This window comes from Scomber japonicus, chromosome 14, assembly GCF_027409825.1.
Source record: "Scomber japonicus isolate fScoJap1 chromosome 14, fScoJap1.pri, whole genome shotgun sequence".
Lineage (NCBI taxonomy): Eukaryota > Metazoa > Chordata > Actinopteri > Scombriformes > Scombridae > Scomber > Scomber japonicus.
In genome coordinates, this window is record NC_070591.1 from 29,597,244 (window position 1) to 29,741,422 (window position 144,179).

A 144,179-nucleotide genomic window follows, 5' to 3' on the forward strand; every position below is an offset into this window, starting at 1 on the left:
ACAAGAAATGAAAGTGCAGCGTGGTCACATGATGTGCCCCACGATGATGATGGAAGACCAATAGTGACAGTTCAATTCCATGTGACAATCCCAAGTGTATGACTATTGACTTTCTCTTTTCCTCTTTTCACTTTTTTCCCCTCTGCTTCAGAAATAAAAGCGTCCATCTGATGTTTCACCATAGAGAGGTCAGAAGGTACGACCTTTGACCCCAATCAGTTAGAGTGCCTTTGAGTGGATGTGCGCATTTCCTGGGTGAAAGATCAATCTCATTGTTTTTAATGGTAATGCTCATAATGGCAGTCCCCTTCAAAAGGCCTTTTGCGTGAGCCGTCATTATAACAGACTTTTCTACTCATAGCTGCACTTTGTTATTTCCCAAGAGTCTCATTCATTTACCTTCCAGTTTGATTATAACATAACTGAAGACAGACAATCCCCATAACTGACACATTAGAAGAAGAAGAAAAAAACACAGTGATCTTTCTCATGGATTTTCTGATAAAGTGGTTAATTTATTTCACTGAATGGCCTCCCAACAGGGGCAGACTGGCAACCTGGACGTTCTGCATCTGGGGTGGACTGGCAATCAACCGAAAAGTAAAATAAGGGATTCCTGCAATACCGCAGGCTGCAGTTTCAGGACTGCTGCAGTTTCTGGATCGCATATGGACTCTAAGCTTTCCTAATGAATTGGATGATGCACGGCAACAGTTAATTATGCAAATTACACAAACGTGCACATTTTAGCAACCAAGTAATAATAACAACAGAAAGAAATATTTGGGTGGAATTAACCTTTAAAACTAGGGTCCTAGAAATGCGATCGTGAAACTGTAGCCTCTGGTATTGCAGGAAGGTGGTATTGGAGTCAGATAAAGCGACACTAGCAGCAAACAGCAGGGGGGCGCTAATACGATCATTTATTTGCCAAGTGTAAAAATTTAATAAGAAGGACTTTGACCAGACAAGGACCCATGGACACATCGGTGTGGTTTTCTAACGCCGGAAGGACCGACGGAGACCCGGCGGAGGACCGGAGAGTGAAGGCGGACGCTGCTGTACCAGACAGGTGAGTAACATTAGCTCTGCGCTGCTTCACATAAACTGTAACGTTACCTGCTGACATTCAACTCACTGTCTAGTTAGTCATGATATGCAGTTGTTGTGACGTTAGCTGTAAAGTAGCAGAAATGTTACTACAGCTGTTTGATGCTCTGCACGTTAGCTTCGCAGCTATGTAGCTGCTGTGTAGCTGCTCGCTGTGTATCTGGTGTTTGTTCACTGCTTTCAAAGTGTTTACAGTCATGAATACATATAAACACAGGTTTGCTATCACAATAAGATTATTTGGAGAGATATGCAGGCCAACATGCTATGTTATCATTAGCTTCAACTCTTGTCACTGTAGTTGTGTGAAATCAACCTGAACAGCTAACTCCTGCTAGTTTTCATCAAGTTGTGTTTTGTTACATAAACAGATTGATACACAGATAAACAGATTTACTTTATTGATCCAATATTTGGAAAATCTTGATTTAGAGCAGCAGGTTATCTAGGCATTGCAGAGGAAAAGAAAACACACAGTAAATCAACACTAGACAATAGAAATGTCTGTAAAAAAAAACAATAGCTCAATACAAAAATATAATTTTGAAAAACTGCATGTTGTTAGACGATTGTTTAGTTCAGCTGAAAAAATCCAGGCCTGGTGATTTCCAAAAACAAAAATAAAATCAGCACATATTTTCTCCACACAGTTGTAACAATCTAACTTTATATGAATGTTTTACATTGCACATTACTGTAGCCATCACATCACAGTCTTCTCAGTTATCCTGTAACAATGGCATAAGACTCATAATGGGTCTGTATTTATTCTTGTTAAAGGCATCCCAGACACAGATCTGATGTCAGCCCCAGAAACCTCCCAGCCTCTCATCCTGTAGCCCTGCTCCTCAGACCTGGACCCTACTCTGCCTAGCACTCCTGGATTCTTCTCTAGACCTGCTCGGCTCCAGCACAGTTCCTCACAGCATTTCCCCAGCCCCAGCCAGCCATCAGCCTTTTCCCCAGTTCAATATCCCATTTCTATTCCCCTCACTAAATATCCTTTCCTTCAGTCGTGCCTCCTCTCCTCTCTGTGTCACACACTTACAGTAACGAGCTTCAACTGTTTGTGTACATTTTTCTTATTTCTACTGATATTGTGATTGTTCTGTTTTATACTGATAATAATACATACGTAGATTAAGTAATTTTACTCTGCAATGATAAATTGAAAAATGTTATCACAAACACTCATGTGTTATTTTCCATATTTATTTTAAATGTTCAGCAAACAATGAGAGAAAAAAAGTTGAAACCCACAAAATGAATAAAAAAAACTTAGTAACCTATGACACAGAAAACACACACACACACACACACACGTTTGGTATGATTACAAGGAAACCATAACACGTGAGGACAATACTCCTGGATGGCAGCTCATCAGGTCCAGGACTGACGTGGACCACTGACTATTAATAAAATGAAAAGGAAGAAATAAAACCAAGGTTAAAAACTTGTACTTCAATGTTGAATCATGTAGAAGTTATGATTTAAAACAAAGAACATGAGAAAGAACACAGCTTCTGTGTTCCTGAGTCCTGAAAATAAAAATGTTAGACAAGAAAGACATTAGTTATACTAGTTATATAGTTAGCTTGATGAGAGAAACATCACAGTTTAAAACATTGAAACATTCAAAAACAGTGTCTCGTAGTTAGTGACATTTATTGAAAGGAAGGGAAAAGGGTAGAGGTAGGAAGAAAAGGGTTAGGGTAAAGGTAGGGTTGGGGGTAGGAGGAAGGGGTAAGGGTGGAGTTGAGGGGGAGGGGGTTGAGGGAAGAGGAGGCTGTCACTGCTGCCATCTTCAGGACCTCCAGATGTTCCACTTCTGCTCATATTCCTTTATGAGCTCCTGAAAAGAGAAGGACAGCATGTTCAGATTTCACTTCCAAACTTCTCAAAGTATCTGAAATGAAAGAAATGATGTAAGCTCAGAGAAACCACACAGGAAGTGGAAAGTAAACAGACCTTTTTGCTGCAGTTTGCAGGCACAGCCACATACTGAACTTTCCCACATTGTTGTTTGTTACTAATATCATCACTATTGCATCCAAATTCTTAAAACACGTTTCTTATCACAACAATGATTTTAATATGAAATATTTTGAGGTCACACACACCTTGCAATCTGCATCAGTGTATCAAATGATGCTTCATGGTCTGATAGTTGCTTCAGTATTCAGTATGAACAGTCAGTTAAGACTGTTGATCAAACTGTGTTTACATGTCACAAACATACTCATTAGAGTAACTGTAGCTGGTTTTTAGGCCTCATTTTTAGTTACTGTTGTTTTTCTTGCTATTTTCTACTGTTTAACAGTGATCTTTCCATGGATTTTCTGATAAAGTGGTCAATTATTCCACTGAATGGCCTCACAGAACAGAACATTATGCTTTAAAGGATTGTGGCTGGGGATGAAGTGCACTTACTGAACCTTAATAGGAATACCTTTCAACAATGTGAAGTATACAGGCTGAAATTCCAAGTTAAAGATTTCCTATCACCAATTGTTGGGTGAGAAGACAGCAGTAGCCTACTGATACTAGTTTTTAATGTTAATGTTCAGTAGTTTGTGTCTAAATAACCCGATTTTAACTGAGAGTTGGACTAAGCAGTTACTCAAGAGCAAGACATCCCAAAATAGGTTGTAGACAAAGAATGTACGTTTTGCTTTTTTTCTTTCTTTTTTTGAATCCTTTAAAAGTTACCTATTTTTGCTTTGAAAGCATCTTAGCCACAGACCCCCAAAATCAGCCGTAGTACTCAACTAGACGGTCCTAAGGTAATTGTCCCCAAAAGTAGCACGCGCACACACACCTCCCTGGAACATGCACCGGAACAGCACTGTCGTCGTCATGCCATGGAGCTCCCGACGGCTCTGCACTAACATCCACGCCGAGAAACCACACTCCTGTCCCGGCTCAATTAATTAGGAAGCCCGCCCTCTCACTCCAACCACCGAAGAAGGAAGAGACAATTGAGGCGGACTTATCACCCAACCTCCTCAAACTGCGTCAAGTAACCCAGAGTTACCCCAAATACTGGAAACGTGATCGTCAAAAATAAAAGCATCGATTTGCTAGCACACAACATGTTAAAACATGGTCTGCACACACAGCATCTTTTCATTTCAGGACTTCACCCGGATATGGCAACATATGATTGCAAACCTTAGCCTTCATCTTCCAAAAGATGTTTTTGTTTTTTTTGATCTTTTTGTTCTTCGTCCAATGTCAACCATAGAAGAATAGCGTTTGCAAAAACTCATGTCTAACACATTTTAAATACTTTTTTCCCCCCAGCTGGTCTCTATGACCCGTCTTACGGGTCTATATTTGAGAAATGATATAGATCCATGCTGAAATTAAAATTCTTGAAAGTTTTGTGCAAATACAAAAAAAATATTTTGACAAAAAAAAATTCAGTTTTCCTGTTTGAATTTAAATCACCAATCGGCTATAAATAAATGTGTGTGTGTATATATATATATATATATTTCTACATATATTAAGTGTATAGGGACAAAAGGTCTAAGATTTTTGATCACCTTTAAAAAATTCTTGCTTCACAAAATTTTAGCTAGTTTCCTTAAATGTTAATCATACGTTTTATTCTGAAAATGTCTACCGGATATTCTATTTTTCTACACTCAGGTGAGCTTCACAAACCCCATCGACAAGCCAGTCATATCTTCTCTCGTCGAGGAAGTTCAGTGCCCATACGGCACATCTCTCTGTCTCTTCCTCCTCGCTTCAGTTTACCGTACCTCTGCGCCACCACCGGGGGGTTCCGCCGGAACGCTCGCCGAGAGAAGAGCGCCATGGCCCGCGTGGTGGTTGAAGGGATGCCGGAGACGGCCGTCGGAGGAGTGATGATGCTGAACCGGCGGCGGAGCAAAGCCAGGCGGAGAAAGCGAAAGGAGTTGTTCGCCTTCCAGATGTGCTTTGCGGGGGTCCTGCTGGGGCTCGTCGTGGGGTTCCAGAGCTTGGCACAGAAAGCAGGTGAGAGGCAGTTTTGACACGTCTCTAAACCTTTTTTTTCATTAAGCATTTTACAGGTAGATTTAGTGATGAATAGAGTCAATGCAGAGTTTATGACAAACAAGAACAACAGGCTGTTTGTATGTAAACACGGCTTTGAGAGAAACAGTCTGTCAAGGGATTTTTTTTCTTGTTTTCTTTCATTTCCAATTTCTTTTATTTCAAACAACAAATTGAGTGTGATGGATTTTAGAAAAGGGATAAATGAAAGCAAATCGACAGTTAATATATATTAACACGAGGAACATTATAGGAAAAACACTATTAAAATCATTGCTTTATGTACAGTAAAGTTACTATTAACTCTTCAATAGCACAGACACATTACAAGTCTAACTACGTATAGTTTATTCTACTAGAATACCAGCCTGTAAACTCACCACTGAGTCAGCTGTCAAAGATAAAACACTACACATCCCATTATAATGACTACATCATTACTGTATTACTGCACACACATTTACATTGACTGTACAGAACAAAATAACAACACGCCTTCGTGTAGCTCAACATCTGTAACTAATAATCCCCTGGAAATGGTAGCCGTGACTCTGCTGCTGCTCTGCGTTGCTTGAATTACTTCACAGAAATCCTCCATTCTGCTGTTTACTGGCAGCTACAGCAGGAAACAGGACAAGCTGGATGAGTAGTGTTGAAAGCATAGTAGATACCTCGATGTCTGTTAAAGCTGTTCATAGAAAACTGATGGCATTCTTTAACTTGACTGAATGTGGAAATAGAAATTAAACAGTAGAAAGCTCACCACTGATAAGAGGGATTTTCATTTGACTGGATTATCAGGAATCATGTTGTCACAATCAATTGCGGTCCTTTTTGAGTAGTGTAAATAGTGTGGATAGAAGCATAGTTTTAAGACTTTCGAGCATCTTTGTATCAGCTGATGTTTTGTTGTCTTATGTCGAGTAATAAAGGTTTTGTCAAAGGTTTCATTTGACTGGATTATCAGGAATCATGTTGTCACAATCAATTGCGGTCCTTTTTGAGTAGTGTAAATAGTGTGGATAGAAGCATAGTTTTAAGACTTTCGAGCATCTTTGTATCAGCTGATGTTTTGTTGTCTTATGTCGAGTAATAAAGGTTTTGTCAAAGGTCTGGGTCATGTTGATGTACTTGATCAACCCTCTTCCAAAATCAGTCCAGTGATGTCATTGGGATGTAAACAAATCAGCTGTAGAAACACACATTGAGGACCAGAATCCCTCAAGGTTTTCTATCTTTCCAAACACACACACACACACACACACACACCTGGAGATTTTACATCTTTCGTGACTCAGTGTTTCATTATCCTACAGCAAGATGTCTCTGACTTCAGGGACAGCACATGATGTTCTACATTTAGTGGTAATGAATTGTGATTTTTCTGACATGTTGAAGCATCTGTTTTTTGGGGGGTGGTGGTGGTGTAGTGTGGGGAGAGGGGAAGATGAGAATGTGAAATGATTATATATAGAGGCATCATCAGAATGTCAGATATCTCAAATATGTAACCGGGACGGCGAGCAATCATCATCAGTGGTACATTTCACCGCATGACTTTTATGACAGTTTCAAAGTTTGTTGATGGGTTTCTGAGCTTTTCAGCACTCTGACATTTTCAGCTCAACTCGTATACCTGTACTCAAATTTTAGAAGCAAGAAAATAACAATACCAGTTTTGATCATTTTTGAGTTTGATTTGATTGGTTAAAATGTAAACTAAATCACAAATAAGAATGGAAATGAATGTGCAGGAAGAGGAAATAATCTAAAAATGACTATTATCTCTACCAACGTAATTCACAGTTTAAAAGAACATATATGTTATATAAAATCTAAGATTTTTAAAACACAGACTGAAGTTGATGGTTTTTTTTGAAGCTCTGGAGAACTAAAAGGACAAATCAATTTTAACAAAATAAGAAAAGCAGTTCCATAAGTTATGATCTTATTAAAAATGTGCCCTCTATTGTGTCTTGTGAGATGAGATTTCTGGGAAGATAAAACATAACATGACTGCCTGGTTGTGTTAGAGTAAAAATTAGTTTAAAAAAAAAAAAAGATTAAAGTATTTGGTTCGTTCCCTAATCTTTGAATCATATCTCATGTATCTGGAAATATATAGTCAGAAATAAAGGCGCTAATAGGGTGCAAGAATTTAAATGGGTTGCACTTCTTTGAAAAACCAAAGGACAAATGTATTGTTGAAGTCCTTTTTCAAGTTAAAATTGAGGGAAAAAGGGGTTGAGCATAGCTCAGCGGGTAGCGCACCCGCCCCATGTGTTGAGGCTATAGTCCTCGTTGCAGGCGATCCCGGTTCGAATCCCGTGCCGAGCGATCTTATCCTGCGTGTCATTCCCCCTCTCTCTGCCTCCTGTTTCCTGTCTATCTTCACTGTCCTGAACATTAAAAAGGCAAAAAAGCCCGAAAAAATATACTTTAAAAAAAAAAAAAAAAAAAAATTGAGGGAAAAAAGGAATTATAATTTTGAATAGTTCAGGAGGGTTTGGAGAGTTAGTGAAACATCATGAGCTCTGGTTAATTGTGATGTTTTTCCTATTTTATGATTGAATCGATACATTTTATTGACTATTTTTTCTAAAAAATGACAGAAAATTGTCAAAATTGCACAATGTAATTTCACAGAGCCTGAGGTGATGTCTTGAAATTACTCATTTCATTTGAACTCTTTCTCTACTATATATTTGAGTTTAATATCACATATGACAGAATAAAGTGTCACCAGGGAATGTTTATCAAAACTAGGGCTGAATGATTTTAGGAAAAGATCTAATTGTGATTTTTCTGGCAGATAATGCGATTTCGATTTGATTCACGATTTCCTTCAAATCAAGCTTCAGTGCAATATTCACAATGTACAGTAAAATTAAAACATTAAATGTTATTACTCTAATGCAAGGATAAAAACTAAAGACCAATGGCAGTTATTACAAATGAAGAACTAAAAGAGTACTTAAAAAAAGTATTGCAAAAAATCCTTAATTGTGTTAATTTAAAAAAAAAAGTTAACTAGAATACAAAACAATTCTAGAAAAACTAAACAATGCTAAATAAGTAATAAGAAAAACTAAATTCAACAATTCCAATAAAGGAAAAAAGGATTTTGCCCAACAGTCAAGTAGGAAGGTCAAGGTCAGTCTTTTATGGCTCAAGAGAGCTAGCTTATCAACATCTATAGCAGCAATTAAGGTACTTTATTCAACCCTACTGTATATTAAGAAACCTGGACTATCTTTTTAAGTGAATTTGACAAGTAATGGTAATAAAATAAAACTCAAATATCTTTTTTTAAACAAAGGCTGACGCCACAAGTCAGGGTGAAGTGAGAACAAATAAAATCCCAAAAGTACTTAATCAACAATAATACTCGCTTCCCTGATCTTCACATCACTCTTTACAATTGTTTTGTCAAGAAAACCAGCATTTACACTCTGCGTACAGCTGTGGGATGGCAACCTGGTTGAAGTAGGTGCGGGAGGGAATCATATATCTTCTGTCCAGCGTGCGGAGGAGGTTTTTAGATCTCACGGTGACATCTCTGTGTCTCCGCTGCTCTTATCATACGGAGTTACACTGGTAAAACATGCTGTAATTGTAGTCTGTAGTTTGCTACAGTGGGGCTGAGTATCATTTTCACCAGACTTTTTCGTCATGCACTCGTCATGCAAATGCTTGTGTTGATTTTTCAAGTGCCGGTACAAATTGGTTGTGTTTCCCCTGGATGTTGCAACTTTAGCGCGACACAGTACCTGTTTCTGGTGCACGTCTGCAGCCTCAAACCCGAAACACTCCCAAATGACCGACGTGCTGGTTTTCTTGGGGATTAAATCCCCTAACTCCGTTTCTGGTCCAGCTGAAGCTATTTCTGAATAATTATAATTAAGGAGCCGGTTAATACTGATTGGTTAGCGTGACCTGTCCACGAGTAGCATGCCGCTTCTGATTGGTGAGCTTGGCAGGATGGTAGGGAGACGGCATGTAGCCTATGTGTAAAATAGTTGACACAACAGATCCTGGGTCAGTCAGGAGCGCTGCAAAAAAAGCTTTGGCGATCACATGATCGCGTTGTCTGAAATCGCAATTTCGATCAGAAAACGATAAATCGTTCAGCCCTAATCAAAACTGTTACCAATTAATTTTCTGTCAATTGAAACTAACTGATTCATCAAAAGTGAAAAATTCCCATTAGAGTTCAAGTCCAAGGAGACATCTTCAAATTGCTTGTTTTCATCCAATTAACATTCCAAAACCCAAAGACATTTATTGCATAGTAATGTTTAACAGAGGCACATCACATCTTTACACTGGAGATTGTAGAAGCTGTAAATGTTGGACAGTTTTAATCAATAAATCACTTAAATGATTATAAGAAACTAGCAATTAATCTCGTCCCAGTGGCTCGTCAATCACATTTCACCCTCGTAACACATGTGGTGGAAGCACTGTTGATTTAGTGTCTTGCTAAAGAACAGTTAAACACTGAACCGGAGGAGTTGGGGATTATACTCCATCAACCCCGCAACTAATGCACCACCGCCTTTGCTACCTGAGCCTCTTAATCGATGAACGGTTTCATCGTTTAACTGTGCTGTCATTAGAAACACTCTCTTCAGGTTGACCTCCACTGATGCAGAAATGCACTCTGGGTGTTGGGTGTTAATTGACTGCATTTTCACATGGACTCCCACATGGGGGGGATCTGTTCTCCTGACGGTTACAGTAGCCCTCGGCCTACATCGAAGCTGTCAACACTTGGACACACACACACATGTTGTTGTTGATGTTTCCTCATGTCTTTGCGGACCGACACGTGGATGAACACGTACCTCTCTGCCTCCTCATCTCCCCTTGGCTTCCATCTGTCCTTAACCACCATCTCACAACCTCATCCGTCTGTCCATACGTCCATCCATCCATCCATCCACACATCACCTCACCACACAATGTAAAAGCCACAGGACAAAAGCACTATAGGAGGGAGGATTACTCATTAGAGCAAACACGTTTTGCCATTGCTATTATCTCCATGGTTTAATGTCATAGAACCTCACCACTCAAGCCAAAGTCCTTCCATCGTCCATCTGTGACAAACCTGAAAGACAGACAAATGGTTATGGTATAAAGAATCTGACTAATGGGTGCTTGGTATATATGGTATACAGCATTAGTCTCCAGATGATCTCATTACATAACTTAAAGCTTTGGTCGGTGGGTCCCCTTCTCTTCTGCACGCTAGCAGAAGACGGGGAGGGGAGAGCAGAGCACAGACGGAGCACTTTGCGCTGACGAAGCCTCGGGGACTCGGAGCGGACTTAGACAAAAAGGAAAAGAGACAAGAGTGGAGGGAAAAAGGGGGGATGGAGGAGGATGCGGAGGGAGGAGGGGGTTGACGTTAAAAAGGAAAAGTGGGAGCAAACGAGGACAGCAGTGGCAGTGATGGAGCTAGGAAGAAGGAGAGGAGGTGGAGGAGGAGGGAGATGCAAATGTAGTAGACAGGAATGAGGGAGAAAGGGAGATGATGAGGGTGAGATGGGGTCGGGGGAAGGCAGACGGAAGGAGTGAAAAGATGAAGGAGGTGTAGAGGCAGACAAAGAGATGATAGAAGTTAAAGGTGGCTCTGAGTAAGAGGGCAGGTGGAGAGGGAGGATGGAGAGAGGTTAAGTTTAAAAAGGGGAGATATTCTGCACATTTCCAGGTCTAGATTAATATTCTAGGGTTTTACTGGAATACCTTTGCAAGATTTAAGGTCCAAAAAAACTACTTTTTATCTTATAGTGGCTTACTTTTTCTCACTCTATTTAAAATGTCAACTTCTCAGTACACCCAAAATCTAATCTGAAACATAAGAGTGGACAACACAAACAAAACGTGAAAAAACCTTAGCAACAACCTTAGCTACCAAGGCTAGTCGTTCAGACAAATTAGCTCCAGTGGAACGCCGCATATATCTGTATAATGCGAGTACATGGGGCACCGAAGCGCAGCCTCTATATAACACATTATCTGCCGCAAAACTAGTTAATTTCACCAATATTTTGTTATTCCCATCCGAGCCCATGGTGGCATGTGAGGCGCTCATGCCACCATGAGCTAATTACATCTGAACGACTCCAAATGACACCAAAGTTGTCTGGGTTAGTAAATGATCGTATTTTATGCTAGAAATAAGGTCCAGGTTGTAAAAAATGGTAATTATCCTTTAAGTGGAATTGGATAATTTGGATAATCATTTTTCGGCAAACCTGATGATCTCTCACAGCATACTAGTGTCTGGTTGAAAACGCAGATTTAGATAATCCGACTGAACTGTCGGATCATCTGACTGCTTGCAATGTTATCATAACTGACGGAGTCGATGGCCACAGCTACAAAAATAAGTCATGATGAACCAGAATTATCCTTTTGTGGAGAGCAAAGGTGAGAGCCTGAAGTAGTTTCATAATGACCATAGAATGATGTAAGAGTTCATGTAAGAGTATTTGGTTGCAAAAGCAGCATTAGCTGAAACCAAACAAAGATACATTACCAGACAGCAATCAGCCATCACTCCTAAAGCTGCTATACACTGTACATCACAGGAAACCCAGTATCTTGAATGAACAGTCATCTAGATGTAAGTTGTGTTAGTAGACTCTTAAGAACTTTTTTGCTCTTCTAACTTTATTTTAATTTCATGTGTTTGGCACCAATGGTCAGATTGTGACATTTCCCACAAATGGCCTGCTGCTCCTCCCTGGGCGGTGCCGTTAAAGTGATTGACAGGTTCATTAATTAGCCTGTTAGACTTGAGAGACTGCCGCAGAGCTGTGGAGGTAAGCGGTGCAAAGAGAGAAACATTTTGTCCCACTGGATGCTTGAGGAGACTGGTTTTCATTTAAACAAATTCTAACAAATATTTAGAGGGATTGTTTCTGAGGGATTTTATTATTTTCTACTCATGGTATCTCTTAGCTTAGCTCATTAACTGGGTGTCTATGCCCCCTCTTAAAAGTAGGAACATGCATTTCCTCCTGTGCTAAGGGTTTAACAGACGTTTTTACAAATGCCTTAAATATGCTAACATAATTTTTTCTTCACCATGCACGCTGTGGTTTGGCCACTACCCTCAGTGTTGAACCCCTCAGGCAGCACTTCCTCCTAGACCCACCAACAAGCTCAAACAATCAAGTAGCTATATTTAGGTTTATATTAAAGGTGGTTAAGTACGGAGAGAAACCAAATGTGTGGTTTGGATTTTCTGATCCTAGAAAAAGAGAAAGGAATTTTATACAAATAAAAGGCTTTAGAGGCAGGGCAGCAGAGTCCTGTGGGTGTGGGCCATTAGCGTGAGGACCGAAAGTGACATCAGCAAATCTTTAGATAAGATATAGATGCAGTTGTATTTCCCTTTTCTTGAGAAGAGCTGTTATATGTTCTCCTAGACAATCATGAATGTAGTTATGATGGCTAGACACATTAAAGCTACTTGAATTTTTTGTGGGTTGACCCCATTGACATACACAGTGTATCTATTTACATGAAAATATCAGTGCATAGTCCATTGTAAGAAACTGTAATATTACTCAGTAACATTTCTATTGAACTACATTTCTAGTGTAAAACATGTATTTGCTCTATTTGTTGTATCAGTGATTCTGTCCATGCATTGTGCTACAGAGCAATCCCTGATTTGCTGCCAAATATAACCTGTTGGTACATAAACAGTCCAAAGTGCTTTACATGCCACTGCAGATGGCTATACAGTCAGCACCTTGTTTGTTAATGTCAGGATAATGTTTGAACTTTTAGAGATTTTAAATATTCAATATCTTATTTTAAGGAATATAGACATATTTTTCTACAAACCCCTTCATCTAACAAAAGAAAAAGCTTGATTTCTCAAATTATTAAAGCTGCACTAATTATTATTTTGATATGATTATGTGGAACTTTAATGTCTTTTAGCTCATTGTTTTGGTTTAACTGTCTTAGTTCACTCACAAAACTTAATCAACCTTATTTCTACAGCAGCATTTTTGTTTTAAGCAAAAACACCCCACTGATAAGTCCAGTGTACGCTACCTGCCCAGCACCAAATGGCAAATAGATAATTAGAAGCTATCTGGTAAACATAATGCAACATTTAGCAACTTAATAGCAAGACCATTGTTCTTAAATTTGTGATGTCCCCACAAACACAACTCCAAATCTTAGTGTTGCACTCTATTTGTTGGGTGTTTGTAAACAGTCACCCTGCAATTAGCCATATTCTGACCCCAAATGACTAAAGATGCACATTTAGCTATTGTCTATACACAAGCAGACATACAAGAATACAGTCTAAAATTGGCAAAATTATGATTTACATTAAAGCTGTCTGATTGAAGAATAAGCACAGAAGATGAATCTGACAAAATAATTGAAAGCTTGCTTTTGGTACTTGAGTTTTACATAGTCTGAGCTATAGACACATTTAAGTAAGTACAATACAATTCAGTAAAAAATATTGATGTTCCATACCAAGCTAACTTTTTAACTTTCGAAATTAGCATGCTAATGTTGCAATGCTATATGCTGCACCTTTAATTTTTGGATTGTCTTTGGGCTAGTTATCCTCAAAAACAAAGAGCATCTGCTTGCAACACTGTCACTTTATGTATTTCTCCACCTCAAGCTCCTCAGCTCTCATACCTACACTGACTTCAGCACACGCAAACACACACACACACACACACAGGACCGTGTCTAATTCAGCTGCATCTGGGTCAGCCTGTGTGAACAGAGAGCAACACTCCCCTCAGTCTGAGACAGACACAAACAGCCTCTCACTCCTTTTTCCATCCATCCATTTCTCCCTCCTCTTGACGCACTCTCCTTCTCAATCATCCCCTCCATCTAGTCTCTCCCTCCATTTCGGTGGCACTCAGCTATCATTTCGGTACATGCCCCTGTAGCTGTAACCCTTTTGCCCTTCCTAGCACCCCAGCCGTGCAGCAACTAAAGTTTTCTTTTCTCCTACTCTCTCTCACCCTCACTCACTCTCGCCTGTATCATCAGCACAGTCTTCAAAAGCCTGTCTGCAGTTTTCTCAAGCATAGCTCACCCGTTTAACTTATTCACGGTTTTGCTTAATATAATATCTGCGTCATTGTGTCTGTTACCAAATCTGTTACTCTTAACAAAGAAATATATCTTTCTTTTTACTGTTGGTTTGGAAGTATTTGATGGCTGAGTTTTGTTACCGATATGATAAAAATGCTGTTTTTGATACTTTACATTGAGTTGTTTTTCTATATTACACTTGTAATGCATGGTGTTGTTGGTTGGTTGCTCCACCAATTTATCTAATCCAATCTGAAATGTCAAATGTTGGACTTTCATGAACTTTGTGAAGAAAAGTTTTGTCTGCTTTTTCCCCAACTGCTGGAAAAGTTGGTTAGCCCTGAAGTTGAGCGACAATGGGTCAGCCTAACCTGACCAGGCTCACTTAAGGACTGACCTTTAAGCTGGATCAAATATTCTCATTTTAGAGTCAATCTCAGCCTCTCTTAAACTGAGAACAGAGACATATCTGGCTGCTGGAGGCCCAAAGCAGTCACCTCAGGGGAACCACTGCTTTCACCTAATGCTTGCAAATGAATTTGCATTGATTTATACCCATTTGTGTCTTTCCATTGACTTATTATGAAATTATGTATAAACCCTCAAACGTAGTGCTATTTAAAGACAAGCAGCCCTACAAGAATTTTGTGAGAATGCCTGACACTGTAGCAATTTTGGTTTAATCCAGTCAAGATGAGGCGTATGGAGGTTTCAAACCAAGCCCTAATAATGACACAAATGATTCATTGTATTTCACAGCTGAGGATAACATAAACATTTTTCTAACCACTAGTGTAAAAACATGAATTAAATCAGTACAAGTCAAACATACTTAATAAGAAAATACTGCATATGTATGAACTGTATATGTGCGAGTATGGAGAGAGGTAAACATGTCACACACACTCAGGGATTAACCTCTCCACTTTGCTGTGAGTGACTGTGCTAAGCGTGAATGAACTGACCTTCATCTGCACTTGTGCACAATTTAATGCGTGCACATCGGAGTTATCAACACAAACAAACACAGCCCTTTTTAGAGTGTTAACACTTCTCACTTTACAGGAAAATGCCAACCACACGGAGCAATATAGCGCTGTAGAAAGAGTACAGTAGCGACATGACAGGAAAGAAGTGTGTTTATGAGTGTGTGTGACGTATGAAACAGTCAGAATATGAGGTGCAAATGACCTGCTGGTGTTCATCAGGGACTACAATATATGGATGTCTCTCTCTTCCTCATTTGCTTTTTATTACTGTCACGTCTCTCTCTCTTTTTCTCTTTCCTCTTTTCTCTCACTGTCTGATCTCAGTTCTACACCCCTCTTGATCCGACGATCGTGTGGCACTTCATTAACAGAGCTGCTTTTTACAGGCTTTGTGACATCGAGTTCAGGTTTTGACAGATGGCTTTGTGTTATTGTAACAAGGCGAGCGGCTAATGGGGGCCTGTCGTCATTCTAGGGTTGGCCGATATGTCAAAGTTCTCCTACCTGCCACTGTCATTCCCAAAAACCGGTATTTGCCAATCACACAGGGGGGGGTGGACTCAGCAGCCAAACATTTCTTTGGTCTCTGTTTAGGAGTGGCTGAAATGAGAATAGCTGGTCCAGTTTAAAGGTCGGTCCAGTTTAAAGGTCAGTCCACTTTAGTTTAGTTTAGTTTATTTCGGTCATTAAACTGAAATACACATTTATAAATAAAGTGAGCGTGGTCAGGTTAGGCTAACTTTGTGGCTAACCCTCGTCATTATAGACACAGCTAATTGCAGATATATTCGTCATTCACCCACGCCTGCTTGACTCTGTTATATTGCTGAGAACCGTACGGTCCTCTTATCTGACTGAGTGATATATAAGAGTAGACTGTTATTATTCAGTGTAGTCCTGACAGTACTGTAATGCTATTCAAAGCTGTGACCCAATGCAAATGTATGCAGTCACGGTCGAGTAAAGCTGGTACACCACACTATCTGAATAGACCGAAAGAAGATTAGATGTCACATTTAAAGCTGCATTAAGGAAATTGTTTATTTAACACTGGGCATGATGGCTTAATGTAATGGGAAAAGGGTTGTTAGTACTGTTAGTATCTCTTTGAGTCACGTACAGTCATATACCGATTCTTATTTGTCGCTAAAATGCCTATCACAAGTTTCCAGAGCCTAGTAAGCATATTTTTTGCAGTTTTGCTTTAAAAGTCATCTAAGTGATTAAATAACTTGAAGTAAAAAAAAAAACAACAGCAAAGATTTACATTCAGTGACTCCACAAAACTCTGCGTTTGCATCCACATTTACTAGCTCGTAGACTTCTTCCTCTTTATCTTTGCTAAAGTTTTATAGCTTCTGTTTTTTTCTTTGTCTAATAGCTTGTAGACATCTTCCACTTTGTCTTTGCGTACATTTGTTAGCTTGTAGCTTTCTTTGTCTTTGCTAATGTTTCACAGATTTTTGTCTTCTTCCTCTTTGTTTATGCTAATGTTTAATAGCTTGTAGCCTGCTTACTCTTTGTTTTAGCTTATGCTTAATAGCTTGTAGCCTTCTTCCTCTTTGTCTTTGTTAACGTTTAATAGTTCGTAGTCTTTTTCCTCTTTGTCTTTGCTAATGTTTAATAGCTTGTAGCCTTCTTCCTCTTTGTCTTTGAACATTTAATAGCTCGTAGTCTTCTTCCTCTTTGTCTTTGCTAACATATTGCTTCGTATCTTGGCAAGTTATCTCCAGGACTGTGTATCACGTCACCAACACAAGACAAACAGGGAGCCATTCATTAAAAAAAAAGTACTTTTTTCATTTCCTGTTTCAACTCCAATACAACCGGCTTACACAGCAGCTTACAGGACGCTTTCACTCATTGTGGACTTTATACGTTTTACGTATGTCATCAATTTTCCGGAAAACTCTTATGGCAAATACTATACTATACTATACTATAACAAATACTATAATCCTTCATCAGATTGATGCACAAATCATGAAACAATCTTACATTACCATATGAAGTCATGCTCATTTATTTGCATGCACTGACCCAATACAACTGGAGTTATTAAAAGAACAGCTATTGATGACAGTGCACTGAATCTTTTATCTTTTGTTGTAAAATATGATTTATGACATCTTAAAATATAAAGGAAGCAACACTTTATCTTTTTAATTTCTTGATAAATGCTTGTAAGGAGTGTATTTTATTATATAAGATAGTGTAGTATAGAACATATGGGTTTCAGAGACTTGACCAACACCTACCCTGGATTTCTTGCAGTGCAGATCCTCATCTGGAGAAATAGGCACTCGTTCTGGACCCTCAATCTATCAAACAGACAAACACAAAAGTATGTTTCTCCTCCTCTCACATTGAACTTCAATTTAAAATAGTTATGTAGATGGTGGGGAGGCTTGGTGTAGGCACTCAGTCTGGATAAAAGGGTCTGCTAAATGATGTGTGTTCTGTTAAATTAATGGTGAGAACGCATTATTATTATGGGAAAAGCATCTGTAGAGAAAGGTGTTGCTAAAAATGAGTCAGACTTATTTACTGTTAAATAGTTGCTAAAGGTTGTACAACTGATCCAAGCGTCTATTTTTCACATCATAGACTTACTGAGGAAATGTTAAGTCACCCCAAAAAATCCCAGCTCCCTAATATGTGGTAGTGCTTTGATGTGGGCTTGTTTAACAGTTTCCAGAGAATGCATGAAATCCAGCTGGCAACACACTAAAGAAACAGTGGGGATCCAATCTTCTAAATTACCTCCAGAGACACATTTAGCCATGTGAACAGCAAATGCACCTCCAAGTCCACTGTTCACAATGGAGATCAGAATCATCTTTTATGTACGGTGTGTATGTGGAAACACATGCAAATTGGACATGTAAATTGATCATCAGGGTACCCGTGGATGGAAAAATAAGCAAGACAAGGTGTTCATTGTCAGTGCATGTGTTTTAAAAAGAGGAAGTGACACAATGATAATAGATTGTATGTGTATGACAGTAAGAACAAATACAAGACATTTTCCATTATCTCTACTTAAGTTTCTTTAAATATTAACAATGTCATAGACATATTCTGCTTCAATATTAAACCTGCCGAGTGGAACTTTTACGTATAAAGGAGTGTATGTTACATTCACGGCTTTACCAATTGATGCTGATTAAGTCGGTCATTGCCAGTTTTTTAATCTGATGTCTGGTTTGATATTCTCCTGCTTGCTGGTTGAATACATACTGTGAGATTTCCGCTGGCTGAGCTGGATAACTTCTGGTTAACCCTCTGCTAGCTTGAATTTAATTGAGTGGTTGTTATAGTTATTGGATGATTATCAGATGGTTTGGATCAGATGGTTATATATGGAATGGATCAAATTCTGATAGTGAAAGGAGTCATTTCTCTGGGGTTGTCTGATGGTTTGAACAATTTATCCACCATTTAACAGCCGCAACAGTAGCAACGAAGTAGGCTGAAGCGGAACCTCTGACATAACCGCGTGTCAACATTGTTTTTGTAATTAATGTCACTGCCAGAAGGAGGGAGACCACTCCATCTTTAAAACTGCTATATATAAAAAGTATTTGGGTTGCCACCTTTTCAAAAGGCTTAAGTTAGAACAAATGAAAACTAACATCTAATTCATTTAAATTAGTTTGAACACAACCTCCGTAGCCTCGTCCTAAACTCAGTTGTCATGGTGTCTCCACTGCCTCACATAATCAATGTCTAACGTACTTAATACAAATTCCCCAGGTTTGCCTGACATTCTTCTAATGGAAATTTGGGAACTTTTAAAATTTAAAACAAGTTTCTGTGATTGTAAACAGTTATTAAAAAAAAAAAGATAATTACATTTGTTGTTTTCCAAAATGAATTTGCAAAAAGACTTGTCTTGCATGTCTTTGTACATAGTCTTGATTTCGGAGATAATTATCCTCTCAGTTTTGGAAATACAGCTCCCATAATACTTTGGTAGATGTACAAGAAGTATAACATTGCCTTTGTTATTATGAGTCTAATCTGAACACGGACATTTTCCTTTGGTGTCTCACAGTTTGAAAACCTCTAGTATATAACAGTGATTCCAGTTGTCCATTGTTCCATGTGGACTCATTATGTCATGAACATTGGACGGCAGTGCCATTTTGCCCATATACAGCCCCCCTCCACATCAGACCTTATCAAACAAGAGTGCGTGGGGTCTAGACTGGCAGTAAAGTGTCATTGTAGGTTTGATGAGATGTCAGCACTTTCCTTTTTTCCCCCTCTGTTCTGTTTTGGCAATGTACCTTCAGTGGACCAATGAGCTGCAGGTGTGAGTCACTCAAAGCTCCTATTCTCCCATTGTATGAATGTATGGATGACAGGTCCACGCTTTTGTCATTGAATACCAGGCATTAACACCGCAGGAGGCCCTCTGAGCACACACATTCACTCACAGCCCTTTTGACGGACACCAATTGTCCTTAACCACTTTCATTTAAAGTAGAAATCGCTCTTGTGGATTAAAACCCATCTTTACATCGATCCAACTTTTGTACCACAGTGACTGACATAGTTTTGAATAGTTTGCTGCATTAAGGCTACCGATTCAAAAGCCCAGTGTGTGTCTTGCATCTGTAGTAGGACTTCTGTTGTGTCTCTTATCTTTCTGGCAAATAGACATGTTATTTTACCTGTCAAACTAGGTTAAACAATACACTTTTGTTTGTCGGTTTGTCTTTTTGGTAGAGTGAGATACACACACATACACATACAGGTACTCACAGGCTTCAGGCAAATAATGAGGTTATTGTAAGAGTCCTGTTGATTCCATGGAAGTCCCTGCCTATGTTTAATTTAAGCCCGGAGATGAATAATGAATCCACAGCCGAGCGGATCCTGTGTGTAACATCATGAGTAGACTGACTGCATGACACTTTGAACTGTTGGGGGGAAGACTCTGGATTACATGCTGGAGTGCGGCGCAGGGATCATGCAGCGATGCTGCTTTTACCAGTCTGCTGGGAATAAGGGCGATGTGACGCGCGGCTTTGTGCATTCCGAATCATAATGAGGAGACGGTAATTATTTAATAAGCACAGTGAGAAAAAGTGTCACACTAAGTTCAGAATTATGTAAGAGCGTGTGTCAGAGAGAGAGAGAGAGAGAGAGAGAGAGCGCGAGCGAGCGAGAGAGAATTGATGTATGTGTGCATGTGTGCCGTTCCACCTCATAGACAACATTCTGCTGTCGAGCTGCTAATTAAGTGGCCACTTGGCTCATCCGGCAGCAGCTAAACTTCACTGTGCTTTGAGGCTGCAAGTGAAGCCAGACTAATGTACTCTACATATAGTGGGAAGTCTGACATAACAACATATATAATGTGAGATGATGGAAATGTATCTACCCTTGAGATTTTGCTATGAAGTGTACACTGATGTAGTTCTGTGTTATCTGCTGCTAAGTGGCTACACAGAAGCAAGATAGAGTAGTAGATTCATCTGCTTTAAGTCTGCCAAAATCTGATATTGCAATCTTTAATAGCTTAACATTTTTTTTAATTGAATTTCATGAAAATGTATTATTTGCTGAAAATATATGCCGTTTTATAAAAGCTGAGTAGAGGTTTCTGGCACAACTTCACCTACTTAGACCAATTTGTTTCGGCCTGCTGGTTTTTATCAGGATCATCATAAAACACATTATAAACATTATGATGCATCTTTTAGCCCTTTCTACTCTTCCCACATTCAGCACTTTTATACATATAGATCAGGGGTAGACAATAAGGAAAATTTTCTTTTGAAGATCACTGGCCCGACTATTGTAACCAGTGGCCCAGGTCAACGTCAGGTATAGATCCCAATAATCACGAAAAAGAACAATTCAGTAAATGGCTTTTCTTTCTTCAGCACATAATAGGCTGTGTGGAACATGTTTTCCATTTGTTTTTTGAATCCTGCTGCCATTTCACTATTGACATGCACACAAGCTAACACAGGAGATGTTACATTCTCTGCCTTCTTCTTTTTAAAGCAGTTTTGGTGTGCGATGCTCTTTTCATGAGGGTCAAAGCCAGTAGCCCGCTCTGCTACATGGCCCTTGTAGAGTGGAGAACTCCTCAAATAAACAAGCAAGAAATAAAAAAATAATTTTTACTGCTCATCCTTTGTAAATATATGAAACTAGCCACTCTACATTTCTATAAAGCAAGTGTCTATCGTTAATTGCCTGTTAAAATAATTGCATCCAGGGCTTGAAATTAACTTTTTGATCTACTAGCCAAGTGGCTAGTAGATCAAAAAAGTTACTAGCCAACCAGATTTTTTACTAGCCAAAACCAAAACGTTGCTTTACTATTGTATTTGTATTTCATAGGGGTGTGACGATACACTCAGCTCACGAGACGAGGCACGATATTGGGTTCACAAGATCAAGACGAGACTTTAACTGTATTTTTAAGAAAACTTCAATGAGGAAATAAATGACTGTTCTTTTATTTGAAATTCACAAAATGGAATTGAAATGTTTTAACTAATCATCTTATAATGAATCACTTCAGTTCTACTTTCTAAATATATAATTATCATATGCAGTTTGCAGCACTGTAAAAGGTTTCCCCATATAGATATTTTATATATTGATAATTTTGATATTAATGGAAATAACAACCATAAATACCTAAGTTAGATAAATCACAAATACTAAAAAGTAAATTATAAAGAGTAGAAACAATTCTAATATATAAATATAAATTAAATAAAGAATCTAATTCTCACAAATTATAACATAAAATAAAATAAATATAAAATAAATAAAACAACACAGAAATAAAAGTAAATTGCACAAATCCTGTATCACATAAATACACAAGTAGAACAAAATATAAATTGTGTTATAATTTGTTAGTGTGACTCATTTTACTTTTGGCATCATTAGGCTTCCATAGCTGCGCTAGATTCCTCTGCTGCTCCTACCTCAGGCTCTCAGTGTAGAGACCTGAGGTTAACCTGCTGCTGCTCCTCTCCTCATCTCCTCATCTCATACTTCTGACTGAGATCTTCTCAACAGGTAGAAGCTGTAACAAGCTTAATGATCCACGAAATACACGGTATCAGCAGCTGCACTGAGCGGCCGCGCGCGTTCTGCGGGAGCGAGCAAGGTGTGTTTACGTCCCACGGAGAGCACAGTCTGGTTGCATTGACGGCTGTCTTTGATCGGGATCACGTAAAGTATTAGCGGTATAGTTACCGAGACGATTTAACAGAAATCATCGCAAAACATTGGAACCACGGGGAATTAATGTGAAGTTATTTTTTTTACTTGTTTTTCTTTTGTTTGTTTTTTTTAATCAAGGGCATTATTTTTACTGGCCCCATCGGGCCAGTGGTTGGAGCGTTCTGGTGGCCCTGACGGTTTTAAAAGTACGTCGGGCCACCGGGCCATTTATATTGTCGACCCCTGTAGATGTACATGTACATGTATGTAGGTATGTATAAATATAAGTTAAGTATGCCATATTAAATAGACATAGTTTAAACCACAATAGAAACAGTAAATACCTGAAACCTGCAATAAGTGATTATCTGGCTAGTTGGTGGCAGTAGAGGCCAGTCCAGGCCAGTGATCATCTGGCTAGTTGGTGGCAGTAGAGGCCAGTCCAGGCCAGTGATCATCTGGCTACTTGGTGGCAGTAGAGGCCAGTCCAGGCCAGTGATCATCTCGCTACTTGGTGGCAGTAGAGACCAGTCCAGGTCAAATGTAACATTTGGAACATATTGCTTTTGTCATGGCGAAAGACAAGTCCTTACTGCCATGATAGATTTCCAGACTTGTAAAGTGCTATTGGTCAAAACATGGCACTACACTATCAGTCAATCAGTTCTTAAAGATTTTGGCTCTTGTCACTCACAAGACCTGTTGGTATCCAGCTACAGTCAACTATTTGATATTGATAAACAAACAGTAGTTTTAGCTCCAGCAGTAAAAAGACAGAACGAAGAATCTTGAGATGTTGTAGGTGTGTGTTTATGTGTGTGTCTGTCTCCTGATTGAACCCAATCTGTTGACAGCAGCTTTATCTCACCCTCAGGAGCCCTTTCTCACGTGTTCATAATCGAATCATATGGAAACACACACACACACATTGAGAGCTCGCTTATGATGGATGAGCAAATCTGAGTTAGGGTCACTGAGTTTGTCTGTGGGCCATGTACTGTATTAGATCTAGCTGTGATTAAACATTAGGAGCTATTTTCTATCTCTCTCTCTTCCCCTCTCCAATCTTTCTTTCTCTCTGTCTCTATCGCCCCCCCCCCCCCCTCCCCTCTCTCTCTCTTTGTCACTCCCTTGCTCCCCAAATACGCCCTGGCTAATTCATCACCCAGCCCAAAGCCTATTTTAGCACCCGCCATGTGTATTCTGGGATCCTCGCTCAGCTCAGAGAGACAGATGAAAGGAGGAAGAGTTGAAGAGAGGGGTCCATCCCTCAGGAGGAGCGAGGACATTGTAGATTCTGTGGACCCGCTGTTGTCTTTTACTTCTCTCTCTCATCCACTTTCCCTCCAGTGCCCTTTTTGCTTTACTGCTTCTCTTTTCTAATCTCCTCTTTCCACCTTATTGTCTATTGTCTGTGTGTTAGTAATCACCACTGGTAGACTCAGTTAAAGGCTTAGCAATAGAATTCATTGTTATTTGATTTAATTCTCCTAAGTCCACAAAGTAAAATGCAAAATCTTAAACTGGAAGCTAACAGTCTCTAACCTGCAAAAACATGGTTCCACAGTTGTTTGAATCTGGACAGAAGGGCTAAAATGGAAAGAAAAAGGTATGTCTACAAATGTAACTGTCTTCATGTCAACATAATCTGATTGTCCTCATTGTGACCAGTCTATAGATCATGCAAATTTTGCACTTGGCACCTCCGTTTAAGTAAATGGGGAGTCAACGCAATTACTTTAAAATGTTTATCATCTATCAGTATCTTGTCATTTTATATGTAGCAATATTAAACTTCGCAGAGGTAAATTGCTGGATTCTAAAACCGTCTCCTGAAAGGTTTTGTTTGCTTTGTATTGGTGGTTATCATTGTTGCTCATTAAAAAGGCAGCTGTCATTTTCTTCCATTTGTTTTGTAAGGTAAGTGATCAAAGCTGTGAGTAAAAAACAACCTCTTACTTACCCCTTACTGTGCCTCTTACAATCATAGTTTCTCTTACTCAGTCACCCACAGTCTCGGGATTGTCATATTTTCATATAGGTTTTTAAAATCATGTCCCGCTGCCGTCTCAAGCTGACCTGTAGACCCCTGCGGCTATATTTAGACAACCACTGTAAAAGTCCTCATTAAGCATTTGATTGATGAGCTTGGCAAAGAACTGCTATACCTTTCGCCGGCCCTCTACATTCTCCCCTTCTATACACAGTCCCTGTACATTAGATATGAAACAGTTTCCCCAAAGGGCACGAGTCTGACAGTACCGGTCTGAGAATTATAATGCAGTGAAATGTAGGTTAGTGGCTTTAGATTAAAATCAAGGTTATACGACTTCATGCTCTAACAGGCACAAGCAAACATTTGGACAGAATACCAAAGGTATTGTAAAGCAAAGAAGATGATTGTCATTGCTGTAAATAGGGTTTCAGCAAGGAAAGACAATATAATAATAATATAATTTCCTGTATGCCATTGACTGCTTGGAGAGACAGGATATGCTTCCATAACACTTCCAGAATCTGGAGCCATGCTAGCGGCTCTATGAGGCTGTACTTGGAACGTTGCTTGAACCTTGAAATGTCAGCATGCTAATGAGCTCAGTGACAATGTTAAAATGCTGATGTTCAGAGCAGCTATAACATATTGGCTTAGCATGCCATCCTGTGGGTAACATGACCAAATTAATGTCTGTCCATTCAGTAGATATTACAACCAACAAGGTGTCAACATCATGATGGATTCAGGTTTAATCATAAGTGTTGGTACAAAATGTTGCACCAATCCATTTAGTTGATGGATATTTGGGGATAATTAACATCTAGAACCACCACCAGGTCAAAGTCAGAAGGTTTCATCTTCTGGGGAGCAGGCATGGTCACCAGATTATGTGGCAGTCCATTCAGTAGTTGCTAATATATTTCAGTATTGACCAAAGGGAATCTGCCTCAATTTGCCTTTTTCATTAGATCTAGTTTGTAGTGATGTTGCCTCTAAAATGCTTTTGTTGTTGATGTAAAATGCAACTGAATTGCAGCATTCATCACATTTTCTTTGGAAATTGGTCTTTGGATCTTACTATGGTGTTTGGAGAATGTTAGTCCAGTCAATTTCAGACATTTGCTTAGGGCTGCAACAAATATTTATCTTCATTATCGATTAGTTATTTTGCCCTGAACATGTCAGAAAATTGACGAAAATGTTGATTACTGTTTCCCAAAGCCCAAGGTGACATTAAAATGTCTTATCTTGCCCACAACCTAAATATATTCAATTTACTGTCAAAGTAGAAAAATAAACTGCAGAATAGTCACATTTAAGAAGCTGGAATCAAAGAATTTGAACATTAAAAGTAATTGATCAGCTAATCAACTAATTGTTGCTGGTCTACATTTGTTGTGTATTCTCTTGAGGAAAAGAACATTTTTGACCCAATAAACAACATTCTTGATTCTTCCTCCATGTCTTTTATGGAGATAAACATATTTGTTTCTCTTGTGGAGGACAATGCCACAGCCTACTAACATGTATCCATGGAACCATGTCTTACTGCCACCTTCAGACTAAAATCAGGGAAAATACCAATTTCAAACCAATGTTCTTTATCTCTGAATTCTCTGAGTGGCTCTCTTTGGCCAACAATGACACAGCGTGTTACTACGAGCTCTCCTGCAGCGATTAGCCCACCCTTTTATTCCCCTGAACAATGCAAACACAATCACAGTACTATTCACCTGCACTTAGCAGGGCCAGAGGAACCCATTACGCTTTTAATTACTCCAATCAGATTAATCACTCTCTCAGATGACTCCGAATGAAGTTCAACCATCTGCGTGTGTCTGTGTTTGTATGGTTGGACGAGACAGTTGGCAAGAAGCTTATTATAGTAGAGATTAGAAAAGCCTTCCTGAAAAAGACAAATGCGCTGTGAGGATAGTCATCTCCTCACTGGAAAAATAATGAGTGAAACTGTCCCCTCATCTGCAGCCTGCTTTTCATTCAGAAAACTCACTGTTTGTGAGGCAGTCTGGCTGACAGAAGCCCTTCTGTTCAAGTTTGTTAGAAGTTTGTTTCTAAGTGGCGTAGATATTGTATATTTTATTCTGACGACAAGAAAAAAACTAGGGGATATTAGCTGAGTGAGGCATTCACGTAATTCAATCAAAATACCTTGGCTGCCCAGGTAGCTTTTAGAATCAAGCAAGATGGAGTGACTGTCAATAAAACAGGTGAAGCCACTTTCCTCTATGTTTCTCAACATAGGTGGGCATATGAAACAGAAACTTATGAAATGTCTTTGCTTCTAACTTTTCCTCAATGGGAACACCAGACAAGTGATTCACAGAGCAGATATGCAGAAAAGCATAAGAGGCATATCAGATGTTTTTCAAATCAGATATTTAAGACAGACTGTCTGCCCTGATATTTGCAAGTGAGCAGATCAGATATGTGTATCCAGACCATCACCAACCTATCTACATGAGTTGCTGTGGTAACGATGCAGGCATCAGTAATGTACACTGGTGACGTGGCATTCTAACATAGAAGCATGAGAAATTGAGATCCAGCCTACGACCAAACCAGACCATTTATTTCAGTATCTTTACACAGACTGTTCTCGCCGCTACTAGTAGCAGCATGGATTCTGCTAAGCTGCTCTGATGCACTTTCGTCACTCTGGATTTGATTTGAAATCCGATTTGAAGTGTCCGGACTGAGACAAAATAGTGTTTCAAAACACCTCCAAATGTTACAAAAATTGTAAACTGCATTTTAGTCATGTGGAGCTTCGTCCAACTCATCAGCTCATGTTTTGTTCATTATGAATCTTTTGTATTATACACACAGAGAATGCACAGTCTACTTCCCCCCTCAGTCCATTTTTGGACGATTTAGGCAAATACACCCTGATTACATAACTATCTTGTCTAAAGTCGTTTCAGCACTGGAGAGACAATTTGTACTGAAGTGTGCGTGTGTGTGTATGTATGTGTGTGTTTTGTCAAAATCTCTACAAATAAAACATTTCCACAAAGATAATTTCCTGTCACTCTCTCACACACACTTTATTTTTGCTGCTGTGAATCTCATACATTATTTGGTCTGCTTCATGAGAAGTCATGCAGTCAGTCTTCGTAAAGATGAAGTGAAAATCTGTACCTGCGTGTTTCTTGCATCATGTGTGTTGTGATTGGTGAAGGCAACATGACACTTATGTAATACATTCACAAACCCTGACATGAGTGACATCATATTGCCATCATGGGTTATCGTATGTGACATGTATACAGGATGAGCTGCTCATCCGAAGAGACATGGATCTGCTGTGGGCCAGAGAGAAAGAGCAGATTCAGTTAATTTGTCTGCGGGAAAGGTCAGAAAAGTCAAATAAAAATTGGAACAGGATCAGAGTAAAGATGATTCTGTCTGCCTCGTCTCACTGTAACTTCTTCAAATATCTTGTCATTGTCATCTTAACCTTTTTTGCATCTTTGGTTAAGATATTCTCTTTGGCTCTACTAAGATGAGTTTTTCTTTGGCATGATTCATCAGCTAGTTTGTGCTTGACATACATCTATTGTCCTTGTTCCATTATGTACTGAAAAGCAATGCTGCTATCATATGCTGATTTATAGTTAGGTCTTAAAAGGACTACTACAGGCTATAATAAGATAATATTATCTTTTTCAATATTTATTGAAATAGTGATTTTAAAAGACAGCTATTTAAAATGGTGAGAGTTGTAGTTTAATTAGGTTATATCTATATATATATGTCACTTTTGAATGCTATATAGTATATTTGAAAATTGGTTAAATTTAAGTATACAGCAAATGTTGTATTACTGTTGTCACTGGTGCCTAGATGAAGTTTGGACATGTTGTATTCCAGTTGGTTTGAACACACACATATGCACATACACACACATACAAACACACACACACACACACAGGCAGACAGGATCATGGAGTGCATTACTTTGTTTTTAGCACGACTCGTCTTCTGTGTCATGACCTCCTCAAAATGATGCTTCAGACGTATCAAGATTCTGATCGCGCTCCCTTCCGTCACACTTGCATGATCACACCTGCCTTGAATTTGCTGCAGGTAGATATCAGTTTTATGGTTGAGGCGGGGTAGAAAGCTGTGAAGAGATAAAAAAGTCAAAGATGACTTTGTGGTGTAAAAATAGCTTGAATACTTTTGTTAGGGAAAAAGTTGCTGACAAACTCTTGGCATATTTAACAAAAATTCAAAATAAGATGCAAACTAATAAATGACAACCATGATAGCTGATATATGAAACTGACACATGCCAAGCCAGTTAAATATGTAAAATGTAAACCTGTTATTATTTGCTTTTTAGTTCATTCAGATGAGGATACATAGGGGAAGAGGGGAGTATTCCACACCTAATCCCCCCAAGTATGACCCTCTTCTGTGGGCAGAGAGGCTCCTCTGAGCCCCCCTGCCTGGCTTGACTTCAGACAGAAAGCGAGATGAGTGTAAGAGGCGATAGATGACAGCACCTTTACACACTCACAGCAGGAGTGGTGTCTGACAGTTTCAGCTAATGATACCATTAACAAGCTGTCACGTTCATTTGGCAACAATTAAGGAAAACCCTGTCACGGGCTGAAAGGATATACTATATAAAGTATATATATATATATCCCCTCAGGAAAATCTTCCTTGACATCACTTGCAGAGACAGATACAGTATTTCTTTAAAGCACAAGGGACTGATGTCATTCTAACCACTCAGAGCCATATTGATTTATTGATAGACGATCACACAGCAAGGTTTAACCGGCACGTGCGTGTCTTGAGAGAGTGAGGTGTGTGACACGCAGTAAACAGCAGTGAGATATTGAGAGGGTCTCGATGAAGTTCAGTAGGCAGTGTGACAGTCAGGATTTTCAGCAGAGTATTGACTGCTCGACTGTCTGGAAAAGCAAAGTCTTTGTGGATTGGTTCTGCTTCTGACCGCTTACACTGTAGATGCTGAGGCTTTGTAGTGATGTATTGGAGCTCACTGACAATAACTGCCCAGTGTAAATACTAACAGCATGGCAAGGTGTTGCATAAGCTTACATCACCAGCTTAGCAGGAAAGCAGCATTGTGTATTATCCACCTATTAACAAACCTGACTGCTGCTTTTAAACCATTCTATAATCCTCTTACTAAAATGTAATTTTTTTGTTTTGTAATTGTAAACGTTTCAGCCATCATTAAGGTACTTTATATCTTGCTTCCTTCCCAGGTTAATGGTGTTAACATATTAACACATTTGTGACCCGGTGCTTTACTTTGGCTTAGTTTTAAGTTCAAAGTGTGTGTGTGTGTGTGTGTGTGTGTGTGTGTGAGTACAGCCTATAAGAAGTAATTGTTCCAATAGCAGCAGACTTGACTTGAGGTTACAGACAGCTTTTATCTGGCTCATGAGTGGGCAACTTTGATAATAGATAGGACCACGAAAATAATCATAATCACGATTATTTTGATCGATATTGAAATCGCGATTATAAAACACGATTATTCATAGATGTGTAAACATACGCATTTATTGAACCACCAGAACTCAACTTGAAATATATTTGAACACCACAACCAGAAATACATTAAAATCAAGAAAAATATATATAATGATAATTGGAAATAATAATAGCAATATGTAAAAACAATAAATAAAAATAAATCCAAAATAAAGCCAAAACCTACCAAAACAAAAATCCATTCACACGCTCTCACGCCACACCTGTCATTTCTCATGCTGAGAAGTGATCCCACCGCACAGAAATTAATATATTATGTAATCCATACATCCCAACTCTCTGCATATTGATAGCTGCTCCCTGACGCCTGCACATGAGACACAATCTCCCGGAATCTGGAGCGAACGAGCAAGAGCGCGCGCTAGAGAGTGACTGCGGGCGCGTGTGTGTGTTTCTCAATGCAGCGCGCGCGCGTGTGTGACTCTCAGTGCAGCGCGTGTGAGATGTCACTGAAGATGTCCCAGTCCTACCTTTCTTCTTGTCAACCAAAGGCCTTTCTGTCATTTTAAATCTCCCAGATCTGCGCAGAAACACACTGTAGTGGCAAACTTATATTTCAACACCAAAGCCACTATATTAATTAGCAGTGTGATGTTACAGCTGGCTCGACTCGTATGTTACTGTCTTCCTTAACTACTCACAAACCACCAGAGAGTTAGGTTGTAGTTTTGTTGTTTATTTTTCTTTGCAGAATCCATGTATTTCCATTAATACTTCTCTTGGATTTTACAACGGTCCACAACATTTTAACGTAACAGTAACATCTGAAGTGACGGTCAAAAAACCTTCTTTTTCTGTACCTATTAGCACTCTGCTAATCCGCGTCTTCTACCTTTTACAAGTCCTTCAAAAAACAAACACCATGCGCATGCGCAGCGCCTAACGCAGAAGGCATCAGCAGCGCCTACTTCAGGTGCTGTAGTAAATTTGACATCTATGCGATAAAAGGCAATATGTCATAACACAATCAAACCACTATAAAAACACTGTAATCTACATTAAAACTTTCAACTTTCTATAACATAATAAAACATAATATTGGCTCCTACACACACCGTTCCTCCAGCGCCTCTAACATAAGGGGCGGGACACAGAACTTGCTGGGAAAGAGGGGGGCGCTGGATTTATGTCACAGGTGCGCCGCGCCGGGCGGAACAATAATCTTTTTATGTCGATTATTACGTTTTTATAATTGCGGGAGGCCAAAATCGATATCGCGATTAAAATTCATTTAATCGTCCAGCACTAGTGACTGTGTACTTCCTACCAGGGGGATACTGTAACCCCATCACTCAATTAGCCAATTATAGTTACTAATGTAATGAAAACAACAGAATATATACCGATAGTTGAAATTTATTTTACTAAAATTTCTATTTTTCATATTTAAATGCATTTGAAATGTCTTGTCTAACAACTGGTGATTAAGATGTGAGGTAATATCTGCAACCAAAGCAATGTCACAGAGAAAAACTTCCCAGTGTTCCCATGAACACTGGGACTTTTTTAATTTTTATAACCTCGACATCATTACGCTACTGTTAATATTACTGTTAATTTACTGTAGTGAAGACTGATGTCATGGCTAGGCCAGCTTCTAGTCTCCATTGGCTTGTTTAATTCTTCCATTTCTTCCATTTGTCTTTCTGAAAATATAAATCATGTTCCTGTTGTTTGTTTTCTATATTCTACGATAACTTGCCATCCTCTAGAACAGCTACTTCCAACATGTTATTTTGGTTTCATCCATATCCATAAAACTCCAACACATTGTTCCAAAGTCAGTTACTGCTGCATACACACACTTAACTAGACATGCCTGAACAAGCCACGTTCATGAGTGTGTCTGTCTGTGGGACGATAACGTTTAGCCTGCTAACAAATAGGCATCATGGGAAATTGTGTTTTTCTGCTAAAAAAACATTAATGTTAAATAAGCAGTGATACACTTTTTAAAAAGCTGCTATCCTTATCTAAACACATGATTCAAGCCACACAACATACTGTTTTGAAAGGTTTTGTTCCGAGACTGGATATTTAATTATTAGTGTAATTACACGCCAGCTGGATTTTTTTTTTTTTTTTTCAAAATATTTTTATTGTCAATTTTCAAAGTAACGAACAATATACATACACACGTAATAATAATGATAATAAATAAATAAATAAAAATAAATAAATAAAAAATAAAAAAATAAAAAAACTTGACACAAACCATGATATGTCGAAATAAAGTACACACAGAAAGACTTAATGTAGTGTCCGAGTTAAATGTCCACTCGAGTGTGTCAGAGTAGAATATCCACTTGAGTGCATCAAATATATCAGTACTCTTCAGATACACATGATAATAATAAAAATGAATTTAAAAAATAGATAAATAAATAAACAAGATAAAAATAAAGAAAGACTTGACACAAACCATAACATATAAAACAGATTACACACAAAGAGGCTTAATAGACCATCAGAGTTGAATGTCCACTTGAGTGCATCAAATATGTCAGAATAGGTGCACTTTAGGGGGGTTAACTACAGTTCCAAATACTCCAGGATAGGTCTCCATATACCATAGAATTTCTGTAAGTTGCCAGATATCTCGTATGTCAGTTTTTCAATGTGGAGAATTCCTACCAACTCCCTCAGCCAGGCTTCGAATTTAGGTGGTGAGTCAGATTTCCACATTTTCAAAATGCATCTCTTTGCTATGACCATACCATAAGCCACCACCGTAGTAACATTTCGACCCATGTTCTCCAAAGTGTTAGAGATGCCAAATAAAGCGGTTTCAGGATCAGGGTCCAGGTTTACTTTAAGTGCGTGGGAGTACCACCTGAAAATCGAACACCAGAAATTCTGAATCTCAGTGCATAGCCAAAATTGGTGTGCAAGTGTGCTGTCTGATATCTTGCACCTTTCACACAGGGGAGAAGTTTGGGGGAAGATTTTATGCAGTTTAACCTTTGAATAGTGTAACCTGTGTATGACCTTGAATTGAATCAACTGTAACCTAGCGTTAACTGAGCAATGGTGAATGTCATTTAAGGCTTGTTTCCATATTTCGTCTTGAATCGTGATATTAAGATCAGCCTCCCACATTTGTTTAAATTTAACAGCAGGTTGTGCAAGTTTGTGAGAGAAAGTACAAACCAATTTTGAAATCAAACCTTGCGCTTCTGGTGGGCCAAGTAAGAGCTTAAAAATAGCACTTTCTTCTGGCAAGGAGTCAGATGATGAAATATTTTGTCTTATGTAATGACGCAACTGTAAATACCTAAAGAAGTTTGATTTTGGCAGGTCATATTTTTTTTGTAAAAATTCAAATGAGCATAAATGTTTATTAACATAGAGATCTTTTATGGACCCTATTCCTTTCCTACTCCACTCCTTAAAAACTGCATCTGTGTTTGAAGGAAGAAAGGCATGGTTATGCCATATAGGGGCGTGCACTGATGTCTTAGGAAGATCGCAAAATTTTCTGATCTGCATCCAGATTTTTTGAGCATTAGATATTGTGTAATGCTCTCCCTTGCAAGTGGCTCTCGGCCTTGGTAATGAAAAGAGAATTGCCCTGAGGGAGGTTTTTTGGGGTAAACTCTGTTCTATTGCTAACCAGGATGGTATCTCAGTCTGTGGATCAGGGTTATCAGCCAGTTGCCAATATACCATCACTCTACTGTTAGCGGCCCAGTAATAATGTAGGAAGCATGGTAGGCAAAGGCCTCCAGATTCCTTTGGCTTTTGAAGATGTTGTTTAGAGATTCTGTGTGCCTTATATCCCCAAATAAATGGTAAAATCACTGAGTCAATCATTTTAAAAAAGGACATCGGGATGAAAATTGGGATATTCTGAAACAAATAAAGGAACCTGGGCAGAGAGACCATTTTAATTGTATTTATACGGCCTATTAATGAGAGAGGCAATGTTCTCCATTTTTCAATATTCTTTTTTAGGGCGTCTAATCTCTCCATGAAGTTATATTTAAAAAGTAACTCTGGTTTTTTTTCTGGCAGATATGGGATAGATTGTTCGGGGTCTGTCAAAAAAATAGCGATGTCATCCGCGTAGAGTGATATTTTGTGGCTAATACCATCAATAATGACAGGCTTAATAAAATGATTTTCCCTTATACTAACTGCCAATGGCTCAATGGCTAGCGCGAAAAGTAATGGCGAGAGGGGACATCCTTGACGGGTGCCTCTCTCGAGCGGGAAGGGATGTGATCTGTCCTGATTAGTGACCACGGAGGCAGTTGGATTAAGGTAGGCCATCCGTATCCAGGAGACAAAAGTGTCTCCCAAACCAAATGATTCCATCACTCTAAACAGATATCCCCACTCCACCTGGTCAAATGCCTTTTCGGCGTCTAAACATAAAATGGCCTGCTTTGAACCTGTAGCAAATTTGTAATACATGATATTTATTAGCCGTCTTGTATTGAAAAAAGAACATCTGTTTGGAATAAACCCTGTCTGGTCTCTATGAATAAGAGATTCAATATACTGGTTTAGTCTGTTGGCTAATATTTTAGTAAAAATTTTGAAATCCACATTCAGCATAGAAATTGGACGGTAAGAGGCAGGGTTTGTTTCATCTCTATCTGGTTTAAGTATGAGAGCAATGTCCGCATTATATAATGTTGGTGGGAGTTTTTCTATTTCAACAGAGTGGGACAGCATCCTGAGCAGGAGTGGGGATATCTGCTGAGAATTTTTTTTATAGAACTCTGGTCCAAAACCGTCCGGCCCAGGGGCCTTTCCATTAGTAAAAGATTTGATAGAATCTGTCACTTCGTTCAAAGTTATTGTCGTATTCAAAGCCTCTCATGAAGCATCATCTAGCTTAGGAAGGGGACCATTTTTAAGCCAAGAATCCACATCACCTTTTGCTTTTGCCTTGTATAGTTCTTGATAAAACTGCACGAAACGCTTATTTATTGATTTTGGATTGGTAAGTATATCTCCAGTACCAGATCTAATTCTAAGTATAGCCCTGCTATTTTGCTGCCCCCTAAGTTGACGGGCTAGCAGCGTGTGTGGCTTGTCTCCTAGTTCAAAATAACGTGTCCGCAAACGGGACAGTTGATCACTGACTTGTTTTGTTAAAATTGTATTGTACTCATATTTAAGATGAATAATTTCTTGTAGTGTTTGATTATTGTTGCTTTGTTTATATTGTGTCTCCAGCTGAGATAACTTACTATCAATTTCAACCAATCTTGAGCTTCTTGATTTTTTTAATGATGCCTCATAAGAAATGGTATGACCCCTCATGACTACTTTAAACGTTTCCCATAAGTTTGAGTCTGAAGTATCAGAGGTGTCATTCGTGTCTAAGAATTCGTCAAATTTACCTGACAAATATTTACAGAAATCTGCATCATTAATTAAGTAAGGGCGGAGCCTCCAAGTCGTATGCTGTTTTTGTTGGTTAAAGTCTAAATTAACACTAACTGGAGCGTGATCTGAGATGACAGTGTTATGATATAGGAGCTTAGAGTCTAATAGAAAAAAATCAATTCGTGAGTATGAGTTATGCAACTTGGAAAAAAAGGAATACTCTCTATCTGTTGGATGCTGCAAACGCCAAATGTCTACAATGTTAGTTGAAGAGATTAGACTGTTTAAAGTGACTGATGCATTTGAAGGGCTAGATTGTTTTTTTGAAGATCTGTCCAGGTGCCAGTCTAAGATCGCATTAAAGTCTCCAGCGATAATCAAGTTTGTATTTGAGAGGTCTGGCAGTTTACCAAATATTTTACGGAAAAAGCCTACATCGTCCACATTTGGACCATAGATATTAACCAGAGTGACATGTATAGAGTAAAGCTGTCCAGTTACAATTAGAAATCTGCCACTGTCATCACTAATAGTATTTATGTGATGAAAAGGTATATTCTTTTTAATTATAATGGCTACCCCATGTGCCTTGCTAGAAAATGTAGACTGAAAAATGTGTCCTGCCCAGTTGCACCTTAAACGAGACTGCTCAGACGGTCTAATATAAGTTTCCTGTAAAAACACCAAGTCAGAAGATAAAGATTTTAAATGGGTGAAAACCTTCGCTCGTTTAATAGGATGTCCCAATCCCTTTACATTCCAGCTAACCATAGTAACCCCCTTACCTCTACTACTATTCACTGGTAGCATGACATATTGTGACAGTTATTACTTGAATAGTGGACACACTGAAAGCCTCAGACATAAACACGAAAAAACAAAAACATACAGGTGTACCGAACGTGTACAAAACCACACCCTCCCCCCAATCCCACTTTCCCAAACAAAGTAGGAAAAAAAACCCTAAACATACTGTTAGGGGGGAATCCAGCTGAGCTTATCCTAATACTAAGCTGTGAAAACGCTAATAGCAACCTCTCATCTCGCTTCCCCTCCAATAAAGTCTTTTGTAAATGAAACACTCACAATGAAACAATTTAAGTAAATGTGTAAGGCAATTAAACAGCCAAATAAGGGATACCATAGATCCTGTAAACGTTTGCTTAAGAAGACATAATTCACATAATATTATTATTTTAGGATTTGACCTGATCTGTTGTTAAATGAATTACAGTTTCAAGGCGGCCATGAGACCAGCCTTGCTACGTTTACAGAGTTTGTCCATGGTGACCAACACTCACAACACTCCTAGGACATCTTTACGTGTCGAGATTGTCTGCGAACCTCTCCGCCTCCTCTGGGGTATTGAACGTGGAGGTGACGTTGCCGTGGGTAACTCTCAGGCGGGCTGGGTAGATGAATCCCGTGCGAAGACCAGCAGACTTGAATCTTTTCCTGGTGTCATCAAAGAGTTGACGCTGTTTCATAACCTCAGCCGGAAAATCCGGAAAGATATGGATGCGCTGACCTTGGTACATCAGAGGGGATTGTTGTGCTGCAAACCTCATGATGAGCTCCTTGACACGATAGTTGTGTATCCTGGCAATTAGCACACGGGGCCGGTTAGCGCCGTTAGCAGGCTGTCCACCCAGCCTGTGTGCACGGTCAACTTCTATGTGTCTCGGAAAGTGTTCCTTCCCCAGCAGATTTTCAATAAAGTTGGCCACAAACTCAACCGGGCGAGTAGACTCAGCATTTTCAGGCAGGCCTATTATCTTTATGTTTTGGCGTCTTGAACGTGCCTCAAGGTCCACAACTTTATCTTGTAATGCCTTGTTAGCATCCCCCAGGCGTTTAGCCTGTAGCTCAAGTGCGGCTAATCTGTGGTCGTGGTCGCTGGCCATTACTTCCACTGCGGAAAGACGAGACGCATGTTCCGTCAGTGTAGCTTGGCTGGCTTGCAGAGACTCTTCCAGCGTGTTGAACCTCTCGACCATTTGCTTGCTCATCCCGTTTATAGCATGGAGAATAGCTGCACTTTCTAGTGAGGGACTAGCTGTTAGCTCAGTTAGCAGGCCACATTCAAAAGTTTCCGAAGTTTCTTCTTCGGGCTTCTTGGCCGTTTGCTTCTTTGGTGGCATCTTTAAAACGTCCCTTGCGAGTTTTACAACCTTCCTCTTACTGTCTTTGGTCAAAAAAGTGGTGTTTTTATGAAAAACTCGATTTATCGGAGCGGAGCCTCACCTAGGCACGTCTAGTCTGTCATGTGCGCTCTAGCGCTCCACGCCAAATGGATTTTTAAGTATGTTTTCTTATCTCTGAAATAGAACCTACAAGTTCTGGTTTCACTTTAGTTCTATTTTAGCTTGAGTCCTGTTGTTTTAATCATTTCTCAGTTATGATAACATTATCTTCAACAGCCTGAAATAGTCTCTTTGTTTTACTGCAGACCAAAAAACATTGATGGCAGCTTGTTCAGCAGGGATTTGAGATTCTTCTGCCACCTGTTCAGGGTGGGCGTTTTCTAGTCAGTTTCTTCAACTAACTACTTTGACTTAAACACAACTTACATTTTTATGTGATATTCTTTATTGAATATAAAGATTTATTTTTTTTTACATGTCAAAAAAATCCAAATTAAAGATAAACTATCTATACTTTCAAAGCATCCAACCTCATCTTCCCTTATTATACTTTCTTTACCCTTGTCAGTCCTGTACAGATGCATTTTCAGACAGCAGAAGGAGCAATCAGCCAAGACAAAGCAATTTTTATTTGATAGATATTAACACTGGTTTTAATTGAATGTATCATAGCATTAAATTGGCTGAATTGTGTATATAGAATTTCACAAGTAACACAATTTGCACCAGACAGTAACTTCATCTTATTCCAAAAAAAATCCAACTGTATAGTATAACAGCTCTAACTTACAGGAAAAAAGTAATGTAATTACCAAACACATTACCCCAACAGTGACCCAGAGTATTATCTCTCCTCGTCCAACTCTCATCATAACTCCACATTCAACACAAGCCTAAAACTCTGTTCTGTAGCAGGAACGTTTAGGCACATCGTCTTCTCACATGGACTCTAATAGACACGAGACACAGCTTGTTCCACTCTGTACGCTTTAAGCAGCAGTTAAACTTGAGTTATTTCAGATAATCAGTGACGGAAGCCAGGGCAGTTACAGATATGGAGTTAGTTATCATGAAGACTTGATGGCTGGTTGACTACAATCTGATTCAGCAAACATCAGGTTATAAAGAGAAAGACATCGAGATGAGTGATGGTGTTCCCGCTTTCACTGAGCAGCATGGGTTCCTGAAATACAATGCTAATGTACATACTAATGTAATAATATATGTATGTGTTCTATAACCATACAAAACAGTAACCTAGATATCATATGTCCTCTATAGAGAAAGCAAAGATGGTTGGTATCACGTGTAGCATGTAATAGGACTGTACAGTAGGAGCCACATGCTCATGGCCTGATTCTTTTCTCTCCAGGGACGAGGTTGTAGCACACACACACACACACATGCACACACACTGTACACACACAGGACTTTAACTGACTAGTGATACCCCCGATAACTAACGCACAATACGCAGAAAACCAAATACATACATGCCACACATAAGAACATTCTCTACGCTCTTCATGGACAGAGAAACACATTAACACATGTACCCACATGTGTACGCCTGCCAAGGGACGCTAATGAAGATAAAGTAGCTAATTAAGGATGACATTGAGGAGCGATGGGCGTCCATGTTATGTGACGTTATGGGGTCGGTTTGGACCTATAGACATAGGACTCTGGCCAATATAGGACAGCATGTTGGCGAGAGAGGGAGGGAAATATTTTTAAGGTTCCCTGGTGTTTAAGATTACCTCGAAGCATTTCTTCTACACACACTCATACGCTGCTGGCCTAGATCTATGAAGTGGGTGATCCCTTCCGGTACTGGCTCTATACGATCTGACATCTGGAGGGAATTCCACCACACATTCACATACATCCATTCACCTATTCTTCGTATGAATCAGTTCCTACCTCCTCTAGGCTCTTGTTTTCCTGCACTTGTAACACCAGCTAGTGGTCCAAACACCATCTTTATGCAATTTCCTTCAAGTGCAGGTCTACTTTCTGCGTGTGTTCGGTCATTTTCTGGCACCAGATGGACGTGTTTGTGCTGAAGTGGGAGGAAAAAAAGCTGTGGCTGACGCTGTGTTTTTGTGCTGATTGGGCAACAGAGGGCAATTTCGTTGCTTATTTTGGCATGAAATTGTGTTTGCGCTTAAAACCTGCTCAGACCACCAGTGTTTGGTGACCTCAGCTGGTGCAAGCACACAAGCGTCGAGCCCGAAATCACAAAGCACCTTCACCATTCACTGCTAAAACTGTATGCATGTTTGCTAATTAAACATTATAAGCATGTCTACTGCAAAAAAACCCACTAACAGGAAACTAACTGGGTGGTTGGACACTATCCCAGCACACATTGGCTCAGTGGCAGAGCTTTTAAATAGTGAATGTCTCTCTGAGGTTGCCTTGGATTCCCTGATCTGTCTGTAAAACTGATTAAGTAGCTTGAGTGAGCGGTGAAAGTATTTAAGACTAAACAGCAGCTTTTTTTTCAGATATCCTGGATGATTGAGAATCTTCACAGACAACCCACAGAGTTCTGCTCCTGGCTGAGCCTCTCATATCTTAACTTAGAGGACGCTGTGACTTTTAAGCAGTTCATCATCAGACATAATGTCAATGTGCCTCCTTCCTAGATCTGTGTATTCCTTTTACAATTTATGAAGAGACTTTCTACTCTGATCTAGGATGGTCGTCTGCTGGCTGAGCTTGAGCTCATTGTCACTGAGTTGTCTTAAGTAAAACGTTGCCTCTGCCAGCTGTTGTTCCTGATGTTTGGAGTTGCTGCTCTGAGCTTTCTAGAGAAGCACAGGTCTTGTCATACGGGTTCTTCCACTTCTACCTGTCTAGTCTTGCTCTCTGGCAAGACCAAACATTTTCAAAGAGGTGAAACATGGAGACAGAGAGATTATACCGAAAGATATAAACTATGCAAACCAGGGCAGTAGATAGAATTTCATCTCAGAGCTTATGTAACCTTCTATCACTTTTTAAACCAAGCAAGTCAACTGTATATCTAAGAAAGCATGCAGCGAAGCAACAGATGAGCTTGTTCTGAAGAACAAAATAAAAAAAACAGGTTGTCGTTTGATGAAAGTCGTGTTTGAATGTTTCAGCACCAAGAACAGCACACATCACTATATGCACATTGATGGATTCATGATCCACCAATGAGAGACTGCAACACTTACAACAGGAATAACATCAAACGTAAGATAGACACAGCGGTCGAGGCAGATGGTCGCCAACTTAGAGTCCGGTTCTGTGTGAGGTTTCTTCCCATTAAAGAGGAGATTTTCCTTGCTGCTCATGTGGGAATGTTGGGTCTCTTTAAATTAAATGAAAGAGTGCAGTCTAGACCTGCTCTATGTGTAAAGTACCTTAAGATAGCTTTTGCTGTGATTTGGTGCTATATAAATAAATATTGACTGTTGATTGATTGATGGTCTACAACACTTTGTAAGGCCTATTCAAAGACAAAGTAGACAGTCTACAACTCCACAGGCAGTGGCACAGACATAAGCTGAGATCTGGCAAGCACAAAAGATTTCTTCATAACCAAAATATTTGAGTTAATAAATACTAAGTATGGATGTCAGTAACTTTGTTGAGCCCAATATTACTTAAGAAAAGAGCTGCGACATTAGGGAAAATATAAAAAAATCATAGAAATTATTTAGTTTGGGCTGTTTTTATACTTTTTATCATCTTGTGACTCCACACATTTATTAAAGTTAGATAAATTAAGTCTGAAATGAAGCATTTATAATAGCAGTAATGTGGTCAAACAGCTCATTGTAAAGAAATAAGACATATAGTAAGATAACATGTCATTTCATCTAAACAGTTAACACAGTAGCCTAAAACAATAAATCACATTATATTTAATTATAAAACTCAAGGATTACATTTAGACAGCATTTGTATGTCCTCATTAAAAATAGATGATGAAACTTCCACCTTTCTTTGTGTATATTCTTTATGAGTTTTGGTTCATGTCATGAAGAGTATCACTACAAGTATCAAATACACCTCATACTCTAGTTTTGTCTATGCATGAATGAATCCTCACAAGCAACAAGCAGACAGCTCCTGCACACACAACAATAGGTGACTGAAGCACTTAGAAATGCAAAACTGTGAAAAATCCTCCTTATTCAAAGCATTGGAGGGCTCAGTACAAGCTATATTAAACTCACCAGTTATCCCTGCTCAGCCTGCTGTAGTTTAGTATTGTGCATGTGTATATTCCATCATTCTTCATAGAACAAAATCATCCAAACAGGTCAACGAACATTGTACATATCACAGTCCCTCGCTTCAACTTCATCCTCCTCTTCCTCTTTGTCTTTGTCATTGTTTACGTCCTGCTCAGCACAAAGCAAAGTGAGGTTAGACAGTCTGACCTCATCCATGCATGAACACAAACAGCTCTTAATGAACCTCAGACAGCTGAACCTTCATCTTCAACACAAACATATCTCATATTTTATATTTTATTTTTGGAGTTGGTCATAAACTTTGAATCGTGATAGTTACCTTAAAGATATAAAGATTTAAAAAAATTCTAAATCATCCTCTGGGAATCTTGGATGTCAATGAAATTCCAAACCAGTCGCTCATTTTTAAGATATCTTCTTAAGAGTGTTGTTCCTACTTGACAGGAAGTAAAGTTATACCATAAACCCAACACATAGATATCACCACACTCAAATAATAACAAACACTATGATCAGATGAAGATAAACCTTTAACCCAATAGCCCAAGAAAAATATGAAATACTGAATCCTGAGCAATAGTCTGCCTCGCAGCGCTTCAATCCAATTTATTGATATAGCACCAAATCATAAGAGAAGGTATCTCAAGGCACTTTTCAAATCTGGACTGTTCTTGTTAATTTCCAGAGAAACAACATTCCCCCCATGAGCAGCATTTGGTGACAGCAGCGAGGAAAAACTCCTCTTTAACAGGAATAAAGGTGGCGCAGAAGCGGGACTCTTCACAGGCAGATTGACTGAATTTGACATTGAAATTGATCAATATTAACATGCAAATGTTCACATGATCCTCACACACATTCCTCTGTGCCATGTGGAGCTGCTTCAGCGACAAGCCGCTCATACCACTGTGTTTACCTGTGTGACTGATGGAGATAGCACACACGGCTGATAGCATGTGCCCCTGGTTTGATTTTTTTATTTCTTGTGTGTGTGTGTGTGTGTGTGCGAGAGTTACTCACTGTTATGTCACACCCCCCGTCCCCCCACCACCACCCCCAACCCATCCCCCCTGTGTCTTACCTTTTACGTCACGTCGCTATAGCAACCCCAGCAGTGGCGATGCATTCTGCTTCACTGGACCACCAACCACCTAAAACACTCACAGAGAGGTGTGTGTGTGTTTGTGTGTGTGTGTGTGTCTTTGTGTGTGTGTGTGTGTGTGTGTTAGTGCCGCAGATTGGAGCACAGACTAGAGTTATTAAGTAATGACAAGACAAAGAGAGGACGCCTGTGGAGTATGTCAAGTGTGTTCCAAGCTTTGAACTTGTTCAATGTCTTCTAGTAATGTCACACACACACACACACACACACACACACACACACACACACACACACACACACACACAGGCACAGTGGCTCAGGGGAAGAGCATACAGTAAGTCACAGCTGTATATAATCTTTGGTGCTGATGCAGCTTGGCAGATTTCAGCCTTCGGTTCTGTTTGTGGAGCTCCACACACTGTAAGCAAGTGCTCACATCTGTGCATTGAGTGTGTGTGTGTGTGTTTCAAGATTAAATGCACATTTCTTTTCACAAGTAAGATTAAAGGATCAGCTCATCAACGTACATATTGAACAGTATTTTTCCATTCAGATGGTTTTGGTTTTATTTGTGTGGGTTTTGACATTTCTGCCTGCAGCTCAATAGTCTAAACATTACATTAACACATCAAAACTGTCTCAATTTACACATCAAAAAAGTCAAAGCTCCAACAACACTTGTAGTGTAGCCTTCATCAGTGGCATTATAAAACACATCAGGATTCAGAGGATTTAAAAAGCAAAAAAAAATCAAAAAGGTGGAAAAAATATGCAAAAAAATAACCATCCAGACATGTATCAGCCAATGGGGTATCTAACAAGATGGGTTGGGTATATGGTCATGTGACTTCAGGCCAATCATTATCCCAGGCAGGCAGGCTAATAGACACAGGAGACACCATATTTGGTCCATAGACCAGAAAGACGCAATCAAAGGGTCAATACTGGAGTTAGTACAATTTAAACATCAAACAGATACAGAGGAACATTAGCATTCATGTTGAAGTCTTGTTTCTGGCCAGTTAAGAAATGTAAGTCCAATATGCAATCTACTTTTAGCTCTGTTATGATTTAAATATCTGGCTACTTTTACTGCTAAATGCTTTACTATGTTCACCAGCTAGTCGCTAACTTTGCATGTCTGCAGTTTGTTGGTGATCAGATTTTTCACTATGAACAGCTGCAGCTAGAGAGAAGTGACACAAAACCAAAACAGTAAAGTCGTGTCTACAATAGACCTGTCACGTTAACTACTGTTATTAGACGATATATTGTAAATAATCGCGATAAACGATATTATTGTCATTTAAAGATCATTTCATACCACTGATATAATGATAATATAATAGCATAATAATGAAAGGGGGAGTAGGGGGTGGGATTGGAGAGTAAAAACAGAGTGTGATTATAGTTGGGGACAGAGTTATTTACCTTTAATTCTTCTACAGTCTCCACTCAGGATGTACACAGTGAGGAATGGAGGACACTACTAGCTTAGCCAATGTGACATGAATAGCCTCTTAGCTGCTAATGTGAAGTGTGACAATACTGAGGTCAAAGGTCATGTCCATGTATCATATGATAAGTCCATGTATAGACATGATGATGCTGATATGTACGTTATTTTATGATAAGTCGATAATTATTGTGAATGGACTGTGGCTGCAAAACCGAAACAATGAGCTGAATGTTACTGAAACAGAGAGGTGATTTCTTTGATTTGTCACCTTTCACAGATCATAATTTGACTCACTGTTGATATAGAAATACTGATTACATTAGGTTTAACTATAGCTGTCTTTCAGATATAAAGTTAAATGCACAAGCTCACAAAAATAAAATGATGTGTGTATTTTCAAGCACACCTTTATGATTGATGTATTATTCTATACACTTGTACTTCAAGATGTAGAATTCAGCCTCTTACAGCAGCTCCACTCATCATTGCAAAGCATCCTGTTCCAGCTCACTGCCTCTTCTATTCTACTCTCCCATCAGCCTGCGACGTGACTGTTTGCAAAACGTCGCCGGCGCTTCATGTTTCTGCATTTTGATAAATATAGCAGAGCGCTGCACTATTTATAGAAGCCCCGGCGTGCTCTGCACCTAAGTTGGGGGGCCTGTTGGATGGTGGGAGAGGAGATGGGTTGGAGGTGGGGTGCTTGAGGATACCGTGACCCAGATGACTGAGCTGGAATGATCGGCCCAGCGGCGCTCAGCGTGCCGCCGTACTAATGCTCCCGCAGGAACGTGGTGACACAAGATGCATGTCTCATTGTCTCTTTGTTCTGTGGAGGACAGAGGAATGTTTGGAGTGTTTAGGAATGTCAATTAACTGCCGAGCTAAGAGCTTGTACATCATCATCATTTCTGTATTAGAGAGTAAAACGTCTGCAAGCCCGTTCATCAGTAGAAATATTAAAACTCCCTCTACTTTGTAGAAACCACGTTTCTTGATTCTTGAATGTTTAGCGATGCATTCAGTGTCTTTTCTAAATCCAAGTCCTCAGGCAAAGAGCTGCCACTAATGGTTTGTGTGGTGTTTTTTGTTTGAAGTGAGTCCTCATGCAACCATTAACCATTCCACCATCTCTTTCTCTTTTGTTGCTTTCTCTCTCTCTTTTCCCGTTTTAAGGATATCACGTTTCCAGCTCTGTGGTGGTGGAAGAGGCCAGGTGGGAGAGTCGTCACCTTCTGCAGGAAGTCTACGACAACGAGTCCAGGCTCTACTCCGAACCTGAAAAAAACTGCACCGAACCAGGTAAGACCTGCTGAGATGAAGCAGTTTAAATGAGCCCATTTGTGTGTTTGCAAGCAACACGGAGAAAGAATTAATGTCAGTATCTCCAGGCCAAGTGTTGGTATTAATGTCATATTTTTCAAAAGCTTTGATTAGTGCATCTAATTGATTCATTTCTGTATGAAACATGCACTCTGTGTCTTACTGTGGAGTTTTTGGATGTGGTTGGACTGATGAAGTGGAATTCCTGCCAGCTGCTGCCAAAGATACTGTAGTATGTTCCCATTTATTCTATTCAGTTTGTGCATCTTTTTATTGTCAAAACAGCAGCTGGTATAAAACCTTATTCTTTCATGGATTCATAACTAAGTCGAATCTTAACACACAGACATGAAACACACATAGATATCATTAAGTGTTACATACATATTATCTCCTATGTCCATCTCCAGTAAACTCAAATGATAGAAAAAAGCATTCAGAACTTGCCTGAGAATTATCACATTTTTAAGTTTTCTCCAGTATTAAATGTAATCCAGTGATAGTTGTCTGTATATCTATGTGGACATGCATTGAGGCAAAGAGGAACTGCATATACCTTATTGGGTGTACTTATTAATGGTGCCAATTTTACAAAATATGAACAAATATAGGTGACTCAAACAATAGCAGTACCTACATTACATCTTTCCTCATACTTTATTTTTTAGTTGTTGTTATATTTCCATCTAGACTCACAGGTCAGTCTCTAAAAGCTTCACTCAGAGACACTGAGGACAGTCTCTCAGGTTTTGTTGTCAAAACTGGGTGGAAACAATTACAGAGTTTTAAAAAAATCTGCATTGAAGAACCAGTCAAAAGTGTAATTTCAGATAAGACATGTCCTTGACAAAATGTAAGGGCCATAGGTTTGTTACAGGCAACTCCCATGCATTCAGAAATCTCGAGACTTCAGTAGATGAAGAATCTCTGACTGTTTGATATCCCAATGCTAATTTCCATCCATGTATCTAAGTAAAATGGTAAAACGCAGTTGAGCAGTTTTAATGGACATCCACGGTGTTAAATACAGCTGATCATACCATCTTGTAAAGGACTTTGGGGTTAGAAGGATATATGTGAGTCAAGTTGATTTGGACCAATGGCCCGTCACTTGTGGTGTACCTCAAGGAAGTGTAATTGGACCATTAGTGTTGTAATCAAGTCTGGATCCCAGCTCCTGTATGCTGTTGGAAAATACTTTATAGCATGTCTCCACAGGCAGTCGTCATGGATACAAAGTGAAACCAATATTCAACATTATGAATTCTCTTTGTAGTCTTTTATTTTAGAGTTCTGTCACTTCAATGCATAGAATTGTTTTCCTGGAAAGCACCATGTAACTTTGTACCATTTATAGTAGTTTTTCTTTCCCTTGAGATTTCATTGAAGGAAAAGCTCAGTATAACCCAATTAATTATCAATGTATCATTCTCTCTATATGCTTAATTATACACTTAATTAGCATGTTCAGCTGATATGCTATTCACTGACTAAAAGGCTTTCTTGATTAAACCTCAGCAATTAATGGAGTCTATTCATTGGAAATATATCGATTAAACACAGTCTTTATTATCCCTGTAATTAGCATCAGATGACACAGTTTTGTCTTCCATAGTTCTGTATTACAAAATGTATGAAAATAAAAATAAAATAAAAATGTGTATATTTATATGAGGGTTTTGGTGGTATTAGGTAAACTGCACATCTACATATTGGAATAGCTTTTTCCAATGGTTTCTTAAAGACTCTCCTGGCTGCGTGTGTTGAGGTTAGTGATTGGATCCTGTACAAAAACAGAAAAATGAGCTGTCCAATGAAAGAAAGAAAAAAAAATACATAGCGTGACTCTTCCCTTCACCCTTCCACACAAACACACACTAGTCAGTCTCCAGAGAGATGACTACAGAGGAGCTGAACTGAAGATGAACAGCACTCCCTCTGGTGAAGAGCTGGAGACAAACACAGTGAAAGTGAAGGAAAGTGAGGGAGGATGTTGATGTTAAGATGAAAGCTGAACATCTCCCAGGTAGAGATGCCACCATGAGCAAATTTTCCCCCCGCGGTTAATAAAGTCAGATTTTAGATAGAAGATAAGAAATGCATTGGTAACACTCAATACCACTCATCTTTGATCTTTGACATTCTTTTTTTTTTTGTCTAGATCTTCCACCTTACATATGAGTTAGTAATGCTGTGCCTGAGGCTGGCTTTACACGACAACGCTCCCGGGTGAAACCGACAAAATATTTTATCAGATGTGCCTTTCGTTTAGACGGCGACAGCGTTTTTGGGGCTTAAAAACGCAAAAAAATGAACCCACCCTCCAGAGTGGAAATCTTAAAGACGCTCCACCGTCGTGTTCCCGTCTAAAGGGTTGAAAACGCAAAAGTGTGCTCTGAGCTGCTCTTGGTGTTGTTGTATGGCAGTGCTTCACAGTACCACCTAGCCACCTGGCATGCATACTACATCAAATTTCACACACTTTTGCGTCACCGTGTGCATGCAGATTTCCACCCAAAGACGCTCGTCTAAACGCGAAATAAAAAGTGGGAACGCAACGCCACTTTTGCGGATTGTGTTCATATCGTTGTCGTGTAAAGCTAGCCTAAGACTACTGCTGCTCAGTGAGTCCTCCTATGCGTGCAACTAAAGTAGACACACACGCAGACATATGAGCTGAAGCAGGACTGCTGCTTAGAACCAGAACCGGAGCAACCAGCCTGCCATCTGGAGAGGGACAGGCCGACAGCGGGACAATTTCTGCCCAAAATGAGCACAGAAACCCAGGGGGGAAGACGCGAGAGCAGCTGCTCACTAACAGCTCCGTGTGTTTACAGCAGAGAGCAGGAGAGAGGACAGACGTCTCACTCTGCTGCTCTGTGCTACGACGGTCACGGAGCAGAAAGTATTGGAACGTGAAAGAACGCGTGCCCCAATGAATGAATGAACTAAATGGGTTTTTATTTCTATTTTTTACAAAAAGCAAAACGACGATTAGGGTGGTATACCCGAAATCCCAGGTAGAAATCCTCTGCTCAACCCGTGACTTAAATGCTGCTGTCATCTCAGCACGCCCACCCCCCCCCACCCCCCCACCCCCATCCTCCCGCCCGTCTGCTTGTCTCGTCCTCTCGGGCTGCGTGTTTGTGTTCTCTGCGGGCTCGTGTGTGTGTGTGTGTGTGTGTGTGTGTGTGTGTGTGTGTGTGTGTGTCTCCGCGTGTTTTCCCCACGGTGCGGAGTGTGTGAGTGTTTTCCATGTGGAATCCTGGGGCTTTACAAGGCTGACGTCCTGCCAAGCATTCTCTTGATCTCATTGTAAACACACCGCCTCCATCTAATGCACGCATGCACACACACACATACATACGCATGCACGCACACTCCTCCTTCTTTGCAGTTTGGGGATGCAGAGACGAAGTCTGACTGGATTGGTACAGACGAGTTATATTTAGACAGCACATAGTTTGTAGCCTGTTTCTGTTTAATTACACTTTGTCTCCTGAAACACTAATTACCTTAATAGGGATTATTCTTGCTTTCCTGCTCTAAAAGGGACCTTCACAACATGCTCCTTACGCCTCACTCGCTCTCTTTCTCTCTCAGTCGCTCCAATATTATCTGTTTAGCTCTCTCGCCCCCCCGGAGCACTCACCGTCTCCACATTCTTTCCCTTCTCTCTCTCTCTCTCTTTGTTTGTTTCCTTTACAGACACAATCATGAGTTCAATTTCAAATCACAGCACATTCTTGTCACGCACACACACACACACACACAAACGCATACTCACTGAGGAGATACAGTACGTGCACGTGCGTCTTTGTGCATGTGGGAACACGTGCATGCCTTACCTAAACAAACACTTAACATCATGTGGAGCGTTGGCTGCTTCATTGTCTTCAGAACAAGTGGAGAAAATTCAAGCAGGGTGGTTAATTGGATTTGTTTCATTTGTTTAAACTTCCTGCAAGACTCAAAAAGCAAATGACGGCATCTCTATAATAAATAAATATAATTTGTCTCGACAAACAAGTAAAAATCGAAAGTGGAGGAGTAGAGGTGAGACTGACAGGCTTTGTCAGACAGACAAAGGAATGCACTGCAGCGGGAATAAGGGAGTAGGATATTTGCTGGAGTAGGTTCCGGATACCTCTGTTTAGGGGGGTATAAAAAAAAAAAGAGGAAAAATTTCTGTTGCTCAGTTTTTTACGGGGGTGAAATCGACTTGGTGCTATTTTTAGTAGCAGTTCACTTAACAAGCCCCCGCTGCAAATATGCAACAATAGAGCTCAGACACATGACGGCAAATTTCCCCAAAATAACGTTGCTCCTTCTGCCGTTGACTCAGGCCAGCTGGGGTCTGCGCCGCTCCCTCAAGTCAACCGATCAGCTGAACTGTTGCGAGCTGCAATTCAGCTTAACAGAGACGATGGAGTCACATACAGTATATATGCATCATGTGTTGATGTTTCATGTTTCATCATCATCGTAGGAGTACTCAGTCCCACCAGCTCACAGAGATGATATGTTACATGAAGTCAATGTGAAGGAGCTGTATTAATCTAGTTAGTATTATTTATTCAAACACTATACTGTAGTTGCAAAATAATGAATTATTTGGGGGATACAGAAACATGTTCATTCAATTTCATGTTTCCACAAAGGCAACCTCGGTGTTTTTAGTTTTTTACAGTGAACTAAATCTACTATATTGAGTTGCAGAGGTGACTTATTTTAGGGAGCCCATACTTCTGGAAGTAAAATGGCGAGGTGAAAAGTTCACTTGTATTCCCATGGTGCATTGGAGTAAGAAACATCACAGAGCTTAACACAAATCTGCAGCAAAAATCAATTAACCTTCCAATTCTTAGACAAAATTTGGCAGCTGTGGTTCTATGTTTTGTTGCCAGCTGCAAAATTAAGTGTTTTTTTGTTGTTTTTAAAAAATCAGCTACAGTTCTGATTGGTGGCTCTGACCAGCTTCATCTCCATAGCAGCAGCAGCAGCTGAGGTTCACGGGTAACACAGCTAACGGAAAAAACATGATTTCTCAGGAAACAGGGTCAAAATAATTCAAACTGATGGCCATAACATACATACAACTATCACATGGTAAATTATTCAGGAGACGGCAGTGTTTTTATGTTTAAAACATTGAGGATATTGTTGAAATAAAAACATGAGCATTCAGAGTGGAGGAAATAGCAGCAGCACATGAAGGCAGACTTTTCTTAATCTACATTATTATATAAATGCACAGTTTGTACCAAATGATACAAAGAACAAAGTGTCTCTATCATCACTATATTCCATTCATTTGTTGGAAAAAAAATCAGGCAAAATAAAAGTGATGTGTAAATATTTAGCATAGTTTGTGTGATAAACAGAAGAGGAACCGGATTAGCATTCACAACGTTAGCTACTGCAGCTACATTTTAGCATCCTTCTTATCAGTTAATTGATTTCACTGTTTAACTAAGATTTCAGAAATTGTGAAGAATTGCAAGTGTGGAGTGACATCTTCAAATAGATTGTTTTAGAGCCTGACAGATGTTTCCAATATTACCAGATAACCAATATTATGTGCCAAAGATATATCAGTATCGGTCTTCATGCTATCCAACATGTGCCGATATGTTTTCAAAAGATATAGCCTATAGGCTGTATTTTATGTATATTTAACTTTTTTTCCTAATTCATGTTTAATACACATACATTACATTCACAGTGAAGTTTACTGTTTCAGTGCACTGATGTCATTTTATAAAAATTAAGTTTATTGTTAAACAGTCAAATATCATGGCCTCTATTTCCTATTTTTGTCAAGAATATTTGATAACCATATTTGAAAAAGAAGTGTGTTTATGTAGATATTCCCTCATATAAAGATATTCAGGTTGAGGAGTATATTTTACTCCCTAATATCGGTATCAGCCCCAAAAATCCAGTATCAGTTGGCTCTAGTTTGTTTTGTCAGACCAGCAGCAAAACCCAAAAGATACTAAATGATCAGAGAAAAGCAATACATCCTCACATTTAGAAGCTAGAACCAGTGAATGTGAGGTAACTCTGACTGATAAATGATGATTATCAGTTATTAAAGATGTCGTCATCAGATTCATTCTGTTAAGAGACTAAAGATCTCAGCATTGTTACCTCCCGTGGTTAAATCAGATGAAAAGGAGTGTTGCCTACATATACCCTAATGAAAAAAAGTTTGATTGACAGCTGAAATACAGCAGCAAAATGGAAATTGGAAATGGAAAATGGAAATTTTAGAAAACATCAGTATTCAAATGAAATATTTAGCAGATATCATTTTGGGAGTTAAATGCAACCTGATAGTTTATCCAGGTGAACGGTGTAAATTCCAGCTTTATCAGCCACATCTGACAAACATCAAGAACTTCGAGATGTTACGCATTCCTATTGGCAGAAAGCATCACTCCAGCACTCTGCTGTGCTGTGATTGGTCAGATCAATGGGATTTACTCCCTCCTCTCATACACACAGGAGAACAAAATGTACACAGACAGACTGCCACAAGCACAGACAATGGAGGAAATCCACACGCATATATATCAAACTGTGGAACTATCATTTTTTTCATACATGTTGCGGCCCCTTTATTTTAACCTTTTTTAATATGTATTTTTTTGTTATTAAATTAAAAAAAAGATAAAAAGGTCCCTCTGAGGTCAAACCCTGACACACACGCACACTCATCTATGATTGTGTATTATAACAGTGGAGTGTGTTGGATTAGAGATAATCATGTTTACAATTGCTGACTTTCTCCTCTCTGCTCATGCACCGCAAACAACAACCTCTGCCTCATTAGAATGTGTGTACATTTGTGTGCGTGTGTGTGTGTATGTGTGAGCACCATGATAGCAATAACCCTTGATTGTCGTTTTCGATCTGTGACTCCAATCTATTCTCGTCTAATTCAATCTCCCTCAGTCATAAACAGTAAGCACAGATATATATTTGGATGTCCGTAGCGGCTCAGCGGACAGCCGAGTCTCCTCAGCTCCTAACCTGCAGTATCACTTACACTTTTGCTTACATTTCTGTCTATCAAGTCTTAATTAAGCATAAAAATTGAGTTGTTACAGTCTAATTATACCCCAGTTGGACAAGTGGAACATCATTTAAAGGGTTACGCTCTTTTTGCCCTTTGTTTCTCTCCACTCTGCTTTCTCAATTAATTAGAGTAAAAACAAAAATAAATAAAACCTAGGCCAAACACTGATATCTGAGTGTGGACAGCTCTGTTGAATTGGCAAAAATGAGTTGTGGAACCTGATTTTGATTCAGTTTTAGTCTGTGTTTTCACAAAAATATGTGTCATATTTTAGTCATATTATTAGTAGTAATTTCTTGTTGTTAGTTTCATGTTAGTCTAGCTTGATTTAACAAAAAAGAAGAGATTTTCGTCGCAGTCTTGGGCAGTCAGTCCATCACATTGGTATAAAAGATCTCAACAAAGGTTAAAGTTCCCAAGAGGATGAACCTTCCTAATATTGGAAATCCTCTGACTATTCCTGTAGCGCCACCACTAGTTAAGCATTTTCACTCAATCAGTGAACTATCTCAACATCTAACTTGATGGTTTGGCACCAGATTTAGCACAGATACTCATAGTTCCCAGATGCTGCATCATAAAGACTCGCTTTACTTTTACTTTACTTTCTTTTTTTCCCCAAGAAGATGTGACCTGCGATGCATCCAACACCGTGGTTGGCACTGTCCTGTCCCAACTACAGCGGGGAGTGCCCAGTTGCGTTTGCTTCAAGGTCCCTTACTTATACTCTGTGGGGGAGAGGGAAGCACTAGCCTGTGTCTGGGCATGTGTTCACACTCCGGACCGAATACCAAGCCCTCACAGCCCTGCTGGCCAAACCGGATTGGGACACAAGCCGCTGCGCCTTTACTCATGGTCGGAGAGTTTGCAGGCATATCACTTCACTACACAATTTATGCCTGGCAGGGAGAACATCGTGGCAGACCTGCTCTCCAGAGCCACGCCCAGCTTTGCGCCAGACACCTACTCTATTGTAAAATACTTTAGTTTATTACTAAATACCTGAACACTCATGTCATTCCCGCCTCAGCTCTATTTTGTATATATTTTTTATAGTTGCTACACATCAATATGGTAACATTATCATTGTTTTATTACCAATGTTAGCATGTCAGTATGAGAATGAAGTCAACACACTACCTTACCCTAAAGTACAAATAGGGTTAGAGGTCAGAGGTTAGGTCAGAGTTGCCAGCATGGCTGTAGACTTACATTTTGTGGTGTCACGCACCACAGGATGCCTCCTGGACACCTCCTTTTAGAGGTGTTCCAGGCATGTTCAACTGGGAGGAGACCCAGGGGCAGACCAGAACATGCTGGAGGGATTATATATCTCTCCTGACCTGGGAACGCCCTGGGATCCCCCAGGAGGAGCTGATGAGCATTGCTGGGGAGGAGGATGTTTGGGTTTCATTGCATAAGCTGCAGAAAATGGATGGATGCATGGATGGATTGTCCATTCATCCATTTTACACATTATTGTTACGTTGTTATACATGGATAAAAAACAGTAACACATGTTGTCACAGTTTTTACTTTTAAAAGCTTGACTCTGATGAAATGAACACTTCTCTGGACAGTCCAGTTCTCTCTGGACAGCATCATTTTGTTGCAGTTGGAAAAGCTTCGGGGCTTGCCCAAAACAATTTGCACTCATACACTCATAGTCCCCAGAGGATGGATATGTTTCTGGTGACAGTCTGACCTTTCCTCTAGCACCATCCATTTCTTCTATCTGATGACATCACCATGAAATTTGCAGAGCACATACATGCTCTCCTGAGGATCAGCCTATCCAATTTTGTCCTCTCCATGAGACACTTGACTAGGGAATTCTAAGTAATCCTGCAGCTTTGCACGGAAGATATCTAATAACCTAATGAGCATAGATTGTACTAAAACTTTCCGAGCACAATCATGCTCCTGGGGGGCTCAACCTTTTGATTGTAGTGACCCCATGGCACCACCAGCAGATTTAACACTTTTAGCCACATTACTGGTAAAGCTCCAAGAAAAGCAACATTGTCAGAATGTTGCATGTTCCTTTCAATACTTGTGGAGTGTAATGAACCAGTGTTACAGCAGCCTCGAGGGGCCACCAGTGGGGTTTAAGTCTTTAGACCTGTATTTCCCAGTCAACACCGTCAGAACTATGTGTTCTGCTGCCTCATCTCCCAAATGTGAAATGCTTTGTAAATCCTTTTAGAAACACATGAGGAACCGCTGCCCTGACTTAACATGCTGCAGCATCGAACATGCAGCTAATTATCTGCTTAATGGGACTATTTTCCCTCTTTCCATTACTGCACACTGAGGCAAAAAGACACTTAAAGGCAAAACGAGAGTCTATTTGGAGATAATTCTGGCAGAATGGATGCACCGAAAAATCTAATTGGATTTTTGAAAACATCACATGGCCTTAGAGTTGCAAGGGAGGGTGTTTTGTCAAAAGCATTAATAGAAACGGGAAAAGACGGCAAAGAAAGCAGAATCTTCTGCAGTGCCTCTCAGTGTAAAAGCCCTGAATGGAACAATCATTCTCTGGGGAACATAAATGTGCTCAATAAATTTGATGCTTTAGATTTAGATATTTATAGCCAAGCTAGTGGTGTGGCTCCAGGAATGTCAGTGTCGGTTATCAGTCCACCACTTTGGTCCAGACTGAAATGTCTCAACATCTATTGGATGGATTACTATGTAGTTTCATAAAGACATTGATGGATGATTCATGGATAAATTATACAGACTTTAGTGGTCGTCTGACTGTTCCTGTAGCACCACCATGAGTTTGACAAATACTCAAGTGAAAGACTGTATGTTGACAACATTCTGATGCATTTTGCTGTGGAATTTGTAACAGGTATCCATGTTAGCCACAGGGTGAACCCTAATCATTTTGTTGATTCCCTGACCTTTCATCTCATGCTACCAGCAGTTTGCGATTATCCACTGACATATATGAACATCCATTTGATGGACTGGCATGAAATTTGGTGCAAAAATCCTTTGTTTCTAGAAAGTTTTTCCAAAGACTTGGATGATCCCTTGACTTTTCATCTAGTGCCACCAGCAAGATGATATTCAACCATTTTGAACCGAAATGTCTCTATAAACTGGACTGCCAAAGAACTGGGTTCAAACATTCATGAACTCTACAAAGTCAATTATAATAACGTTGTTGGTCTCCTGACTATTCTATAAACTGGACTGCCAAAGAACTGGGTTCAAACATTCATGAACTCTACAAAGTCAATTATAATAACGTTGTTGGTCTCCTGACTATTCTAATCTCACCAGGTCAAAATTTCAATTTGTCCAGTTGCTTAGTTAATGAGCAAACACCTGAAAAACCAATGACAGTCCAATCAGCCTCAGCTGCACGTTGGGTTTAGCAAGTGACAATGTGAAAGATCAAGGAGTCATTAAAAATGTTTGCTGGATCATGAATAACCATAACACATTTTAGATCAATATGGCTGATATCTTCGTCTGGATGAAGTTTTGGATAGATGGTTACTATTTACAATTCTTAAGCTCTGCATCCTTTGGAAGCCAGTGATGTATTGATCAATTCTTTATCAGTCATACTGCAACATCATTATCATATCAGAGAGGGTCAATGATGACTGGAGCCCATTAGATCTTTTTTTAATGAAAGGCAAATGCATGCACAGCAGCTAACAGGAACAGGAGCCTCTGCAATCAGATTTATTTAGACATTATAACTCATCTCTGGTCCAGGCTAGCTGATGATGTTGCTGTTGTGTGGCCTGTGGTGCTTGGCAGGGCAGGAGAACAAACAGGTTGTGAAAGGCAGGCAGGTCATACATCCCCTTGTATGTGGAGCCCTGGGGGTTCCCAGCCCTGAACACAGACTGGATGAAGACATGATGCCAGCTTCATGTAGAGACAGAAGCTTGTGTACTGATTTGGGGACAATTACATGCATTCTCCCCCATGTGCATGTGTATGTATGTGCACCTCTGTGTGTGTGTGATTATATGAGTGTGATTACCAAGCCATCCCTTCCTTGCCCGCGGTCCATCTGTCACTCCAAGAAAGCTCACTAGGCATGTCAGAGACTGCGGGCCAGCTGGGAGGGTGTGTGTGTGCATGTGTGTGTGGAGGGTGGGGAGGTGGGTGATCTCTGTCACTTCATATCCCATCATTTCCTGTTAAGGAATCCCACCAGCACGAAATAATCTGAAGTCTGAGACAGGAAAGGAGAGACACATTATTGGGGAGAATATAATCAGCTAATTTGTGGCATTTAATTGAATCAAACCTTTCCCCCTCATTTTGAACAGTGTAATGAAATGTGCAGGATCCAGGTGTGAAGTATTATACAGGTTTGATGTGTTCTTACACTTTTACATTTGCTAGGCTGATTTTCTCTTTTAACTCAAAAATATTACCACTAATTTCTCACCAAGTGAATAAGCTAGTGACTAATAATTTTTAAATTCTTATTGAAGTGATGCTACAGTAGAGTATGAGTCATTATTTAAGTATGTGTAAATGGAACTATCTCCAAGATTTAGAAAAGATTAATATCAATCTCATGTCTTTGAATTAAGTACAGAGCTGGAGTCAGTATTTGTTTAGCCTGGCTTAGCATAAAGCCTGACTTTCACCAAAGTTCTATATATACCACTTCTATATCCTTAATAAGCATGTTGATTCTTGTTTAATTCATACGCAAACATGTTGAGATATGTGCTGCAAGTATTTCTTGGCTAACAGCTGGGTGCAGTGACTGTCCAGTGTCTTGTCTTTGCAGTAAGGACACCACCTCATGTACAAGGACCTATACCAAAATCTGTTTACTGGCCCAATCTGGCATCCAGTGCTGTATCCAGAGATGCTTCACAGTAGATATGGGCAGTTCAAGAAAGCATACTTAGTATCACGTGAGAGGGACTGCTGTTATTCTGATAGCACAGCTGTGCTTAGGTCCTAGGTCCAATCTAGGTCCTAAATCTAGTTTCTGCAAATCCTAGAGGCGTAGACCATCTATTTTGCTCCGCCAACACAAGTAGGTCCATGACTGGAGATAAGCATTTTCCTGCACACTAGTTTTCTACTTTGTGAAGGTCTACACATCCAGGTACTTTGGAAACTTTTCATCTTATAGCATGATACTGATTCTTTTTTCTTTTTCTGGCGTGGCTATAATATGCTTCCGTAAATCTATAAAAAAAATTGAAAATTACCACCCCTTCTGCACAGTACTCCTGGGTCGATTGTCATGGTTTCAGCAAGTTACTCCACCTGAAATGTTCACACTTCTGTTTAGGGATGGGAATCTAGAACCGGTTCCAAATTGTCTCATCCACTGGAATCATATATCACCAAGCTTATTGATTCTTCTCATCAATGCCTAGGAACAGAAAAGGTGGAACTACAGCACGCAAGTTATCTTCAGCTATCTTGTAGGTCATCTTCAAAAACGGCAGCGGTTGCAAATAATTACCTTTGTGAGACAAATGTGAAGTATACTGTGAACTTTCTACATTGATGCCATCTCTCAGAGGCTAACGCTGCCAGCGAAGCAGTGAGAAAACAGTAACAGCGAGCTCTTACTGTATGGAACTGAAAATACACGATACATGATGTTACTATTAGTGGGTTGTTTTTTTTGCTAAGCTAGGCTAATTGCTTACAAACCTGATGATGTCATGAGTGTTATCTTGGACTGTGATTGTAGAGTAAAACTTCAAATGCTTTACAGAACACCTGGAGTTGTGTAGCTAGAAAGACTTAAGCAGTTATATACTGTACGTATACTGTATATCCATTATTATTGTTATACTTTCATTACATTTTCTTTAACTATATACTATTTTGACTGTCTTCTTAAAAACGTAGAAACATGTAGATGTGATAATGACAATGACAATATCCTGTATATACTGAAAATATGAAATGAGTAGAAATGCTTTTTGGAGTTCGATTTAGAGTTATCTTGGGCTCTCTGTGAGGGCCCTGGGGGTTCCCCACTTATTACAACTGTCTCTCACAAGTCTTCCAACTTTATGAAAGTGCAAAACTAAATTGCTGGAGCATCCCTTTAAGAAGTTAGTGGAGTTTAATGTTGAAAGTGAGCCTCTATAGATTAAATTTTGGTCAGTTTGGGTTCACAGCAGTTAAAATTACTGTGTTAACAGCCACGGTATAATACACTTGTCTACTGTGATGACACTCTGAACTCACGGATGGACTGCAGAGAAATGGAAGCTTCTGGTAGAGCTTGAGAGGACAAAAGAATAACATGGAAGCAGTTTATTTAGCCATATTTTGGCGACAGTGACTGCTTGGAACACACTAAGCAAACCCAGTATACCCTGTGTGTGTGTGTGTGTGTGTGTGTGTGTGTGTGTGTGTGTGTGTGTGGCAAAAGTATCGCCCAAAAAAAGAAAACACAAAACACTTTTGCATGCTGGGATGTCAAAGCATAGATGTTCAGAACGGCACTCCTTCCAGACAGACTCTTACAATAGTGTGATATCATTCAGAACAGTTGTAGCAGATTGTTGCTTCATCCATGTTGGGCCGACTGTCGTGTGTTTGTGTGTGTGTGTGTGTGTGTGTGTGTGTGTGTGTGTGTGTGTGTGTGTGTGTGTGTGTGTGTGTTTGCTTGAATTTGGCACCTACTGCTGTGTCTCTTCTGTGTGCCATTGGAAGTGAAACCACACTCTGCATAATGGTGTAATATTATGCATAGTCTGCCACTGCACTTACTTTTCCTCTGCATGGACACATATACACACACACACAAACGCACACACAAACGCACACGCACACACTCAGACACATATGGAGATTAAGGCTTAAATGTCATATTACTCAGCACCGTAATGGCATGGCCAGCTACACACGAGGTGTCGGATTTCATCAGCGTTTGCGAGGTGTGTGTGTGTGTGTCTGTGTTTCACTGCAGTCTGCTTGCTTATTTATGATCCTGGATTATCATTTTTAGCAGGACCTGGTTTTGGAATGTGGCTCCCTGCTTCACCTCTCACTGAGCTGGACCGTACAGCACAAACAGGTGTGAAGGTGTGATGGAGACATTTAGTGAGCGTGTACATGTGAATGTCAATTTAAACCTGTGTGTGTTTCTTTATAGAATATGGTAACCTTGTAATTCCACCAGATCCCAACACTCTTAAAGTGCATGGTGTGTGCAATCACAGCAAGGTGCATCAGGCCTGTCAAGCTTTGATTTTTCAACATGTCCAAGCACCCAAAATGTATTTTTTTATATCACCTTTTAAAAAACAAAATGACTGGAGGATAATTCTTGGATTTATTAGTGTGTCATATCATACAACAGGGCTCTCAAGTTTTGAAGTGAGTTCAGAGTGAGATTTTACCAGTGGCAGCGGGGATTTGGTTGAGGTGGGGATGGATGTCTGACAAATGACGCATAAATTCATTCAAACAAAAATATTTATTGACTTCAGATTAAACTTTGTGAGCATTTTACTGCGTGTGTGTGTGTGTGTGTGTGTGTGTGTTATTTTAGTGCATGCGTGCGTGTGTGTGTTGTTTATTGTATGTGTTTGTGGCTTGCTTTGAGGCCTTTAGGACGGGGGTTGGTGGCTCCCACTTGAAACATTGTGGTTCCAAACCAGCCATTTTTACTGTCATGATTGATGACAGAGTGCCATCAAGTGCCAAATTGTTTCTTGTTTTGGTCTTGTTTAGTCCAACCATGGAGAACACCCTCTCAGCGTCAGCGTTTGAATGTGGTGAAGGTGATGAAGGTGGTGGGATCTTGGGGCATGGGGATGTCCATGAGTTGGTAGTCCAGGAACTCCTCACTCACTTTATCCTGTTCCTGTGGCCCATGGAATGGAAGTAGTTCCTGAAATCTAAAAAAAAAAAACACCATGTGTGAAGAACAAATTAAGGATTTGTTTTGTGACCATGTTCAAAACTGAACGTAATACTTAAAGTATTAAATATGTGAAAACCTGGAAAATGTGGAAACCCTTGCCTGTCTACAAAGTATAGGGCGTCTTCCACCCCACACTCAGCCCTCTGCTGGACATCAATAAATCTTGCATGTCTCAGAAGGGCCTCATTGAAGGGGAGGTTCTTGAGCCCATACTCCACTGCCCTGACCAGAAACGCTCGTGCTGCTTGCTGGAATAGCTCCACCTCCTGAGCTGTGATGTCTCCAACCTCAAGGAACCTGTTGAGGGTACCTCTAGTTGTGAAGCCAACATTTAGCTTTTCTCCTACCAGACAGAAAACAAAAAGCGATAAAGATAATTAAGTACATAAAACAATATCCCAGAAACAAAATCACATTTTATTCACTAAATGCATCAGGGTAGACACAAAGCATTTTAATGCAAGACTAGACAGACATACAGTGAGGGCACAGATTCAGCAAGATATGCACAATAAGTGTAAGTGATTCCTCTGTAAGCATGCTATTTTACCCATAGACTACATATACATTTTATGGCTTTTCCATCACATCAGATATATCACCCAACTCATAACAACAGTCTTCCCAAAAAGTATTTGAGGTCAATGAGACATTTATCTCCTAATTTGAGACTTAAAGTTGAAGTATGTAACTCTGACACCAAGCGTTTAGAAATGGTACTGCGGCTCACGTTCAAAACACTGGAGAGAGCTGTCTCTCCTCGCCCCCTCCTGCCAGAGTTGACGTTCACGCGGGTTGCCAGTTGTTGGACGTGATCCTGCAAAGGCATCTCATATACATACCCTTGTTTTGTTTCTCAAATTGTCACAACGTATTTGAGAGTCATAACGAGGCTTCTTTGGTTTTGTAACATCAGACATTATCTGCAGTGTCCCTAGCTGCAGCTCAGGGGCAACTGGCAACCTGGATGCTGAAACGCTACTGACTTGGTGATTGGTAGATAGATGGCGGGTGGCGCATCAGGCCAAAACACAGAATGACAACATAAACATTTCTTGTGGGCTGCAACTGAGCTTTTCAAATGTGAATATTCTGGCTGGACTACTATTGTCAGTGATATCAGTGTTTGAAATTAACATGATTCCTTAATGTCTGATTACATTTTAGGGCCATTTTATGATTATTTGGAATATATTTGTTACATACAGCTACTTTAATAGTATTACCTGGTAGTTGGTTTTGTGGGTCTTGGTAGGCAATGTCGTGGATTTCTTGGCCCTGGAGTGCTGATGACTTCATGAACCTCGCACACAGTTTTTTGATGAACTTTGTCATCTGCAAATTTGTAGTTAATAAAAGACTTACATGAATTACTGAAAAGGGGACTTATCAGCCAATCAAAAATAAGCAGACATATTTGGCAGCAGAGTAGGCCAACCCTTGCACTTTACCTCTCTGTGGAGCAGGAAGATGGAAGACCTTTCTCTCTGGAGAAGGAGGTTCAGTGTGGAGAACACTGGAAGCACTGCTTGAAAGAAGCGGAGGTAGACTTCTGTCATCGGGTTGGAAAATGCATCCTCCAACCTTCTAAACCTTGGTTGATTCTGATCTATAAATAAAAAGAGGTTATGCTTAAAATTATGTATTTAGTCTAGATAATGCAGCTGCACTACTATCAATGAAATAAACAACATACTTAAAGACTTAAAATAGCTGGTAAGTGGCCCAAACTGCCGCAGAATTCGTGTGATGCACATCTGTAGGCTTAACCATCGCACTGAAATGTGCAGCAGAATCTCCATATACTCGCTCCCATGGAAGTCACAAAATTCTGGAATAGATAAGAGATCATATATATATATATATATATATATATGAATAGCAAAGAAATAAAAAAATGTTTGTATTTGTTGTACAACAATAGAGCTGGTTGAATCACAAACCTGCAAGGTAACCTTTACGGTTGGTGCTTCCCCTAAACCAGTACCCCACATCCACAATCAGATCCTCTGGATCAAATCCAGATGTCTGCAATATATTAAAGATTTATTACAACACTATACAGCAAACAGTTTCACTTGGCATTGGGCTTGACAGACTGGGAATGTAAAGAGTACATATTTGAACTTACTTCTAAAAACTTCTGCCCTGCATGCTTGGCAGTGTTGTGTACAAGATGACAGGGGCATCCATGTATGTAAATGCTGCCATTTTCTCTCAGCATTCGGGCTGCAATTGAATTTTTGGCACCTGTATTTACAGGAGCATTGTCGATGGAGAGACCTACACAATTTATCCAAGGGATATTATTTTCCTGCAAGGTGTCCTTGATTTTTTTATAAATCACTTCTGCAGTGCCACAGCTCTTTCCACTGGTGGTGCACATATCCAGGAATCTGTGCACAACGTTGTTGTTGTCAAATAATCTCACTGTGAGGGGATTCATCTTCTCTAGACCTGTAACAATAACGTGCATAACTAAACTTACATCTTGTTTGAAACTTGTATGCGTGTGCATGAAGAAATGGATACAAACTTAAATTACTGCTAGTTGTTAAACTCTTACCAGTATCGTTTGAGCCATCTGTGACAAGTGTGAAAGGATTCTCTCTCATCTTCATCACCAGTTCCTTCTTGAAATGTGGTGCCACTGCTTCCTTTATGATGCACGTTGTTTTGGTACTTCCGCTCTTAAAGCTCTGAGCCGTGGGGGGTCTCCAAAACATTCCTTGTACAAGGGGCTGAAATGGTCAGCAACAGAAAATGGAATATTGTGCTGCACCATTGCAACAGCAACCGTCACCTCAGCTCTCCTTGTCTGCAATAGAAACAACTGATTAATAATCATAAACATTAGATAAGTTTTTATGGAAATACAACAATTTGATGGACACTGCAATTAATCAAACATCAGCCATTTGGTTTTCCTTTGCTATGTACCTTGGCCTCTTGTACACTCATGCCTCCAACAGAAGTTGCTGGTGTGTAGAACTGTGCAACACTGCTGGCTGAGTTTAGAGCCTGTTCTTTGGCACGATGTCCCTTGCCTTCTACATGCCTGCTTTTACATGCCTACACGCCTTGATGGGCACAGGAGTTTTCTTGTCTACAGACTGAGCACCAGTAGAAGGAGCTAGTGGTTCCCATTGTGATGAATGGCCATCGGGTTGACCATTCCTTCTTAAAGGTACACCTATAGGTGGCTGCTCCACTTAATCCTCCGTTCTTTCTTGTTTCCACTGTCTCATCTATGGTGTCCTCCACAGTTTCTTCCACTGACTCATTCTCTACTGGCACCATAGCTGTCTTCTTCGCTGCCTCCTCTACAGCCTCTTCTACAGTGTTCTCCACAGTTTCTTCCACTGACTTATTCTTTACTGACACCATAGCTGTCTTCTTCACTGCCTCCTCTACAGCCTCTTCTACAGTGTCCTCCACTACTGCCCTCTCCACAGTCTCCTTTTCTTGGCCTAATATGGCCACCTTTTCAGGGAGCTGGGAGAAGCATGAAAGGATGCTTTTTTGCCTCTTTCCTGACATCTTTGAAGGCAAATGCAATAATTACTACTATGCATTGTCTGGATAAATACAATGAAATATTTGTCACACACACACACACACACACACACACACACACACACACACACACACACACCAGAGATGGAAATTAACTTTTTTGTAAATTTAAAAATCTACCTTCCACTACCAGCCACTTTTATACTCAAGCATTGATGTGTGTATAACAACCTAGAAACATATTTTTCTTGTGCAAGACATGAACATAGTATTTCCCCATCAGTACCTGTTACCATAACGTTAGCTCATTATTTTGCCATACCAATAAGGCTAGGGGGATCTTAATCTTGCCTTGACTTTAGTTCATGTAAACTCCGACAAAAAACTAGCTCCTGCCTACCTTCCTTTTTGCACCAGAAAAATACTTTTACTTGATCTAAATAGATTTGTAGAAAGTGCACGATTATATAGTCGATATTAATTGGTTCAGATCTGACTGGAATAAGTTAACCCAATCTGATGCTAAGAGCTGGGGATCATCCCTATGTTCCCCGGGTCCTATGTTCCCCGCTTTGTATGTGACCGGGGAACATAGGGATAATCCCATCTACAGTTAGCCAGTTAGCTGTGTTAGCCGCCGAGTTAACCGCCGAGCTAGCAACCGAGTTAGCCGCCGAGCTAACAGCGGAGTTAGCCGCTGATGACGGAACATAGGTACGCTCCCGCTAAGCTGCTAGCTGCTAACTGCTAACTGCTAACTTCCATCCCTGACACACACACACACACTCGCTCCCACTCCTGCTCTGCCTGGACAAAATATTCATAGACAGTATAAAAGAGACTATTCCACAGCAACGAATAAATGATGACGTGACTTACTATAATCATTGGGTCTTTCTGTCATGCTTCACTTCGGCGAGTGTCTGAATGTGTTTAGTTATGGAGTTTATTCCCTATCTTAATTCAAGAGCATATTAAATGGATTTGAGAGCAGTATTTATTGATTTCATGCTCAGATTTTGTGATATTTTCTCTCAAAACTCTGCTCTTGCGCTCAAATTTGCTCTGTGCATGCTCGCACTGTGTCCTCGCACTCGGTTACAACACTGCTCGCACAGATTTCCTGCGCTCAAACTCGAGTTCTTCCTCTCGCGCTCAGGGAACTTGTGCTCACGGATCTCTGCTCTCATCTCGGATTTTTTGTGGATCAAAGCTGTAAACCAATAGAAGGCCGGCTAGTATTGACCAATCAGACTGTCCCTGTTTGTTTACGGGTGTGTTCGCTGTTCTTCGAGGAGCGTCGCATACGGGCGGGCACTCTTTCAACCGGGTTTATCCACTCCTGACCTCTGGTACTGTAATAAATGTGGTTTCTTTCATTTTTTTGACCACTGTTGGAATAAAATATAATTTAATAAATACACAACCGTCCGTGATTTTCATTAAAATAGCTATATTGTATTATAATAGTAAAAAAGCGTTTTAATTTCCTACCCCTTTTTAACTATTTTTCAGTTTGTAACAAACTGTTACCAAATATTACTACACAGGTATGCATGCAACAATTGCATGAACAACTTTATTAGTCTGATTGGTCAATACTAGCCGGCCTTCTATTGGTTGACAGCTTTGATCCACAAAACATCTGAGAGCAGAGCAGAGATCCGTGAGCACAAGTTCCCTGAGCGCGAGAGGAAGAACTCGAGTTTGAGCGCAGGAAATCTGTGCGAGCAGTGTTGTAACCGAGTGCGAGGACACAGTGCGAGCATGCACAGAGCAAATTTGAGCGCGAAAGCAGAGTTTTGAGAGAAAATATCACAAAATCTGAGCATGAAATCAATAAATACTGCTCTCAAATCCATTTAATATGCTCTTGAATTAAGATAGGGAATAAACAACATATTTAGTCCGTCTCCTTCTGTTGCCTAACCGCGGAATATCAAAATACAGCAATGCTACTTTTTGATTGGCTGTTCCGTAGATATACGGAATTTGATTGGCTTGCGTGTGGCACACAGCTTCTGAACTCTCGGGGGAACCATAGACTGTGAGGGGAACTCATTGGTTCCTACCTGTTCCACTGTTAAAGCGGTGCAACTTGGTGGACGTCACCGTGGTAATTTAAATACGTGAAAAATACAATGTGTGAGCGTGTGAACAGGTGGGAATGCGTGTGTCACACGCCAAATGCGTGAGACTTGAGAGCTTTGATACAATAACAGTAGGGCTGAACTTCTAGCTAAATACTAGAGCTAGCGAAATATTAGAGTTAACTAACAAGAGCTAGCTAAATGCTAGAGCTGGCTAAATATTAGTTAGCTAACAAGAGCTAGCTAAATAATAGAGTTAGTTAAATACTAGAGTTAGCTAACAAGAGCCAGTGAAATACTAACACTAGCTAATTCCCCTGCATTACAGGAACAACGGCACTCCTTTGTTTCAACCATTCTGTGGTTATTAATCAGCCACCTGGATACAACTTTTGCTTGAAGTCAAGGACCTGTTTTGGAGTAGCTTAAACAATAAGAGTGTGTGTTTTGCCACATATCACCATAACTATTTAATTAATTATCATTTGGGTATTATTTAAAATGTTTCTGGTACAGTTGCCTGTTTTGGTGCCAAGCAGTAGCCTACTTCCACCACAGTGGCGTGGATTTGTTCTTTTATCCCACCTGTTGTCTTCTTGTCGACTGTGCCTTTTTTTTATCCTCCTGGGTCAAACCCAGTATGGTTTGGCTGTTTATAAAGTATAAGGTATACATTAACACCCAACTTCATTCCAACTTATTACCACAAGTTATACCCATATTTTTGGAAATGATAGCCAGTAAGTAGTCCTCTTTTAAGTGGAAGCAGACTTCATTTTTGAGTTAAAGTCTGCTGTCCTTCTTGGGTAAAAATTAACCTGATGGTCCACATCTTATATATGAGGATCTTATGATTTGTATTGCTAGTGATAGATAGATAGTAAATAGAATACTTTGGCTTTCAGACTGAATTTGATTATGCCACCTATGGCTGTCTGAAATTATTAACATTTTAAGACAAAATGATCCATCAAGAAAATAAATAACAGATTAATTGATAATGAAAATAATAATTTGCTATTATTCAAATCAATGATTTAAAGCCATCTGTAATTCAAACATTAGTTTGGGTGTATTTGTTCTACACATATGATAAGCTTTGTAGTTTAAATTAGCATTAAAAATGAAAATTGATATCAAAGAACAATTTGTTTTGTTGTTAATTGGAATATTGATTTTAGCTGCATCACTCAGCCGTAACTACATTGTACCTTTACAGCAGCTACACAGCTACAGTGCCATGAAATGAAAATTAGGTTGTAATTTGATTTTACACCCTGTGACATTTATTGACATGTCACAGTTAATTACCATCTTCAGTGGCTAGTGGTCAGCGTGACCGGCCATTTTGACTGATGAATGACAGCAATGATGAATGTCTAGAAGCTGATTGGACGCCACATTTAGAAAATACTTCAAGGTTACAAAAATGGAAATGGTGCTGATCACAACTGATGTCAAACCCAACTGGGGATTCGGTGGTGACCTTGTATTAACAAAGCCAATAAATCACACTCCATATACACACACACCTGCTATACAACACACACACACACACATACACACACTCACACACACTAACACGCCCCAGTGGTCTCCCGCTAATGTTTTTCTCCCGTTTAGAGAAAAATCAATGTTAATTGACTATAGCTTTGTTTTAAATAGACATTCCACTGTGTGAAAAAGATAAATGTCCTAGTATGGAGCCCTGCGGGACACTCTTTATTCTCTCCAATTGAATTCCCCCTCAGGTCTGTGCTGGACACCAAACCCACACATGTTAAACCTATCGAGTGATGGAGATTTTTTCTTGTCAGTGTATAATCCTCTGAGGAAATTACTGAAGAGCTGAGTGTCCCCTGTGACTTTGATCTGTTATTAGTGACAACAGACACACAGTTCTCTTAAGGAAGACCTTTAGACCTTTTTGACATTTGGCTGTGACTTTTCCAACGGTGAAAGAAAACAAACAGCTTGCAGATGATACTGATTTCATGTAGTTGCACGCAAAATGTAGTAATGCATGATAATAATAATAATAATATTAATGGGAATTCTACTGCTTATTTTAAATAATCATATAATAATACTGTTTCACTAGGGGCATTTATCAGTCTGTAACCATGATGTTTGGTAAAAATACAGACTGTTGTGATTTAATATTAAATGCACTTGAACCTGACCAATAAGTGTAATAACTATTTTTACAGTTAAATGAGTACATATCTTCCCAATTCTTTATAAGATAAGTCTGATGATATTGTATTTTTCTTCACGTCAACAATTAACTATGAAGTGAGCCAAATATTAATTGAGTTTTGTGTGTATGAGACTGTATGACATGTTTCTTTGTTACCATGGATACACACACACACTTATTTTTTTTAACAGCTTATTGATTTGAGTCATGACTTCACTATAAAAAGTGAAACAGATGACATAGGGAAGTCTTGAGAGACATTTCTGGTTTTAGTCTTTTAATAGAATTGATTGCTATTATCATTATCAGATTTTTGAACTCTAAAATAATCATTCCCAGTGTCAAAAATCCACTTTTAGTGGGGATCTACTGTTTCCAAGCAGAAGCATTAAAGAATTAGAGATGCTATAAATTCTCATGAGTGCTGTGGCAAGATGTTCTCCAGTCACACCAGAGATCCATCATATATTCAATTATAAATGAATGTAGATAACAGCTGAACATTTGACTGCTGAGCTAAAAAACCTCTTGGATCCAGAAGCATCTGTAAACTCAAGCCACAACAATCATGGAGGCGTGAAGGAAACTGCATTTAGATTGACGAGATGATGTATCCGCCCACAAGTGACTGGATGTAGGATGTGTTGATGACATGGCTTTTACTGTAAACAGGCTTACTGTATATTAATTACGGGCCTTTAATCCTAACTATAGTTTATTATATTTTATCAAGAAGTCTCAGTGTTATCTTCTTCTCTTCTCTGACTTGATACATTTAGTATATAATAGAATGTAAACAATGTTTCCGCTCACTAATCAATTGCATTCACTTCTACTTTACAACGACTATTAAATCACACTTCCTGCTCCAAACTTTCACATTAATACCCTTCCAGTGGCAAAAAAAAGAGTTCCTAATCCTTGTTTTTTCTGGTAGGAAATGTAATGTGAAACATCTGTAGGAAGTGATGTGTTTATATGGAAGTTTAACAGCGATTAAAAAAACAAACTGCCAAGTAGAAACAAATGAAAACAAGTGAGTGAAAACTGTATTTATGTTAAAAATAGAAACTCAGAATTGCAGATTTGTAATGATGATTATACATAATGAATTAGTGCTATGGATATTTACAGTATGAAATATGATATTTTATTTTATTTATTTAAGAATTTATAGTATTGAGTTACCTCATCTGAGCTAATTCTGAGCACAGCTTTGCCTCACTTCTAATGAAGAGGAAGTCCAATTAGACAGAGCTCAGCATGGATACATGCACATTATTTAAAGCAGATTCTAGAATAGAGTGGAATTCTCCTTTTAATAACAAGAATGTACTACAGGCATACCAGATTCCCTCAGAGCCCATCCACAGCTCTAACTAATACTCAGGAGAGAGCAGTAACATGGCACCCATATTGTGTGTGTGTGTGTGTGTGTGTGTGTGTGTGTGTGTGTGTGTAATGGAGGTACACTCTTTAGGACCGTTCTGCTGCTCAGGCAAATCAGCAAATTTTTTCGCTGGTGGGAATAGACCCTCCTCCCCCCTGCTACCATGGCAACCAGTGAACTGTGTCACCTGCCAGTGGATTGTGTGTGTGTGTGCACGCAGTGGTGTGTGTTTTACAAAAAGGAAGGAATAGCTCGAAAAGAACACACACCATGTCCAATGAATTATTTTGATAGCGCACCTTTCCACTTCTCTATCTGGGTGTGCATGTCAGCTTCATACCTGGACACACCTACCATCCCCCCACCCCCCTCTCCTCACCACCGTCATATCACAGTACTCAGTGCCAGCTGTTGGTACACCAGAGGGCTTGCAGCAGCGCTCAGGCCCGCCTCACGTGCCTCTCTCTCTGCTCGCCGCTCTGCATTCCTCAGCTCCACGGGGGATGTTTACATTTCAAAACTCTCCTGGTGGAAACTAAAAGAGACCAAGAGCTGACAGACTCAGAGTCAGAGGGTTCAGGAGGAGACGGGGACATGGACACTGGAATACAGAGTAGAGCAGAACAGAATAGGAGAGTTTTGTCAGGGAGATTTACATTTGATCTCACCGTCTCCTGCAGCCAAATGTCCATGTACAGTATCTATGTGACATGTATATGATGTATATTATGTATATGACAGAGGACACGGTACTGTTTGTTGTTCTGTTCCTCTGACTGAAGGAAAATCAGAGCAGATGGAAAATACTTTAAAATCCCTCACGTCTTTCCAGATGTTTTTTAAATGACAAAAACATGTGATGGTTATAACAATGATTAGTATGGCAGTATTCTGATATGACACATATATTGTTAAGAGTTGGTCAACTGTATGTACCCTCCACACATTATTATGGCATACTGTGCATGGAACCATAATGTGTCTAATATGTGTTTTTAAAGCATAATGACCCTGTAAAAAACCTTAAAATAGCATCTACTTCTTCTGCCTCATTAAACATTTCAGAATTGATTAATATGCAAATATATTTCATTACAGAAGATTAACTGCTTGACACAAGATGTCTCCTACTTCACTGTAAAGTCCGTTGCACTGGAGGCTTCATGTTTCCACATCACACTTGTGTAATATTGGATCAGGACCGGCTTCCAAACTAGTTATGATGTCACACATCCTGCTCATAGTCCCGCCCCTAATGATCAGATCCTCAATGAGCTCAGAGAAACGTTCCACTTTCAGCAGATGAAGGTGAAAACTAACTCTGTACATACTTCATTCTGCACAGTGAAGCTCCAACATCACACTGATGGAACAAGAAGGAATATACTATACTGTACTATACTATACTAATAGTATACTAATAGTATACTATAACATTCTAATACTAATCTAAACTATACTATACTACACTAATAATATACTATAAAATTCTAATACTATATTATACTATACTATACTATGCTATACTAATACTATACTATACTTATAATATACTATAACATGCTAATACTTAACTATATTATACTATACTAATACTTAACTATACTATATTATACTATACTATTCTAAACTATACTATGGCTTATACTATAATATACTAATAATATTCTATATTATACTAATCTATAATATACTAAATTATACTTAACTATGCTAATAGTATACTTTACTAATAATAATACACTATACTATGCTAATACTATACTATACTTTACTATGCCATAATTTACTATACTAAACTATACTGATACTATACTAATACTATATTATACTATACTAATGCTATTCTATACTATACTAATAGTATACTAAATTAATATTAATACACTATACTATACTAATAGTATACTAAATTAATATTAATACACTACACTATGTTAATACTATACTTTACTTTACTTTACTTTACTTTACTATGGTATACCATTAATGGCATTTCAGGTTTAGACTTTTATTGTTAGCTTTGCATTGCACTATTTTTTCATGGAAGTGTTGCTGAGGTTTGGAGAAGGTGTCTGAAGGTGTTTGTACTGTTATTAGCAGTTTTGGTAAAAGAAGAGTGTGTGACCTGTGACCTACAGTATCAGGCTTCATCATTCGTGTCATACAAGGTGTTTATTGCTGCCATGTTTTCTCTGCCTGCTGAACATTACAGAATCATATTGAGCGCCTCCCTCTGCTCAACCGAGAGTTGTCAAAGCAACTTTTATGGCAGCTCGATCCTCCTCTGTGGCAGCCAAAAGCACATCGCAGTGACAACATTTATGAAGAGTCTGTCAAGAGAGATTACCAAAGAACTGAGATGGAAGAACCCCAAATGCTCCTCTCGCCTCTCCTCTCCCGGTTTCTCCTCTCTTAACTTGGTTTATTTTCGGCGTCTACGCTCAAATGTTTTTCATGCTCTAAATCAGAAAGCTGCGAGCACATTTCTATCAGGATGCTGCTGCTGTGCTGTAGATATCAGAAGTTAGAGGCCCAGAAATTGAGGATTATATCATGATATAACCCCCCACACAAACACATAAACACCAGAACATCTACACTTGCAACTGTACACATGATGACAATCTACTCCTTCCAGAACACCTTATCCTTATTTAAACCCTCACATCCTACATATGTCAGGCTTGTTTTCTGACAGATTTTCACTTCAACGGTTGCTTACATCCATTTGAACAGATTTCCACCTCCATCCTATGCATGGATGTATGATTATAACAGCTGGATAGGATGCTGTTGCTCAGCGTACCAGCCAAATTTCCCTAGTGACTACTTGCAGTATTACAGCAAAAGAAATCCTCCAAAAAGTGTCCAAAAAGGGATTTTCCCCATTGACCACCATTGTAAAATAGATGTCTGTAACACTATTGACAGGACACTTCAAACTGCAAACAAGGTCAATTATGACTCTATATGTCATGAATTTTTGATCCATGGAGGTTTTATATGTGTAAAACTTTCCTTGAGGCGAGAAAAAGGATTTAAAAATCTGTCACATCATCACAATGTAAAGTCTGTGGGCCGGCTCACACGAAAGCAAACCTGGAAGCTTGAAACTTTTTTTTGCCGAATGCATCAGCTGAGCAATTCTTACAGGACTGAATGGGGGGCATTTTTGGTCCAATTATCCAGCTCTTATAATACATCCATGATCCTGTGTTCACACATGTTAACAGTTTCCCACAGCAAGAGAACAGTTTCCTGCAGGGTTCTCATGTAGTGAGGACAGCTCCAAATATCCATCAGCCAAGACAAAGTGAGGAGGGAAAATTATGCTACAGATCAGCCGGAGTACAGCGATATAATACACACACACACACACAGACACACACACATGCAGACCTATGCTGGGTCTACAGGGTGATGTCATGATTTGCTGCAAAAGTGGATGTAAAGCAGGATCATGTTGAGGCCAGAGAATAAAAGGAACATTAAAGTAACATGGTGATGTGTGTGTGTGTGTGTGTGTGTGTACGTGTACGTGCGTGATGGGATTAATATCAGGCCCATCTGTTTCATTCTGTTTCACGTTATATATATGATGGAAACACGGGCTAATGTTTGCTCATGAGTGTGAGGACTGCAGAGCGGACATGTGTAAGAACAATAAGAACAATACGTGTTGCAGGGCAGTGTTGGTGCATGTGTGTAGGGGGGGGCTTTGGAGGGGGCAGGGTTTACGGAGCTTTACAGACGATAATGGTATAAAGAGGATAGCGTATCTCATGTCAGGAGGGCACATGCTAAAGAGAGGGCACATGTAATCTTGCTGTTGGTCAGGAGCAGGATTGTTGATTTCATGGTATTAACTCGTGCAGAGGAGATGAACAGGACTGGAACACACACAGCACATGTGATTGAAATCAGGTTCATATTTTCAACTGAATCCTGAAGTTATAATATTGAAAGAAAATGTCTAGTTTTTAATCACTTTGTGGCAGTGTTAAAAGACAAGAAATAGACAGAAAGCTTCATAGGGTTAGGGTTGCAGGTTTGTCTAGTTGTTTTTATCAAACTAGAATGTGTCATTATAATCATTTAAAAATATCATGAGCACGGACTTCCGGTGTGGTGCTACTGCTAGATGGACGCGTAGCGGTGAGCTCCTGGTAGTCGGTTTTGAAAAGTACCTCCTAACAAATAAAAGTAACATCCAATACTTGGCAAACGGAGTATGAGAGGAGGGAAACAACGAAAGAGTCATAGAATTAACAAAGCAATGAGTAAACTTCGACAAAACACGGAGATGAGCAAGTCCACGGACCAGGGAGAAAATGGCGACGGCGGTGAAACGACGACAGGTGAAGCTAATGCGGCAGCTAGCTCTGATCAAAACAGCCTGCATGAGAGTCTAAAACTTCTCTCAAAGGAGCTAATAGACTTCAAACGGGATGTAAAGCGCGACTTGAGTGATTTCAAGGATGATCTAAAGAAAACTCTGAAAGACGACCTTGCGGAGCTCCAAAAGGAAGTTTTACAAGAACTGCAGAGCCAAAAAGCTAGCCTGGGTGAGGCGCAGACCCGGATTGCAGATCTTGAGTCGTGCTGTCTGGAGGTTAAAGACACGCTACTGGCGACGGTGAGAGAAAACGTGGCCCTGCGAGACAAAATTGTCGATTTGGAGAGCCGCTCACGAAGAAACAATATGAGAATTTACGGAGTACCAGAAGGAAAAGAGGGAGCGTCTGTCGTCGAGTTTGTGGAGGAACTACTTCAAAGTCACCTCTCCCTCCCCCGAAGGAGTGGAGCTCCAAATCCAGCGAGCACACAGAGCACTGATCCCAAAGCCGACCTCTTCCTCATCCCCAAGATCTATAATTGTAAATTTTCTACAGTTTAAGATTAAAGAGCTGGTCCTGAGGAAATCATGGCAGCAGAAGATCGAGATGAATGGCAAGAGACTTTACTTCGACAACGATTATGCTTCAGACATTATGGAGAGGCGCAAAGCGTATGCACCCATTAAAGCTGCGCTGAAGGAGAAGGGGATCAGGTACCAGACACCCTACACGAAGATGCAAGTCTACTGGGACACCGGACTGCAGATCTACGGGACAGCAGATGAGGCAGCCCAGGATCTTAATCGAAGAGGGGTCAAGGTGACGGTGACTGCCAAAACGAGCGCAGCAGCGGCCACGGAGGAGCGTCTGAATGCTGTGTTACCATGGAAACGCAACAACACTGCAGGTGGTGCTGCTCAACGTGCGAAAGAGAGGCTGACGGAGTTCAGACGGGATACAGAGTAGGACAGCTACAATGAAGAGATAACGTGTCTCAGGTGAATTCGAACATTGTTTCCATTTTATCTGAATGTTCTTTTTGTATCAGAGTGGAATGAAACGCATAATTACGAGCCGCGTAGGACAATGACTCATGAAGCTGACTATGTCATCATATCAATGAAACCGACTAGAGGGAGTGTGTTTTATACACACCAATGTTGGACAATTCTAGTAAAGGTGGGTACTCTCACACTACTAGGGAGGGCCCCTACAGCGTTGAGGCACTTTGCCCTCCTCCTACCAACAGGGACCCAGAGGGAAGGTTAATCACTTCTCTCACTTTTGAAGTCACACTGTTCATTGTTCAATTGATGTTTATGTTCCTTATGTTCAGAGTTGGATTGCCACACAAAAGATTGAATATTGATGACAGAGTATAACATTAAGGTAATGTCGTTGAATATTAATGGTTTAAATAGTCCTGTGAAACGTCAAAAAGTAATGACTAAATTGAGGAAAGACAGGTCGCAGATTGTATACCTGCAGGAAACACATTTGTCTAAACAGGAAAGTGAGAAGCTTAAGAGGTTTGGTTATGTAAACTCATTCTATAGTTCATTTCGACATGGCTGTAAAAGAGGTGTAATCATACTTATTCCTAACTCAGTGAAATTTGAATGTACCAAGGAAATTTGTGACAAGGAAGGGAGATTCATTCTTGTGAAAGGTAGACTGGAGAATGAAATGGTAACATTGGTTAATGTATACGCCCCACCAAACAGTGACAGACAATTCTTTAAATTCTTGCTTGATACTATGATCACAGAAATGGATGGAATATTAATATGTGGTGGAGATTTCAATTTAGTAATGAATACCAAACTGGACACAACAAACAAAAATAAGAATCCTAGCCGTGTTGCTAAAATGATTAGGACGACATTTAAAGAATTTGGGATAATTGACACTTGGAGGGAATTGCACCCCTCTAAGAGAGACTACACTCATTACTCAGCTCCGAATGACAGCTATGCTAGGATTGATTACTTTTTTACAAACAAGAATGAACTATTTAGAGTAAGGAAATGTGAAATACTAGAAGCGGATGTTTCAGATCATTGTGCAGTTTACCTTGAAGTCAAGGTGAGAGCACGGGAAAAAAGTACACTATGGAGGTTAAATGTTGGGTTACTTAATAACAAGACAACAGTGGAAGAGATGAGGGAAGACATTACTACTTATCAAAAGGAAAATGACAATGGAGAGGTAAACCCTGTCATCTTATGGGATGCCCTTAAAGCAGTTATACGAGGAAAACTAATTGCAAAGACAACAGCAGTCAAAAGAACAAGAGAGGAAGCTTACAAGAAGGGAAAAGAAAAGCTGTTTAAAATTGAACAACAACATAAAAACATGCAAGACCCCTCACTACTTCCAAGAATTAAAGAAATTAAAGACAATATAGATGGGATACTAACTGCAGAAATAGAGAAGAAAGCAAGATATCTGAAACAATCATATTATGAAGTTAGACCGAGGGCAACAAAATTGCTGGCAAAAAGGTTAAAAAAACAACAGGCTAACAGGACTATTCACAAGATAAGGGATATAAATACAAATCAGATAATCTATGAACCTAAAGAGATTGAAACCAAATTCATGGACTATTATTGAGACTTATATAGCCAACCACCCTCTGCCGACTTAGACCAGATGATAGATTTTCTTGAGGACCTAGATTTACCTTCTATTGGGAAAAAACAGAATGATCTTTTGACCTCTCCCATTACTAAAATGGAGATAGAAAAAGCAGTTAATAAACTAAAAAACAGCAAATCTCCTGGAAGTGACGGCCTACCACCCGAGTGGTATAAAGTATTCGATGAACAACTCATACCACTACTCGAAGCAGCATTTAACCACACTCTTGAATATGGTGAATCCCCTCCATCCTGGAAGGAAGCTATAATATCTGTGATCCCTAAGAAAAGCAACAGTGAGACTTGTTCAGATTATAGACCTATATCACTACTCAATGTGGATTATAAATTGTACACCTCAATTATTTCGAAAAGATATGAACATTTCACTAATGACGTCATAGACGAAGATCAGACCGGTTTTATCGGGGGGCGCCAAACCCATGATAACACAAGAAGAACCCTACACATTATTAATCACATCCAGAATAAACATACTACCGCAGCCTTGATAGGCCTAGATGCAGAGAAGGCGTTCGATAGTGTTAATTGGACTTTTTTATATCAGGTACTTGGTAAATTTGGACTTAATGACAAAGCTATTCAGTGTATTAGGACACTATACCAAAAGCCAACTGCTAGGATAAAAATTAATGGTAGTCTCACTGGAAGCATATCATTGGAGCGATCAACCAGACAGGGCTGTTGTCTTTCTCCAACTTTGTTCGCCATCTTCATAGAGCCCCTGGCACAAGCAATCAGGCAGAACAAGGATCTCAAAGGGATAAAGATTGGGGGAGAAGAACACATTATTGGCCTTTTTGCGGATGACGTGATCTGCTTTTTAGAGGACCCTGACAAGTCTATTCCCATATTAATCAATCAATTAGGGACGTTCGGCTTCTGTTCTGGATATAAGCTTAACTTAACTAAAACACAAATCCTAACGTTCAATTACACTCCATCCCAAAATATAAAACAAAAATACAAACTGAATTGGACTAAAACAACAAAAATTAAATATCTTGGGGTCACCCTAACACGGAAAATGGATGAATTATATGAAGCTAACTACATTAGAATGGACAAGGAAATTCGGGATGATATGGATAGGTGGGCCGTCCTTCCACTAGATATTGGTTCACGCATAGAGACCATCAAGATGAGTATTCTCCCCCGCCTTCTCTACCTATTTCAGTCTTTACCGGTCCAGATACCGGAAAAACAGTTCAGAGCATGGGACAAAACCATCTCAAGGTTTATATGGAATGGCCATAGACCAAGAATTAAATATGAAACATTACAGCTTAGTAAGGAAAAGGGAGGTATGGCACTGCCAAACCTTAAGGAGTACTTCCATGCAGCACAACTTAGACCAGTACTTTGCTGGTGCGACACAGATTATATGGCAAAATGGAAAAATATAGAACAAATTATACAAGGAAGAGAAATTCGAAGCCTTATTGGAGATAGGGAAGAAACTATGAAAATAATTGAACAAGTGGATAGTATTACTCAATTTACATTAAAAACATGGTTTAATTTGACACAAAAATATAAACTAGAGAAAGAGCTTAGACTTCTGAGATGGATAGCCTATGATAAGTGTTTTATCCCCAGCTCGCTAGACCAGAGGTTTAAACAATGGATTCCAAATGGAATAACGGCAATGTGTACTGTAATGAAAAATGGGAATCTCATGAGTTTTCAAGAAATTAAACAAAAGTATGAGCTAAGTAACCAAGACCTATTTAGATACCTGGAACTAAGAGATTATTTTGACAAAGTACTAAAACACACTGTAAATTTGGATAATGGAATAATCAATACCATAATTGGAATCTATAAATCTAAGAGGTACAGAACAATATCTACAGTCTATAGCCACCTAATGGAGAAAAGGGGGAATACAACCTCATATATAAGACTGAAGTGGGAACGAGAGCTGGGTGAGAAAATTTCTGAGGATGAATGGTTGCATGTTTGGAGAACACAACAATCAACTACGTCATCGCGTGTGTGGAGATTATATTGCTGGAAGAACCTAATAAGATTCTTTATCACACCCAAAATCAAGAGTAAATATTCCTCAGTATCTCAACAGTGTTGGAGAAAATGTGGGGCTATAAATGTAGATCATTCTCATCCCAGATAGCAAAATTCTTTTGGCCCATATATGGCCCACACCTGACATGTTCATCCGGCCCACCTGGGCGGTCCGCTCATGTTTGCCAAAAGTGGGCCATAACCAAGCCATCACAATGCCAGATGTCAACCAAAAACACACCAAATAAACCAGTTCGGCCAAGACTGGCCCAAATATGTTTCAACAAAGGTGGGCCAAGTATGTTTCCTTATATGTGGGCCTCTTTAGGCTCACATCCGGATTAGTCATTGCCATACTTGCCATATTTCGGCCAAAGATGGGCCATATTCGTTTTGTGATATTTGGCCCAAATGTATGGGCCAGTTTAGGTTCACGTCTGTTTTGTCCGGGCCAGAAGAATGCCTACAGTGCCGGATCATTGCCTCAAGTGGCCCACATTCGCATGCTATCTGGGATGTTTTTTGGTTTTGTCCTGAAATTGTAAAGTTCTGGAATGATGTTCACCCTGTTATTGTTGAGATTCTGGGCTATGATATACCTAAGTCTTGTATGTTACTATATTTTGGCTATATGACGGAGAATGTTGTATTGAAAGAGGACAGATATTTACTGAAAATTTTGTTAGCAGCTTGTAAGAAGGCAATCACGAGAGGGTGGTGTAAGCCGGACCCTCCAACACTAGATGACTGGTTGAGAATTGTGAACGAAATTTATGCTATGGAACTATTGACACCCAAGAAGAACAATGTCAAGAAAAATGGGTGAAATGGCTTAACTTTCCACCAATGACAGACCAAGGACTACCATACTAAAACACAGGAACAGCTTGTAGAAGCCTGACAATCCAACTTGTTTCTTGTTTTTTTTTGTTTTTTTTGTTGTTTTTTTTTTCTTTTCTGTCTGTCTGTGTTACCTCCCTTTGGGAGCTCTGTTATTCACACTGTCAAAAAATGCAATAAAGACAAAGTTAAAAAAAATAAATAAATAAATAAATATCATGAGCACATTGCAAAGTAAATGTTTTAGCAAAATGCTGTTATCACACATATTACACTGTAAAAAAAAAAAGGATTGGTTGACTCAACTCATCTTTTGCTTTGTGTGAGTTTATTAGTCAAATTTAATCACTTAAATGAGTTGATTCAACATGCAGTTTTTTAACTTAACTTCTTATGTCAAATAATTCAGACTTAAAATATGTGAAAAAGATGGTGAATCAAGTTAGCGCAACATGAAATACTCATAAAGTTACTGAAGTTTACAGATTTAATAGAGAGCAAATGAACACCTACAAAGCTGCTATAACTGTAAATGAGAACTAGCTGAGTCCAACATACACAATCACATAAAAAATGAACTGTATTTCTACTCCAACCCACCGACATTCAGTAAGTGTTCAGTGTTGCTTTAAAAATTAAAATAGGTGTGTGAATGGATGTTGACACGTCAGAAAGACCTTCCTTTGGGACATGTAGAAGCTTTCACGTCCTCTCACACTCTTCGCTCTTGCTCGCGGCTACTCAAAAACTGAGATTACACTGTGGACCACATGAAAAAAAAAAAGTGCATCCCTTCTTTGTGCGAAAAAAAAAGAAATTTGAAAAATGTATCTCAGAAGATAAAAACATACTTTAAACATTACTCTCTTTTTGTCTGGAATACAAGGCCTTCATATATTATATAATAGAGTGTTTTATGGATAAAATGTATGGTTGTCATTGGTTATTATTATTATTATTATTATTATCCAGGAATGCATGAAATTAGACTTCTTGCTGATATTTTCCAACTCATTTTGGCCAATAGCTGATGCTGCTTTATATATGCACATATGTTTTTAACCTGACTGATGAGACTATCATGCATGAAATCATAGAATGTACTAAGTGTTACCGAGAAAGACGATATATGAAAGAGGAACTTAGAGAGACTGGAGTTCAGGAGCTCAGCATTAAAAGTTTAATGAACCTGCCAAGTGGGTCGAGCAGCAGAGTTTTCTTTGACTTTATTAGACAGGCGGGATTAATGGGTCGGATTTTAATCTCTGGTCAAATCTCCAGAGCAGAAGGTAGAGGCAATGCATCTAATACACTGATTATACCAACCACTGTTATAAAGAAGAAGTCTTTTCCAAAGAGAGTGGTACATCCCATCAGCTGAGGTGTTTCCTATCTGTGCAGACGAACACAGCAGCTCCTTCAGCCTCCTCCATAGACTTCACACTTAAACCTCAGTAACAAACCGGGTCTCTGGATGGATCCACATGGCAGTCCAGATTTTGCCAGGAGAATGGAGGACTTGTGGTCTGACTTCAGGGGTCAGAGGTCCAATTTTTTAAAAACCACAGTAACTGAAACAGCCATGGACTGTGGTTGGCACATGATTATGTATGCACTACATGCTAGTGATAACACACATACACACACACATTTCCACTGTGTGTGTGTGTGTGTGTGTGTGTTGTGTGTAAATCATCCCTACAGTCACAACTGTTCATCGTTTGTGTTTATCGTCAGAATTGTTGTATCTTTTCTTCTATAACGCTCATGTCTGCATTTTGGATAGGGTCTCTCTTTCTCTCTTATACACACACACACACGCACACACACACACGAAGATGTAGGTAGATTGTGTCCATAGAGGAGCTGCTTTGTCAGTCTCTTTGTTAATAATTCCCAGTGTTAATGCACTGCTGCCATGGAGCTCTAGTTCAGCAACGCTCTACAGCTGAGCCCTGACTCCCTCTGCTGCTGCTCACCACACTGGAGACAGGATTGTGTGTGTGTGTGTGTGTGTGTGTGTGTGTGTGTGTGTGTGTGTGTGTGTGTGTGTGTGTGTGTGAGATGTGAGTCCCACACATTTTTTCACTTCAGTTCAGTATTTTTATTGCTCCACTGATCACTGCCCTTTTATATAATTATATATTATGTATAATTATCACATTAAAATCCTTATAATATAAGTTAAGGTAATGTAAGTAGCCAAATGTATGATTTCCAGTAGCCAAATGTATGATTCATATTTGTTGTTCACAATACAGCACTTCTAGTTGCTGTGACTAAAGTGGAATTTGTGATACAAAATTATATTTATACTCTATAGCTTTTCTTTTGTATTGGTCAGCAATAGGCTCCAGGCTCGCTTTACTAAACTTCTAGCAGTTATTCTTTTTAACACCAAACCAGTTTCAGCTCAGTTTGTAAAGTTCCTGTTACTGTACGCCTGCTCATATATGAATCACGCTTATTCAGCATAATATAGTTTCATAATGAGTACATGAGTAAACATTTGGGAGAATAAGGAATAGATGAATGTTGGGTCATAACGTAGCAGCTTGTGTTGACAGTATGTTATGCTGCTCAGTTGTTGTGACTCAGACACCATATGGAACAGAATCACTGTATATTCATACTTGCAGTGTGTCTCTTGTCCACAAACTGTATCTTGATCTGTCCACCGCTTTTGTCCAGACTGACACATACAGTATATACAACAATAAGATGGATTATCATGAAATGTATCTTCAAAATCCCTGGAGGATATAGTCTAATGACATTGGGTTTACATCTACTGCTACCAGCAGTCTAAGTTTCCATTTATGCTGTGATATATCTCATCATCTAATAGATGGACTGGCACATAATGTTGGAAGGACATTCATGGCTCCAAGATGAACCATTTTTGCTTCCTTAATCAAATATCTCATCAGCTATTGGATGGATCACTTTAAAATTGACTTCACAGATACATTGTCTCAAAAGGAAGAATTGCAATAAGTTTGATTTCCTTACTTATTATCTGTAGCATTGCCATCAGCTCAGTGTTTCAGTTTATTAATACTTTAGTTTATGATCAAATATCTACAAAACTCCTGCAAAAATACCTGCTCAGCTGATATAAGTATTTACTGTTGTCACATATAAACCATCAGTAGGTTTATTGGGTTCATTTAGCAGTCTGTAATGACTTGGTACTGCAAATGATGAACACTAGCTTACTAAGGCTATTTTGCTAATGCTAGCTTGCTAACTAGCTAATCGTCATTTCGGGTAAGTGTGCAATGTCCGTGTTTGATTTGAGACAACACTAACCTGTTGAAATGTGCATACTACACAAGTAAGTATAGTGTACACAGTGTACTAACAGAAGTGTACTAACAGAAATAGGTGATTTGCGTCACAGCATTAGTTTTTTTATACTTAATATGAGTATGTTTTTTCATTTTTACACTATTTTGTACTCTGTATAGCACATGCTGTATGCTGTTGTAGAACACTAAGCCAGGTTATGAATGAATCATTTTTTCTCTTCCTCTCCTACCCTTCCAAACATCACCACTCAGCATCAACTCTTATCATCATTGATGTATAGAAACTGTGCTCCATTCTCTGAAAAGTGTGATGTAGGTTGTCACTGATGAACACTGACTGACTTAAACACATTAATTCAACATCAAAAAAAAGGGGGAAATACATGAAAAGGATCATCTTTATTCTGTCTCTCTTCTTCTCTTCTTTGTTCCCCCTGAGTGGCTCGTAACCTTTTTCCTTTACAAGCATTCCACCTTCACAAATGTGTTTGTAATTAAGCAGCGGGCTCACAGTCACATGCTGTCAGAGTAGCCCATTACACTGGCGCAGTGCACTGTACATGAGAGCACCTCAGTCCAAGTACAGCTCATCTCTCATTACTGCCCTTTGTTTTCTATTGTTGGTCTTCATATTGAAATTTACTGCATGATTTACTCAAGGCCATTGTTCTCTATATGGGTGAAATGTAACATATTTTTAGTACATACCTTATGTTCTTTACTGTCAAGATGATGCAGGCAATGCATTTGAATTGCTTGTCATAACACAGTATTGTGTATGATATATGGTTGGATTCCACCACCATGTTGTACAAATGGGACCACAGTTAATATGGCCTTGTGACTCCTATATATGGAGTGCTATCTATTGTGGAGTAATATGCAAAAAAATAGATACCGTGATTTCATCGTATACATTCACATATTTTAATTTAGGAGGAAAGTCAACACACATGTAGGATTATGTATTTCTGTGATGCTGATTGCGCCCTACCAACTAGGGCTGGGCGATATAGATTAAATCAAATATCACAATATTTTTGACCAAATACCTCGATATCGATATAGCAACAATATTGTAAGGAGGACTTTTGGTGCTTTCACAAAATATTTACACAATGAGATTTTTTTTTTTTTAAAGTATATGTTTTTCGGGTTTTTTTGCCTTTAATGTACAGGACAGTGAAGATAGACAGGAAACAGGCAGAGAGAGGGGGAATGACACGCAGGATAAGACCGCTCGGCTCGGTATTCGAACCGGGGTCACCTGCAACGAGGACTGCAGCCTCAACACATGGGGCGGGTGCTCTACCCGGTGAGCTATGCTCAACCCCTACACAATGAGATTTTTGATAAATAATCATTGGTAAATTGGATACAATGACAAAGTGGGTAAAAGGTATATAGAACAGCTAGAACAATTCAAAAAATTACATCATTTTACTGTAATGCAGCATTTAAAACCATGGCCAAGACAACACTTATGGCATATCACAATGTTACGATATCCAAATTCTAAGATGATATCTAGTCTCATATCACAATATCGATATAATATCAATATATTGCCCAGCCTTACTACCACAGTAATGTGTGAACAAAACCGACAACAAGCTCAAATGTTGAAACATCCAGGTTCTGCCTCTCCAGAGAGTACAAATATGAATCAAAACTTGATTGACTATTGAACAAAAAAAAAAAAAAAGGGTTAGGGTTAGGTTGGACCAAGCCTGGACCTTCACAGTTCTAGAAGAAACCGAGCATCTCTTGGTACTGTGTCATGATTGGATGATTCCTCACAATTTTATGATAAACAGAAACCTTCTGTGCCAATTTGTGTAGTTTATGTAGTAAGACAGACAGTAAAGGTGTGGAGGTAGAGATGATGCAAGGCTGTACAGCACATCATCATTCCATGTGTGACTTTACATCCTGTCACACCCCGTTTTATTATCCATAATCACAATCTTCCGCCTACATTCAAGGTGTTTTAACTGCAGAACTGTGACCTTATCTAAACTGTTTTTTAGTTAACCAGGGTTTTGCAGAATCATCCAGTATCAATGTTCTTTTCTTCACACAATCCCATGTGTTGAAGGATTCCAAAGAGTTGTGCTTGTGCCCATCTGATATGACTGTTGGAGGGGTACGTCAGACTAAAAGGGTTGATGATAGGTGTGATGACTCCTGCTGAAGGATGCTTAAATCCAGCAGCGTGATGAAAAGCATTCAGTCAGGAGGCAGGCAAAACACAGTACATAGATGAATAAAAGGAAAAATAAAAGAAGAGCAAACTAGGAGAAAAGATTGATTCATTGAGGTTGAGCTGCCCTCCGCTCTGTTCCTCTATAAACTGCTCCCCTGAATAAGTGTCTGCAGCCTCAGGACACAATTAGCACCAGAGGTGGCTCAGTGAGGGGGTGCAGGGTTCATACTAGCCCGCCCTTGTGCTACAGTAGCTTGGCAACTAACCTCCATATTACCCTGCTTGTTAGCTAGTATGAAAAAGTGCTTCTTAAACTTTTTTCACGTAAAATACCATAGACCCCCATCTCATTCGATTTTTGCTTTTACATGTTTTATTACAGAATTGTATGACCAAAATAGTCATACATTTGATCATTGTGTTACTCAAGGATGGATTTATAGTGGAAATAAATGATTACCCTTTTTGCTGGAAACCCCCTAAAACCTTCTCAAGGACCCTTGTGGGTCCACAGACCCCACTTCGAGAATCACTGGTTTAAAAGTGTGGTGGCTGAGTTGTGGTCATCATCAGAAAAGTAAGTTTCACATCTGCATACGTAGCAAGTGTCATTGTCTATAATGGTTGCCTGTAATTTAGATTTGTTGAACTCATGTCCTTACTGTTTAAGCGTAACACCTTTCACCTCAGATCATGCCATGTTATTGAAATACTCATTATCTGTCAAAGATTTCCTGATTTTTAAAAGAAGTATGACACACTTTATATTCCAACACATTCAAAGTCGTGCCTCTTGCTGCTAGAAGACACTGTTCACATTGTGTTCAGTATACAGTAAGTAGGGTCCCCTGATGACAAGGACAGCCCAGAGTACAATATCAATCAATCAATTAAATTAATCAATCAATCTTTATTTGTATAGTGCCAAATCACAACAAAGTCATCTCAAGGTACTTTACACATAGAGCAGGTTCTAAACTGTACTCTTCAGGCAATAAATGATGAAAAATGTGCTTAAAATACTCTTATTTTGTAATTACTTACTTGGATTTTTTTTTCAACATTACATTTTTAGCCACACTAGTGACATGGCTCAGTGTTTGTCAGTCAAGCTACCACTTGGTACACCCTTAAATATGTCAACAACTATTGGATGGATTGCTATGGTATTTATTGTCATTTATGGTCACCAGAAGATGAATCCTAACCACCTCTAGATTTTTCAGCAGGTTGAACTAATGCTATTCCCATCAACCTCAACTTTCTAAATGTTAGGATGCTAACACACTAAACTGCAATGTTTTAAACACTACCTACTAAACCTGTGGAATGTTTCAGTTCAAATTAATCAAAAATCAAAAACCAGTTCAATTAAATTCAGTTCAATTCAATGTCTTTATTGTCATTGCACAGCAGTTTAAGGATATTATGTGTCCCCAGTGGCTGATAACACATAAAAACAGCAACAGACAATATACATAAAACAACAGAAAATTGGACACATAAAAGACACTAGTAATAAATCATCATTTTTTTGTACAATAAACAAGCTCTACCCATAGAATCTTTTATCCAGGGAACTATTGCACTTGCAAATATATACAAGCTCTACTGATTATCATGTATTTCAATATGTAATTAGGACCCACACACTAAAATGTTTCCATGGGAACTCTCTTCAAATAACCATAAGTAGCCTGTTTTCAAAGCCTATTCTTCCTGCTAATAACTAAATCAATGTTTACTATAATATGATGCGTTAACAGCAAAAATCCCTTTGACAAGAGGGGACATTCCACACTATGAATTCCACCACTGTGTGACAGCAGTGACATAACAGTCATGGAAGTGATTCTGATAACAAAACAACATAAGGGCTTAACACAGGGATAGAGCAATATATTGGACGTAAGCCAAACACGCTTCGTCATCCACAGGTGACACAGTGAGGAAAGATTATATTGATTTTTCTATCTTGTATAATATGAGTCCCAGGTCAGCGTGGGTCATAATCTGATTTCTTGCTGCCCACGTTTTGCCGCCTCACTGATTAAATGCCAGTATTACCATGTAACCTTTATCTGGGAACTAGCACACACACACATACATGCACACACACATACACACACACAAACACACACAGCCAAAAAGTTTTCAGTGTGTAGTTTTTTTCCCATCTGCAACAAAACAGCAGCTTTTGCTGTCAGTCATTTCGCTCAGATGGACACATAAGGCCTCTCTCTCCATCTCGTGTTCACACGCTGGCCTGTTGAGCTGCTGATTTATACATCCCCTCTTCCTTCTTCCCTTTCTTCTCCTGCTATCCCTCCACAATTCGGAAATTCCCCCCTAGAGCTCGTTAAAAGCCTCTCATAGTGGTGAGGGGCCTCTGTGAAACCAGAGTCATGTCTTGATCGAGAAGATGTGAACCAAAGGCCGGTTGGAGACAGTAATGGTTGGTGTTTTGGCTCATTTTGTTGCCTTTTGAAAATGATCACTGTGAGAGAAATAATTAAAGGTCGATTCCAGACATCTTTCATTTTGTTTTCATAGTTTTCTCTCTGGTTTTCTCCCTGTTGTGTCAGAAAAAGAAGGCGAATGGTAAAATTAGGAAAAAAAATCCAAAACATTTTTAACTGGTGCTGAGCATTCCTTAAATCTCAGTGGTAGCCGATCATTGACGCTGTAGCTAATTAACAGTGATTCCTCAAACCTGCTTTCATTGATGTTGGCCCCTTGGAGGCACATGATCACCTCTTAAGGGCATGTTTTGTCCATTTGCATATCCTGCAGGAGAGCAATATTAGCATTTATTTGGAAGTGGCGTTTCTGGCCACCGGGTGAATGTAAGTCCTATATTCACTCTGTTCAACAGGTAGCTGCTAACACACAGCTTGATGAGAGCACTGGAACTGAACCACAGCAGTAAATGTACAGGCCATAAACTCAGCGGCCCTTTCACATTACACACTCTTTCCCTTCTTGATATAAAAATAAGAATCAATGCACATTTCAAAACCTTTCTAAAATGACCAAATTAAAGTTGACTGTTGAAAGACTTCCAGAGAACAAGAGAACTGGAGAATACTGATTACATTGCTGAATTAATCTAGTGTTCCAGTCCCTTTTGTTCTCTTAAACTTGACTGTTGCCTGGCCTGTGTCAGCACTTGTTTGTTGTACTTATGTTAGTGTAAATAAAACTAATGCAATGTGTAAAGTTATTTTCACTACTTGGAATCTTCAAGTTAAACTCATGTAAGTATCAGAATCATCTTTTATTGGCCAAGTATGTTTACACCTAATAGAAATGTGACTCCTGTTTAGCGGCTCTCACTGTATTCACATACAATACAACATTACCATATGTTTACACTGCTGGATATGTACATAAAGTTATCTAAAGCACAATCTGTACAATCAGTGGAGTAGTCTTATCAAGCTTATCAACTCAATAGTAAATTAGGACCTCCAGTATTTGGAGTAAGTAGACATCAAGACTATTATATTTTATCTTAAAGGAGCAGTGTGTAGGATTCAGTGGTATCTAGTGGTGAGGTTGTAGATTGCAACCAACTCAATACCCCCCCCCCCCCCCTCCACCTCCCTCTACAAGTGTATAGGAGAACCTACAGTGGCTGTAAAACTTGTGAAAAACATGAAAGGCTTCCTGTAGAGTCAGTCTTTGGTTTGTCCATTCTGGGCTACTGTAGAAACATGGTGGTGCAAAATGGTGGGCTCCTATGTAGATATAAAGACTTCTAAGGTAACGAAAACAGAACAATTCTTAAATTCAAGTCTATGTCATTTTAGAACTTTGACCGACTTTGAGCCAATTCTTCTTCTCACTTTTACCTGTGACTGCATCACTACTTATTTTGATTTTCCAGAATTAAAGTAAAAAAATCTAAAAAGTCACACAGAGTTACAGCTATGTATAAATGAGTTTAATTGACACTATCATATATATAAGTTGCTAAACAGAATCAAAGAACAGTTGCAACTAAAAAGCAGAGTAATGTGCAGGTTAGTTGCCCAGCTACTGTAGCACAAGGGTGGGCTAGTGTGAACCCTGCACCCCCCTCACTGAGCCACCTCTGGTGCTAATTGTGTCCTGAGGCTTCAGACAGTCAGAGGAGCAGTTTATAGAGGAACAGAGCGGAGGGCAGCTCAACCTGGATGCTTCACTCCTTTTTATCCTCTGGTTTACTTTCCTCCTCCTGTCTTCCCTTCTTCTTTTTTTTTTTTTTAAATTGTATTTTTTTCTCAGTTTCCTGTAAAAGTGATTCCTTGGTTTTCTACATAGCTTTGCTGCAGACATTATGAGCCACTATAAAGACATGTTTATTTGTATTTATTTAACACTGATGTTAGTGGGCGATTTGCAGGAAAATGTTGTAAATAGAGTTAAACTTCTTTTCGTGCTTCCCCCTCATTTTCTCTAATTTCTACACTTTTTTTTTCTCCCCACTGACGAATGTCCGAAGTGTTAGGTAATACCACCCACTTACTTGTAAGCACTTGTGGCAGAAAATAAATGCAACCACATGCTGCCGTTTGTGTATACAGTATGTGTTTGTATGTGTGTGTGTAGTCGGATGCTTTCTTATGCACTAAACTGTTAACCACCAGCAGGCACGAGGCCATGGGGTCGAACATTTTCAACTTACATCATATTTCTCCCTCGCACCAGCCACTGCTACCGCCAACATGGACATGGCGTGCCGAGCGCATCCGTCTTAAGCTGCTTCAGTTCAGAGAATAAATACATGATGCAAAGACAATTTGCATTAAAACACTGAACCTAAATGACACTGTCAGCATGGCACTTTGTCAGTGTTTGAGCCTTTAGTGCTGCGCTTAACTCCCAGTGCATTAAACTGCCATCTTTTTGGATTAGGGGAACTAGCAGGAAGACTGGCATATGATACGTGTGTGTGTGTGTGTGTATGTGTGTGTGTGTGTGTGTGTGTGTGCATGTGTTAAGAAAGTGTAGAATATACTGTATCAGTGAGAAGTAAAGGAAACTGTCTGTAATAGGAGTGTGTTTCCAGAGAATTACTGTTGACAATGTGACAAACAGTATTATGTGTAATAGTATTTTTCAGAGTAATTAACTATAATAAGTTCCTAGTCATAGTCTTTGCTCTTGCTATTCTCTAAATCAAATATGTCCAAACTATTCCATAAAGGATTGTGTGTTTGCAGGTTTTTGTTCCAACCGATCAAGAGCACACGAATCGATCAATCAGCTGTCTGAAGACTGAGATCAGTTGATTAAATTAGTCAAGCCTGGTGTGCTCCTGATTGGTTGGAATGAAAACATGCAGCCACATGAACCTTTATGGAATAGTTTGGACACCTCTGATCTAAGTGGACCAGAGCTGTAGATATCTGTAATATCAGTGTCAGTCTTGGCAAAGTTCCAACAGATCATTTTCCTTTTTTTATGTCACTAACTAAACAATACAATCTCACTAGAGCACATAATGAAAGGCCACAGTTCCCCTGCACAGATGTTACTTATTGAGGCTGATTGGAACTCATGTCGGACATCACATCTGCCTCTCCTATTGGATCATGAAGTCTGGTGACCTCACGTAATGCTCCACCTTCATCAACCTGAGCAGAAGCTTAATTAGCCAGAAGTGTGGAAACACCTGTGCAGATGTGCAGGTTCATTAACACTGACCCTTTATTACCATGTATACATTTTGACATAATATATTCAGTATAATAACCTACCATTCTTTAATATATTGTATTTATTATATCACCATTTATCTCTTTTTTTTTTTTTGCTATATGGTCTTCTAAAATGACAAAGCAGAAAAGCCAACATTACACAGGGGTCATGTGACAGAAGGGCCTGTAGTAGCTGTTTTTTGTTTCTGTGTGTGTGTGTGTGTGTGAGTGTGCGTGTCAATCACAACAGATGCTAAAGCAGGCTTTGTCATAGATGGACGAAAAGCCGTCTGTCATCTGCATAAAGCAGCGTCTTTTCTGCTGCTCTTAAAACACTCGTACATCACATGATGTATAGGATTTGTGGAGGATTCTCTCTCTCTCTCTCTCTCTCTCTCTCTCTCTCTCTCTCTCTCTCTCTCTCTCTCTCTCTCTCTCTCTCTCTCTCTCTCTCTCTCTCTCTCTCTCTCTCTCTCTCTCTCTCTCTCTCTCTCTCTCTCTCTCTCTCTCTCTCTCTTTTGGTACGTCTCTATTGGAGCCACAGAGCTCTTATGTAATGCTTGTGGTATTACGTAAGTGTTGGGGGGGGTTGACTGTTGTTTCTCTGCCCCTGGAGTGACGAGCTGTCCGTCTCCGCTCGGGTCAATCCACATTGATCTCACACAGCTCAGGGATTTGACAACTGACCGTGTGTGTGTGTATGTGTGTGTGTGTGTTGGATAGTTGGTGTATCCTTCCCTTGTGAAGACTTTGCCTTCTAGCACTCTAGTCTGATAACTCACCGCAATTCAAGCTGTGATTTAACACTCTTTCTTTTTCATACAGTACTTAATGTTATAAATATCCACTTCTTTATTCAGTGTGTTTATTTCTAAAAGGAAAATTAACCAAAATCTACCAAAAGACTCATTTTCAACTGGTGTCCATTGAGTCTCCTCAGCATCTCCAGAGTTCATACCCATAAGCAGGATTTATGACATCACAATTTGGAGCCAATCGTGGTCCAGTTTACAACTTACACAGGTGTGATGCGTGAAGCGCGCAGTGCACACACACTGAGAATAGACTTTACATTGAAGTAGGGTTAGGCTTAACTTATGTCTAACAATTAAACAGAAATCAGAATGATCATAAGAAAATTACAACAATATTAATATTAAAAGTAGGAGAGTGGCTAATGTGCATGCCACACTAAGACAGCATCTCTCTCTCTCTCTCTCTCTCTCTCTCTCTCTCTCTCTCTCTCTCTCTCTCTCTCTCTCTCTCTCTCTCTCTCTCTCTCTCTCTCTCTCTCACAAGCTGATAATAACACAGATGAAAGTGTAGACAGAACAAAATAAAGAAAAAAAACAAAAAGAAAAAATTGATAAAAATGTTTAAATAATTTAAATACAGTAATATAAATGAGAGAAAATAAATAATAAATCAATCAATAAAAATAAGAGAGAGTACGAGAAATAGTTCATGTTAAAATAGAAGAGCATATTCATGGATTTTACAGTTTTAATGGGGGAGAAGGAGGAGAAATCATTTGGTGTAACATTAATAATAGACAAAATTTTTATACATATATGTTAAAACATGTTGGGATAATCATTTATTCGTCCCTCAATGGATCCTCAATGTTTAACTGTATTAAGCAGCAAATTGGATAGAAAAAATAAAAAGAGTATCAATAAAATGAATAAAGAATGAAAGAAAAAGAAGGCAGTTTGTTAAAAAATAAATGAGATTTAAAATTCACATCAGACATGCAGTCATTGATGATCAGGCACATTTCATGCTACTTTTGTTCAGCTTTTATCATCCTCTATCCATCTGAACCTGTTTATATCCAGAGTCAGTGTATCACAGCACAATGCAGGCTATTAGTCACAACTTATTTAAAGGTCATATGTGTGAAGATCTTCACATTTACACACAAGCTCACACTGTAGCAGAAGAAGAAGAAGAAGAAGAAGAAGAGGATTGGGTTAGATGGTGTGATTAACCTCCCATTCACGGCTTCAGTTAGACGACGTTAAGCTTCAACACATCCCTGCTAGCGGAGGAGTGTTTAACTGCCTGTGAGCTCGGATAAGGAGACTGAGCCTAGGACTGCTCAACTCTAACAAAATAATGTGATGTTTAGCTCCAGATATAGAAAAAAAACAACAAGATTCTCCTTTTGTGAAAGTGTGTGAAAGTATCTACACTTCAATTTGAGCTGCTTACAACATATGAGAGTTTCTGTGTCTTTTTTTTTAAACTTGTTCTTTGTCATTTATTTTGAAATATTGAAGCCACAAAAAAATCCAATCATCATCCTGGTGCCTCTTCAAATGTTCAGAGGCCACCAAAGACTCAGCCTCTCTAATACTGACTAACAACAATCTGTCCATCACCCTTTTTTTTTTGTTTGTTTTTTAACTTTCTGCTCCCTTCATCCCATACTGTAAAAAGCCTCTCAGAGAGATGCTGCAGACGCCACTTTACCCAACCAAATACCCCCCTTCCCCTAACTCCGATTATACATTTCCAGAAAGGGTTTTAATGCAGCAGCTACTGTAAATCACATTGATTTTTTTTTCTTTTTTCTAAATCCTCAGATTATGCAACACTTTTGTCTTGCTCACTGTTTGACACGCACTTTTTCCACAGAATATTTAACGAGATTAGCGCTGGTACGAGACGGTGACGTCACGGGCCGGGGGCCTCCTAGTCTATCAACCATCAGCCACCGTACTAATCCTCAATCATGTCGGATGCTCATATGTGACTGATTCTGGTTTTTGAGATGTTGACAATGTACATTTGTGTCATGAAAGCACTTAGCAGAAGCTTTTATCCAGCAGAGTGGTAGAGGACAGCGGTCGCATCAAACGTGACGCGCTCGTGATATATGCAATCACAACTACAAGAGGGTCAGAGGTTAAAGGCACAAGTTTGGGTTAGGGTTTGATTTATGTGTCTTTAATTTGTATTTGTCATTGTCATCAGCTGAGAACTCCTTGTTCACAAAGGATTCAAATCCATACACACATATTGATTATTTACCTTAAACCACAATGTACTTAGTTCAGGTTTAGCAGGTGGTCTTTGCTGCATCTCTCTAATCTAATATTAGAGATTTGATGGACAATGAATGTATAAAGTCAAAAATAAGATGCTTCCAGGCTGTATCCAGAGGCTGTTCCAAATTTGAATGAGTCATAATGAATTAAGAGGAACCTGCATGTTTACTAAAACACAGATTAGAAGAGATGAAAAACAAAGATGTTTATCAGTTAAAGGAGTAAATATGTGGAAGATTTAAAAAGAGCAACACACTCCATAGATTTAATGTGTGGTGCATGTTATGTACAAAGGGTTGTTATAAGCTAATGTGTCTGTCAGACACTGCCTGTTCTTGGCTTGTTTCTAAAAGGAGATGAATGAAGAAAGCAATAACTTCTGAGTGTATTTGGTCATTTTAATTACATACATTTAAAAATGAACAAAATAAACTAAAACTAAACTCCTCCTTTTCCTCTTTACAGAGGTGATATAAATGTCATTGTGTTTTAAGTCAACCAGACTGTCAGCACGTGTCTGAAAATCCTTCCTGCTGCTGAACTTTTGAATATTGTTTGAAGAGAAGACACTTTTTTAGAATTGCGAGCACGTGTTTCTTCCCACAGGAGGAAGCCTATATGTGAGGAAATATGAGTGAGATATTCTGATGCTGTCAGCTCAACAAAAAGATCAGTGATTGAATGAGTTATGAAACATCAACGTGGAATATTTCTGGTTAAAACTGGTCAGATCATATAGCAGTGGACATGAGCTGCTATAAGTCATTAACAGTATATTAATTAATTCTTACAGTACATTGTTTTTCTTTAGTCTTGTGTTCTATACATTTGCCACTAAAATGTTTGAAACAGTTACTCTAGATTAGCATAAATACAGAACAAATTTAAGATTTTCATTCATTTCAAATAACTCTCATCATTTAAAGGTGTTTGGTGTCTAAATGTTATCATCTATTGGCTGCTGTCAGATTGATTCAAAGGTTATGTGCTGTCAGGAAAATATTATGTTTAAACATTTAAGCACTTTTTTTTACTTGGAGAAAGATATAAAATCATTCCAAGGCTAAAATCAGTGAAGCAACATGTCTTTTAATTATTTTCAATACTAAATCATCAGAATCCATGTCAGTTTTAACCCAGGAGGACAAAAGTTGCACGGTTGACAGGAAGACAACAGGAGGGTTACATAGCTTGGAAGACCCTGGAACAATGAATTTAAATGACAAAGTGTATCCCTCTTTTAATCAATGGATAACAGTCTGCATGAAATTAACATTACCTAGATATTTGAATCTTTTTTCCGATATATGAAAAGTGGACTGCAGCTGTGATCATACGTGTTACCAAATGAGGTGAATCCATATATTTTTAGAACAATCTAAACATGTCAATCAATCCTGTCACTTCTGTTGTATTTCCAACCATTAAAGTAGCCACTCACAATATGTTTGCTGCCCCTAGTGGACAAAACATGTATCATCAAACATACGTCACCAAACTAACCACAAATTAAACAGATTTGGGATGTACTGCACAATTGTAGTATATAATATGTAGTATATGAGAGTATACTAATTTCACACTGTTGATCGACTGCATCAGAGTTTATTCTTTGTAACAACATGAGGTTCAGATTGAAAACATGTTTAGAATTTATGGTCTGGCACCTGGTCTTGGGATGTTCCACTGTGCTTAAAAAAACAGATACAGACTTTAACAACTATATAAACTTGGCTCATCCAACAGAACTACACACCGTGTGTGTGTGTGTGTGTGTGTGCGTGTGTGTGAACAGTAGATATTTCATGGTATGTTGCCTGTTCCCCCCCTCAGGAAGCGTCTGTATCAGTGCCAGGTTGAGGTGAAAGGAAAGAGAAAGGACAGCTTTGTGGCGATGGCCTGTGACACACACACACACACACACACACACACACAAACACACATCTCTGATAGAAATAGAGTTGGCCTGTGTCCATGCCTGCATTGGCCAGGTTCAGTGAGCCTCTAATCTGTGAATTGAAAACACAAAGACTTTCTCATTGACGCTCCAAAAGGACCAGTCACGCCAGTGGGCTGAGACTGTTGTTGTTGTTATTTCAGGGGGCTGTGGGATCGTTAAAGCGGAGTCTCATCATTATGTATGGAGCCTGGTGTGTTGGCGTGAGTGTGTATTTGTGTAGGTATAAATGTGTGTATGAGTATGCACACAATAAGTGTCAGATGTGAGATGATACAGAGACTGAACTTAGCTGTTTCTTCCCTGCATGTTTCACAGGCAGCAGTGTGCTTTGCCTGTTTTTGCCCATATTGTGTGTATGTGTGTGTGTGTTGCACTATTCTTGGCACAGGCTGTCCTGGCTGTGAAGGTTCAGTGGGAAACACATTCCAGTGCTGGAAATGGCCTGGCAACGACACCAGAGCCGTTTTCTGACAGATTTTTACCAGCAGAGTAGATAAGCACGTCTTACTGTGTGACTCTCTATTTGACATCTGAGGTGTTCAGATGATGCTCTTATCAAGTTACACAGTCATAGACATAGCAGTTCAAAAAAGGATGTATGAGCATTTTATATTTATAATTATTATCTAATTTATATTTTTTTTTTATTGTCCAATCACTTTTTCCTTTACATACCTGTTTGTACAATCAGTCATGACTGTTTGACAGGTGTTAGTAGGTCCCTGTTGGACAGAGCCAGGATAATATGGCAATTTTCTACATTCTTCTTATTATCAATACAAATTTCATGTACAGACAAACTAACAAAGAACGAAGGGTGGGCGATTGATGATATTATAACGTGAAAGATTAAAATGTCTTTATGATCTGTAGTATCACTCTACAGTGCACATTGTATCAGTTCAGCAGCGCAGGCTGCTCGCAGGAAGCTAACAGGTAATAGCACCAACATGGCGAGAGCCTCATACCCCATCTCCAGTTTGGTGGTGAAATGTACAGCAGATTTAATCTCCTGCTAGGAAGCTCACCTGCTGCACATCATGTTAACCTGACAGCTGGGCTGCAGTTAAACCAAAGTCCTTCTAAGGCAAGTCATCTCACTCTGCGGCAAAATTGGCCACGCCTCCGGGCAGCTATTTGGCCGTAGGAAGACCAACCGTCTATCTAAATGAATAGGGAGAGAGCTGTATCTCCATTTTCCGAGGTCTAAGGGACATAAAAAACATATGTTTTGAAATCACGATGAAAATCAAACTATAATCGCTGAAAGGGTTTGATGGTTTGGTATCAAATTAACGTTTTAAAAGCCTTTTTCCTTACAGGCATCTTGGACTGCGCATGCGCAATACTTCACGACAGTCTTCATTTACGGCAGGCACTGACAGCAAGACGTCATCTTACGCTCACAGCAGAGACAGGAGTTTGCTCACAGTCAACTTTCCCAGATCATGCCACAATTTTGGATAAACATTACAAAATATATGTACACAAAGTAGTATAAACTGCTGATCATGTGTTTTAAAATGTCTCTGTTGAAAATGACTTCCAAGTGTCGCAAAAAACGTGACCGCGTAGGACCAGCAAAATGATTGGAGCAACGGCACCAGAAGAGGCGGGACATGTGCAAACACCGGCCATCTTGGTGTTACGTAGTTTCCCTATGCATTTCAATGGGAGATTTTTTCAGTGAAATGTCTCCTCTTATTATAATGTCTCTGGTTAAACGCCACCGTTTAGCTGTTAGCTCACCTGCTAACTGGTAGCAGTGATTTCTGTCATGGTGCTAACTAGCGTGATGTGAGCTCTAGTGTGCTGTGTTGGGCAAACTGTCAACGCTTCTACACAACATCAACTGTTTGCTTTTCAGCTGTGAAATGAGTTTGGTTTTACTGTTTTACTGCAAATATCATTTTTAAATACTTTAATCACGGAGAATCGTGATAAGATGCTCATTTGTGGAGGAATCACCCATCCTTCAATGAACTCATTGTCTGTGGGATATATCCTATTCCCCTTGTGCTGTAGACCGCCATTGTAGTCCTAAAACTATTAAAAACACCTCAGTGAGCCACACTGCTGCACCAGTTCACATATTCCTTCATTACAAAGATAAACGGTCATGGTAGTTTGATTAGGAAAAAGACTCCAAAGACTAATAACAGCCTTCACGTTTTCCAGTCTATGGAGAGTAGTTCTATGTGGCCACCAACCACTTCGTTAGCTTGTTGTGCTATATGTACAATGTAGCCTGTAGCCCAGATGTTGTGATATGTAGCACAACAAGCTAATGAAACTCTGGAAAAACACATGCAGTAGTGTCTACTTTGCAGAGACTAAAAATATAACACTCAACACCAATATTACCATTGTACATCATGTTACTAATGTTATTATTATTTTTTACTACTGTTGTTTTTATTGCTTTTGTGTTTACTTATTATTTATTGTTGTTTATTCTTTTTTTTTTTATTAATGTTCTTCTATTTTTACTGTCCACTTTGCTGCTGTAATGATGTGAAGTTCCCAATAATGGGACTAATAAAAGAATATCTTATCTAACTAGTCTATAGAGACATTTAATGGTTTTACAATACTGCTCAGACAAGAATAAAATGTTTCTCTCTCTCTCTCTCTCTCTCTCTCTCACTCTCTCTCAATTTAAATGTTAAATTTGATTGGTTTTATTGGCATGACGTTGCAGATCAAACCTATTGCCAAAACCCACAAATTCAGGAAAACAAATCACAAACAGAACAGAGTATGAATAGTAAACAACAAAATATAAGAAAGGAAAAGTGAAAATACAATAAAAAACAAAAGAAAGTAAAAAGTCAGTTACATTGAACTACACTATGTCTTGCTTTGTGACATGCAGTAACATATTCTCCTGCCAGTTCTACTGTTACACCCTGCTGTCTTCTCACAGCAGGGTTTCAATCAGTCCGTCTTTTGGGATTTTCTGATTGAATTTGACGAAGAAATATTTTCTAATTTCTTCTTGTTAACTTGAGAGGAAATGCATTTCTGTCTCAACTTCTCCTGTTCCACAATGGGTACAAATTCTCTTTGTTCTTTCTAGCTATTTTTTTCTTATGGAGACCAGCTTCAATAGCACTCTCCACTCTCTCTCCTCTCTCTCTCTCTGTGTGCTCCTGTCAGTTCCTATGAGCAGACAGGCCAGTGTTGTGTTTGGGCCACACAGGGCAGGCTGAAGCTGAAGCCGCCTGACTCACAAGCTCTCGGCTGTTGAGAGAGAGAATGTCACTGCACATTGGGTTGCCTTCACGTTACACAAGCTCACGCACAAACACACACACACACACACACAGCAAAGAAACATACAGTGAACACACACACGGTGACGCCAGGCTGAGGCTAATTTTAGCCCGGCCGCTCGTGTGCAGACTCAAAATGCAACAGGAAATGCACATGATGGCTGTGAATGAATATACGGCATATTATGGCATGTTGTGATTGGCCACTATTGTGTGACGGTGATGGATTGGTGGTGTCACTTCTGTCAGGTCAAAGATGGAGGGACAGAGTGGTGTCAAAGTGATATTTCACGCAGAGCGGCTTCACACTGAGCATGTGTGGAGCGTTTGATTTCATCTCTGGGTTATTGCCTGCTGTGGTTCAGGTTTTTCACCCTAGAACTGACACCAAATAGTCACACCACATGCAGGAAGATGTTGATTTTGCTTCTTCTAAAATACAAATGTGATATAACGAATGTGATGGAACGACACCGTCAATTCAACTCTTCAAAAAGAAACTATATATCTTACTGAAGAAAGAACACTGGAACTGTTATATTAACATCTGTAGTAGTGCTTCTGCTGTTTTTGTTCATTAAGATGTGGAAGATGAGAGAGAGACAAAGTCCTGACGTAGCTTCAAGGCTCAAAGCAATCTCACAATCAGCTTTCCTCTGTCTTTCTGAGAAAACCACTTTACTGGAGTTTACTACTGCAGCTGCTGCTGCTTCCACAAACCTTCCCGACTTTTGTTAAAGATGTCACAATTAAAGTTTAAGTTAAAGAATAATTTTTTTTGGAAGATACAAAAAAAAGTCATTATAATGTGGCTTAATTTGTCTGTCAACTCTTTTATTCTCTATTATCTACTAATATCTATTATGCAGATATCATCAGTATTTACTTTAAGTCTACACTTAAACCTCATTGAATAACCATTTATTTTCTTTAAATTATTGTCTTTATTAAAACATATGGAATACTAGACAACATAACAGAGAAACTCTCTATTTCCAGGTGTAGATTGTCAGTTATTTGTGTTATTAATAGAACCCAAACAATATATCATCATGATTATATTGGTATCAGCATATGTTGTCCAATATGCACCAATATTTGCCTATATAAGTTATATAACTTAGAATTTTTGGGTATTTTATAATTATTTAATTGTCAGATGTCAGTTTATACAATAAAGTTTATTGTTAAACTGTAAAATGTCATGCCTCCATTACATATCTTTGTCACAAGTTTTTGTAACCACATTTGTGGAATCATTGCAAAAACTGTGTTTATATTCTAGATATATAAGTATCAGTCAGGCTGTAGTAATAACGTGTGAAGGATTTTGAGTGAGGTGTTCTTACTTGTGGAACCCAGAAGCTCCAGTTTCACCTCAGCTCTTATAGTATGCTTCAACAGCACACTCAAAAATCTAACGCTCTGCATACTGAATGATTATTTCCATCACTGATTAATTAGCATATTGTTGTCTTGATTCATGTTTAATTTTAAGTGTTTCAAGTGTTTCAAAAATCACTGCTGACTAAACTATTAACAACTAATAACTAGTATAACTAAATTCCAAATCCTGGAACTCTAAAATCCCACTACATTATTGGATAAATTGGGAGTGGGAGGACATTTTTAGAGTTGCTGTTGGTCACTACAATAAAATTATGGAGAGCACAGACTGGAACTGCATTTGTTCTTTGTACTGAGTGACAGCTGCTGTTTCCTGCTTGTAAGAAGCCTCGCTTCTGTTGTAACTGTGAACAGAGAAATATCCAACAAAGTCAAATTAATTTAGCTGGTTTGATGAATGGACCTGCAGCAGTAGATACAGTAGATACAGATGATGATGATAAACCATTGAAACCATAAGTCTACCAGTTGTCTCTCCATCAACTAAGTTCACCCAGACTAGAATTTGGACTTGGCTAGAAGAGTCTGACAAAGCCTATTGCAGGGTTGTTCAATTAAAATTCACTGAGGTCCAATTTCCCCCAGAACATCATAATGTCCATGTTATTTTTCAGTACATTGAAGTAGCATTGTAGTTCCATCAGCAGCTGTGTCTAGTGCCTAGATTGTAGACTGTCACATAAATACAGTAGAATTCATTTATAAGTATTTACACTCAACATGTGGAATTAAAATAAATAAGAGTCTCTCCGCATGTCCAAATGCACAGATTTGATTGGCTGATTAGTGTCACATGAGAAGATTCTCTATGCACAATGGTCTGTGGGTTTCTGAGGGCCGCTCCACTTTTACCGTAATAGGTGGAGAAGCTGCACCTGTTAAAATAGAAACGCTCTGACAAAATGTAACAAAGGTCCTGGTCTGGATAGGACAGTCTGAGTTGGGATCCAGACTGCGGTCCACCTATTAGTGACCACTGGCCTATTGGTCTGTCTTGATTTACTTGTAATAGCTACTCAAATGTGCCCAGACCTGTTTTTATTATGTTCTGTTACCTATTCTTCTTCTTCTTCGAAAAAGTTTTTATTCTGAAGCAATAACTGCTCTAAATTCTCCTTTTTGGCTTTTCAGTTTTTATTTTCTTGATCATTTGGGCTGTGTTCATATGCTTATACCATCAAATTCTCCAAGGACATTCTTTTTAATATACTTTTTTTTTTTTTTAATTTTAATCAAACTAATGTGTGTGTATTGATTTACATCTGCTTTTTATTCTTTGTCTGTTACTGGCTCTGGGAATGTTTTGTCATAATTGGCATTTAAAGATGAAGATGATCAGGAAGGAGATGAAACAAATGATGAAAAATGAGACATGACTTCAGTTCCTCAGTGTTTATCATCTGATTCACACACACACACACACACACACACACACACACACAAAGAGAGAGACTAATTTGAATTCACTGTTGCGCCTGTTTCTTCTCCTCCTTACTGGATGTTAAGTTCAGTCAAGCTCAGTCGTCCATTTGACTTGTATCTGCTCCTTGATTTTATTTGTTTGTTTATTTATGTGCGGTTGTTTGCTTGATGAGACGTTCCACATGAGTCCCCTCAGGACATCCTCCTTCACCTGCAGTTCATATTTATTTTGTCCTTTTTTTCCCAGTGTTTCAGCATGTGTGTTTGTTTGTTTTCTTTCTCCCCCTGCAGCGATCCATGAGTTCCCCAGGGATTACTTCACCAACAAGGAGCGCGTTGATGGAGCGGTGGGCCTGCATGTCCTCTGTGTGAGTGTCACCTGCACGACTGCACACACGCACACACACATACACACACACACACACGCACACACACACTTACGGTTTGATATAGTCACTGCATTTCCAAAGTAGCTCTTGCTTTCTTCATTTGTGGATGATATAACATTGGAAAAAGGCCTCTGAGAAGGAAACAGGGAAGCTGAGATTGCAAGAAAAAAAACCTCTTTAATAATACACAGTTTGAAGAAAGACTTAAAAAATGCCAACTGATGAATAATAATTACTGCTGATATTTCCTCCTGCCGGGGCTTCGTCAGTGCTGAGATGTGTCTTCAAGGCTTTTTATGCAGCAGAAAATCACTGTGCAAATTGCTCTGTTATTAAATATACTGAACACTATATACAGATATAGCATACAGTATATAGAGTGTGATTTTGCTATATTTGTGAGGTTTATTCAGAATCATTTAAAGCTTACGCTAATCTTAACCAGCATCACATGCCTTAATCATCAACTGGACAAACTGGGCCCCATGTTCACTGCATGTCAATTGGTGGAGTGACCTTGTGTCAAAATCTAGTTTTACTTCTTTATTATTTAAACTCACACAGTGAATATTCCTAAATCAATTTGGAAAATACTACAAATGAACACAAATGAAGTATTATTCCAGCAGTGGAGTATTGGTCATGATGGACTCAATGACAACATATGATAGTTAACATATACATTGCACAGAGGGCAGTAGCATGTGGAGGAGAGGGGTAGCTGGTCAGTTGAAGGCCCAACAGCAGATTTCTTGCCCTGGGGGCCCCCATAACAGTTTTATCAGGCCAATATAGTATATGTATATAGTACAATATAAAGTCTGTAGTTTAGGGCCCGACCAATACTGGATTTTTGGGGCTGATGCCAATACCGATATTAGGGAATTTTAAAAATCCGATGTTGAGCCGATCAGTGCTCTGAAACAATAAACTTCACTGTGAGTTTAATATTTATAAATTAAACTTCAATTAGGAAAAAGGATCAAATATACATAAAATACAGTGTGTACATATATATATATATAAACATAATATAAAAAGAGGCACATATCAGATGGCATAAACACCAATACTGATATATCTGTCATAGGCCAATATCGGCCGATAATATTGGCTGACCGATACATCGGTCGGGCTCTACTGTAGTTGGGTTAGGGTTAGGGATTCAAGATTCAGTTAGATCCCAATTTCTTTCACTCATTTTAGTCACTGATATGAACTAAGTCCTTGTGTCCAACATCCACAACTAGCTGATACCACTGTGGAAATGGAAATTGTTTATCCTAACACACTGTAGAATTAGTTGATCATGCGTGTGTAGACAAAAAGTCTTTGAAATCTGGTGTTTCAGTCTTCTGTATGCAATTGAGTTTGTAGTTCTGCTCCGTTGGGTTGTAGCTTGTCATCAAACATCCAGATTCAAACTTCAGTTACAGTAGGTCTACAAAACCTGACCTGTAGTCAGAACTCACATTCAAGTTTCTAATCTGGAACACAGGATGATAAAACAAAAGCTGAGATCTAGTCAGATTCTCTCATTGTACTCTTATTATCTGGAGAATAACAATTAGAGCTAATCAAACATTAATAATGCTAAAATCACATTACCAACAAGAACATAGTAGTCTCTAATTTCAGAGGATTATCTTTATCTCTTTTTTTACAGGGAACTTTGTGTGGGATTTAGTGCCATCTAGTGGTGAGGTGACATATTGCAACAAAGTGTATACCCCCTGCCCAGCATGTAGAAAAAATTACAGTGGTTACGAAACTTGCACAAAAAAAACCAAGACCCTCTCTAGAGTTAGTGTTTGGTTTGTCCTTTCTGGTTTATTGTATAAACATGGCAGTCTGTAGAAGAGGTCCCTATCTAGATATAAAGGTCCCCTATTACAAAAAACAGGTCTCCAAGGTAACAAGAACACAAAGATTCTCATTACAGGTGATTATACACTAATTAAATCATACTGTTCTGCTAGATGGTACTAAATCCTACACACCTTTTCATAATCAAGTTACATTTTTACTTACATAGATTATGTAACCTGGGTTACAAGCAGTGTTGGTAAAGTTCACGTTCTACATGAACTAGTTCAGTTCATAGTTCACACATTTTAAAATGAACTAGTTCAGTTCATAGTTCATAATTCCAAATTATGAACTAAGTTCACAGCTCCAAAAAATGAACTAGTTCAGTTCTTTTTTTCAATACGTTGCGAACTATACTCTTAAAATTGTTGCCACAGCCAGCAATTATTTCATTAGTTTAGTCAGATTTCATCCAGTTTTGAATCCTTATCCAACCAGGATTTACATTAGCATCGAAGGGCCGTCCCCTATTGTTGTTTAAACTCCATTCAGTCCACACTTGTGGCAGTTGCAGCTTTCACCCCAACATTATATTCTCAAAAACATGATGAAAAACTAGCTTGAATGTCATATATATGCTAGTTTATATAAGCTAGTTTTATATATATATATATATATATATACACACACACACACTCACATAAACACATACTTAGGAGTTTATATTCAATGATAAGTAGACCAAGAAAAAAAACAACACACTGACACTTCAATATATATATATATATATATATATATATATATATATATATATATATATATATATATTTATCGTTTATTTGCCGAGGACAATGTATATTAATGTACAGTTAGTGCAATGACGTCCTGTAAATATACCGGGTTTAGCCCAAGGCTAATTTCCACCCGTAGTCCTCACATTAAAAGACAGACAGACATGCCATAAAAACAAACAACTTAAAATATATATAAAAAATAAAATAAAATAAAATAGATAAAAATATATATATATATATAAATAAAAGAAGGCACAGTGTTAGCAGCAATTCTATCCTAGGATACAGTACAGGATATGATATGGTAACAAATAAAGGCTACAGTATAATACTGTATTAAAGTGCTAGTCAGAATGTTATTCATGGGTGCATATTTGTTGGGACAGTAACCATTCTTTAAGATTTATATATATATATATATATACACTCACACAAACACATACTTAGGAGTTTATATTATATATATTTACAAATATTATGGAAGACAACACAGTAAGGCTATTAATTAATGACATCAATAACCATTTACCCGATTTTTGTTATCTGTGACTGTAATTGTGGGAAAGTATGACTATTGTGGAATCCATGAGCGCATTTAAACATGAATCATTAACACAAAACTGGACGCTAAACAGAACGTGACATGGAATGAGAATATAATATAATTTACTCGTGAATAAGAGATCTGTGGGTAATATATGTCCGTTTGGTAGTAGTTTATAGCGTCCTCTCCACATGCGCGTTCCCGCGACGAGGGGGTGCTTTTCACGGCAGGGGTGCTTAATACGGCACAACAGGCAGTGCGACACTGGCTGCCGTTGCCTTTGGTTGCCAGATCCACTCAAGTTGAGCTCTACTCAACTGTGGCGCTCTCGCACTTGTAATCTGGCACAGACAAAGAAGCACACGCAACGGTTGGGCAACACTTTAGTGCGGTGTGTTTTTTGCCTGAACCTTATTGAACGAAATTAAAAAAGAGTGAACGTGACGTTCACAGACACCAGAATGAACGCGTTCATAGTATCGTTCATCAGGCAGAAATACCATTCGTTCGTTCAAGTTCACCAAAATTATGAACGAGTTCATGAACTTTCATTTAATGAACGCGTTCATGCACAACACTGGTTACAAGTCAATGTGTTTCAAAGAATTGCCTTATCTCTGTAGTCAAGGCACATAGCAGCAGGAATTTGAGAATTCAGAGTAATGCCCGACACAACACACACACACACACACACACACACACACAGACATACAAACACACAGAGACTCCACTAAAGTGTAACCTCGCAATGAGCCGACTACCAGCGTGTTGTAATGTGGACAAGTTTGGCAGATGTTGAGCAGAGGCTTATGTGTGATGTGAGGACACACTCAGTGACTGTCTGAGGATTCAGACACCACACCCTGCTGTACATGCTTAACAGCAGTTATGTCATTTTATACTTAAATACGTTTATACTAAATGTACGTATTTGTGGAGCCCTGATCTGTTTATTTCTCTACGGTATACATTCTATCATCATCACTTCAACAGGTACTTTAAATAGTAACAATCAATACATTTTTAAGCCATTCTGAAGAAAGAATACCCTTTTTATACTTACTTAACACATTTGTTAAGAGACATTCGATCTGGACATCTGATGGACCACTCATATACAACTCTCTAAAGGCTTTTGGCTTTTTTATACCTGCAAAGCAAAGTATAGTGCCCATAACCAGCCATTGACATTAATCAAATCTGCTACTTTCCTTTAGGGATGGGACAGTTGACATAATCCATGACAAGCTGTGTAGTTACAGAAAAATATGCACTCTGTTTTCCTACTCCATTCTTTCTTTCTGTTTTTAACTGAATGGTTTGGAGTTGATTATTCTACTTGCTACCTGACACTTTTTTGTTCTGATTTAAAAGACAATATTTGCTCTTAAAATTAGATTAATGTCTGCGCTGTGCACTCTGTAGAAGAAGTCTTATTCTCTTTCACACTGCAGGTTGTGTTGTCTAACTGCTCAGATATTTGCTAAAATGCAGCAAGTTCTGGTGTAGACAGGAAGTTAAAAGACAAAACAACAGCAATACTTTTCTTAATGCTGAGAAACATGAAGTCAGTAGGCTTAACAGAGTGTATTATTTTCCTATACTGTACGGGTCCAAGTCCACAAGCTAGCCATCAGTCACAGTCTGGAAATTCATCATCAAATCATAAAACATACACGCAGGGATAAAAATAGTCAAGACAGTACATTTGTACAACAGAACAGCCTTCAAATAAACAAAATACGCTCTGCTTTACTTTGTCTTTATAGTGTTTGAAACTGGCTGCTGTGTATTTGTTCACTTGCTCACAATGCTGTGTTTTCCCAATGATTTAACACAGCACATTCATATATTTTTGACAGCCTGCACACCCAGAGTGCTACAATAAATCTTATTTATACAGCCAAACCTAATAGATTACTTACTGTCCTGTGCTGCCCTGTTACCATCTCTGTTGCTGTCCTTTCAGCACCACAGCTGCTGCTGCTGCTGCTGCTGAAGAGATCAAGAACTAATTCACACTCTAAACCAAAATAAACAGTAATGTAGCTAAAGTCAAGTTCACTAATGCATTCCTCTGCTAGGCTTACTTTTACAGAAAATAACATGGTTACATCCACTCAGGCTTGTGCTCCTTCAGGATTGAATTTAGAGTAACTCACTGCGTTGGCTAATAGAGGAGACACTCTGCAACATCCTTGACTACTGACAGGTCTGATCAGAGCATCATCCCTGCTGTATCCTTTGACTCAGTTCTTTTACACTCATCTGGTATGTTTTACACTGATTTAAAAGCTAAAGTAATTGTCTAGCCTTGTAAGTGTAAGACACATGTAGAGGGGGATGATGGCTTGAGCTGTGATTCCACTTTAAACAGAGTTTTAATATAGAATATTTTTCAGCATATGTCTTGACCATGTGAGTGTTATTCCTCACCTGTGTGTGTGTGTGTGTGTGTGTGTGTGTGTGTGTGTGTGTGTTTTGGCCCCTGCAGGCAGTCTACATGTTCTATGCCTTGGCCTTAGTGTGTGACGACTACTTTGTCCCCTCACTGGACAAGATATGTGAGGTAAGAGAAGCACTGCAGGATATTACTGCACTTCTCCTGAGCTTACATCACCACACAAGAACTCTACTCTGTAATGCTTTGAGATGCATTTCTGTTCAGAATGTGCTTTTCTTTCATTTGTTCATTCCTTTCACTCTCTCTCTCTCTCTCTCTCTCTCTCTCTCTCTCTCTCTCTCTCTCTCTCTCTCTCTCTCTCTCTCTCTCTCTCTGTGACTCTCTTAACATCAGCGTCTTCATCTGAGTGAGGATGTTGCAGGAGCGACCTTCATGGCAGCAGGCAGTTCAGCTCCAGAACTGTTCACCTCTGTCATTGGTAAGAATGACGCACACATAGCATGTAGTACACTTTATTTGATTTGAGGCAACGCAGAAATATACAGTAACTTAAAACACTGCAGACAATATAGATGTATGTACACATCACATGATTATATAGCTCACAGTAAGGTATCTAAAGCAGCTTAGTTGCAACACTGTTGTTTAACAATTAACATAAATAACTGTCTATTACTTGTATTAGACTTTTATTACTTGTATTAGACTTTCACTTAATCTTCCTCTAGTGTTCGTTGCTCTCCCTTATTTAAGTATGCACAGTCAAATTTGAAACTGCTCTTATATTAACACAAAAACCATAACTCATCACTAAATTTGTTTAAGTTTTTTTTTGAAGCTGTGAAACAATGTTTACTAAACCAATCATTCAATGAAAGTGGTTATCAGCAAATGTATATGTTCAAAATCTTAGTGGAGGAAATCATGAGGCCTTGAGGCAACCAAATGAAAAACACAATATTTATGATGCATGAAATGTGTCATTTGTAATTTGTCCTGAACACTGGAGGAAGATTAAGAAGTGTGGAGAAGTGGAGAAAAAAGACAGTGATGTTGAAAGTGTATTGATACTGGACCACATACTGCAAATTGTTTTGTGCATTTTGCAGATTTTTTCCACTGGATTTGCTGTGCTACATATCATGCAGTTCTTGCAGCAGAAATGATATATGTTAATTTAATTCAATTTGGTAGAACCTAATCATTTCTATTCATTGCTTTTGCGTATTTTGATTCCCAATATTTTAGGCTTATTCCATTACTTTTCTATGTTTTTATATCTTTTTAACCAAATTAAAAAATAATAATATGTAGATGTATTATTAATCTTAACTGTATTATTATTCTGTTACAATAAGAAGTGTTAATAAGGCACTTAGACATACAGAACTATCTCAATACGACCAAAAAACCCCAAAACAAACAGGACTCATCCCTGAAATGTGAGCAAACAGCTCGTCCTGGTCAGTAATCAGTGTGTGTGTGTGTGTGTGTGTGTGTGTGTGTGTGTGTGTGCAGGAGTGTTCATCACTAAAGGAGACGTCGGGGTCGGCACCATCGTTGGTTCGGCCGTCTTTAACATTCTCTGTATTATTGGAGTGTGTGGGATATTCGCCGTACAGGTAAAGTACAAAACAAAACAAAATAGTCGTCCATGAGAACAACAAAGAGCAGACCTGTCTGTGTCAAGCCTCTGGCACTATTCATTCTTTCCACAAAAAAAAAAAAAGATATGTTTTTTTAATTCTCTGCCTCAAGCAACTGAACATTTTTAGCAGTGTGTCTAAGTTGATACATCACAGTTTCACATTAAAAACCTTGGATGGAAACTACACACAGAGACACACACCCTCTCTACAGAACTCCACTTATTTTGCAGCAAAAGTGTGTGAGTCAGAAAATTCTGTGTCCCGTTCACCGCTGTAATCCCACAAGGAAAGGAGGAACATACTTGAAAGAATTTTTTTTTTTTTCCCCAATTTAAATTGCGTATTACATAAGACCTAAACACACACACACACACACACACACACAGAAAGCCTGGTTTATCTTGTTAGTAGTGCACAGTAGTAAGTACCTTGCGGGATGTGTTACTCAACAGGACCAAAAAATGTAGTTCAGTGTCTACAAGTTTTATTACTGTCTCACTCTTTCTCCCTCTATCTGTCTATCTGTCTATCTTTTCGTCTCCCAGGTCATCCGTCTATCCTGCTGGCCTCTGCTCAGAGACTCTGTCTACTACACTCTATCTATCACTGCTCTGATAGTGGTAAGGAACAGCTTGATATCACACCTTGTAAAAAAAAAAAAGTCCATCTTGATGAGTCCAATGATTTTCACTTGTCTGTCATTTCTCTCTTCCATATTACAGTTCATATATGATGAAAAAGTGGTTTGGTAAGTCTAATTTATCGAAGTATTGACAGCTTAATAATCAGTTGCACTTCACTTACAGCCTCAAATTACAATTTTGGTGTGTTTTCCAGGTGGGAAGCTCTCACATTGATTCTGATGTATTTCGTCTACATTTTGATCATGAAGTAAGTGTGACACAGAGTTAAAACACCTGGCTTTTACACAGGATGGATGGGTCATCGATTTGAGAAAATGAGTCAGGGGTGCAATTGTTAACTGTTGGATGTGATGTCTTCCAAGGATGAACTCCTACGTGGTTCGTTTTCTGGAGAGGCGGAAGAAGAACTCGGCCAGTTTGAGGAACGGAGCAGCTAATAATGCTGAACTGGACGATGGCTGTGATGCTACTGCTGTTCTACTGAAGAAAGGTATGATTTTAGTCTAATAGGGATTCTTCCTATTGTCAGTATGTTATGTATATTATGTTATAGTTACACAGTAGATACTACAGTTCTTATTTACTCTAAAGCCTCGTAGCTCTTTACTTTATATACCAGTAATACTTGACTGAATAGGAGTCTAAATGTTGTTCAAATCCAGCATTATGTCTTTAAATGTAATAGTTGAGCAATAGCTATAAGAGGTTTAGTGGACTCAGGATGTAGATGGATGTCAGATGTTGTATGACAATGTAAAGCAGCCAGCTGTGTGGAAAACATTCAGTCAGTGTGCTACTTAGATGTACTGTATGTTCTTGCAAACAGAGAATGCATAGACATGTCTACTAGTGATCATGAGTACAGATGCATGTATATTGTATGATGACGTGTGTGTGTGTGTGTGTCTGTGTGTGTGTGTGTGTGTGTGTGTTTGTGTGTCTACAGCAAACCACCACAGGAAGCCGTCGGTGCTGATGGTGGATGAACTTCTGTCAGCTTACCCCCACCAGCTGTCCTTCTCTGAGGCCGGCATGAGGATCATGATCACGAGCCACTTCTCCCCGAGAACCCGCCTCACCATGGCCTCACGCATGCTCATCACTGAGGTGAGGACACACACACACACACACACACACACAGGTGCACTACAGCTGCACATTTGATTGAAAAAAGATTGCTGCCATTTCCAATTTGAGACAGGCTGCAGTGTGTTTTTCTCTGAGGGAAAAGACAGACTCTTTAACTAGGTAATCTGGTGCTGCATCCTGGCCAAAAAATTAGCTTCAGCACTGAGGATTCCAGACATTACTCGTTTTTTTAAAATATATTTCAAGGACTAGACCAAGATGCTGTGTCCAGAAGAATGACAACATTTTATTTGATGTTTTACAAATCATATAAAATCCTCAAGTTTCAAGTTTAAGCAACACATTTAAGCAAAGAAATCAGATAACAAATAAAACAGATTAAACACAGTTAAAAGCCAGAGAATAAAAGTGAGTCTTTAGAGGCAAAGTGTCAATACAGAAAAGGCCCCCAGCCTTTTTTTTTTTATCATGGGTCACTGCCAACATGCAAAGGTGGGAGGATCTGAGGGGTCTGTTTGTGTTGTAAAGGGTGAGAAGTTCTGAGATATATGTAGGGGTGAGACCAACGAGGGATTTAAAGGAGTGAAACCAGTGGTAGAAAATAACAGTTCAGTCCTTCACCTGCGTCTCCTTCCACACTCCTGCTCACAGTTTATCACCCTCCTAAAAAACACTTTATATGAATGATACAAAACATATGGCTAATGCAGTCTTAATAATGGAGTCATAATAACTTAATGCATGAATGACTTCAGGATGTATCATGAATTCCTGTAGCTCACCAATAACAAATGACCATGTCTTTACTTAACTACTAATTGATGAAAAGACACAAGGAAGGAGATATAAGTTGATATACAGTAGGTATCGGTGTTTGTTTCTGTAACCGTGTGTGTGTGTGTGTGTGTGTGTGTGTGTGTGATACAGAGGCAGCGTCTCATCAACACGCGGACTTTGACCAACGGTGACTCTGACGTCCCGGTGAAAGGAGGGAGCAGGCGAGGAATAGAAAACGGGCTGTCCGGAGCGGAGAGGGGCGCCAACATTCATCGCGACGAGCGCGAGGCGGGCAACGAGACGGAGAACGAGGACAACGAGAACAACGAGAACGATGAAGAAGAAGAAGAAGAGGATGGAGAGGGACCATTTGTACCCTTCCAGTGCCCAGGTACCAGCTGGACATGGAGTATTTCTACATTGTGTCAGTGTAGTTGAAAGGATTTGCCTCTATGTGATTTATTTTCAAGGGTGAGATGAGAAGAACAATATTAAACTATTATCTGTGTTTGAGCAGTTGGCTTCAGATGTGATCAGTTTTATCCTCCTTCCAGTCTTTAGACTAAGCAATATAACCACTTCAGGCCTCCAGCTTCAACTTACACACATGAGATTGCAAAGAAAGTGAATCTTCAACCATTCCTTTAATGTGGGAGCTTCATATTTTTTATTTGTGGTCATGAAAATGTGGTACAGTCCTCTTACGATGCAATAGTACGTTTTCAAATGGTTATTCTTGGGTTTATGTAGAGAGATACAAGTGAAAGAATGTGAAAGAATGTTTTTTCCCCCTTCAGTGACTATATTTACCACCAGAGTCTCTCTGTTGTCATCCATCACAGTGTTTGTCCTCCACAAAATCAATCTCCATCCATCACTACATCATCCAGACAGCTGCAGGCGGTTTAAAATCCATTTTGCTGAAATTATAACTAAATAGATAAATGTGCTCTTAAGTTTTTTATCATGTTTTGGTTCAAACTTGGAACTTTAGTCTATCTTTCACTGATGTTGCAAGCTGCTGATGCAACAGTTAAAATTTGTATCAAATCAACTGTTTTAATTAAATCATGTCTTTATCAAAATTAAAGTTTCAGTTCATCAGGTTAAGGTTTTTTTTAAATCCTATCAGGCAGCAAATTATTCTCAATTTTAAAGGATGTTCAAATGACTAGAGGACCTCCTAAACACGCCATCTTTACCTCATATGTTCTGTGTGTATACAGCTGGTGTGTGTAATAAGCTGAAGTGGCTGCTGGCTTGGCCTCTGTGCCTGCTGCTGTACTTCACCGTGCCCAACTGCTCCACGCCTCGCTGGGAGAACTGTTTCATGCTGTCCTTCGTCGCCTCCACCCTGTGGATTGCCGGCTTCTCCTACATCATGGTCTGGATGGTGAGCACTGGGAGTAAAGGGGGGGGGGGGGACAGATGCACAGAAAAACAAATGTTCAGAGAGGTCGACGACAGGTTATATTGGAGAGCAACAGTTCCCTTTTTTTTGTTTCATACTCAGATTATGTGTAGTTTAAAGGCCTATTTAGAGGGCATTGCAAATGAGGCTATAAAGGCTGTGTGTTATGTGGCACTGGTTCATCCTACATACTTGAGTCTTTAAAAATGAACATTAAATGAATAAAATAAAATGAGATTAAAGGAGAAACACAAACTAAAACGATTTCCTGGAGGCTATAAACCATTCTTAAAGATCCCACACATGCTCTAACTTAGTCTGCTTGAAATAATATGTGTCAGTAAAAATCTAGAATCACTTGCCTTAAACTCAGATTTATGGTGAGCACAGAGAAACTTTCCCCCTTCAGCAGATACATCAGTACATCAATTGAGTAAAGGCTGGTAGACGAGGAACATTAAATTAATGAAGGAAAATGTTGTACTATATTGACAAGTGCAGATAAAATAATGCATGAAAAGATGAGAGGATACTGAAAACAAAATCAATACCAGCTTTATTCTTGTCATTTGCACCCCTGAGCAGAGCAACAAATGGAGTAACACAGTATTTAAAGTGCAAATGCTTATGAGAATTCAGCAATGGCAGCTGGCAAACTAATACTACATTGTTCATTTTCACAAATGCTGCGTTGTAACAGCATACAGGTGTGTCTCTGTATCCTCCATTCAATTTAGTAGAATTTTAAAGCTGCACTTATCAACATTTTATCAGCATTACAAAGGGAAAAACTAAGTAATGATGAAATGTGTTGCTTGTGGTGACAAACTAACAGAGAATAATCACCTGACTCAGCCATTCCCCTCAGCTCTACGGAGGATTTTAGTGTCTTTCAGTTCATGGTGGTTTCACATTACATTAGTTTTACTGGCCACAACTTCACTGTCTTGATTCAGTCTCACCACTTTTATCAACCCGGTATACTATCTGGAGTCATGTTTTTACTATCAGGAGTCATGTTTTTCTTGTATCTCTTTTTTTGGTCTCATCAGCAAGTTACTGCTTCTGCTGTTGGTGTTTAGTTTAGTTGTCACTAAACACCAACAGCAGAAGCAGTAACTCCAGCCAGATGTTAGCCATTTCAACTTTACAAGGCCATATGTCAACCATGTAATGACTGTAGTAAAGTTGACATGGCTAATGTGGTGGCAGGCTAGCCAACACATCCAGCAGACACAGAGCAACATTAGCATTTATCTGGAGTCAGCCTGTAATAAATTAAGTTAAGGCAGCTTTAATGTTACATATTAATGTTGAAATATTTTTAACAAGCTGTGATCTCAACACTGACATATTATCACCTTTTAAAGTTTATAAATCAATACATTGACTTGTAAAGCTGTAATGGTGAACAATGGAGCTAACAATTACCTGTTTACAAATTTAATAATTGTAAGTCAAATATTCACTCTCTCACTGACGAATGTAGTGGAGGATAAATGCTCAATTACATTCACCAGCTAATGCATAAATGCTCCTAGTCATTAACCAGCTAACGCTAGTTGCGATTATCACCTTTTAAAGTTTATAAGTCAAATGAATTGACTCATTAAGTTGTAATGGTGAACATGTTAACACATTCAGCATAAGTCCAATATTCACTCTGCCACCAACTAGGAAGGAGGAAAATATCTGCCTCTTTATTTAGCTTTATTTATTTTATTGAGCTAAAGGGTAGTGAATATTGTGGAGCATTTATGTGTGCCACTGTATTGGGTTGGGGGGGGGGGGGGGTAAAGTAGGTGCTCCACTATATTCACCAGCTAACACTAGTTGCTAACTTTGTCATATGTCTGACGTGAAGTTAGCAGTGCAAGTTTTTTAGCGGAAAATTAAGGTGACAATTGCAGGCTGGAAAACAACGGCCATTTTGCTAAAAGGCGCTAAAAAGTTTGTAGAGCTCAGAGGAACAAGAAGGGTGAGTTGAAAATTAACTGTGGGTGACTTATTTCACATTTGACATTTAATCCATTGTTAGTTGAGAAAATATTGATGATAATTCAACTTTGGGATATTGAGGACTAAAATGAATGATGCCTTTTTGTTATTTTTATTTTAATTTTTTTTAAGGGCAAAATGAACGACGATGAACATTGTAACATCATTCTGGGTTCAAATCCTGTCCTCGTCTTCCTCCAGTCAAGTCAAAACAACACATATAACTGCTGACATACAAGCAGTAATAGCCTGTCCCTGTGTATGTCTCTCTGTCAGGTAACAGTGATTGGCTTCACACTCGGTATACCAGATGTCATCATGGGCATCACCTTCCTGGCAGCCGGCACCAGCGTCCCTGACTGCATGGCCAGCCTCATAGTCGCACGACAAGGTAATCACGCAGACAAAATGACAGGTTACCAAGCTGTCATTTAACACAACACACACACACACACACACACACACACACACACACACACACATGGCCCAATAGAATCCAAACAAGGGAATCAAAGTGAAACCACAATCAAAGAGCCAGAGAGCAGAGGAGAGGAAGATGGCAGAGATAGAGCTGGGCAGGGAGGTGTGTGTGTGTGGTGGTAGTGGTGGTGGTTGGGGGGTAAAGATCGTCGTCATCTTTTTCCGCTGTCCCTCTTCCGTCCCTGTGGCGAGGCTGTAAAAGAAGGGGAGGGGGGGCCGTGAGGAAAGACAGCACGACAGGGTCCCTTCCTCCATCCTTTCATCTGTGTTTATTCTTGTTCCTGTCATCAAATATTTAAACGTTTCTCTCTGTCTGTCTGCGGGAGCTCGCCAGGAGACACGCGCTCGCCACTGCAGTTTAATCCGTCCGTCCTTATTTCTCGGCGACGTCAGTTGGACAGATAGCTCCCACTGATTTCACCTGTGTTGACCTACCTTCATCTCAAACTGTCACCACCCTCCCCACACACACACACACACCTTCCTGTTTCCTCATCCTCCTCGGCCTCTCTGGACCTTCCTTTTCCTTGTCCCCTCTGTTTCTGCTGCTGTACAACTCCATCTCTGCTCTGTGTGCAGGAATGGGAGACATGGCAGTGTCCAACTCCATTGGCAGCAACGTGTTTGACATCTTGGTGGGGCTCGGTCTCCCCTGGGCCCTAAAGACTCTGGCTATCAACTATGGCTCTGATGTAAGTAGCTGACTCCTCTGTGGTCACATGGTCCCAATTAAATAGGATTTAATATCGCAAGAGTCAGACATTATATCAAAAGAGGACCTACCCACGCCTTTATCTCCAGCAGATTGGATTATTGTAATGGTCTATTCACTGGGCTTTCCAAAAAAGGTCTACGACAATTTCAAATTACTCAAATTACAACAGTTCTAAGAATCGCCTAGGTACATCTCTGACATGCTTGTGCCATATAACCCTTCTAGAAGTTAGTTCTAGAAGTTCTAGATGTCATCCGGTCTCTTTATCTCATTTTATTTAACTTGTATACATTGTTTAATCACTCTGTATGGCACTCTGAGTTGCCTCTGAGTATGAAATGTGTCGTACAAATAAAGTTGCTTGCTTGTTTAATGTGAAATCCATATTTTAGTGTAAAGTAGTAAACAAGCAAACATTGTGTCTTACTGTATATTTGCATTTGATGGTACAGATAAGAAACACACTTAAGTTTTCTTTGTGCTTCTGATAGCAGCTGAAGGAAAACCAGAGAGACCATGATAGAGATGCTTCACAGTCATCTGTGCATTTGAGATAATAATAACATCCAGCTGGTTTATGGAAATCGTCTCAAATACACACACACAAAAAAAAGGGTCAACATTATAAGCTAATACGCTGCTACATGAGATAACCTGAGCCCACAAGATGGAAAATAAAACCACAAAAAGCAATTAAGTGGCAGAGAAATAACCATGAACAGAGGCTGTAAGGGAGGTGAGCGTGGTAATTAGTGTGTGTGTGTATATGTGTGTGGAGAGGATGAGTGTGGAATTAGTTGCTGAGTTACTGGATTGATGATGAAGCAGCTGGGTTCTATACTGCATCACATCAAATTATCACACAAATAAATGGAATTAGTGGTTTTGTGTTGTACAGACAGGTCAAACAAGCCAGAGTTGTTTTTTTCCTTTTTTGCAAATATAGTTAATCTCTCTCTCTCTCTGTTTTTTTTTAATAAATAAAAGCATAATTTGAACATTACTTCTCAGAGATTGATGCAGGATCTTTATCAGGTTTTCAATGCAGCAGAGTGAAATAAAACAGAATGAATGGAGGTTGAATAAATACAAGTAACTAAGTTGTGTGTATTAGATCAGGTGGAAATGATTGAGAATATGTCCAGTAATAGTAGTAGAAGGATGTTTGACCTGTTAATTCCTCATAATAGTATAGTAGTCATAGTAATGTTTCACTCATTCTCTTCTTGCAGATCAAACTAAACAGCAAAGGACTGATCTTCTCTGTGGGACTCCTGCTGGCGTCTGTGTTTATAACGGTGAGTATATAACTTCATATCACATCTTTATTATCACAATTTCCAGAAACTAGATAAAAATACCCCCCCCCACACACACACACACACACACACACAAACAGCCCACACTCTTGTCACAAGAATTCAGTCGCTAAAATCTTTTAAAGATGTGTCCTCTCACTGTGCAGCTGCCAAAACCCAGGTGGAAGAAGTTCTGAGTTGATCAAAACATCCATATTCATCTGAGTCTCCTTCAATTATTACTCTGTGTTCTTGGCAATTAAAACTTTAAGGCAGCTGCAAGATTTTCACACTTTTTTGCTGAGTTTTTGCCTCTCAGACAACATAAACACTGGATGAATTAATAGAGTACTTGGATTACCTTTTTCAAGTAACGAGTTAGGTACGCAATTTCAGTACTCAGTTGTTAAGTACTCAACTATTCCTGTAGCTACCTTTTTGCCACAAGAAAAGAAAATGCTATGAATTTGCACCGTTACTACTTTTTTGGCAGGCAGACACCTGGCTACGTGCTACAGTTATATCATAACATCACAGTTATATATGTGTGCTGCATGTGTACGGCAGCTCAGAAGGGACAGTATTCACTTTGTGGAAATATTCACATTTTGAATTTATGGGAGGAAATAAGGACAAGAACATTTATAGTAACAAGAGTCAGACTTGGCTGTGTGATGATGGTACAGTCATTATATTTAAAGGAGATCTGGACTAAAAGAACATGAGGAATCACACTTGGGTTTTCATTTTCAGTAACGATAAAGCACTCTAACCAGTTACTGTTCTCAGAAGGCAATGTTGTAATGTAACTAGTTACTTTTAAAAGTAACACCGGTGCAGATATGCTGGAGCTGTAAAAGAGGCTTGAGGTGATTACTAATCACAGATAACACAGTAAAAGGCTGCTGTGATAAAAGATGCAATAACAACATTATTGATGGTGTTTAAAAAGTTAAAATTGTAAATACCAACATTGTTATGAAAATCAATTCTCTTCTCTCTCTCTCTATCTGTCTAATAATCAATCTCCCTGTCTGTGTGTCCAGGTCATGGGAGTCCACCTCAACAAGTGGACATTGGACAAGCGTCTGGGTTACGTGTGTCTCCTCCTCTACTCTGTCTTCGTGTGCTTCTCCTGCCTCATCGAGTACAACATTTTCACCTTTGTCAACCTGCCAACCTGTCGGGATGACTGAAATACATGCACACACACGCACATATACATATACTGATATACTGCACACACACTCACACTAGAAGTGGTGTTTGCAAGGAATTTAATAGATGTCCGACCACAGAATGAGTACCAGATAGTATAATTCTAAAAAATCTAATCATCGGGAAGAATCATTTGCACATACCATTTGACACAAGTTTCACACAGTTTCCTGCTTCTTGTCTCTTTTTGCAAGAAGAGGTCCCACTCTGTTCTTTTTTTTTTTGGTTTCTTAATCGTCAATACCCGTCTTTCTGCTCAGTGCAATATGAAGCTGCTGGTGTGTGCTCACACACGGGATTGATGACAGGAGCAGAGATGGGAATGACTGACTGGTGACAAGCCCTCACACAGGACAGCATGGAGGACGACAGCAGCAGCAACGAAAAAAACCTCTTTGTCTAACCACTGCGTGCTTCTGACGTGAGGACTTTATTTTGACTCCCCATATTTTAGGTGTGATGAAGTTCTAATGTTTACTAGCTGCTAACTGTTCATGAGAGGAAACGCGGGTCTTTTAGATCTACTAGTTGAGAGTAATAATGACAAAAGCAATGATGTATGTGGGGTGGGGTGGGGGGGTGGTGTTGTTTAGGTCTGTGGCGCAGAGGAGGAAGATTTGCCGAGAAGATTTTTTTTTTAAACAAATTTAGGGCCACAAGTTAGTCTTCAGGCAAAAGTACAGAATCTGTTCTGCAGATGAGCACATTTTTCAAACGCCATTATCTTAGGACTATTTACTGTATATTTCACTTATAAGTTCATCATTAAGTCTGCTGAGTGCATCTTTTCCAATTATGTTGTTTTTGCTGAACATTTTCACACATACAAGTCTTAGAGTGGAAAAAAAACACAAGCAGGGTATTATCCAGTCACCTTTTTATGAATTAACTTTTTAAAAAAGCATCACAGCTGTAGCTTCTATGTTTTGTATTGAAGATTAATTTACTTTATGGATAGAATTTTTCTTTTCTTTTCCTTCTGTAAATAGTACTCCTCTGTAAATACCTCCAGATATCCTATTTATTATTTATTAATGTCATACGCACATTTCTCCTCCGGCACAAAAACACCCGAGCTGGTTTATTTATGGACCCAGGTCGCTGAAATCCACACCCAAGAGAGAAAAAAAACATCTTTTCAGGTGACCACCAGTGTACAGATGAGCACAGTTCTGTCTCTAGGTATTTTGTCTTGTCAACTTTATTAATGACCCGATTTAGATGCACAGTGTGTGGATGTTAAAATCAAACTTGCACTGAAGAACTTTAACTAGCTTCAACAGGGAAACCTCTGCTCTCTCTAACTGTTTCTCCTCCAAATGTATGCTGATTATAAGGATGGCTACCTTGTAAAATGAAGCAGGTTTCTATGAAATTGTTACATCAATGAGCAGATGATAGGGTTTTTCTTGGGGGGGCGTGGGGGTGGGAGGGTTTGTCATGGAGAGATCTTGTATTCCGTGCTGCCACCTAATTTACCTATCTTACAACAGAAAATGAACCGCTGTTTTTTCCTCTTTTCAAAAGACGCTGACCAAATAAACACCAAACACAGTGGCGGTAACATTTCAAACGCTAGCCAAGCTAATTGGAGGAGGTGTTTCCTCTTTTGGTGGATGGATGTCCTGCTTCATTCCTCTGGGGTCCTAAAGAGGAAGTGAGGTATTTAAAAGTGGTAGCATGGTAGAAGTAGACTAAAGATGCAATATAAAGCATCAGGACTTTTATCCCAACTGGAATACTTTAAAAAAAATGTTGGGGTTACTTTATTTTTATCCAGGAGTTCTTTGTATTTTGTAATGCCTAATGTCTAGATTTGTCCAGATATGGTAGGTTTGTGGTACATAAATATTCCTACTAGTTTTTAGAGCATGTATAACGTGGTTCGTGAACCCTACGGGGGATTTTATTCCACTACGGGAGTCGAGGCATGCCAGCGGAGCCGCACTTATTCCTCAAAGACTTCCACTAGTGCAAGAGTGAACACTCGTCTGTCAGCCTGTCGATTCTCACACAGTATCCATCTAAATGTCAGCTTTTCCTCCTGATAGGTTCATTTGAAATGTCAAGTGCCCTACTCTTTTTTTCTGTCTTTTTTTTGTCTGATGAGGGAAGACCATTCAAAACAAGACTAGATCTGATTTATTTCAGGTACATTGTTAATTTATTGACCACTAATATAAAATATCAAGTTTGAGAAATGTTTTTTTGTCTTTCGAATGTAAAAATATTTCATGTTGCTTTTGTTTATATATCATATAGATTTATTTATTTCAGAGACACAGGCAGAGTCCTCTGTGCTATGACCGGAAAACAGGGTTTAAATGTGTTTTGAATCTTATGTAATGCAATAACTATGAGCTTACATATATGTAAATATGCCGCTTTAATGATCAAAGAAAAATTTATAATAGAGTTTAAAGAGATGTATACAAATTGTAAATGATGTCTGTCAATGTGTGACACTGTAACAGCTTGTCATTCATTTAAAAAAAATATTTATTGACTATACAAACAATCAAAAACAGGACTGTTACTAAGATACTGAGAGAGCCTTGCATCTCTCATCATCACCATGGCCAGTTTTACCACACAGAATAATCAAATTACTACTAAGACAAAAACAGTTCAATCATTATTAAAAATAGATTGTGTTGATAATGTCTGCAAGTAATTTTCTTTATCATAAACTCATCATATCAGGGTAGAAATGCTACTACACTGCACTGATCAAAGAAATTGCTTTTAAAGATAACACTGATGTTTTTTGGTAATACTTTATTTTACATGTTCATGGTCATTTCTCACAAAGTTTCCCAGAAAGAGCGATGTAATCTGGTAATAATTAAAGCGCAAATAGATACAACATTCAGTCACAGTACAGAAAATACCTACAGTAACTTGTTCATTCGAGTTTTCAAGGAAGAAAATTATGTGGTTGTTCTAAAGTTGCATTGAGTTAAGCAATTACCAATTTGCAGAGGGATTCCTAAACCCATTTCTGCCAGGCATCTGGAAAAAACAGATGAGATGTAAACACTCACAAGAAAAAATGACAGTATACGTCTAAAATTCAAGCTGGCAAAAACAACCTATAGTTACATTTATGCCATCTAGTGGCCAATGTAATTATGGCCTGGAGTAAATCCTGATGATGTCATATGAGGTTACTGATGGCAAAAAGGCAAAAAGTGGCCTTTGCTATAGGAGACCACTGTTCGTTTCCAGTTTCTCTAGAGCAATGGTCACCAACCCTGCTCCTGGAAAGCTTACTGGCCTGCATGTTTTAGATATCTCTCCACTCTAACACACCTGATTCTATGTTTTAGCTCATTATCAAGCAGCTGAAACTTGTCAAGGGGCTTGATAATGAGTTAATTATTAGAATCAGGTGTGTTAGAGTGGGGAGATACCTAAAACATGCAGGGCAGTAGCTCTCCAGGAGCAGGGTTGGAGGTGACTGTTCAAGAGTCTATTTCACTGGTGTTTTTAGTGGCTCGGGTGTCCAAATCTTTCCTTAACCCTAAACAAGTGGTTTTTGTGCCTAAACTTAACCAGACCTTAACCACAGCGTTGTCACACCATAAAGCATAATTATACTATAAAACACTCATATGGGTTGTCTTCTAGTCTGCATCCATCCTATGGAAGGTGCTGAAGTAATTCATATATGTTGTTTTGGGAGTCATTGGAAATAGACTTATTCTGTCATTTTGGTATGAGGATGTGTTGTATGTAAAAATAAAATAAAAATACTTTGGCTAACCCAGAAGTTGCAAAGATGAAATAATGAGGCAGTAAGTCAAAATTGTGAGAATTTGACTGAATTATGAGATGCTAATTCAATATTTTAACTATATTATCATTTTCTTTGTCAAGTCAAGAATTAGACTAACTATCTAATGTATTTATCTGAAATTATAGTTATACATCAGTTTCTTTCTGGGAAATTATTGGGAAACCTGGGGACATATAAAATAAAGTTATTTTGTTTTTTCTTCCAAAATTTGACAATACTTTGAAACTCAAAACAGTTTGAAGCTGTTTTTCAAAACATCAACAGTGACCTGGAAGATATCAAGAAGTAGATATTTTAAAGTTTGTAGCATTCCTGGCTCAAAGCAGTGGCTACCACTAGCCACATGCTCTCTACTGCTCAGTTTTGGTAGGGTGACTAAGATACAGATATTTACAGTATTCTACCTAATACAAGAATATGCCTGTTGAAGAAAATCACTGACAACAAGACATCATCTTTTAATATATTTAAGTGTTATCAGTATCTGCAAAATCCAGCGCATTTTTCTTTTTGGTTTATCATATACAGCAGATATATCTGTATCGTGCACTTTACCACGATACATCATTGATTTGGTTCAATATTTTCTGTGCTGCTATTCACTGCATACACCTAATACCTAAGCATAGGGTACCATGTCTTTGAAACTAACCAAACTACCAAAAGATGCTCACGTTTTGAAAAGAGGCGTCTTGTAGAGGATATTTCTTGATAATTTGTGATATTCACATGGGTGATATATTGCTGATGTACATATGTATATAAATAGGTGTAAATGTATTTATATTTTTTTTGTCTCAATCTGTATATCTGTTGAATATATTTTCATAGATCCTAGGTCTCCCTTGTACTCCCCTTTGTTTTGATGTGTTTGAGACCTTACTTGCATGGAGATATTTCAATATAAATTATTTATGATAAATCTTAATGTACTTTGGGATAAGAGTCCAACGAATTTTAGATGGCACTGGATTTAGTTTGAACTGGATATCCTAGATGACTGCATGTTGTTGCTAGTACTTAGGATATAAGAGTGAGGAGAGTGAGGGTGTTTGCAGATGATGCGTTTCTCTACGTATCCAAGCTTTACCTCTTCCTACACAAGAAACTTTTCAGCTGAATGGTTTACTTTGTGTTTAGATGTTTCAAATGTAATTTTAGAGATCATTTTGCTACCTAAGCATTAATAAAGTTGTCTTTGCTTAAGGTAACACAACTTTTTTCTTGACCATTATGTTGATATGCATGTGGATAGAGGAAACAAGTTGTGAACACATTGAGAAATCATCACCTCATCGGGACCAACTGAAATGAAACTGCCATCTTTCTACTACATACATACATCTATACTTTATCTGCTGTGTAAATCACTTGTTCTTAAGAAAGCAAGAGAAACCAAAAGGGAGATATTTATTTTTTGAAATGATTTGATTCCTTGATGGTGCCCCCTAGTTTTACATAATTTAAATTAAATACCATTCCATCATCTACTTACAGCTGATGAGCTGAAGTTGATTTCCATGCAGCACATCTTGCATAAAGTGGTAATGTTGTGTTCTTCCAGACGTCACACTGAGCCTGACAGCATCCTGCTACACAGCACAAAAAACACAGACTCTGAACAACAACCAACAGGCCCAGAGAATTGCGAGGGGGGCTGGGTTGGGTTGTTTATAGCAGGCGCCAATAACATTGGCATGATGACATGATAAAAAAATTATAATAATACTATAGAAAAAACAAGATTAAATAACCCCAGGCTAATAGTCTATATGTGGCCAAAAAACGCACAAAAAGTTGAGTTGAACTTTTTGCAACGAGGTGCAGCGAGAGAAAATCTGCAGCCAATCAGCAGGCCAAAAATAATGTAAACAATTTCTGATTTCCTTACTAACAAACTGTCACCAAGACAAGTAACAAACTGAAAAGACAGGCTGGTTCTAAGACAGAAAACTCATCATAAAATCATTATGATGTCTATCTGCTCAGGCTCTCAGTTTTGAGCAGGTAAAAACATCCAGCCGCTGACAAAAGATTCAACAAAAGTTCTTTAAAATCTCTACTACTCTTCAAACAGAACGGAGAGATCCAATTGAGAAAATACCCCTTTTATATGAATTTAGATAAAGAGAATGAAGGGTTGAATACAGAAGGCTGCTATAGGACTGTTGAGTGGCTTTGTCAGAGCAAATAAAACCAAGGAGCATTTCACATCATATTTAATTATTCTTTTTTTTTAAAGTACATTTTTTCGGGCTTTTTTGCCTTTAATGTACAGGACAGTGGAGATAGACAGGAAATAGGCAGAGAGAGGGGGAATAAGACCACTCGGCTCGGGATTTGAACCGGGGTCACCTGCAACGAGGACACCTGCAACGAGGACTATAGCCTCAACACATGGGGCGGGTGCGCTACCCGCTGAGCTATGCTCTGCTCAACCCCATGTTTAATTATTCTTAATAGGAGATTGTAGCCAAGTACCATAACGGCATGCAAATAAAAACTCAGGTGAGTTCAATGCATTGAATTTTATTGCATTACAATTTTTGTGTCTGTCAAGTTCTGAAAATACTGTTGCACTCACTCACTCTGTCTCTCACACACACACACACACACACACACACTCATGTGATGCAGTAAAGAGACGTCAGTGTTTTTTTTTTTATTAATGTGGCTCAGAATCGCCTTCTCCCCCATGTTGGTGATGTCAAATGACTTCATGCAAAGTTTGCATCTAGCTCTGTTTGTGAATTGCAGACCTTGGCAAAATATTTTGAGTACCACTTCTGGCATGCAGACTTTTGCAACTTCATTGCCTTGCACACAGTGCCTTAGCTGTGCTGACAGCCACAAGTTAACTGCATTGCATTATTTTAATACTTATTTAATTAAAATTATTTTAATATGTATTTAATTAAAATGGTAATACTTTATTTTGTATATTGCAATAGGTGTTTTTATTTTCAAGAATGTAATAATTAAATTGGCTTACAGCACTTAAGCACACATTACCAGGGCTAATTTATATATTACCTGCAGGTCCCTGGTAGCCTTACTTAGATGTAGGGGCTTTAGATGTAGACTAATCAGTTGTTGTAATTTTATGAGTCATCTACACATTGATCTCATCAAGGTAAGGCTATAGCCTTACTTATATGTAGGGGTTGTAGTAAGACTATAGCCTTACTTGAATGTAGGCTAATCAGTTGTTGTGATTTTATGAGTCATCCACACATCGATCTCGTAATGACTGTCTAACTAAAAAGCCCAAAGTTATAATCTCTGTCCATTATCCCACACTGCGCTGATAATCAGCCCATTATACTAAGACATAACAAGGCCTGACAGGTGGTGTCTTATCAGTGCCCAGTCCACAGGACTTTCACACACTATGAGAGAGAGATATTGTTTACACAAGCATTGCAAAGAGTACAGGTTTTATTTCAAAAGACTAAAGTGGATATGAAACTATAATGAATATTATTTCTGTATTACACATTCCCCTTTGTTCATTTAATGAACAAATACAATTAAAATACAATCAATATACAATAGTCAAACATTAAAGACATCAAACACATCAATCTGTTTTACAGTTTAAGATACATCATTATTAAAATGTCTTCGAAAGCTGTTGCATTGTTTTTGTGTATATATATAATATGGAAAGTAAACTTTTCAACAAATCGTGTCATCGTCTGAATCAGAATCAGAGCTGTCAGTATACACGTCTAAGTCTGAAAGTTTCCTGCTATTGAGGGAGTCTCGCTGATACAATTGAGTGTGTTGTATGAATTGAGCTGATATCATGGAAGTGATACATTGCTTTAGAACAGGAATGGTGCAACACGAACAAAATGCCAATATCAAAAACAGAGAAAAAAGGGGCATTCCTAATTTTATAAGCCATGATTTCCAGCTCCAGCTTGAAAGCCACAGCATTAATTTCCAATTATGTGGCACACACCTCCACTTGCTGCTAGGAGACAATCAAGGGCCACTCTATTTTGCAAGGCAGCATTTCTAAGGGCCTTCATTTCAATGGTCATATCTGCAAAGCTGTCCTCTGTGAGGGCTGTTAAGTTTTCCAGGTCCAAAGCAAAGTCATCTAATTGGTGAGCATTATGTACGGTACCCCACCATGGGAGGAGACCACTTAAAAACGTAGTTTCTGGGGTGATGCGCACTGTTTTAGTATTTCTGCATTCTCTGTTGAGATTGGGATCATAATAATGGTCATAGTGGGTGTGGTAGTATGAAAGAGAATTATGTACAGTATGCTAATGTAAGCAACCAATTTAGCCAAATAACACTTTCCACGCCATCCTGGCCTAAGCATTTGATAGACATGTTTTCCATAGACCCACACATGTTGAGTTAGGCTGCCATATCCATCATCATTTGGAATAAACAACAGAGGGTTGTCAGTACAGTTCTTTGCACTACATTTGATATAGGTTAAGCCTTCCGTTAATCTTGCCATGTACGGTGAGTCCATCAGGCAAGCAGTTTGAGTTGTGTGGCTGAATCCACATGCAGTGTTGCCAGTGTTGTCCTCAGTAAGGAAAGTAGCTATTGGCTGTCCTAAAAGTCGCTAGAAGTCGCTAAATGACGTCATCGCCTAATTTGCATAATTACCATTTGCATGTTATTGTAATGGACGCTTTAGGAGAGAGAAATAACATCTTGGGAGAGACAAAAAGTGAGTTAAAAAACCCTAAATATGTTAAGAACTACAAATGAGCTTTCTTATGTTGATTCTTGGTTTGTTTGTATTAAATGTAAATCAATTTTGTTCTGTATCGTTAAATGTTAGAATATCAAATTGAATCAAAAGACTGTTATGCAGGGTGGATGCGGAGTGGTGTGGGTCTCCTCTCTGCTCTGACTGCAGCTGTGTGAGGCTACTGTGAACCTGACCGCCTGTGAGTGCTTTGGGACAGGGGAGGGGCTCACGGCAGCACCCACTACTCGTTGAGGACAGTAACGATACGTGCTTCCACTTCAGAGTCTCCAATAACACCAGAAAAAGTTGCTAGATTTGTCGCTAGTCGCTTTTGAGGAAAAAAGTCGCTATGAGGGTTTGGAAAGTCGCCAGATTTAGCGAGAAAGTCGCCAAGTTGGCAACACTGTCCACATGTTGCTCAAACTGTTACATTACATTCACTGTGACCTAAAGGAAAAAAGGAATATATGCATTGTTTCTCGAAACAAACACTAACCACAGGGTGCCATGTTGGGTCAATTTTCATCACTGGTTCAGCAACTTTTATATTCCATTTTGTGGAATTATAGATACGAACTTTAGCCCCACTAAAGTTTGGCAGAGTTATATTTAACACTGAGGAATCAAGTTCATCTGATATGTTGGGTTATCCGCTTCAGTAATATTAAAGTTATCAACAAATGTTAGTGTCATGGCTACCATAACAACTTACACCTCTGAAGTGTTTAAAGGCCATGGAACTACGGGTACAACACCTTCAGAGGAGTGGGGGGGCATAGGCACATACATAACAACTGGTGTTAATTCCTGCTATTTTCACAAAGAGTTGGACCATTTGATACCATAAGTTTGTTTCATAAGCTGTTTTGGTGTTGTTATTTAGTGATATGGGACGGGATTCACGCGTCAGGGTATTATTGTTGTCGTCATGCTGTTTGTTGATTTTAGCTTCCCACCATACGATTATGATTATTATCAACGCTAAACAACATGTGGTACCTCTAATACCACATAAGCCTGGGAGTCTCAGTGGATGGTGGTGCTCCATTTTTCAAAAGTTGTGTAAAAATAAGACTTACTAAAAGGTTAGCAAACAGCTAATTTGGCAAAACCTTGGAGTCTGATGAATTGAAATAATTCTACAATTACAAAGTCAATTGTACACATCTATCAATATAAAAGTCGAACACAATACAATACAAACAATACAAAATCTTCAAGTGTGTGGACCTTTTCACTTTTACCAATTCTTTCTTCTTGCATAAACAGCCTGTGCAGTGTGTTTTTCTACTCATTGAGCATATATGTGGATTGTGTATTTCACCGGAGCAACCTTAAACGGCGCTAGGCTCATGCCTAAGGTTGTGTTGAGTCAACGCTGCCTGGTTTCAGTTGTGTGTCTGAACCAGTGTTCACAGGTACATCAGCCCTTTCTGGTGCTAATGGAACCTTTCTGCAGTGACAGGTTGCCCTTTCAATGACTTTGATGGCCATGTGTGTCACAAGCAACACCTGGAACGGGCAAAGCCACTCGGGAGCGTGCCAAGACTTCCTTCGGAGGCAGAGCCGGTTCAGACCTCCATGGGGCCCTAGGCAAAATTCTGCTAAGGGGCCCTCTTAACTGAACAGTCGCACCTGACACCCAGTGCTTCCACTCATCCCCCTTTAAACATATTGCACTAGTGTCGCCACCTGTTAGTCAAATTCAAAACAAATACAGACCAAATCAAATCGAACTAAATGTGTAACAAATTACTCACCATTAAAAGTGTCCCTTTCTGCACTTTCTGGATGGCTGTACTGGACCTGTGCTGCTGCTTGTACTTGCTCTGTGCTAGTTGAAGGTGGCTCATCTGTGCCTGTCTTATCTGGTTCTGTCCCTCCACTGGCTGACTGACCGGACTCTGTGCTGCTTGTTAGGAACTTAAGCATAGCACCTGTAAAATATAGATCAGGCTGCTATTAATTCAGTTCCATCAAATTGACTTCACTTGTTTTACCTTCATATACTTAAAATGTAGGTGATTATTATTTAACCTATTTAGCACCATTGTCATAATATTTCACAAGTATTATTTATTCACTAATATATCTGCATCTATATGTGCATGTGGGCTATCCAAGCAAACAAAATTCAATCTTAGTAAATATTCATCCATTACTTTCCATTTTGTATAAGTGCAGTTGTAAATACACTCAGAGCGATTGATAGAACACATTACAGAAGCTAGCAAGACGTCCGCTGTTCACCCAAGGCTCACCGCCCCGTTATGTAGGTCAAACACAAACTAGCCCCATCCCTCCCACTCTCCCACCCAGAGAGGAGAGTTACCTGACTGCTGTTCCTGCTGTTCATTTTCATGCACTTTCTTTTTTCTCTTTTCACTCCCCAAGGGATAACTCCGCTTCATCTTGCTGATGCCGTTGATGCACATGCATGCACTGGCAATCTGACGTGCGCGAGCAGCGCGACGGACGGTCACGTCGTCAGGTTTCTTTGTTTTTTTTCCCCCACGGGGCCTCTATGAGTTACGCACAATAGTTACGCACAATACGCACCCTACGCAATGTGCGTAGGGTGCGTATTGGGTGAACCGGTACTGTTCGGAGGTCCTTGACCACCACGAAGTCCCCTGGTCTCAGTTTGTGTAGTGGTCCTGTGGCAGGCTTGGGAAGAGCTGCTGCTACGGTGATTCTGATTTTGGAAAGGTTAGAGGACAGGTTAACACAATATCTCAAAAGAGCATTCTCACAAAGGTCTGCCTTGGAGGAGAGATTCCTAAAGGAGGAGGAACTGCAAACAGGATTTCAAAGGGACTGAGTCCTGTTCTTGTTCTTTTCCTCATTCTCATGTACATCAGTGCGAGTGGGAGAGCCTGTGTCCAAGTTAATTTGGTATCTGCACAAATCTTTCCACTGCACCCCCACTTGCTGGATAATAAGCACAGTGATTTCTCAAAGCTATACCAAGATAGTTACTTAGTTGGTGGATTGCTTGGTTCATAAAATGTGATCCATTATAACTGAACAGTCTTTTTGGGATTCCCCATCTAGGGATGATTTCTGTCAACAAAGCTTTTGTGACCGCACTAGCATCTTGTCTGTTTGTTGGGAATGCCTCCACCCATTTTGACCACATATCTACCATGACAAGTGCATGTTTCTTTCCTTGTGATGAGCTAAACAGGTTTCCTACACATTTGGAATTACAAAATTCCATACCCTAATTTCCAGACTTCGCCACGTTTTTTTTTTTTTTCAGAGAATATGCGACATCTGAGTAAATATATCAGTGTATCATATTTCACATTATATTTAATTATTCTTAAGAGGGGATTGTAGCCAAGTGCCATAATGGCATGCAAATAAAAACTCAGATGAGTTCAATGCATTGAATTTTATTTTAATAGTTCAATGCGTACAATTTTTTTGTGTCTCTCAAGTTAAAAGTTAAATACTGTTTCACTCCTCACTCTCTCTCTCTCACACACACACACACACACACACACACTCACTCTCTCTCTCTGACGCACACACTCATGTGATTTAGTAACGAGATGTCAGTGTTTTTTTCCATTAATGTGGCTCAGAATCGCCTTCTTCCCAGGCAGGGAGTTCCGGTCCTCTGAAATGAGGCCAACGCGGAAGTAATTTAGAACTGCATTCTAGCAAAAGGCCACCAGGGGGCAACCGTTTTGGTGTCAAAAGGACTTCCATCGATTCGAAACTATTGGCTTCCGAGCAGCAGACCACAAACCAATTGGTTTGTTTCTTTCAGTGGTGCTTCTTCCCCATGGTGGCGATGTCAAACGACTTCACGCAAAGTTTGCATCTAGCTTAGGACTGGACGATTATGGCAAAAATCATAATCACGATTATTTTGATCGATACTGAAATCGCGATTATAAAACACGATTATTCATAGATTTGTTAACATAAGCATTTATTGAACCACCAGAACTCAACTTGAAATATATTTTCAACCAGAAATAAATTACAATCAAGAAAAAAATAGGCCTATATAATGATAAATGGAAATAATAATAGCAATATGTAATAACAATAAAAATAAATAGCCAAAACCTACCAAAAAAAATCCCCTGCCTGTCGAGCTTTTTTTGTTGTTGTTTGTTGTTTTTACAGCCAAAATACACACTCGCGCACACACACGGATGCACCGCTCCCGCTTATTTATCTTCTCTATTTTCTTCGAACGCGCATTGGGGTCATAAGGGGAACATGATCGATAGATTTGCTAGAAAAAAAACTGTCAAATCTATGAGTTTTTTTCACATAGACTTCGCTCGAATGTTTTCACAGTGAAAAGAACGTTATTAACGGTTCACATTTACCAAAAGCTGGCAGGTCTGCTGACACACTGACACACACACAGTCTACCTTTTTAACCGCCAGCTGCAACAGAACGGGGAGGGAGGCAGAGGGCAGGAGGCAGGGAGGAAGGGGAGCGGGGATGTTATACTATAGGTTCTTCGCTACTGTACAATAATTGGTTGAAACTGCTTCACCACGCTGCTGCATCGTACTGTCCTGTACTTTCTTATAATGTCTCTGGTACTGCACGCGCTAGTGTTGTGTCGTTCGAACGAACGAATCTTTTGAGTGAACGAAGTGAACTGAATCACTTCATGAACTGATTCGTTCCTTTCTCAGTTCAGTTCAGTTGAGCTCAGCCGTGAGCATGGCTGCCGGTCGGGAGTGGAACTGCCGGCACTGAGTGATTCACTGCGAACGAATCACTCAGTGAACGACAACACTTTGTGTGAGTGATTCTGTTTCCCCTTCGCGGGGATACGCTTTCATGCCAATAGCTAATGTTAGCGGTACAGGAACGTCCCTTAGTCAGTGAGTGACTGACACAGCGCCACTTTCAGCACAGTACGTGAACGAGATTCATGTCCTCAGCATGTCGTTCAATGAATCGTTCGCGAACGTGATTCGCCGTCATTCAGTTCATGATTCAGCCCACTTTCAGCACAGTACGTGAACGAGATTCACGTCCTCAGCATGTCGTTCAATGAATCGTTCGCAAACTGCTGAAAGTGGCGCTGTGTCAGTCACTCACTGACTCAGGGCACTAAGGGCTGAGGAGTTGATTCACGTTCAGTACATGTACTGCTAACATTAGCGCTGTGTTGCTAACATCAGTGTAGCATCATGTTATGTTATTTTACTGTGCACAGAGGACACTTTCACTGTGTAATATTTTTAGTGCATGTATAAGCAGCGCTGCGTCTCCCGCGAATGATTGTATAATATAGTCCATGAACGCACCGTCCCTCAGTAAGTGAACGTGAACCTCAGGGCTGAATCATGAACTGAATGACGGATTATTTGGCTGTTTATCAGTTCAGGGAGTTGGAGAGCACTGAACGATTCGGTGAACGAATCTTTTGAACGAATCATTTTAATGAACGGATTCTAAAGATTCAGTACAGTAAAAAGAACTGCCGTTCCCATCACTAGCACGCGCACATTTCCTGGACATACCACTTGTCAATCAGGTAAAAGGGGCGGTATGTTTTCTGAGACGTTTGCTCTCACACAAACTGTGCTTGTCCCGGCATAAACGAGGGGGGAGTGTCCGAGGGGGGAGTTGTGGGTTCTCCGAGTGAGGACCACTTCCGCGTTCAAAAAGCTGCAGTTCCCCCCGCGGCCTCTGGGGGCTGGTGCCAGCAGTGAGCAATTTCCCATTGAGCCCCATGTTAAAATAGCCGACTTTACATCTTAAAAAAACATATTTAAATGCTGGTGCCTTTGCCTTTTTTGGTCTTTACCGATAGTTTCCACCTCAGTGAACACTGGGGGGGGGGGGGGGGGGATTTTTTTGTATCACAACCGTTTAAGTGTCATTTAGGCTTAAAATTCTGGCATAGATTAGGGCGTGGTTATGCTGAGTCACAGGTTCACAGACAGTTGCCAGCAGTTAGCTCTATGCTGACATGTCGTCTTTGTGAGGTGGCCGAATCTAAGCTCCATGACATGAGACAATTTAATGCAGATAACTTCTAGACAACCTGAGGATTGTAAAGTTACTTCAACTTCTTGGCTTCAAACTGCCTTTAAATAAAGTAACCTAACAGAAAAGCAGTCTTCATTACTTGGCTGCTGAAATGAACAAAGACCCTGCTATCACGATGCATTCATACGCTCGTAAAGCATTAGAAAATCAACTTGAAGTTTTGGATGGATTAATCAACTCTGAGAACCCGACACCAATATGTGAGGGAAGTGTTGAAGGCCGACGGCCGGGCAAAAAATCAAAGACGCTGGCCAGCGAAGGAGACACACAACAAAATGTGTCAAATTCTGCTTTAATGAATGTAATGGAAAGAATAGAAAAACTGCAGGAGGAATCCCTCAGAAGACTACAATCGCTAGAATCTACGGTTCAAGATAACACACAAGCAATCAGAAGTGCTACCGACTCACTGGAACAGCTGGGGAAACAGGTGGACGATGTAACGCTGCATGTGGACTCCTTGCAGAGTCAAGTTGAAACACTGGAGAAGGAAAATGCTGTGCTTCGAGATAAAGTGGCTAATCTGCAAGCTTACCAAAGAAGATGGAACCTCAGAGTGGCTGGGATCCCAGAACACACTGGAGAAGACATCAAAAAAACGATCATTGATATACTTGGCCTGGTATCTCCAGACATCGCACAACAGCTGCACTTTTCTGTGGATATTGTCCACAGGCTTGGTCCCCGCTCAGCCGACCGTCACTCCAGCCGCCGCATCATTGTGCAGTTTCTATCTCGCACACACCGGGATAAGATCTGGAAAGATGCGCGAACCTCTAAGCTACTCAAGGAAAGGAAGATCCAAATCTTCGAGGACCTGACTCCAGAAACGAAAGATGCAAGAAACAAGCTGTGGCCGATGGTGGAGCAAGCCAGAAAAGAGGGAAAGCGAGCCGGCTTCAGAGGTGCATGTGCCCTCATTGATGGTAAAACAATCACTGTGAATGACCTGAAAAATGACATTTAATCAGTAGTCTGAGCACGTGTTGCACAAAGGAAAGTTAAATTATGAGTTTCCTCCTTTAAATTTAAATTTGTCACAGCATATTGTGATTTACTTATATTCACCTTACTACTACGACTGCTACTCTTGTTTTGGGTGTCGTTTTTTGCTACCCCAATTAGCCTATTAATTTAATTTATTTTATTTTAAAATAATCTAGCTGTCTAAACACAATCTCAGTCAAGGACACCTTTATCCACTCCATACTTTATTTCCCCCCTTTATAGCTCTTAAGTTATCTCCTTACATATAATGGATGGATGGATAAATAATGAACCTTTTTTTGTCACTTAATAGGCTACTGGAAGTGTTCTCTTACATCCTGTTGAACTAAAATCCTCATAGTTGAGATGAATTGGCTTATGTAGCAAAAATGTTTCTCTTCTATCATGTAAAATATGTCATGGATGCTTGGAATTTTTGTATGCACCCACCATATGAGAGGTGTGTGTGTGCCTTTTTTAAATTTTAACACAAGGGGGTTCATGCATTTTTTCTTTGTACATGTATACTCTATGTTTACTAACTGCAGGAGAGTTAGAAATAAAGGCCCTAATTATGATGACAAACATTAAGACTATGTCGAGCTCTCTGAATTATCTGTATAAATATCTAAAATGTCTTTATCAATAGTGTCACTTAATACCAGAGGCCTGCGTGACAACTTAAAACGCAAAGCCCTGTTTTTATTTATCAAACAACAAAACTCTGACTTCTGTTTCCTACAAGAATCCCACTCAGTTATAGATGATACCAAATTTTGGAAAAATCAGTGGGGAAACGACTTATGGTTCTCGCATGGTTCAGAAAGGTCAGCAGGAGTAACTTCCATGAAAAACAAATTTGAAGGGGCTATTTTACACTCTGAGAGTGACCCAAATGGCAGATTTGTTATACTAATTATAAAGTGTGATGATGATATAGTCCTTTTGGCTAATGTATACGGCTATAACACCAAAACTGATAATGATTTCTTATTTGACACCTTAGGATCCAGTTTCATATCCTGGTTAACCAAATACCCAAACCTGCTTTTTGCTGTTGGTGGTGATTTTAATGTTGCGATACATGGCTCTGTAGATAGATGGCCCCCCAAGAACAGAACAGGCTCCATTTCAAACATAATCTTATTTATGCAGAAATTTCAATTAGTAGATATATGGAGGAAAAATAACCCAAACTCTAAATCCTATACATGGGCCAACAAGACTGGTACCTGCAGATCGCGTATTGACTATTGGTTAATCTCAAGTAGCCTAGATGAAAATATTATCAATACTAATATCTTAACTACCCCGCTCGCAGACCATAAAACTATAAACCTCCAAATTAATTTCAGACTGAATGTCAGTAATCGCCGGAACCTATAGGCTACTGGAAACTCAACAACTCAGTCTTAAAACATAAAGTGGTAACAGAAAGGATTAACTTTCTCATAAGGTGTTAACTGGCAGAGGGCTCTGCGAGACAAATGCTTCCAAAAAAACTGGGAACTACTGAAATTCGAAATAGCAAAATACTTAAGACAGTATGGGTCCACCTTAGCCAAAATAAGAAAAGAAAAAGAAACAGAAGTGATTACTAAAATTTCCACTCTCACCCAGCGCATGCCTAAAGACTTAACAGAGGATGACAAAAAATATCTAACAGAGCAGCAAATCAAGCTAGATGAAATATACAGAGTCAAAGCAGAAGGTGCTTATGTGAGATCCAGGAAGCAATGGCTGGAAGAAGGGGAGAAAAACACAGCATACTTTTTTAGGCTGGAAAAGTCGCGTAGCAGAACGAACTGCATCCAAAAAATGAATATAGATGGAGTTAGTGTCACAGATGACCCTCAAATGGTATTTAACCACTGCCTAAGGTTTTATAGGAACCTATATAAATCACAGTATGATGAAAATGCAACAAAACACTTTTTTGAACAGCTTCCTCAGCTAAAACCTATTAGTGGTGCCCAAAGGGACCTCTGTGACAAGCAAGTAACTTTAGAGGAAGTCAATTTGGCGATTCAGCAACTTAAATTAAACAAATCTCCTGGAACTGACGGCCTGACATCTGAATTTTACATAAAATTCCTCGATAAACTCGCCCCCTTCCTCCATGGCATGATTTCTGAAAGCATCCACAAGCAGACTCTTCCTCCCACCTTATATCAAGGGCTCTTAACACTCATCCCTAAACCTAACAAAGACTCACTTCTCATTGATAACTGGAGACCAATCTGTCTCCTCAATAACGATTATAAAATCTTAGCTGGAATCTTAGCCAAAAGACTCAAAGCAGTACTGGATGACATTATTGATGAAACTCAAACAGGATTCATGAAGGGCAGACATATATCAAATAACATAAGTTGACTTGTCCTGGACCTCATTGACTATGCTGAATACTGCCCTGATGATAGCTTTATTTTGTTCTTGGATTTTCGTAAGGCATTTGATACCATTGAACACAAATTTATGTTTCAGGCTCTTCAGGAGTTTGGTTTTGGAAAGTACTTCTGTTCAACAATCGAAACCATATATAAGAAGGCAAACTGTTCAATAAAAATGCATACAGGCACTTCTCCACGTTTTGATTTAGGTTGTGGAATCAGGCAAGGTTGCCCTGTGTCTCCATATCTATTTTTAATATGTGCCCAACTGCTCTCTGATTTTATCAAACAGAGTCCCCTTAAAGGGATCTCCATAGCAGACAGGGAAATCATCATCAGCCAACTAGCAGATGACACTTCATTATTCCTAAAAAATGCAACACAGGTCTCAATTGCTGTTAATCGAATTTCAGTTTTTTCCAGAGCATCTGGACTTCATCTCAATCTGAACAAATGCGAACTGCTTCCAATCAAAGACTGCAGCAGCACATCCATCTGCAATATACCGGTAAAAGATTCTGTCACTTATCTGGGAATCATCATCAACAAAAACGCAGACAGCAGGTGCGCTATGAACTTTAATTATATCATAGAAAAAACACAGAAAAAATTCAACTCCTGGCTCCAAAGAGATCTGTCTCTACAGGGCAGGATTCTTTTATCTAAAGCAGAGGGCTTATCCCGACTTACCTATGCAGCAACATCTCTGGATGTAAACAAGCAGACTACTGCACTTATTGACAAAACTCTCCTTAACTTTGTATGGAAAAACAAAATTCATTATATTAAAAAATCAACTTTATTGAACTCTTATGAAAACGGAGGTTTTAACCTTCTTGATTTTTCCACCCTGAACAACACATTCAAAATCAACTGGATCAGACAATTTATTAGAGACCCAACATCAATCTGGAACTTCATTCCCAATTACATACATTACTCTAAAATCGGTGGCCTGAAATTTCTGTTATTCTGCTCTTACAATATTGAAAAACTTCCTACAAAATTAGCCAACTTTCATAAACAGATACTTCTTTCCTGGTCTTTGGTGTATAAACACAATTTCTCACCCCACAGATATTACATTTGGAATAATAGGGACATATTATACAAACATAGATCACTTTTCATAGAGAACTGGTTCACCCATGGCATAACTTTAGTCAGTCAGCTTTTTGGATCAAACGGCACACTGTTATCATACTCAGAATTCTTAAACAAATATACCTTTCCTGTACCTCCAAAAGAATACGCAATTGTGTTTGATGCAATACCTTCTGGTGTAATTATGCTGTTTAAAAATGTCATGACACAGGAAACAGACCCTTTTCCTCTGGAGCCTGTACAGACAGAAGTTGGTCAACTTTGCTTTTCAGGAACAAGGAACAATAACCGAACAGTACGATCTCTATTCCAAAAAGAAATAATCAGCATCCCTAATGCCGTTTCATACTGGAACAATACCTTCACTAATCTGGTTTGGAAAAACATTTGGTCCCTTCCTCGCAAATTTTTCATCACAAATAAAACGAAAGAAGTATCCCTCAAAATCATACACAGAGTCTATCCCACTAACTTATTCATGCAAAGATATAAAAAGACATCAGTGAACTCTGCTCCTTCTGTAAACAGGCTCCAGAGGATCTTCATCATCTCTTTTGGTCATGTCCCCACCTGCAGATTTTATGGAGAAATGTCACTACTCTTACCCATCAACATATTGAAAAAAACTGTGTTCTGGATTATCAAAATGTATTGTTTGGTTTTCCATTAACCCCACTACCCCAGGCAGACCAATACTACATAATTAATTTAATATTATTTCTAGCCAAAACTCACATCCATAACAGGAAATGCAATAATCAAATACCATGCATTTACCGTCTTGAAGGGGAAATCAGGCAATACATTAATACAATCAGCCAGTCTGAAAACAAAAAAGCCTTAAGAACTCAACAAGTATTTTGTTTGTTTCCATGTTTTTGAACCAATGTGGCCTATCAGACATGTATTCTGTTTTTTTTTATCCTGCACGCTATGTTTTTGTTGTCTTAAGTAACTTTCCAATCAATTTGATATCTGACTTTTGCATGTAACCCCCTCACTCTTTGTTTGTCGATGTCCATTGTGTGAGATAAAAAAGAAAAAAAAAAAAAAGTTAGCTCTATGCTAATGCATCGGCTGGGCTAGGCTAGGCTAGGCTACACCCAGAGGTCTGCGGCGACATCCAGCAGACAGGCGCTGCGGTGTCCGTGTTTGTTTGCCTATTTTCGGGTAGTTTTTTCTGGCAATATGGCGTGTTGTGCTGTTGATTGTACTAACCGACCGACAAAAGATTCTGTGTTGCATTTTTTTCGGTGAGTAAACCATAGTACCATTTTACCCATAGACTGTATAAAAATATATGTTACCTGGATTTTGGCACTGTATAATGACTTTATTATCGACTCATGGTCTCTGCTGATACAGACAGATGACCAGAGCAGCTAATGTTAGCTGCAGTTGTGGTGTGTTTTGTGCTCTCAGTCCGTTTAATCAGAGACATTATAATAAGAGGAGACATATCACTCCCATTGAAATGCATAGGGAAACCAGAGACATTATAATAAGAAGGACTTTGGTTTAATGCGGGATATAATATAGAATATACATAATGTTCTGTATTATCTTTCATTTAATATTATTATTATTATCTTTCATTTAATAATACTTATATAGAGTGTCAAGAGTAACTTAAATGAATAAATTAATAGCCTAATTAATGCCACACTGCAAAAAGCAAGCTTGTAATTCAGAGAATGTGTGATGTGTTGTATTGGTGATACTGATTTCAGAAATTGTTAATCATGTTCAAAATCAAGATCAGGCCACCCATAAATAAATACAACATATATTTCTTATTATATTTATTGTTGGTATTATTATTAAAGGTGAACTGTGTAACTTTGTTATTTAGGAACTTTTCATTAAGCAAAGCCCTTTTTATTACTCCATATCCTCAAATAGCTCTTAGTATCATAAAGGTTTGTGACCTCTGATCTATAAGTTGCTGAGCATCTAGAGCATCTGCTCTCCAGCCCCAATCCTCCCCTGTGCTTTCAATAAAATCTGTATTGTGCGTGAACTCAGCGTCTGCCTGCCACCTGTTGTCACAGACGCTCAGACATTTTTTTTCTGACTTTCTTAAAACTAGTTGTATAACATGCATCTTAAACCTTATTAAAATCAGTTAATCATGTGGAGAGATTTCTCATGCAAGTAGATAATTATCTACATATTAGAGTTCTACCCTTAGTAAAGGTAAGACATAGACATATGATTTAGCACATTTGAAAAAATAAAAAAAAATGTACTGGTAAAGACTTCCTAAGGTTCCACGGACACCCTGGAAAGGTCAGAAAACAGAGACACTGTCGTGAGAATTTTTACATTTTTTAGTAAAACTTGACTAAAAACTTGAGCTTTAATGGTTAATATGTGTTTAAGTTGATATTCCTTTTAACTGACTACGACATTTTTAACATTTTCAATAAGTGTAGAAGACAAAAGGAGTGCAATTATGAAAATAATTTATTTGAACATGAGGTACTCTTTAAATGAACAAACAAAACAATCAGTATATATAATAAATAATAATAAGCTTTTAAAATAAAATAAAAAATAGGGTCAGTGTTTGGCTCAGTTGGTGGAGCGCCCTATGTGAGGCTGTAGTCCTTGCCGCGGGTGGCCCGGGCGTGGAAGCTGGCCGGGGCCTGGGTGCCTGGCCGGGCCTGGTCTGGGGCCTGGGCAGCTTTCTTTTCTATTTTCTAAATATAAATAAAGACAAACATGTAACCAGTGGTGTACAAAGTATTGAAATGTCTTACTTCAGTAAAAGTAGATTACTAATACCACACTGTGAAAATACTCCACTACAAAGACACTACACTACTACTATACACTACAAAGACCTGCATTCAAAACCTCACTTTTGTGAAAGTGTTAACATTAAGTTTTATCTGCAAAATGCAATTAAGTATAAAAGTAAAAACAGTCCCTCTCTATGGAGGACTGAAAGTGCCAAAATGAAATAAATAAATACACCATTAAATAATTAATTAAATGTGTCATTAATTAATTAAATGTGTCATTAAATAAATAAATGTTTTATTAAATATGTATGTAATACCAATTCATTTGGTGTAAAAAATTTTTTTTTAATTATTTCACTATTTAATTAATTATTTCATGGTCCTGTGTTGCAGGGCATCATGAATTTATTTTATCTGTCAACCTCACCCATCAAAGTCAGTGGGCGGATTCCTAATACCTGATTGGTTATCCTGCACATCAAGTCAAGGCATATCGATTCCAGATAATGGATTGACGCAGAGCTAGTGAACACACTCCTAAACACTGGGTGGCGCTATTCACATCTACGTTGGTTTTAGATACTCTGTCAAACAAAACTTTTTCTTCAACACTAAAAGTCCAGAGCGTGCGAGGTGCAGGACAAGATGGCTTTAAAGGGGCTAAATGCGATTTCAATTTCACTGCTAGACGTCGCAGCTCTGGACTGCGTGCAACCAAAACAAAACTAGCTAAGGGGTACACCCCCCCCCCTTTCCGCTCGCCTCCCCCTCTACCTGCCTGTTTTCAGTGAAGCACTTTCCATCCGTGATGAAACAGCTGACTCAGGACACTACGGACCGTTGTGACGTCAAGTAACGAAGTAAGTAATATAAGCGAGAGTAACGTATTAGTAACGTATTTCTAAAGTAGTGTAACAGTTATTAGCTTTCCGATGCTAACGTTAGCTAACTGCTAGTAGTTGAAAATTAACAAGCTGAACATAGTAGCCAAGCTAACAACTTCACATTGATCATTTCTGTTGGGTTTTATGAGCACTGCTGGCAAACACACATTTGGGTTTTTGACCAAGATGTGTGTTGCTAGTGTAATGTAGCCAGAGTCTGGTTCATCAACTGTCTCTGAGGTAGCTAATGCTAAGTTTGTTCCTTATAAAATTATAATGTTATAATATAATTGTTGCTGCTCTCTTCATAACTGATAGTTTGATGTTGGTTTTGGTAAGGGCAGCAGTAGCAGCATCATGTCTGCTGAGGCAGCTGCAGAGTGTCTGCCTCCTCAGAGGAGCCGGTGTTACAAATCAACTGGTTTTCACGTTAACTGGTTACCTTTGTTTGTAAACAAACACCGCTACTGCAGAGGCCTGTACTATGAAGCTGGATTTTCTCTTATCGAGGTAACTTCAGGGTTAACCCTGGGTTTTCCGTACTACGAAGCTGGTTCACTTCTTATCCATCACCATGGTAACTTATGCTGAACAGCTAACCTGCTCCGGAGCAGGTTATGTTCTGGATAAGAGATCAATGAGTACAAAAGCACCACCTCCTGACCAATCAGCTCTCTTAGAAAATGACCTGCCCATTCTTAAAAGATCCTGTCAACATTGGTGCGTGGATCGCGAGAGGAGCGCTTAGGAGAGGAAGAGCTTTTAGGGATAGATGCAATTTTTTAATTGGCCAAAATATATATTAAAAAAACAATCCTTGAGGCACGTGGGGGATATTATTCTGTAGGTTTGACATCCTGAGATCAAAGTGTCAGGGAGCATAATAACTGTATTTATTTATTGTAGGCCTAATTGTAAAAAATTTACGAAAATATATATTTGTAAAATAATCCTTGAGGCACATGAGGGATATTATTCTGTATGTTATACAGTTGGTTTGAAATCATTCACTCAAATGGTTGAAGCATAATAGGTTTGTATTTTGAATGTTGAATATTAAACTAACTTAATGTCTCTTATGAAAGGAAGGGCACTGAGGAAGCGATCTGCCCCAAACGTCTGTGCCGTAATAAAGTGGCATTGTGTGATCAGAGTGCTGTCCGTTTATATTGTCTGATAAATTAATATTGTATGATCTCATGAATTTACACATTAACAGAGTCGGCAATTTTCTGCCAGCATTCCTTCCTGGCTTTTGCTGCATCAACAGAGTTGCTTTTGGCCTGGATGATGTGTTTGAATTCTTCATATTGTTGAAGAATAATTGTCTGCTCCTCCATGGTAAAGTAGTCTGCTCTGCAGGGTTTCTCCATGTTTGTGATTGGTCAGACGCTGCAAACACCTCCCCTTTATGTGAACGCGCACTGATCCAGATTGGAAAACCCTGGGTTGATTTACCGAGTTGATATCCAGCTTCGTAGTACCGCTTATCCTGGACTGCGAATATCTGGTTAAGTCAACCCAGGTAACGGAGAGAGATCCTGGATAGGTTAATCCAGCTTCGTAGTACAGGCCTCAGATGTTCCAGTCACGGAGAGAAAATGTAGCTGACCTCGCGAATGCCTGAATGCACGTCCATATATATCTGATGATCTCTCGCTCCACCTGCTTAATCCAAGCATGATGCCTCATGTTGTGAAGTACAATTGTAGGATCCGAAATACCGGACACCATATTCTGTATACATGTTCAAATAAAAATAAATAAATAAAAAGTCACCCGACACGGGATTTGAACCAACTGCAAAAAAATTCCCAGCCTAATGATTTACCATTAGGCCACATAGCTACACAATAAGCAGTTGTCATAAAGTGATACAATTACTGTTGAATTAAAAATCACGTTTGCATAGCCACGACTGTCAACACACCACGGCCAAATTAACTTGTGACCACTGTTATTGCAATGATAACACTTTAACACTTTACAGGTCCAGCTTGTTGCACCTCTGAAAAACATTTCACGATGATCAAAGATCACGTCTGGTAAAGATGGTCGAGGAAAATCACGCATTTGATGTTTTAGACACGTTTATGTCCATCAGTCCGTGTGTTGTAAATCATGTTGGAGCAACAGTGTGTAAAATAAAACAATTTGAATTCGAGCGGATATCTATCTATCTATCTTCATTTGTATAGCGCCAAATCACAACAAATCTCAAGGCACTTTCCACCTGTAGGTCTAAACCGAATTCTTCATGTTTTCATTTTAAAAAGACCCAACATTCCCACACGAGCAGCACTTGGTGACA

At 39.2% G+C, this 144,179-nt stretch overlaps 1 protein-coding gene and 1 long non-coding RNA gene across 2 annotated transcripts; one reads left to right on the plus strand and one right to left on the minus strand.

Moving 5' to 3' along the window:
• The first annotated feature begins 4,958 nt into the window (after window positions 1-4,958).
• On the plus strand, window positions 4,959-119,166 carry slc24a3 (solute carrier family 24 member 3). The gene is made up of 17 exons (XM_053332683.1): window positions 4,959-5,115; window positions 45,457-45,582; window positions 102,261-102,337; window positions 108,000-108,074; window positions 108,303-108,387; window positions 109,428-109,531; window positions 110,104-110,178; window positions 110,281-110,306; window positions 110,396-110,449; window positions 110,565-110,692; window positions 111,149-111,309; window positions 112,219-112,459; window positions 113,295-113,461; window positions 115,754-115,868; window positions 116,537-116,649; window positions 117,905-117,970; window positions 119,017-119,166. Exons 1-17 carry the CDS (start codon window positions 4,959-4,961, stop codon window positions 119,164-119,166), a joined length of 1,920 nt encoding a protein of 639 aa, XP_053188658.1.
• Window positions 27,613-39,497, minus strand: LOC128372587 (uncharacterized). Its single transcript, XR_008322911.1, has 3 exons — window positions 39,408-39,497; window positions 28,423-28,588; window positions 27,613-27,767 (listed from the first exon to the last, which is right to left on the minus strand). It is a non-coding gene; the product is annotated as an uncharacterized LOC128372587 (long non-coding RNA).
• Window positions 119,167-144,179: the final 25,013 nt, after the last annotated feature.

Excerpts from the sequence above, each read along its gene's own strand:
- slc24a3 (XM_053332683.1), top strand. The coding sequence starts at position 4,959 with ATGCCGGAGACGGCCGTCGGAGGAGTGATGATGCTGAACCGGCGGCGG. Across the intron at positions 102,338-107,999 it reads TGGGCCTGCATGTCCTCTGT|GCAGTCTACATGTTCTATGC; the intron begins GTGAGTGTCACC and ends TGGCCCCTGCAG. Across the intron at positions 110,307-110,395 it reads TATGATGAAAAAGTGGTTTG|GTGGGAAGCTCTCACATTGA; the intron begins GTAAGTCTAATT and ends TGTGTTTTCCAG.